Below are 144,179 nucleotides of genomic sequence, written 5' to 3'. Positions count from 1 at the left end.
AAAGAATATGGCATGTCGGATGGCATCATACGAACCAGGAGGCCTAAACATTGGTAGGAAACTCACAGAAATTAGTTTTTCACATATCCTATTTAGGATGTTACAGTGACCCATACAAAGTTTATGCCATTATGATTTGACCCTTCCTTGTCGCAGCAAAATATTTTTCACCATTAACCAATGTCTTAATTAACGTATTAGTGACTTGGTACTGTTAACCATAATTTTTTACAAGAAGTTAAAGCTGACATGCTTCAATCAAGAATTCAAAGCCTAAATCATGGATAAAGGATAAGGAATGAATTGTCTAGATTACCTGATATTCAGATGGTAGTCACAAATGTATTATCTCATTGACTTGAGGCTTACGAATGGATGTAAATTCTGCATTATTTGAACTCTAACATTGCACATGTTATATACCGATCCATTGGCATTAGGTTAAGAGACATTTTCTGGTGTTAAATGGTTGCAGGAAAAGCTTGATAAATGAACTCAAAAAAACAGGAAATGATTTGATAAGGCCATTTTACTTGTTGATACTGAAGTCAAATCAACAATTCAAATATGTCTGCACAAAATATAAAAAACAATGGAGTGCAATAACATGCCTTTATCTATACAACTAATATATCAATATTGGTAGCACAGCATGGAATTCCTCAGATCATAAACAATCTTTTTTTTCTTTCCTTTCGAGTAAAAGCTCATAAACACCTCTAATGCAAGATGTTTGGCATGAAGGAATTAACAGCAACATGATATAGCATCGCCTAAAAAGCTGTAATAGCTCTTTTTTGGAATTTAATAAGTGCGCCATGCGCCACTTATATATATATATATAAAACAAAAAAAAAATACTATATATCTCACTAAACACACGCACTACCACTTTTGAACTTCTATAAGATTATATTTGTTATTCTAGAGAAATAGAAGCATGGAATAACTAGTGACATGTTTTCAATTATTAAACCCACAACCCGTTTTTGAATGGTTTAACAAACCAGACAAGCTAAACTCTCATGTGAGAAGACTTCACAATTAAAAAATGACCTTCTCTAATCTCCACGCTTCTTTCTTGACTTCAAAGCACAAGTGTCCCAGACGAAACAGCTACGACTGGAACCCAAGCAGGCATTCCCTCTTTTTGGCATGTTATATGTTATGTCAAACGCTAGTTAGCATCCATTGAGCAGACTAATCAAAGGCTGTCTTGATCCAGAGCTTCCAAAGCCTTTGTTCGATCCAAGTCTTCTTTCAACCTCCCCATTCCGGAAATGCCCCTCCATTTATGTTCCTTGCTGACCTTCCGTTCCAACTTGCTCGTCAGGGGCGCCCATTGCACGTGGGCCGAAGCCTCGGTTTCCCTTGCAAGGATTTCAAAAAAGTAAAGCCATCCACATGAGCTGAAAGCCTCCCCATACCATAAACTAATGCTTCACGACACCAGATGCACCAAACCCAAGCAAATGAGAATTACAGGCCTATATTTTATACTTGAATGAGTCCGTCCTTACTTAAGAATCACCTAAACTGTCATAAGAGTAGTAAATAACTCAGTCTAGTTGTTAGCACATCATGGATTTCCACAATCCAAGTTGTAAAACCTGTATTAAGAACCTTCTAAGTTCCCAGAGAGAGAGAGAGAGAGAGAGAGAGAGAGAGAGAGAGAGGGGGGGGGGGGGGGGGGGGGGGGGGAGAGGGAGGGAGGGAGGAAGGGAGGGGGCTCCACCCCTCTGTCCGCTGAAAGCTGACACTGTATGGAAGCATATATTTCCGGTCCCGAGCTGATCTCTTTGTTAATTTGGTAAAAGGTGGAGGACAATGGCAGTAGTACTGGGTATTGACTTTGTTGCTCTTTTAGGTGGGGGAGACCATGTGAAGGAAAGAGAAGGAAGAAAAATGCACTTAACTAGGGAACTCCTTAAAAATTTCATAGCCTCTAATGAAATTCAAGTCCAAATCAATACATCGTTTTTTTGGTTGCAAACTTCAAGTCCTGATTTTTAATATAAAACTTTGTAAGTCTCCTTCCTTACTGAAACGAAGTAATAACAAAGTTAAGCATTAACTAGCAATAAAAAGGAAGGTGCATCAAAAAGGTACTCAAACACAAAAGAAAGGAAAAAAAAATGATGGAAGCTTTGCTTTGAAGACCCAAAGAGAGATCAAAAGGCATTCATTACACCTAAACTTTCTCTATACGCAAGTCTATTTCCGCAGGCAGGCTGTGACCGGCCACAGCACAGAATCAAAACCCACAAGAAAGCAACATGAAATAAAAATTAAATGTTAACCAATAAGAAAGGAAGAAAAGGATGATCTCCGAGGAGGCATTACACTATGAAATCCCTAAAGGATAGGTAATGTACCCAGATAAGGATAAGGACCGAATGAATACCAAAAACATCAGCCCAGAAGCAAAAACTATTCTTAAACAGGTGCTAATAAGGGGAATGAGATCTTTTTTTTGCGATCGTATAAGAACAAGGAGTACTAGCGAGAGACTTTTCTTCTGATTTATTTCTCTGTGCTTTGGCTGCTACCCGTGACGCCACTGTTGCACCATTCCTTTTCTGTTTTTTGGTAAGCAATGCTGCCCCATTCTTCGCCATCTGCTGCTGCTGCTTTACAGCGTCATCTTTTCCTTTTTCCCTCTATCTCTCTGTTTATCAACTTTTCCAGCCAAGTGTATCTCTCTTTGCTTGCAGAAAGGCCCTGCCACCAGGTCCAGCCGTATAAAAATTTCAATCGTCAGCTTACGAACTCAACACTGCTACACCTAATAAAGCCAAGACTCATGTACTACAAGAATTGAATGGTTTATATGAGAAAGGGAGTGAGGGAATGACGGTCTTTCCGCACCATAGCAGTCTTTGCATGCATAAATAGGAAGCATTCATGTACTTCCCTACTTCAACTCACCACTCGACTGCATCAAATATCGCCTACTCGTGCTTTGCCCAAAATAGAATTTAGCCCTTTATACTACCATAGAATTTTGTCCCGTTAATGGATATTAGAGAGAGTGATATAGTGCTTATACCTTTGAGGAAGGAGAATACTCCGCGCCAGGAGTCGCCGGGGGGAGGGGGGTGGGGGGGGAGACGAGAAGAACTGCCTACAAATTGAAGAACAATAACCTTCTTGCTAAATTAGCTGAGATTTGAACTCTTTCTTCAAGAAGATGGACCAATGCCCCCCCTCCCCTCATGATCACTCCCAGCTCGTCGGTGATGCGGTTGCGGCTGTTGCAGCTGCTGTGGCTGCTCGGCATACTGCTGCTGCTGCTGCTGCTGCTGGGGGAATAGAAATGGAGTCTCAATTGGTTGTGGCGAAAACAGCGCCAGCACTGATGGCTGCCCGGCAGCCACTGCTGCTGTTGCGCTGCCGCCCACCATCTGATTAAAACCTCGCCCATCAGTGTACCCAGTACCAAATCTTGCGAGCTCTTGCTGCTGCTGCTCGTAGCTTCTCAGCATCTCTTGCTCTCGAGCGGCAGCAGCCGCCACCTCCGCCAGCTGCTGCTGCTGCTGCTGCTGCTCTCTCATCAGCATCTGCGCATGGTGCGGCGATGCAGAGGTACCTTCCCCGGCCGCCAAAGCCAGCCCCATTCCCATCCCCATCCCCATTCCCGGAACCCCGAAGGGTGGCGCCGATGATGATGAAGCCCCTTGGAAGTGGTGATACTGGGGATGGTGGTGGATACCGCCGACAGGAGCGGCCTGGTGGTGGTGATCGGGGCCAGCGTAGGGAAGGAATGGGCCTAGGGCGGCGGGGCCAATGTAGGCCGAGAGCTCCTTTTTAGCATTGAAGAGGTCGTTCTGGACCTGCCTGAGCTTGTGCTGGAGGATGGAGATGTAGCCAACGCAGCCATAAACTGGGTCGCGCAACCGCGCCTCGGCCTCGTAGGCGAGCGAATTGACAGCATCTTCTCTTTGAACCGGCGGGAGCTCGTTCAAGAGCTTGGCGACGTTGCTCGCTCCGAAGACCCGGTGCACGTTGGCGAACTTCTGCGGCTGGTCCGGTGGGAAGTAGGGTGCAAAGACGCACCCCGGCGTGCACTTGCGCCGCAGGAACTTGCACGCCGCGCACGGCGAGTTCGATGACGACATCGCTTCTCCTCCTCTACCTCCAATTTTTTTCCTAAATAGGAAAAAAAGCACCAAATCTCAATCGTATTAGCATCTCCAAATCCGTAAATAACATCAGACTAGGGTTTTAGGCCTGTACAGTTTCTTGAAGAAAAGAAAAGGAGAACAAGAACAAGAACAAGAATTGCACGAAAAAGATATATGGAAGTCGGCAGGCAGTCAAGCTAGAGAGATGGATAGGGCTAGGGCTAGGATTAGGTTTAGGGTTTCCTTTTGTCATGCCCAGCGCCCGCTTTGCCTATCCGTACCAGGATCTATACCTAATTTGAGAAGGCCGGGGGATCTAATTACTTACTTGTAAGAAAGCCGCGCGGTCTTCCTTCAACTCCAAGAAACCTCTCTCTGTTCTCCTCGTTGCCACGTCCTTCTCGTCTCCGGCCGGAAGACAAATGGGAACTTAGAATCTACGATCAAACAATAGAGGATTAGATCCAAACCCTATCTCCTCGCCCTTCCATTCTACCAGTCTGAAAGCTTCAAAGAGAGAGAGAGAGAGAGAGAGAGAGAGAGAGAGAGAGAGAGAGAGAGAGAGAGCACAAATCGTTCTAAAGACCTCGCCGGAGGAGATCTCTCGAACGATTTCGCCCGGCGCCGTCTTCAAAGAAGACGGCGACGAGTGAAAGACAGAAAGAGAGAGAGAGAGAGAAAAAAAAAAAAGAAAGAAAGAAAGACCGAGTGAGCGATCTGTTATTGGTTTTGATACACCGAGATTTTTCTAACTAAAAATATTTGTTTCCAATTTTCTCCTTCGGATTATAAATAAGAAGCAGCAGAACCAAGAAGGAAAGAAGAGAGAAGAAAGAAAAAGAATAAGAAACTAGCAAAAAAGAAAAATAAAGAAGGTAGAGGGAGTAGAGGTTAGACGTGGGCCGCTCTGAGATCGAAACCGCTTTGAGCGGATGGATTTCCGCCTGTTTGCAAGGAGAGGGGGTTTCAGATCCCAACAGCAGTGGAGAGAAGAAGATGGGCAACAAAAAACATAATAAATGCAACAAAAGTTTTTTAAACAAAACCGAGAACGCGAGGAGAGAAGAAGAAGAGAGATGGAATGAGGAGAGAAGGGTGGGAGGGGTTTTATTTACTTCTTTGTTCTCCATGGCGTCGACGTCATCTAATTATATATACTCGGTATTTGGTAAAAAAACAATGAAGGAGATTATGTATAATAATGACGATTATAATTTAAATAAGGAACGAGGGAGAGAGAGATGGTGTTCATGATCCGATGTGCCCCCGGGCCGTCCAGATGGGGCCTCGGGTTGCTGGTTGTCCCATCGGGGCCCGCTTGACGCGTGGGCTTGTGATTCGTTCAGGTTGTGTGAGCTCTCTGGCAGCTTGTGTGGTCCTTCCTTGGGGACCATCAAGTTGAATGAACGCCTAGCCAGGACGTTCTAGAGAAGGCGGCTCATCTGGAGTTGGTTTAATTCCTGGTGCAATTTTATTTATATATATATATATATTTTTTTTGCGTGGAGTAATTTCTACATCTACTAAGATTAAAGCAAGTTTCATCAATTGGTCCCTAGCTTCATAACAAGTTCTGTAACTATTGGGATGGAATCGATATGATCGAGACACTGCGCGGGCCGAGTCACTGGAGGAGGCGATAGTCAACTGTTCATACTATAGAGGTCGGCAGAAGGTTGCAATCTACTTTCCAGGTGGTGATCGATGTGCTCCGATGGCGATGGCTTCAATGTTGGTTGTTCTCGAGATGGTGCTGGAAAGAGGAGACCATGCTCCAACTTTCGCTCCGACGGCGGATTCCACCTAAAATAGTGAAGACGAAGAAGACCTTTTACTGGTGAATGTCGGCAAGGAAACCGTCCAATGCTTAAGTCAGACTTAGATAGTCTTCGGACTAACGACATACTATGTCGACTAGTTCGACCTGGCAAGATCATGCATACAATATGAATTAGAGCAGAAAGAAGGATGAGAAGAAGGCCGAACTTCATTTTGGAACAAAGGCTCAAGAAGAACCTACCGAAGATCAACTACAATGGAAGAACTTCGGTGAATCGATGAGACTCCGACAAAAGCAAGAGAAAACGGTTGGAGGCATGATCCTGGTCAGTCTGTCCCTAAGTTCCAGAACACAAGAGATGGAAGTGGAGAAGATGCAGCAGGCTCATGCCTTATATAAAGCCTCACGTGACCTGAATCAATATAGTGGTTCACCTACCCTAGCCGATCCTCGCCACATATTGCTTGAAACTTTGCTATCTGACGGTCACTCGGATTACAATCAACCCCTAAGTATCTAATCATGATGCCGATATGCCCTCCACAAATAATAACGCTTCGGAAAGAATAGAAGTCGAAACATCCTTTATGAATGCAGTATTCGAAAGATCTCTATTACAAAATCAAAGGGACAGCTACAACAGCACGATTCCATAGCTTGGTATGGTTTCACCGATCACCTCGACTGGTCGGCCCACATAAAAATCTTCTTCCATTGTCCGAGCTAAAGAGTTAGTTGGACTTTCGAAGTAGGGGGCAAATGATACGCCTAGGAATCGACCACAGCCGACATGGCAAATTGACCAATCAGAGCTTGCCATTAAGCTCCCAATCAACCAGTCAAAACTCATCACATGGAGAGTCTTTCAAGTTCCAAAATCTCTCTCTAGTTGGCAACATCTCGGCCAAGATCGCGAATGAATTTCGTAACCGTGCAAGCGAGATGCGCGGAGCATGATACATGAGCAAAACACCCATGCATGACATTCGGGGTATGCAATGTGTTACCAAAAACGACCAATCCATATATCCATATCATTCGGTGACGGACACCGATCCTCACCTATACAAACTAATTTTGAGATACCCTCCATGTAAGTACTCTCGAGCCCCATACACTTTTGTGCTATCACTCTGCCGTTCTCACAACACCTATACTGTTTTTTGAGAGTCTACCTGACTTAGACATCGGAGAATCCTCCATCGGACACTTTTTGGTAAGAAGGTTTTTCTTCTTTATTGTTTCCAATCGGATCCAGCATCGTAGCGAAGGTCCGAACACGATTTTTTTGTTCCAGCACCATCTTGGGAATGACCAACATTAGACTCATCACCATCCGAGTACATCGACTACCATCTAGCTATCTTGAAGGCACATTGTGATTTTCTGCTGACTTCTATAGTCTGAACAGTCGATGGCCGAGCCCTCCAATGACTCAACCAGCTCGACGTCTTGATCAAATCGATTTCCAGCAACAACAAGTCCTTTTCTGCGTGAAGAGGAGTGTTAGACCTTTCGGTGGATGTAAAAGAGTCTACTATCTAGGGTGTAATTTTGCATGAAGGGGATCAATAAATGAGATACACATTTGAGGTTTAATTTCTGTGACGTATGCTGTAACTCTACATGAAGAGGAACCGTAAGTCTATGGACATGTGAGTTTCTATTATGAATGTGGTTATTCTGCATGAAGAGTGCTAAACATATCTACACGTGTAAATGTCGAGCAATTGTTCTGTAGTTTTGCATAAAGAGGGATAATCAACCTATAGACATGTAAGTTATTGTTAATGTTGTTATTGTGCATAAAGAGGAGTGCTTGACCTATCTGCACATGTAAGTTTCAATCAATCATTATGTAATTCTACATGAACATGAATAATAAACCTAGAGAAACATGTAATTAAGTTTCTATTGTCAATACTGTTATTCTACATAAAGAGGAATGCTAGACCTACCTACATTTTCAAATATCTATGGATTATTCTATAGTTCTGCATGAAAGGAATAATTGACCTAAAAACATGTGTAGGTTTCTATGGTCAATGGTGTTATCATCAAGGAGTTGGAAAACCTCTAGGCGTGTGCAAGTCATAGTTGCTTGTAGATGGCATGAGTACTCACAAACTACGTTCACAAGCTCAAACTCTATCTGGGCTTTATGTGCAGCTCATATAGTGGTGCTGAAATCTATCAGAGGAGCTTGCAGCTCTTCGTCCATGCACATTGATGGCACAAACCTAGATGTAAGAGAAGATATTGATTATGGACATTTCAGGGTAAAACCTCCAGCATCATTAAGGCAAGCTCTTCGTATGTGAGAGTGGCACTCATCTCATAACACGTGCGAGCGTTAAAAAGCTAAATTTTTGTTAAGATCATTTAGGGCTCTAGAATTTTTACATAAGCTTTGGTATTTTTTGGGTTTTACCAATATCAGAGAGTTCTACCGATTTGTTCCTTTGCATCATCATTTTATTCTTCATGATGTGAAATGATAAGCCTACTCATATGCTTCGGTTTCTACTACATGCACTGTGCATATAGATGAGTCATAAACCTAAACATATGTATAAGTAAGTTGCAGCATAGGGCTCTCATCCTGAATGAGAAGAATAGATAAACCTATTGGCACGTGTTTAGGTTTGTTCCTTTGCATCATCTTTTCGTCACCTACAAATGATACGTGCCACACCCAATCCTAATTAAGGGCATCCTTCAAGGCCCACATCTGTGTCTGAAGTATACGATGGATGGTGTATAAGCATACGAGCATGTGTGTCAAGAGTGCCCCTTTCAATGTCCTATTGGTAACATGGAATGGAACGCACCACGACAATTAGTTTACATATGCTTTATACATGCACACGCACACATTTTTCCTTTTTGTTCACACAAATCGTTATTCAAGTGAAGCTTAATGCAGATGATAATGTTTAAAAGAATTGACTCTAATGGAACTAGTCAAGATTTTGGTGTATTTTTGTTATTGCATGTTTGTCCACGTTGGAGGAGCTAGCAAGAATATTGGTCGAGCTTTGAAGTATATGTGTTATTGTGATTTTGGATTTTCCAAGAGTGTTCCCTAATTGTTTGCTTGACATCAACATGTCATCATACGTGAAAAAGATTGGTGAGGACTTGCGTATGCGAGTAGATTTCTCTTTCATACGCCATTATTCTGCATGAAGAGCGGTTAATCTCTTGCTACCTGTCAAGTTTTCCATTGCCTATACGGGCCATGAGTGTACCCTACTGTCATAATGCACGCTCCTCTTTTTTTGTACTGGGCCTGCATCTGGGAATGGAGCTTGTGGCTCATGGCATGTAAGTGATACGAACATAGACATCAGAGAGGACATTGATAAGGACAAATTTTGAGTTCTTGGTTCCACATAATTCTCGATAATGTTTGGTCTTTGTCTTTGTGTAGTTTTACCAATTGATCCCTGAACATTAGCATATTATCTTGTATAATGAGGAGATCATTTCAAAGGCTTGACATTAAGACACTGCAAAAATGAAAAAAGAACTAGGATTCAGATATCTTGAATCCACAAGGGAAAAGCATGGATTATATATTCAAAACAAGTAGAGTATAATTAATACAATAACATTAGCTTGCACCTTTTTCTGATTTAGTGGCTCCATTAGTATGGCCCAAGTTCCTAATTTTCTTTGTTTCATAACTCAAATCTTATCTTGCTAATTTAGTTAATTTACCATAACATGTGAATCTAGTAGCTGGTAGATGACCTCTAGAGGACTATGTTCGTGAGTAAGAATCTTAGACTCTTCACCTTCAAAAATAACTCTAAAGGAACTCTAATTTTTTTTATAAAAAAAAATCAGTTAAATAAATATGTTTCCATTATTGGATGATCTGAGAGAATAAATTAATACCACGGCCCCCCAATATTATTTTAATGATGTGTCCGTGTTTGATTCGGATTTCAAATTGTTGATAAAGGATTATACTGACTATTTTTTTCCATAACATCGAACCTTCATGATCTTAATGGTCTAATATCAGAAATTTGAGACATTCCATTTATGCTTCACTAAATAAATTTTAACCAAATATATGGTAATAAAAAGGAATTGAGAGCAATATGGGAATAGTCATTTGTATGGGGAGATTACAGAATATTTTCTGAAAACAATTTTAGAAATATGTTTGGTAGCTAAAAAGTTAATTTAGGTTTGCAATGATTGGTGAGAATAAAATGTCATCTTCAGTCGTTTTTTTTTTCAAGGACAAAAGACTCATTCAACTAATCTCAAAAATGGGTCGCAAATATATTACATGGGATAAGAAAGAAAGAGTAACTCTTTAGCTATTAATAGAGTCAATCACCTCAAAAGATAAAGAATTATTTCGTAGATATTGCACAAGATCGGCCTGACTTTGGTTGTTTTGATTTTTCCTAATTTACATGCAATGAGACCTTTTCTTTTGCTTAGTAAGTTTTCGAGGTAGATACGACATTATTGTTATGTTCTCCGACTGTAAAAGCTGTACATTGAACTCAATCTCATTCATTGAGATCTTTCGGGTTTTGGTAGCTTCGGAAAGTTTTGTCCAGACCCATAGCTTCTAGCAAGTATTGATTATTGAGATGAGTTGCCGATGATGAAGTGCATCAAGAGTTAAAATATTTTTGAACACTATAATTACTTTGGTTCAGATAGGAGAGCATATTTTAAATATATTGTAACCGGTGTGATCACTGAGGCAAGTTCCAAGAAGATCTTCAATCTCCATTCATGACTCCTTCCAGACAAAATTAAAGAATTTATGACTCCTTATGATTTGAGTTTCAAAACAAGTTAACGATTGCAGGATGTGGAAAAAAGAAACTGGGTGCATATTTGAGCTTCTCATTTTGCCTTATAGCTCTTCATTTAGCACAAGGTTGATGTAGGCCGAGCAGCAAAGATATCTCCCCTATTTTTAATGAGAAAGTTGCCTCCTTAATTATTATACTAATCTGATAGCCTTTTAGTGACCATATATGGGAACAACATGAAGAATTAAACACCTGATTTGACATATGATTTTTTTCTAATATCTTTAGAACCATATCACAGTTTTCATTAGTAAGAATTTTTTTCCCCCATGCTCATAATCACACACACACACACACACAGATATATATATATATATATATATATATAGACACACACACATATGTAGAAGTTAAACTTCAATCATATATATATATATATATATATATATATATATATATATATATTCCATGACCATATATGGAATATCCACTATAGAAAAAGCTAGATTTTCCGACGCTTTTTTTTTCAACGCTAGGAGGAACCGTCGGGAAATCTTTGTTCGGCGCCAAACTTTGCCGACATTTCTAAAAAGCGTCGGTAAAACTGGACCTAAGACGACGTTTGAAAGCGTCTTCTAAAAAGCGTCGGTAAAACTGGACCTAAGACAACGTTTGAAAGCGTCGCCGAAGGTCTGGACCTAAGATGACGCTTATAAGCGTCGTCGGAGGTCAAATCCCTTCACAATCTCAATTGATGCCCTAGCTACACCTGTGCCAACCCAATCCCTTAAAATCTTTCCTCTCTTCTCCTCCTCTCATACCCCTGCGCCGACCTCAATCCCTTAAAATCTCTCCTCTCCTCTCCTCCTCTCATCGTTAGATCTCTTCCCTCTCAGTCCCAGCCGCCATGCTCGACTCCTCCCTCCTCAAGCTCTCCCTCTTCGTCGCTGGCGACCCCGCCGACCCTCCGGCCGCCTGCTCCCCCCGAAGCTTCGCCGACGGCGCCGTCGGCCTTGGCAACTCCATCAGGAAGAGGGCGTACTTCGGCGACGGCTCCGAGGTCGTCACTGGGGCCGTCCACAGGGTTTGTGTGGTGCTCTTCGAGATGCCACTGTCACTGGGGCCTTCCTCCTTTTGGGTGAGCAATCTGTTCTTGTTCTTCGTTTTAGATTTTTTATGATAGTGTTTGGAAAGAAGATTCATCTTTCCCATTAACTGGCCTCTTTCCCTTCCCAGCCTTCTTTGAGCAGAGAAACACCTTCGGTTGCTTCAGAAATGCTTTCTCGGTTTGCTCGGCTATGATTGAATCAGGTGGAGGAGGGCCTTCGAGTGCGAGAAGGAGACGCGAGCAGCGGCGGTGGTTGTAGCGGGAGGGATCGAGCTCCGGCAGCGGTGGTGGCTGTAGTGGTGGTGGCCTCCTGAGTAACCCACTTTCTTGGCTTCGACGCCGAGGTTAGGGCAGCCGTTGAGGGATCGAGCTGCGGCTCGTCTTCGTCCTCGCCGGTGGCTCATCTTCGTCCTCGCCGGCGGCTCGTTTTCTGAAGAAAATTATTTTTTTAAAAAAATTTTGAGGCTTTCAGCGACGCTTAAAGCGTCGCTAGAAACCGATCTTTTACAATGCTTTTCGAAAGCATTGGAAAAAACTTTTCCCACTTAGGTATCGCCGATGCTTCGGCGACGCTTTTGGTAGCGTCGGACGGACCTTTACCGACACTTATAAGCGTCTGAAAAGACCTTAAAAAGCATCGCTAATTCTTCTTTTTCTTGTAGTGATCTAATAATAAATTGATTTCAACTCGTATTAATTAAAACATTGTGACAGTCCTCTTTGACCAATATTCTCCCCTATATTTCCATCTTATAGCCTTGCAAAATATATATAATATTCAATCCGTCAGAAGATCAACCAAGCCAATTCTAAGAGAAGATTTCGGCTGCAAACCATTCTTCCATGATGTGCAAGGAACATGATGATCTATGACATTTTGGTCCATTTGTGTTGGAGACTTGTATATTTATTTATTATAATACTAAGTTTCCGTATGATGCACTGTTGACCTAAGAATATGTTGAACAATTGAAGTTGAAGCATGAGGTCTATTAAATGGAAACTTGAGGTCACTATATAGCTTGTAAGATTGAAAGGCCTTTGATGTTAGCTCTTGCAAGCAAGCAATATTCATGGATAAAAGTCAACGAAGGGGAGTCATAACGGGTATGATTAATAGCTCTAATTACTTAGTTTTCGGTTCACAACGGAACAGATGGTTTTTATAGAATAGTAATTATTTTTAAAAATAGAAAAAGGAAAAAAAAGGGAAAAAAAAATACATGATGGTGTTGTATATCTGGTGTAAATTTGGTATGTTTAGGATGCACCCAGCCATGAAAGAAAAGGAACAAAATGCATATATATTTAAGAATTATAAGGCCTGAAATGCATGGAAGGAAAAAAAGAGTAAGACAATACCCATGTAAATAAGGTTCTAATTAAAGAATATGACTATAAGAGACCTTACATCGCCATTTGAAGTTAGAGCTTATCAAGTTTGCAGGAAAGTTAGGAAATTAAAGAATATGACTTCCATGGCTTCATTCCTTTAATTCTATTCTCTAGCCAATATTGTCATCACAACAAGCTTTAGCGAACCATCTTAGCAAAACTTGGAATACTTGAAATATAGTTAGGATGAGAGGAACACGTTGATTAAGTTCCAATGCTGTTTCTTGAATCTACTACTGGAAGTTTAGCAACAAGGTTGACGGGTTTTTATTCGTCTCTACATGGATTGGATATAAAGTCGACAAAGCACGTCTATTCTTTGCTTTATTCATATGGAATCCTATGTGAACTATTCTATGCCATATGCGTCCAACAAAATACATGAACAAAGATGGTTGTCGAAGTGTAAGAGTGACATGTCGGCATGAAGAAACAAAATTATTCATTAGATCTTCAGGACCCACCTATATTTGATGCAACCTTGTGTCTAAATGTCGGAAAATCTATCACTTTTGGCCTCAAAAGAATCTGTACTGTCAGTTTACATTGAAAGAGCTTAATAATGCCGAACTAATGCTACATTAAATTTAATATTGTCTCTAGATCTGCTGTCCTCAATCTGCATCTTAGGACTGACTCCTGTCGTTTTTTTTGAGTACGTACTGATTTTTGTCTTTGATAATATAGTTTGCTTAATTTGGCCATCACTCCAAGGAAAAGCAACAAGGGCATTGGATCATCCAAAAATTAAAGTATTTATTGAGTTACACAAAAAAAAAAATGTCAATGAGATGGAAAGATGAACAGGCATCAATATTTTCTATCACATGCATTTAATATTCCCAACATCAATCAGAACAATTACTATTTAGACTATTTTATTTTTTGAGTATTTTTTCATGAATACCCTTCTAAAAATTCAAATTTGCGTGGATACCCTCTTAAAATTTATATTTATTTTTATACCCTCATAAAATACTATTTTTGCACAAATGCTCCTAACATAACAGTTTTTCTAACACCGTTAATAAAAACCATATTTATTTTAATTAAAAATAGAATAAAATTTTGAAATTATTTTTTTGTTCTCCATCATGATCGCCTTATAAATGTTTCTTTTTGCATATTTATCCATTAAGAGTATTTTAGTCATTTTAATTTGAAACCGTTAATTTTTTAGCCCGTTAGGTGGCGTGGGTACATATACAAAAATAAGGATAAAAAAGAGCAAAATAACAAAATAAGTATTATACAAGGGTATACATGCAAATATCACTTTTGGAAGGGTATTCACGCAAAATTCGATATTTCAGGGGATATTCATGCAAAAAAACCATTTTTTTTTTACAGTAGCTCGTGATTTGCTTTAATTTTTCTCTTTTTTTTTATATGACAAATAAGTTTTAGATGGTTATGATGTTTTCAAATTTCATAGACAATATTTTTGCTAGGCCAGGACCAGTAGTGATCATTAGAGCAAATTGCTTTAGTCACAATCAAGGGCCTATATGGCTGGTTCCAAAAATAAAACAAAAAAAAGCTATAATGACTTATCTCTCAATTTGCAAGAAATAGTGCTGCACTGCACTTATGTGTTAAAATTTCTAGACAATCTTGAACAACCACAACTAAAAACCAAAAGCTTTTATCCCTTTGTGCCTTTTTTTTTTTTTTGTTTCATGTCATATTTGTATTCTTGTTGTCTCCTGCCCGAAAGGGGGAGGAGAAAAAGGAGGATCATATAGCAAAATATTGCTGATCATTTTTTTAAAAGAATTCTAACGTGAACTCATCAACATCTCCTCCATTCTTTGCAAGTCCTAACCTATTAAATATCAAGAATTTACTTTACTCTCAAAAAATAAAAAAAATCAAAAATTAAATTAATTTCCACTCCATTTCCTCCATCCCATGTGGAATTTGCTGGTGTAATACATTAGGAGTTGCTTCACAGAATTTAATTAAATATTTTTTTTCAGTAGAACTGATGAATTAATTATTTAAAACGAGTGTCAATACATCTAAAAGAATTAAAAAAATAAAATATTTAAAAAAATATAAAAGACGTGCAGAAAAATACTATAATGTAAATTTAGTATTGTTAGCTACATAGTTCACCATCCAATTCAGTGCACTATTAGTTTCTCTACAAACATGAAAAATCTTAATGGACGGCAAAGCACACACCATCTGCTAGAAACCATGTAAAAGTGGGTGAAAACTCGAGAAAATGCGAGAAGCATTCCATCTCTATGCAGCATAAATCAATCTTTTCCCTGCACCTCTGCTCAGAAAATCCTTTCCATTCATTTGCACACAACCTCAAGATAAATAATAAAAAAAAGAGCTTCGAGACATTCAGAATTCAGCAACTCCTGGATGCACCAGAATGCATCGTCTCGACCACAGGCGGCAGAGATCTAGCGCAGTTCATAGTATATATTACTCCAAGAATGAAATGCATGCGTCAGTCCAATCCATTATTTTCCTTCGACAAGGAGACATAGCAGCGCCGTCATTTGTGTCATCTAGCAGGAAGGTTGGCGGTGGGCCCAAGGTCTCGCATGGGGTACAGCGCAAGAGACGGAACGCTGGTCGAGTCGCCGTGGCCGGGGCCCGAGCCGGTCGGGCCCCTGCAACTGGCGCTAAACTCAGCGGCAGCGGCCGCGGCAGTGCACGTAACAAAGGGATGCACGTGAGTGATGGCCTCCACGACTCTCACGGTATATGCACGTTTCGAATCAAAAGTTGATGGGAATATGTTGCTGTTTAGCCTTTTCTTGAACCTATCCTTGTATGTGAAACAAAGATTTTAGCTGAGGTTATCATCCTATTGTAATGGATGATGGATCTCAACAAAACCAACAGTAACCATTATAGTATTTATTGTGGTTCAAATCTGACCCGAGGGTGACCACGCCGGTAGAGCTGGAAGAGCCGCCGGTGCTGGGAAGGGGAAGACGGGAGCCACCTCCTGCGCGACGGCCGTGGACCTGCACAAAGCCTCACCGATGTTTCCGGTGAGGGCCCTCCGACGATCAAGTTAGAGTGGGTAAATTTGGTCCAGCCAAAGGTCTCTTTGAAATTACCTGACCGAGCTATTTATAGCCTCGGTGGAGTGGCCCAGATGACGGAAGTACTGTCAGTCCTCATCATAAGAAGGCATGGCTTTGAACCGGATGGCGCGTAGCTCAGGTTGGTTGGTGACGTGCGGTACAGCCCATTCTTAAGAACGGTAGGGTGTTGACAGTCACAGCAGGGTATGGCCGGAGTAGTCAAGATGTCGTCAGACTGCTGTTGGCCGGTTATGGAGACATGACACGGCAGTGTAGTAGAGTACAACCACGTAGGTGGGCGTAGGCCCGCACATGGGTGTGGTCGTTGACGAGGCCGAACTCGTTAAGTAGTTGTGTCATGCGTTTGACGAGGTTGGCTTGGCGGATACTGGGAGTAGCTCGGTTTTCCGGGTTCCGAGATATACTCAAGGGAGTACTCCGAGCTCGAGGTTCGGAGCGTATGCTGCGTATCGCTGGGATTGGTGCCCCGAGTTTAGCCGGGGCGGGTCAGCAATTGTCTAGAGGTTCCTCGAACTTGGTCGGAGGAGTCGGCGAATATCTGGAGTCGGTAGAGCTTTCGGCGGAATTCCGAGGACGTGCTGGCCCTGGCCGGAGTGAAGATTCAGTCATCCATCGTTGGTGTTTACTAGGCCGAAATTTGATGGTCTTTTAGTTGTGGGCTAGACGGTCCATTTTTTCCTCTATCAGTAGTCATATTGGTCATTATTTATATAAAAATATAATCTTTAGATAGTGGATGATAGCAGAAAAAAAATAGTGGTGCTATCTCACTTTGCTTTTTTTTTATTAGATAAAGTATTTTTTTTTTTTGACTGTACAATAATCATGGAATTTTGAGATAAAAATTTAAATTTTGAAAATATTGTTTTATTTAGGAGAAAATACACATAAAAATAATGAATATTATTTATGTTATAACAATCAGTTATGATGGTAAATAACAAAAAAATAATAATGGCTGTTATATTTTACCATGTTATTTACCTCAGTATTGTAACAAGGTGCGACAGAAATTATTGTAATGGCCATTATAATGATTATAAAACTAATATTTAAAAATATAGTTTAAAATAATAGTTGTATTCTCCCTCAAAAAAATAACAGTTATATTATTAAAATATTATAGCAACCATTAGTTGGATATAGATACACATAATTTTTCTAGATTTGGATCTGAATCTGGATATCCATATAACAAGAGTAAATGAAAAAAAAAAGTTAAGTTAAATCAGAAAACCAATTAAGTGATTAACCAAATCTAAAATAAAAAAATATATATATCGGATGATCGTCACTTAAGATAATAACTCAAATATGGAATACCCGATTTAAATAAAATCATTCAAATCACCCCGTATGATTAAAAGGCTTAAACCTCTTGTTTGTCCGCTTCATCTCTCTTTTTTTCTTCATCATCTTCAAGCAGCTTGGGTTTCGAAGGTTCCACCTATTTTACAGTTTTCACCTAGCAATTGCAACCGTCTACGACCATAAGATGCCTTGGAAGTGCCATAGATCCCATCTACTTGGTGACAAGCAACCTTGAGCGGTATATCCTTTATAAAATTATTAATTTTTATTATTGATAAATACTTGTTAAAATTATATTTTTTTATTAATTTTTTCTTTATGATCATATCTTTATTGCTGGTTTTCATTATTGAATTTTGTTCAAATTTGATTAATATTAAAAAAAAAGTATCCGATTTATATCCGTATTTGGATAAGAAAACATAGATATGTTTAATATCTGATTTGTATCCGTATCCGTTCATAACAAATATGGAAATGCTCAATATCCGATTCGTATCCGTATTTATTTAGAACAAATATGGATGTCAATTTTGATATCTATTTAATATCCATATCTGTATCTATATTTATTGAAAAAAATGGATACAAATATGAAAATATCAATATTCTATGCAGTTTATTTTCAGCCCTATGATACCTGCATTGTTTCGGAAATTTTGTAGAAGCTTTTATGTCAATAATAATATTTCCAATTCATTTTTTTATTATTTTCTCTTTTGGTTTGTGTGTTTGCATGTATGCATCAACGAAGAAAGTATGTTTTATGTGCATTAATGCAAAGAACAACACTACAAGTCTACAACAGACATTTGTGCAAGTCCCACCACCTAAACCAGCATGTGAGTCATTCACGAATCCAGGGCTATGCCGTACATGAACATGGAAGAGGTGTGCAGACATGGTACAGTTGGATTTGCAGAGAAGCTTATGATAATTTTGCATGATTAATTGACTAATCTCTACATAATTTTATGGGCCCCAAAACTCACATATCGCCACCTTTATTGCTTATTGGGAAGGAAAAGAAGCAAATAAAACAATTTGCAATTTTGCATGCAGCATACACATAAGTTTTGAAGTCAGCAAAGCGACTTTTAATCAGATAATATTAAGTAAATTCCTGATAAGCCAAGTTGCTTAATTCCATCGTTTGAACTTTAGAGCTATGAAGCAAGCACGTCATAAAAATGGTGTGACCACATGGGAAATTAAGCCGATGTTTCTGCTGTGTCTGGACAAAGTCTCTTTAAGTCCTAGCGACAACCTTCTTCAAAGGGGGACCATGTGGACCAATTTGTCCGGCCTTACACGTACTCATGGTGATGAACCTTGTTTGGAGTGAAGCATATGGGAACTCAAACTTCACTCGATCAAGAGCAGTAACAGTTAGGTTCAATAATTCAAGATGGTCCCTAGCTCTTTCATTGATGGACGATGGGTACTGTTGTGATGTAATCTTTGCTGAATTATGGAACCGTATTGTTTCTATATACTTACAGGGAATGAGTACGTGCATGGAGGTTTCTCTTCTGCCAGCTGCTGACATGAATGCATGGGCCTCCTGTGGACCAGGAAATTGTCATAAAAATTAGCTATAATTCATCGCAGCCTAGTAGTCCATGATGGTGTTCTATATTTAGCTGCATTCCTTATAGAATGTAGCACCATTCGCTCAGTATTGCTGCCTTCGAGGCATATACATGATTTTGTCTTCCTTCTCTTTGGTTGTTTCAACATAAATATCAATAGTATCGGTTGCTGCTTAAATCTAGCCCGATTTAGTCTTCATTGGTCAGCTTGTCACATTGGCTGTGGTTGGTTATAAGGTATCCTAGAGTGTCTTTAGTGTTTCTAAGTGATACCATGTAGAGTTCCATCTAAATATTTAATAGTTATGTTTTTTTTCGACATGTAGTATTATATTTATTTAATAGTGTTACACCTCTATCTGAAAGGTAACACATGGGAAGTTTGATGGTCATTAGAGAAGTCGAATATGGAAGTAGAGTTTTTAAGAGGAAGGGAAAAAAGAATCCAAAATGAAACTTATTATCTCTCCCCACAATCCCTTTCTTTCCACATGAACATGATAAACAGAGTAAAATAAACCAAAAAAAAAAAAAAAAAATCTAGACTCTGGAAGAAGAGCTCTCTTGTTGCTGTACAGTTAAAAGGAACAATGCTGAGAAAAGAGGAAAAATAAAAAAGCAAAAACTACCTCTCTCTCTCTCTCTCTCCCCCCCCCCCCCCCCCCCCCCCCCCCAATTCCCTTTAATAGGCTTGTTACATAAAGGTACACAGAAGAGCTACGAGTTATTGCATTGCCAACCAAAGGAAGAGAAAAAGAAGACAATTTACTCTTAGATTTTGTGCAAGAGCATTAGATCTTCTAATTATTCAACTCAATGCCACAACCTAAGCAGCATCACCACTCTCATGATGCATGCATAAGTTGCATAGCAGGCAAGCTACTGAGACAGTACTGTTTTTGTAGAGAAGAAGCATTATCTTTGAATATCAAATGGTTCAGCTAGCATTGGACACTGCTCCCCCAAACTATATACACATAAAGCAAACTTATTAGCCTCCAATAAGAAGTAGATAGGTTTCGTATGGAGGGGGTCATTGGATGCACTTAGTGGCGTGGGAGAATATTTGCCTACCATTGAGTGAAGACGGCCTTGGTGTGTTGTCTCTTCATGAGAGACGCGAGGCGCTGATTGTCTGACATGCTGTTCGATTCATGCTGGAGCCGCAGGAGTACTGGAGTTAGACCATGACTGCTAAATACGACCGGACAGACATGGAAGGAGTGATCCGGAATGGGCGCAGATGCTCATTCATATGGTGAGTGATCGCGAGGTATCTGCCAACAGTTGTGGAGAATACTAGATAGTTTATAGGTGATGAGTGGAGTATTGATGTGGTTGGTGACTTGTGGGTGGGTGCCCTTCCTTTGAGACTCTGGCCGACTATGGTTGACATCAAAGCAGTGGAGGGACTGCGGGTCTGCGACCTCCTCGACCCTGGTAGGGCAGCTTGGGATGAGGCTAGGTTGGGTCATCTGTTTGTGAAACATCTTGCTAAGAGGGTCTGGTCTCTTCCGATATTGGAATGTGCGGGTCCTGATACTCGAATGTGGAGCACCTTGAGTAGGACCGGTGTTAGGGTGGGAGAGCTTTCTTGTGTCTTTGGAGGGAGCATGAGTTGGGTCCGGAGCATACTTGGATCTGGCGCATGGGCCTCCACCCGAGGATCGCACTGTTCTTATGGAAGGTGGTCTGGGATCAGCTTCCGACGAGAGCAGTACTTAGCGGATGAGGATTGAGGATTTTCTCAGAGTGTGAAGTTTGCGGGGCGATGAGACGATGGACCATACATTGTTTCAGTGCACATGGGCGAGGGTGACCTGGCGTGCTACAGGGTTGCTATGGGAGGGTTAGTCCCAGGGGGACCAGTTCTTACGGACCATCTGTCGATGGTCGAGCAACCCACTGACACGCCAGAAGGCGGTTAGAGCGACTTGCACAGCATACCAGATCTGGCTGGTAAGAAATGCTTGAACTTTTAGTTAGTATCGTTTGTTGCCAAAGTACGTGGCAGAGACCGCCTGGGCGCTAGCGGCAGAGATTAGTTATGCTTCCTTCTTAGAAGGGTCTTTGACAGCTCAGGATATCTGGAGTTTTCATTCTGCCTCGGTAGCTCTCCGTACGGTGTTCTTCACCTGAGAGCCCCCATCCCTTAGCTTCCTCAAGGTCAATTTCGATGGGTCGATGCTGGATGGAGGCACAAAAGGTGGAGCGGATTTCATTATTAGGGATCCGAACTCCAGGGTTGTAGTAGCGGAAGGCTGCCAGTTATTTGACTGCACGGTCTTCGGTGCAAAGTTGAGGGCTACCTAGGCGGGTCTCCGACATGCTCAGCGTGTTCTATCAACTAGTTCGATCATCTTGGAGGGTGACTCGGCTATAGTCATCGGCTAGATCCAGCGTGTCCGAGGGTCGTTGCTGGTGACCATCCACTGCTTTGTCACATCTGTATGATGATAAGGGATGGAATAATTGTCCAGGTTAAACATGTGTTTAGAGAAGCTAGTGGGGCTGTGGACTGAGTGGCTATCTACGTGGCCAACCACGTCGACAGCATCATGTGGGCAGGGGATGAGGAGCTACCTCGGGAGCTCCTTGATATTTTGTTTTTCAACTTTATTGAGTGTATCCATATATGTATTGTACAGATGAATCACCTGTTGTAGCAAAAAAAAAAAAAAAAAAAATCATTTGTTTCGACATGTATCCTCCATCCAAAAGGAAGTTGCCGAGCGGCTCTCATGAAATATCTTCAGGTAGTTGCCTTATGGTTGCACGGAAATAAATGACCAGGCCGAATGGTACATCTTGATTCGTTGGATTGCCCTGTCCCTCTGTTCGGCCCCCCATCCATGTGGGTGGAGGGGGCAAAAATTCCAGGGCTTTAAATGGCCTTGGACTGGACAAATAGTGTCAGAGTCCGGGCCCGCTCGTGGGGGCGCCTTCGCCCGCTGCATCCGTGCCACATGGTGGGGGCGTGCCAAAGCCACGTTTTGGCCCGGCCGCCGGGCCTCCCCTCTCGCCCCGCCAAGGAGACACAAATGTGACCCACCCATGACATGATGCCATGCCCCCCGCTTGTCATGGTTGCATGGAGTGCTTGGCCTCTTGCTCTTTTACCTCTTCTTTGTTTTCTTTTTTTTTTTTTTTGTAATTTTCTAGGGGAAGTGTACAAGCTAGGAGCTGATGTAGATCCCCACCATCTTTGATTAACCTTGCATCTTTCTTATGCGCCGCATTGTTGGGATGCTAAATTATGGGCGCTCGCCATCTGCTTTTATTGGAAATCCTGTTCATATATAACTAGAAAGATAGTTGCATCGGAGTAGCTAACAACTATCCATGCGCTCGGGGCATGCATCTTATAATTGCATCATGGTGCATTAAGGATATGAGATTTATGGTAAATAGGTTTTTCCACGTTTCTATTAGAACTCATGTTCAGTTATAAATAGAGTGATAGTTATATCTGAGCAGTTAACAACTATCGGTGCGCAGTTGCATCATAGTGTAATGAAATATGAGACGCATTAGAGAGAGAGAGAGAGAGAGACTAGGGTGAAGTATTTTTAATTTCGATATTGCAAGGAGATAAATTTTCGGTACTTTACTCCCAAAGAAATGGTTTGACTGATAAATTTTAGTAAAGTAGATTCTCAAAATAATAATAATAATAATAATAAAATAACTTGCAAAAGTAGTTTGTTATTTTATGAAACTTATTTTGCCAAAAATGACAAGACAGGAAACATGATAAATAATTTTTTATGAAAAATAATTTTAATTTTTTTGAAAAAACTTATTTTTATAAAATTATATTTTATGATAACTTCTTTTAATAAAAATCAAGGTAACTAAAAATCTCTTAACCTATATAATATAACAGGAAACCAATCTAACTAACCTTCATATATGGTAAATAAAGTCCCAAATACAAAGGATCTAAGAAGATGTTGTCACATATAGCCTGCAAATAAGTTAATCGAGTAATTAATTTTTCCACAAATATGCAAAAGTGAAAGCTCTATAAACCTTTGCGCCATATCTGGAGGATGGAGAAAACAGTTTCATGTTGTAGGATTACATCCATGGAGCCATTTGATAATTGTGGCCGAGATTTAAGTTAATTATATTTTCTCTATAGTACGTTGTCATTGTCCAAGACAATGCCTATGCGAAAAATCTTCTAAAGTATTCGTATCCATCTTTTTTTATTCTTTGGAATTTTGGTATCACCGATTTAGGAGGAGACCATCAATCACAATCGTCGATTTGATATGACGTGAACATGATACAACCTTGTCTCGCCAGCTCTTATTCAAATGTTTGCGAGTGTTACATGAACGCGGCTTGTGCTGGTCTCCATCATGTCCGCCTGACGTGACACAAGAATCTTAACACGTAGAAGTGGGAGGTTTGGACTAAGATAAAAATGATACATTAGCATGACACACCTGGATTAATTGGGAGAAAGGGAGAGGGAGAGAGGGAGAGAGCTGTCATATATGGACAGCTATACCAGCCAGTTCAATCCCTGATTCAAATTATTATACATTGGTTTAGATTATTTATTTAACGGAATAATCAGATTCGAATCTAAAACTTTTATTTGTTTAATAAATAGATCGGATTGAAATTAACAAATTTTTTATCAATTTTATATCTAATCCGATCCAATCTAATTGCTATCTCTAGTATTGTACGTCGTTGCAATGCACTCTAGTGTCTCTGTGCGTGCATGTGTTTTTCTATAACTTCATAATATGGATATATTATTTAGGCTAATGACACGAGTTTATCAACAGCTATGAGACATCAGTCTACAAATTTTTTTCTATAGATGTATAATTGATAATTGAGAAAATGAACTAAAGGGTTTACTGCATCCTATCATTTTAGATTATGTTTTATACAACACGAAAACAAAGAGGGAGAGGATACAGGAGATTCTTGGAAATTAAATTGATTTTAGTTTTGGGAAACATCTTGGATGCACGATTGCGAACAGATGATATGGCGATTGGCCATGCGCTATCGACCTGTGGACATAAATCAATCTTAAAGCTGCAATATCTCATTATTGCAAGATCTGTTCGATAAAATAAACAATATTAAATAGAATTTCAAGTTTTATAAGCTATCTTGAAAGAGTGCAAAAGTGAAACTCCAAAGATTTGAGGGGTTGAACCACGTACTTATCCACTCCTGGAACACGCTTAAGGTCGAGTGTTCAAACACAATAGAAGGAACACAAAAATTACTGTTTAAGTGCTAATGGTGTATGAAAAGGATGAAAGAGAATTCTTCCTTCATGTTTCTCTCTTTATAACACTTATTTTCTGTATAGGAGATTCTGGGCGTGAATAGTGTTAAAAATTATAGATAAGAGAGGAAGAGGGAGAAATTATCTGGTGGTTTCTTTTTCCTACCAACTTTTTTTTCTCTCATTTGAATATTAATTGTTCTTGGTTGGGCTAGCCCATTATAGGTGGCCCAACCAGGCTGAAAAACCCATACACAAAAAAATTAATCTTTTTCGATACTTTTTAGAGCCAATACCGACACTTATAAGTATCGGTAATTTTGGTGCCGACGCTTTTGAAAGCGTTGCAAAAGTGTCGGTAGGAGGGGAGTGGAAATTTTTTTTGCCTACGCTTTTTCAAAGCGTTGGCAAAAACGGAAGGCTTTGCCGATGCTTATAAGCGCCGGGCTATTTTGGCTTCCGCCGACGCTTATAAGCGTCGGCCATTGCCGACCAACCTCATCTCTAATATTCTTTCAAAAATTGGGAGGTCTATTGTCGATGAAGCAACATGATCATGCTCAGAAAATTTTAGCCCGGAAACATGTTTCTTTTACAAACTCCATCAATAAGATGCTGCAACAAAAGAACATATAATCTCATCTAGGTGGTAATGATATTTTTTTTACAAATTATAATAAATTACATATAATCTTGTCAATGGTGTTTCTTTTATAAATTACAATGAACTGCAAAAGATCCCCTAACCCTATCTGGGGTTTCATTTACAAATTACAAATTACAACACCTAACCCCATTTCAGGAAGCTCTGGTTGCCGAAGGAAGAAGGCCTGGTATCAACAATAGAACAATTGATTTTCTGGTTTTGTAACATCCTTACATTATAAGAAGAAATACTATATTGCCCACTGAAGCGAAAACTAGAAGCGAAAATCCCAACCCACAGTTGAGAATCTCCCTTGTACCTCACGATGGAGTCGATCCGCTGAAGCTTGAGCTGCTGCCAAAACAGATTGATGAAGTCGTCGGTGCAGGCGTCCATCTCCCCTCCTGTGTCGTCCTCCTCCTCCACCTTTGCCTCTCGCCTCTCGGTTCTCCACCTTCGCCTCTTGCCGCTTGCGTCGTCGCGGCTAGCTTCACCGGCGCCTCCCCCACCGTCAGGCATGTGTCCGACTGGATCTCCTCGCTAGCAGGATTGGCCTTTGGGGCTTGCATCGCCTCAACAGCCTTGGAGACGGCGGAATCTAGGGCTAGGATTTCCATCTCCTCCTCCTCCTCCTCCTCCTCCTCCCTCTCTCTCTCTCTCTCTCTCTCTGGGTGGCTAGTTGGGATTGGGTTTTCTATAAGGATTGGCAGTGAAGTGTCGTGGGGAATCCGATGGTGCTTTTTAGCATCGTCTCTCCACTATCACTCCTGCCTCCGACGACTCTTTTAAAAGCATCATCCACGGATTCTCGTTTTTTGGCATCCGATTATGCTTTTAAGCATCGTCAGACAGCTTGCTTTCGACACTCTCCTAATTTAGCATCTTTTTCTGCCGACACAACTTAGAAGCATCGGCAAATTTTGGTGCTGGAGCCAAAATTACCAATGCTTCTATCTAGCATCGGCATCTATACCTCGGCATTATTCTTTTTTTTGTAGTGTCAACATCTCTCACTCACACATGATGGGCTTGACAAGACCTCAAAATATTTGTATAAGAATAACTCTCAACTTCCATCCAAATTCAATGTACATTCATACACAACAAATGAACCATGCGTCCCACGAGCACACCTGCACTTACGAGCTCAATGCTATATACCTATTAGAAAAAAAATATAGCAGCTACTACCCAAAAGAAAAATATAACAATTAATATAAATATGTGTCACTGTGCTTGAGGCACATTTTGTTTCATTCATTAAAGCACACTTAATCCCTCAAAGACTATGCTTAACTTTCTTTTTCTCATCATGTATCCACAATTATGTTCAAGCCATATCAAGGCAACGTAATTGGTCGATCAGTGAATACACATGGTAGATGTAATCAATAATTATCTTTCTTTCGCACTTATGCATCTTAGTTTTAGACTGACCACTTTTGTAGATATGTCCCATAAGGCTAAATTATTTTATCAATATTAGAAACATGCTGAGTAGCGGACATTGGTTTGTTACTTTGAAAACATTGTTGAAATTCAAATAGGGCATTGATTGAGGCTAATTCTGAACATCATGCCTTAAAAAAAACTCACAGAGTGAGGATGTGGGGATTACTATATTTAATCACTCACTTCTCTTATGGGTCGTACCAAGCATATGTAGTACGAATTACATACTATGGTAGTTTCTTTGAAGGAGCATATATCTATTTACTAATAACTACCACCATACAGATCTTGACCCAGTTGCAACTTTATATTACACATTAACATGCAAGTGGTCCAAGTTCTCAATTGGCTCACTATCAATAGCGCCTAATTAAGTACTCACATCCGACTTTTTAACCAGACTAACATGATCATAAGACTATCATGTTTGGTCCAAAATTGCATATACATATGTTAGATGTGGACCTCGTCTTCACTCAAGGCAAGGCTACACTTATGATCCAAAAAGTAAATTTGTATATTTTAGCTTACTCTCTCAATGTCAAACAAGTATATTTGTAACATCGTATACACCACATCCAACATCATAGTATCTCATCTTAGCTCACTCTCTTAGCGCCTGAGGTGGTCGCTTATGTGAGCAAGTCGACCTATCCCTGGTAACATACTTTTAATATGTGTGTGTCTGTGCTAGTTTTATAAGAACCATTCAACCAGAAAAATTATAAACTAATATGGTACAAAAGTCAATTTATTAATGATAGAATATTATACATCAAAGTTACAATGATCCTTAATAAGACAATTTCCCACTAAACTCTATGCAATCCCAAAGCTTCAACATAAGATAATATACACCTCTGGGAATAGGTTAAGTAAAAGGGTCTGCAATCATTAAATGTATAAAAACATATATTAGGATCACTTCCTTCTGTGCTACTATATCTCTAACAAAATTATTTTTAGTATCAATATGTTTCATCCTCCCATAATACTTCAAATCTTTCACATATGCAATGGCAGCTTGGCTATGATAATTAACTGTCACAGATCCTCTAGCACTAGCTATTACACCAAAGCTTTATAAAAATCTCCTAAGACAAATTGCCTTGTGCACTGTGGCTGAGCAAACAATAAACTCAACCTCCATCATAGATAAGGTTGTACATATTTATTTCTTGCTACTCCAAGAGATGGCACCATTATTAAGCGAGAACACATATTCTGAAGTCAATTTGCACTCATCCAAAACTCCAGCCCAATCAGCATCTTAATAACCACTCAAGTACGTGCAAATCATTTTCCTGATGGCATAGAGAATAATCTACAGTGTCTTTAAGATATCTTAGGATCTTCTTGACCACTTTCCAATGCAACTTTTCACGATTAGCTTGATAGCGGCTCACCAATCCGATGACATAGGGCCTGTTTGGCAGAGCTTTTGATGGGCCAAAAAATATTGTCTGACTATTCAAAAATACTTTTGGATGGAATAGAGGTATTTGGTAAAAAAATCGAGAAGCTATTTTAGCTTTGTCAGAAAGCTAAAACAACTTTTTGAAAGAAGCTCCAAAATGAAGCTTTTTCGAAAAAGTACTTTTAGCAGGCGTCAGAAAGCTGTTTTGATTCATACAATTTTTTCTTTTTGGATTAAAATATCCATAATAAAATATTATAATTATAAAAAATAATAATCTTAATATATAATGATAATAATTATAATATTTTATAACTTTATTATTGTATTATACTATAAATATAATATTATATTACATTATATCATAATACATTGATATGTTATGTTATATAATATCAAATTAGATTATATCATTATGCTATAGTATACAATATTATATTACTATATTATAATAATATTATATTATATTACAGTAATATTATACTATATTATATATTTATGTATTAATGTATATTATATTTTATTATGCTCTGTTGCATAATACTATGCAATATTTTGTATGGTCATTTTGTCATTCCAAAAGTATTTTCTCAGTTTGTGTACCAAATACATATTAAAGTTCCACAACACTTTAGAAATATAGTTACCAAATAACAAATAGCTTTTTATAAAAGTTCTACTTCAAAAAGCTCTACTTCCAACAGCTCTACTGCCAACAACTCTGCCAAATGGGGCCATAGTATATATCGGGCCATGTTACACATCATGCCATACATCAAATGTCCAATAGCACTAAAGTTGGAAACATTAATCATTTCTTTCTTCTCATCAGGAGTTTTAGGACACATTTTAAGATTTAGGCTTTCGCCTCTTTCTATAGGAGTATCTATGGGGTTGCAGTCTTGCATGTTAAATCATTTCAAAATCTTTTTAATATAAGTTCGTACATCAATGCAAGAAGCATTTTTGAATGGCCCCTATAAATTTTAACACCAAGCACATAAGCTGCTTCTCCCGTATCCTTTATTTCAAAATTTGATGACAACCATTCTTTTATGGTGATAACAAACTCCTTATCATTTCTAGCAAACAAAATATCATCTACACACAATGATAAAATTATAAATTTATCTTCAAAGCATTTGACATATACACAATGGTCTTTATCGATCATCGTAAATTCATAAGAAATTATAGCTCAATAAAACATTAGATACCATTGTTTGGACAATTGTTTTAGGCTATAAATAGATCGTTGAAGCTTGCAAACTTTACGCTCCTTGTTCTATATAGATTTTCTCATCCAGTTCTCCATTGAGAAATGTTCTAATAATATGCATCTAATTTAATTCCAAATCTAGATGTGCAATGATGGCTACGATAAGGCAAATGGAGGCAAACGTAACTACTGAAGAGAAGGTTTTCTCGTATTCTATACCCACATGTTGGGTATAATATTTCGCCACTAGGCAAGCATGATATCGTTTAATAGATTCATCTACCTTTTGCTTTATCGTGAGAACCTATTTGTTTATTACCTTACGGTTTGGTGGAAGATCAACTACGTCCCAGATATGGTTGCATTTATAGACTCCATTTCTTCCTCCATCGTCTTCTTCCACTCTTCCTTTGCAGGGCATGAGAGAGCCTGTTTAATTATTTTTAGCTCAGCATCATCATGCAAAGCCATCATGAAAGCTTCCCCTTCAATATCAAAATGACGATGAGGAAACTTTTATGAGTGCTTTTACGCAATTGTAATTCTTGTGGAATTAATCTACTAGACAATGTGTTGCTCCCACTAGATCTAGGAGGTCGAGATAATTTGTCATTCACCTCTACTTGTTGTATAGGTGTGCTACAAATATCATGATCTTCCATCTCAAAAAATTGGAAATCCTTTATTATGTCACCCTTGCTAAGAAAATCATTCTCTAGGAATGCGACATCTCATAATTCAATTTCAATCCAATTTCTATCTGCCTGCTCACTAATGAACACATCCTTTAGAGTGTTCCGAGTATCTTATAAATATATACTTCTTTCCTTTTGGACATAATTTTCCGTATTTGTGAGAGGAATCATGATCATAAGAAGTAGACCTCCAGGGTTGTAAATTACTCAAGTTAGATTTTCTACCTGTCCATAGTTCATGAAGTATAGAAGGGATAGATTTGGAGGGTTCACGGTTAAATATATAGGCAGCAGTTAAATATACATCTTCCTAATATAAAATAGGAAGGTTCGCTTGCACCATTATTGACCTAACCATCTCTAAAAGTGTTCTATTCCTTCTCTCTACAATACCATTTTGTTGTAGAGTTCTAAGAATAGTCTATTGTCGATTTATTCTTTTCTCATCACAAAACCTTCTAAACTGCTCAAATAGATATTCACACTCATGGTTAGTTCTCAAAACTTTAATTATTTTATCTAACTGATTTTCAACCAAACTTAAATGTCATTTAGAACAATCTAATGCTTCCGACTTATGAAAGTCAAGTAAATATGACCAAAATACATAAGGTCATCTATAAATATGATGACATATGGGGCCCTATGCCTTGCTCTCACATTCATTGATTAATTGCAATAGAGCTTCCACTCTAGTTCCTTTACTAAATGGTTTTCTAGTTGTTTTTCTTACTAGGCAATGCTCGCAGGTGGGCGATTCTATTTTAGCCAGTGAGCCCAAAAGGTCTTCTCTAGCTAATCTCTTCATTCTCTTTTGCCTGATATACCCCAATCTAGCATGCCATACATTCACATCATTACTCACATTGCTTGAAGAAGTACTTAATAAAAAAATAACAATCATCATGATTAACATATGTACTATAATCTGCATTCAATACCATAACTAGAGCCATAATAAGTTGGCCCAAAATACACATCAACATAAGTACCACGGAAGTTCAAACTATATCCTAAACTAAGAAGGATAATTACAGAAACCAAGTTCCGTCGAAAGTCCGATGCATAGAGGACATCATATAGGAGCAAGGTACAACCATTGTGTAGCACCAACTTACAGGGGGCTATATCTTTTACTCCAACTCTCCAATTATCTCCAACATATATTAACCTAGTGATGCGGTACTCCACAAAAGCTTTTCTCTCTCTGGCTACATGGGCTGTGGCTCTTGAGTCTACAGTCCATATAAGACATGATTCAGTAAGCAAATAATAGCATGAAATGTAAATATAATTTAATATAATGGAGCTAGGGTATAATTTCTCTAGCTTGGTGCATTCAAGAGCCAAGAGACATGGCTTGCCACAATTGTAGCAGCACATCTTGATCTTGCCCTTCTTTTTACCACCATATTTGCCACTCTTGCGCCGGTTAACCTTGCCAAATTTAGATGTTTTTCCTTTCTCCTGAACCATTTTGAAGGATTTCCAACCTCTCTTGTTCTTGAAGCCGCAAGCCTTGCGTGAGCTAGATTCCGCTACATAAGCTAGCCTGGAAGATTTAACTGTCTCGAGGCGCTCATCTTCCAATTCCAAAAGACGCACAATATCATCAAAAAAATTTACATTGTCATTGTGCATCATAGTAATTATCATATGCTCTCAGCTCTTGGGTAGGGATTTAATCACAGTCGAAACCTATTATTCATCAGTGAGGGTATGGCCAACAACCTTCAACTCCTTTATCATGTTTGACATCTCCCTCAAATGTTGCCTCATAGTATTATTTGGGTGCTTCTTACAGAAGTTAAACTTGATAGTAAACCTCCTCAGCTTAGTAGCTAAAGTACCTCCAAACTTCTCTTTTAGGGCAAGTTACATTTCTTGAGCTATGTCATACTTCTTAAACTCACGCATGAGATCATCCTACATAATGCTCGCAACGTGATGCGAGCAATGATGTTCTTCCTTTTCCAATTCAAATAAGCCTCATGATCTGTTTTATGTTGAGAAGAAGTACCCTGCTCCTACTCAACCATGGCATGGTTGAGTATCTCTAGAACTTCTTGTTCCTCAAGGATGCATTGAACTTTTCAGTGCCAAATATCATAATTATCATCATTCGGCTTATCACCCTTATTCAACTCAGCCACGATATTCTTGGATGTAGATGTCATATTACTACATACAAACATAGTACACACAATAAAAACTAGCACAAAATAAATTACATGGTACACATATCTATATATTTTTAGCAAAACATGAACTAAACTGATGATAACCTAACATAAGACACAAAATCAAAAGTTTACTATGCTCCCAATCATCTTCCAAGTTCAAACATCAAATCATCATTAATTTAGAACTATTTGCATAAAAAAAGAAAAGTTCTAGGTGAGAACTTTCTTTAAATTCTACCAACCTTAGAACTCCTACTTAATCATACAGTTAAGCATGTTATTACAACAATCAACAAACAAATGTAAACTAAAAGATATAGAGCATGCCATCAATAAATTACAAATTAAATTCATACATAGTCATATACACGAGACTATTTACAAGAGTAGAAAGATTAGTAAACAAATTTTAAGGCATATGCTCTACAATTAGACGAAGCATTACATCAAAGCATAGTTCCTACTAAATCTTCAATGCTCTTGATATGACAATCTATTCTCTATGTCGAAAAGAAACCGCTCTAGAATGATCTTATATACCTCTCTGCCTAGCTATGGATCTCTAGGATCTTTATTGCGTTCGTCGTAGCCCAAGTATCTTGCACTACGAAGATTTTGTGGTTCGCCTAATCCTAAATAATATACAACGCTCCTCAGCCAGCTCAAGCTCATAGGTCATTTTGTAGAAAGCTTTTACTTCTCCCTTCCTATATTTTCCCATGGAGCGAGTGCTACAGTTTGCCATTCTGATGGCAGAGAATTGAGCAAAGTAATAATTTATTTCCAAATAGGACATCGAAGCCATGACCTCTAAAAGATGTTATTAAATTATCCAATCATCCAATGTGCATTTGCATGGTGTATTTAGGGTTTATCTTATAATTTCTATTTTTTAAAAAAATAATGTGCATTTCTTCGTTCATTTTTCACTACTTGCACATAAGAAATAGTATTATAAATAAGCATGTCGTATGTTGTATTAATATTATAACATTTAATAATGAAACTCATGCACACAAAAAAATTCTCCTTTAAATAATTCCTTTTCATTTTTATTATATATTTTGTATTTTGTATTTTCTTTTTAAAAAAAATTATTCAAAAACAAATAGGTGTTTGTGCAAATAGGTGTCGTATCTTGAGTTTGAGGGGGATATTAACATAATTTTAGGGATCACGTAACAACCTGCATTATTCATAATATTTTTTTTTATTACCATGATTCTGTATCAATATATATTATTTTTTTTTGTTATCATGATCATATTAGAGTGATTTTAGGGGTCAAATAGGCAATATTTTCTATTGTTAGTATGATCCTATATCGGCCTATATTATTGTCTGGTATGGAGTCTATACATGAGTATGTATAACCTCTGAGATATACCAAATATGATGAAACAGAGAAATAAAATTACTTTTCTCTCTCTTTTTCTCTTGTTTTCCTCTTCTTATATAAATATTTTAACAAATTTCAAGTTTTATGAGTAACCTTGAATGAGTGCAAAAGTGAAACTCCAAAGATTTGAGGGGTTGAACAAAGTATTTATCCACTCCTGGAATGCGCTCAAGGTCGAACCTTCAATCATAACGGAAAAAATACAAAAATCACCATTTAAGTGATTATGGTGCAAGAAAAGGATAAAAGAAAGTTATTTCTTCACATTTCTCCCTTTTCCATTTCAATATGATCATCAAAATAAACATTAGCACTTCTTGTACAATTAGGATTCTAAAGTGCTGAGCATAAGATCAACCATCTTTACTTTCTGTCACTATAATCATCTTTAGCGTAAGCCAACAACCTCTCAGCCTTTTTTTTTGTCAATTAAGCATAAACATGACTGCAATAAATAGGTTCAGGGGGGTTCAAAAGAGGGAAAATATGAAGTTGTTCATTCTCTTTTTTTTTGTAAAATTAGATTTATTAAATCAATCTAATAAAAATACATCCTTATGAATCAAAAAATAAATTATGCAAACAAATTTGAAAAAAAAAATCAATGTAACAATCTAGAAAATTATTCCTGCATGATTAGCCATATACGTCGCCATCCAATTAGCTGCATTGTTTGTCTCTGTGTAGATATACGTTAACTTATAAAACAGTAGAGAAGCATCCATTCTCCAACAATCATGTTATACTGGATGGGAACTAGTGTTAGATACCAATGGTTTAGAAAGTCATTGAACCATAGTTATTGAGTCTCCTTCAAGTATAATGTAGGTCATCTTCAAATGCAACACCACACTTCAATCCTTTACAAGGAGCACGTAACTCAGCCATTGGTACTGTCTCTTATTCATCTTTATTTGTTCTTGTTATTGTTGTTTTTTTTTTCTGGAAAAAAGAAATGCAAAGGGATCAGTTCCTTCGTGCGTAATTTACACCACAGGAAACAAAGAACAATATTTTTAAGTAATCATTAGGGAACTCCAATTCTCACACAATATTATTTCCGGTAGAAATCGCACCACTCTCGCATCGGCCTCCCTGCCATCGGCCATTAGATGGGCTTAATTGGGCCTCGTTTTGGCCTATTCAGTATAGCAGACCACAAAACCTATTTCTGCATAGACCCTGCATCGGTTCGGCCCAGAGCTCATAAACCCCAGGAAGAACAAACAAAGCAAGAGCAATGGCGAGGTGGTGGGGCTGCGGCGGCGGCGATCTCATTCGGAAGACGGCCGCAGCGCCGCCGTGGAGACGGACGCCCTCCGCCGCGTACCACCGCACCACCAGGAGGTGCCGAGAGAGCAAACCGGCTGCCGCATGGCGGCCAAGCTGCGGGCCGCCGGCCGGATCCCGTCGGTGGTGCTGAGTCCAGGTGAGGGCGGCGGCCCCGCCACTCAGAAGCAGCTCCTCACCACCGATGCGAAGCAGATCCGGGAGCTCCTCGAGCAGTCGCCCTTCTTCTGCTTCGGCCCTATCCGCCTACAGGTCCGCGCCGGCCCCGGTTCCGCCGTCGTCCTCGACTCTGGCACCGTCCTCCCCCTCAGGGCACGGAGAAAAGACGCCACTTTTATTTGAGTTCTTCCTGATCTTTATCTTTCTTAGGCTACAATACCATGACAAAAATCATCTTTCTTAGGCTACACTGGCCTGGGCCTAAAACTCTTAGCTGGGCCTACTGTCAATGGGGGGGCCCAGATTCACTATATTATATTGGTCTACTCGGGCTGGTCTGACCCACCATCAACCCTAGTCTGACCTAGCTCAGCAGGGGATGGGATTTGCCGAGACGAAAGAGAGAGGGGCAGGTGGGAGAGGTGGGCACATGAAATTACGATTGTAATTGTGGTGGTGAGACTATAACTGGGTTGTGAGATATGGCTTTCAGTTTTTGTGAGGGCCGTGTGGGCGTGTGTTTAGTTCTATATCAGTTATTCGCCGAAAAGATCTTGAGTACTTATATATAACTAAAAAAATCTAAAAAATATCTTTCGGCTAGTCTTTTTGGGTGAGGTTATGAGTTGTTATAGTTCTATCATTCATAGCCATGCATGCATTGTTGTCTAGACTCTAGTGGTTGAATTATGTTCTTTGACTGCTTAGTATATGAATGTCATAAAAAGAGCCAAGTCATGGCCACCTCTGGCTATTATGACTTCTTCCTTGATCATGACCATGATGATAGTTGCCATATAGTACAAAAGAGGTTAGGGCATGCTAAATGAGGATAGATTATACGCGGTGAGGATGATGATGTTTGATACGTGAGAAACATGATCTCAAGAAATAATTAAAACTTCAATATAGTTTGGGCCCGATATTGGTTCATGTAGTGAAAATATAGAAACCATGTAAATCCATCAGAAAATCAAAAATACGCATGTCCGATGAATTGGTTGTTGCTATCTACTTCAATAACGAATCATTGGTTTAACTGAATAACTAAAGAAAATAGATAGACCTTTCTCTTCATCTCAAGTCGATGGAAGTTTCAGTCTAGAGACCGAAGTAGATACATAGCAATTGTTTGAATTGTCAGCTAGATCATCGATCGAGGCATATGAGATAAGTACTTGCGGATTTGCTGCCTATATTTTGGTCAGTTAATTCTTAATTCAAAAACTAAAAACATGCAATTCCGTCGAGAGGAATGCTTCTGCATAGACTCTGGAGTATAAAGACACGGATGGATTAACTTGAGATTTATTGCACAAAACTGCAGAAGAAATGCTCTAAATTTCTCCAAGGCAACAAACAATTTCGTTCTTGGACTTTTAAAAGGTGAATAGGTCCTTAAAACAGTTAAGAGATTTGAAGAAGAGCTCGGGATGGATGAAACAATGAACTCTAAAGGAAACAAGGATTGGGGCAATCAATACTAAACCTTGATAGAATGGGTAATTAATATGAATGATAAAAGGAAAAAAGTTTCAGAGACGAAAATTAGACTAAAACAGTGCAAGAAAGTATGTAATTTTCTCACGTATATCCATGCACGTGCACACACAGCATTTGATAAGAGCCCCTATCAACACCATTTCATTATGCTTATTCTGCATTAGCTAAAAGTATGCTCCTAAAAGGACTTTGATAAAAGAGAATAATGTAACCAATACGATCTCTATAATCCTTTTTTTCTTCTCTCTCCCTTTAACTTCGGTGATTGGGAAATTTGGGATCCAAGTATCTGATACAACCACCAAGTAACCTTACCACCAATTCTGCCATTCAGTTGCAAGGATTTGTGAAGTTGCGAGATAGGCTAGAATGACCATTGGCTGAATCCAATTTGTGCGTGATTATTTTAGTATAATCTGTGGCCTCATGCTTGTGTTCTTATGGTTAGTATTTATACTCATGAGAATTGCTCTTCTTTTGAGCTTTATTTCACATGTTCTCTCTGAAGCATAACTTGTTTTTGTCATCAGTATAACCCATATGATGTGATTTACTTTGCACAAACAGGGGGTTATCTGCACAAGATTAGGACCAGCCTGAAATACCTCTGCCCAACAGAAACATTCCTCAAAAAATTGAGGTGGATCTGACGAATCTGGATATCGGAGATAGGGTTTTCATGCACGATATCGAATTCCACCCATCATTGAAGCTTTTGAGCAACAATGACAGCATGTCCATTTGTAAGATCCTAGCAACGCAACCTGTTGAACCAGAACCTGAGCCAGCATCAGAAGCCACAGAAACACACAAGGCTGCAGGCTTGTAGTTTAAACAAATACCACCCATATAGAGTCTTACCACATGGTATATGCTTGAAGAGCCTGTATGTTTGTGTTTTGATGGTGTTTTCACAGTAATAATATATGCATAATAGATGAGACCATTATGTTTTCACTCCATTAATTATGAAATCTGTTATGAATCCTTGTGGGTCATTATAAGTGATTCATAACTGGCATCATTTTTCCTTCCATACCACTTCTAATATAAATCTTCTCTCCTGAATCTCTGATTGCACTTTTAATTTCTTGGATGCCTGAAAGGAAAACTTTCGGTTGGTTATTAAGAAAAGTTCCATCGTTCCAAATGCTTCCAAAAATCTAGGCAGAGAATTATAATTATTTTCCCACTCAAGGGACATGCTGCATGCAAGCTAATCAAGTTCTCAATTTAAAGAAGTCATTAATTAGTGCAACGTTTGATTTAGTCAGATGGACTCGCAAAGTTTTAGTATTGTGCCTTCTCTTCCAAGGTTACTTGGATCACTATTTCAATACCAGGTCTGCTTCATCCAAATTAATGAAACTTTGAGGTAACACGATTTTTTATAATTAAATGTCATCCTAGAAGAGATTGCAAACGCGTTTGTGACGTGATTCCCTTAAGCATCTAAATTTTAGGGGTTGCTTTTCCTTTTTTTAAGCCCCCTAATTTTTTTAAGGTAGTCTCCTTCGTGCACAAGGCTGCCTAACGTTACATTGCCTGAATTACTAACCTTAAAATATGATAAAACGTATTTAAATAATTCCTGGATCCCCTTCTATGTTCTTAAAATATTATTTTGTTGGCCCTGTCGTGATGATGGGAAAGTTTTGGCACTGCAGTTGTTTCATATCCTTTTGTTTCACACGTCTTGGAATTTGTCAGTTCCGAGTAATGATTTTTTTTTTTTAATTCTGAAATTTCTATGATGTTCTTTTTGTAGCAACATTTTCTATTATGTTAGGAAGAAGTCAAAGTCGCCCTAACTTTCCCATATTTAATTAGTCTCTATGAGAAAACGTTTGGCACATCTATTGTGAGATTTGCTTATCTCTTGAAAACAACGAGGTTTTTTGTTTATTGAGTGTTGTTTTTTTGTTAATTAGCTACATGATTGCCGCCAAGACCTCGCAGGTTATAGATAGTTTGCATAATCTAAAGTGTTACATCCCAAGCAATTCGTCTTAAAAACCAGCTTATACTGTGTTGCTGCATCAATCTAAGGCTAAGGGTGGTTGTATTGGGAAGCAAATAGGTCGCCTTTTTGGCTGATCACCACTCGAGAAAGGTCCTTTGGATATGTTTTGTAGCCACTGCTCTACCCTTTTGTCATCTCTTTTTCTTTGATTTTGTGGGTTGCACTCACATTAGAGCAGTGTAAGCAACCATTATACCAAAAAAAAAAAAAAAAAAAAAAGAGGCTACGGGTAGTTTGAGTCCATGTCAAACTAAACTTAAATGCAACTGAATTGGCATTAGGTCTTGGATGTGGACACAACCAACCAACCAACCACCTGGTAGGTCTAGATCAAGTTGGGTCTCCGGTCTTGTTGGAGCTAAATTTTGAAGTGAGACATTGACTAACTTCTGTCAGGTTGAATGGGATCCATGTCGATTGGATCAAATCATGCCAATTCCATGAAATCCATGCATCATCCATTTGCAATTCAAGATTTTACGAGTCTAATATTTGGTTCTAAAATTAGTCATGATTTGTGTGAGGTCTCGTATGGATATATAATTAATTCTACATCAGCTATATATTGGATAAATCTTGAATACTTATATAAGGCTAAGGAACTCAAATAATACCTTCCGGTTAGTCTTTTGAGATGAAGTTCTCGGTTGTGATGAATGATATCATAGTAGAGCTGGCACATGATCTATGTAGACTAGAGGACACTGCGGTATGGGTCTATTAGGGCTGACCACAGGCCGATCGTGGTGGTTGTGGTTATATTTGAACGGATTTGGACCTTTAGACTGGCGAGGATGCTAGAACTTAAACGAAAGGAGTATGTGAGGATACGCGTGGCTGAGTATTTAGTTCCACATCGATTATGCACTGAGTAGATTTTGGATATTTATATAGAACAAAAAAACCTAAATAATACCTTCTAGCTAGTCTTTTTGATAAAGTTCTAGTATGTGATTATTTGAATCAAGTATGCATCTGATCCAAGTCTTTCAAACCTACATGTGTGAAAACCTAGCATGAGTGTATATCCATCAACAATACATTTCTCCAAATGGAGAAGTATGATAACTAGTGCTAGGATAAACATTTGTTGGTAATAAAATTTTTTTTTTTGAAGTCCTAAGATCTAGAACTTGCAGGAGGACCAGATTCATCATCTTTCAAATGTGCTAAAAAACCAACAAGAGACTAGAAGATGTTACTCCTATTCAGAAAAGACAGTCTAGTCGGTACCCCAAATCTTGGTGACCCAGGCATGGTATTCTTCTCTCTAGTCCCTGGTATTCTCTTTCATGCAACCAGGGTCGCAGAGGCTGCATTTGGTCGCATAATAATTTAGAAAGGAATAAGAATAGTCATTCAAGTATCATAGAAGGGATGGGGTTTATTCCCTCCTTGTCAGGGAATGAGTGACTTTTGGAGTTTGATTAAAGGAATAAATGAGAGAGTATGAGGAAAGAAAATAGAGTGCATTTAATAGTGTTGCGGGCCTTCCGGCCCGACAACAGCACAGTTCCAACCAACTAACGTCAGAGAACGACCCGCATCCCCCATGAGGTATTGTCCGCTCTGGGAATCCGGCCCGCGCGTCCAGCGCTACGGAGAGAATTTTTTCCAGCCTGCGCATCCAGCGCTGACGGGGGAATACCCGCATGGTTTTGCCCCACAAAAGGCGCCTCGTGAGGAAAGAGATTTCCCTTCCTTATAAGGCACAGACCTTTCTGCTGCCTAGTCGGTATGGGACTAAATTCGGCACCACACCCACAACATAGCTCCCCCAGCGGGAAGGTCCTGGGCCGGCCTGAGCCGCCGCAGCCCCCCAGGCCCAGGGAGAGTTTCTATGTGCGGGCGGGCCCCTACCTGGCGCGCCATCTGTTGCGGGTCTTCCGACCCGACAACAACACAGTTCTAACCAACTGACGACAGAGAACGGCTCTTCCACGAGGTATTGTCCGCTCTGGGACTCCGGCCCGCGCGTCCAGCGCTACGGAGAGAATTTTTTCCGGCCCGCACGTCCAGCGCTGACGGGGGGATACCCGCATGGTTTTGCCCCACAAAAGGCGCTTCGTGAGGAAAGAGGTTTCCCCTCCTTATAAGGCACAGACATTTCCGCTGCCTAGTTGGTACGGGACTAAATTCGGCACCACACCCATAACATAGCCTCCCCAGCGGGAAGGTCCTAGACCGGCTTAAGCCGACACAGCCCCCCAGGCCCTAGGGAGAGTTTCTATGTGCGGGCGGGCCCCTACCTGGCGCGTTATCTGTTGCGGGCCTTCCGACCCGACAACAGCACAGTCCCAACCAACTGACGACAGAGAATGACCCGCGTCCCCCACGAGGTCTTATCCGCTCTGGGACTCCGGCCCCTGCGTCTAGCGCTACGGAGGAAATTTTTTTCCGGCCCGTGCGTCCAGCGCTGACGGGGGGATATCCGTACGATTTTGCCTCACAAAAGGCGCCTCGAGAGGAAAGAGATTTTTCTTCCTTATAATGCATAGACATTTCCGCTGCCTACTCGGTATGGGACTAAATTCGGCACCACACCCACAACAAATAGGTTTCTGATTTGGCAATGCTTTAGATTTTTCTCACAAAAATAAAATTATCCTTCCACTTCTCTGTGTCTTTAATAGTGGATGGATAAAGTAAAAAAAAAAAGTAAACTGGCTTACAATGTATGAGAGAATAAACCTATACCACCTCTTCCTCACAGACTTCCCTCCTAAGGTGGCGTTTGGTGATCGAAATAAGATCACCGAGATGATCTTAGATCACCAATATGATCTTAGATCACCGATGATCTTTATCCTGTCTGTTACTATAGCAAAGGTATAGATTATCCCGCCAGACAAAAAAGACTGTAGGTGTGGGAACAGGGGGTTAACCCTCCATTTAATTTTTCATCCAATGGGCAACCAGTTCGACCCCAAAAGGAGTTTTATAGAGTTTTTGACCCAGCCCAGGCCCTAATAGTACGGTCCTGACTGAATTATAACAAGTGAAGCTGTTGACATTTTGTAAATCTTCCCTACCCAAGTCCTCATGCTATCATATTGGCTATTCTTCGCGATCACAAATATTGTATGTCTTGTGACATCAGAAGTAGGAAGGAGATGAAATATTCTATATTATCTTAAACATTGGGTATGGCCGTGAGCTGTGAAGGTTTTCTTTATTCCTATGCCCATCCACTTCATAGAAAGTCTAGAAGAAATGTATCATTTATGATGGGCTTCTTCCTGACGCCAGTTGTATATTCTTGTTCAAATATCTTTCTTGAAATGTCACATTAACCATAAAAATAATGGTAGAAACCTCATGGAAAAATCATAAGACCTAGTAGAGATGAGCAGTTGTAAGTTTGTTAGATATAGATCAACTAGTTAGATTCTCTCTCTCTCTCTCTCTCTCTCTCTCTCTCTCTCTCTTTAACTATTAAATCATTGTAAATACACAGATAATGCCAAAATTTGGTAATTGTGGACCAGTTGCCAAGATGAATCATAAAACCAATTAGAGGTGAGCAGTTGTCCGTTCGTCATGTAATCATTTGGTATGGGGTGATTATCCCAAGATCAGAGGTGATGAAAACAGTGTGTTTATTATAGTGATCCTACGTGGCAGTGACCTAATCCCTCAAATCACCGCCCAACCTAGTAATAGAATACCCATCCTTAAGATCAGGAATCTAAAATCACCTTAGGAAAGTGATATTGGGCTAAAAGTTGAGGATAAAAATGCCTCTCAGTCTAGCAAAAAAATAGTCTATCAATATACGTTAAAATATTATATCAATATTATATATACATGATATGATATTGCATTATATCGATGTTATATATATATTAAATTTATGATATATTATATTATAATATATTATTAATCATATTATTATTCTATGATAATTTTAAATTATAATAGAAATATTATTGTATTACATATTTATATAATAAAATTATTTAATATCTTACTTCTATTTACCTTTTTTTCTAATCAAAATAATTATTAGTATTAAAAATATATTATAACTATAAATAAAAATATTAATTCTACGATAATAATTAATCCTATCTTCTAGGATTAATAATTTATGGGGCTAATAAATTTTTTTATAGAATATCTTAATTAATTAGTATATAAATAAAAAATCAATATTTTAGTATAATATATTTTTTATGATTAATAAAAATATTTTTATGGAATATATCAGTGATAATCTTGGTATTATATGGTGAGTGATCTTGGATTTCTATGGAATACCAAACATGTTATTCATAAATACTTAGAAACTTTAATCACTAAAATATAGCATACCAAATGCGGTAATCTTAAATTATCGAGGATCGGATTATCCCAGAATAAAAATTACCGGCAATTCTAATTGGGTCGCCAAACACTACCTAAATGCTTTCAAATGAACTGGTTAGATTCTAAATGGAGCTCCTTTTTCTCGCACTAGTTAACTATTAAATCATTGTAAATCGCTCATGGTTAATGTCACACTCGGTGACTGTGGACTAGTTGCCTAGATGAATCACAAAACTCATGAGGGATAGGTAGTTAGAAATGTGTGGTATATCTATTATAAGATCATTTAGATGCCTGAATTAGATTCTAAAAATGTTTCTCTCTCTCTCTCTCTCTCTCTCTCACAAATTAACTATAAATATTATCATAAATACCTCATAAAATCAGGCAACTAAAGCATTGTCTCAAAACTAATAGAAAATTTTCTCAGCACAAAAGCCGTTGTCAACACTCCTTTGGCAACAAGCGGACATTCATCAAGAAATGACCTCTTCTAGATAGAAATGGTGCGGAAAATCAAACTAAACCTTAATTAGTATATAACTAGATTCAGTTTTGAATTACATAGTCAAGAATTTCAGTAAAGTCTTATGCATCTTTCTGACACGCCAAACCAACATCTTAACAAAAGAAGACTTTATATGCCCATAAGTTTCCATCAAAACAACTTATTTAAACCATCATGGAGCCTTGGACTTGGTATTATATTGCCACGTCTCCTGACACTCTTCTTTCATCCACTAGTGACGCTGAAATCTCCAAGGGCGACCGGTTCAATTCCCAGGGCTCTGACCCAGTTCCCAGGCTTGATGATAAGTGTTTTTGACTTAATTGTGGCGAAGTCCACGGCAACTTGCTTGGCATCTTGACATGGTTGGTGGGATCTGCCGTAAGGCTCTAAATTAGCGACCTCGCCGCGAGTCGTTTTGGTGGGTCCCGCGGTATAAATGGTCGAAACTCGTCAATACCGAGTTACCAACCACGCTTAAACCACCTTTAAAAAAACTATTTTTATAATAGTCTCGAAGAGAGCTTGCTTTATATTAGTAATAAAAATGTAAAATATTCGCCGACTCTGCTATGATGATCGAGAAGATCCAAAGCTCTGAAAGTGCTCTTAAGAAGATGCGGCTGCTCTATGACATTCACTGACTCTTAAACGAATGCGGCGCTGCTCGAACTACTCATGTTCTCAGAGAGGCCAACAGTGCTGTAGGCTAGATGGCGTCCTATGCGACTCATCACTCCAGCGAGTTTATCTGAGAGATCCACGCTTCTGTTTTATCTCTTCTACATTTTCCTCTATTGTCTTATATTTTGAGTTGTATTCACATTCATTGTGTGAAAACTACTGATGTACCAAAAAAATAAAAATATAAGATATTATTATCTAGGTATTATTATAATAATTAGATCTTAATATAGGCGATGCAATGTATGCCAACTTCTCCGATTAAAGATATGTCTTTTTAAATATATAATTTTTAGATGTTGACACGAGAGAAACTTCACAAATTATTAACTTCCTTATAAGAACTCCGAGTTCAAGAAATTACGCACCAATTGGAATCTAAATAAAAGTTGTCTTTTCATACATAATTATGACACCAAGAATATATATAGAAATTACTACCGTATTAAGAATGGTTACTTTAATTTAGCATTTTTGCTGTTTAGCTAAATAACATTTGTATTTCAAACTGAAATTTTACTATCAAAGTAAATATATAATGCCACTGGGCTTTTTTTTACTAGTCATTCGCGTTCCAATGATAAACATATTTTAATAATTATTTCCATTCTTATATAAGCGATCTGGACCAAAGTTCGTCGTATCAGTATCGAACTCCATATCGGTGCCACACTAGATCAAATTAGTATAGTACGATATATTCAGTATGGTTTGATATGGTAGGGTGTATTTTGATTTGGACAAATATAGTTGTTAGTTTCATTAATTGGTAAGAGATTTATTTCTGTACGGATATTTGTGAATGTTTCCACGTAGGAGTAGGACCGTTTAAAAGGACTCCAAGTGGAACCCATACCTGGCGTCACTTGTGACCTGTTCAAACACATCGAAACTGCCTTGATGACTTGGAGATATTTAAAAAGTGAGCAGAACTACGCGGTCGCTTGACCTTTGAACAGGCAAGTTCCAAAGAGGTATGGAGAAGTAGCTGGACCCTGCAATAGACTCTTGCAGTATAAAATATTAAAATTATTATTAATCACCATATAATTATCATTTGGGACCCACAAAAATTATGGTACGTCAGGCTGGAGAGAGCGAGACACACGCACCACGTAGGCTGGTCTCATGTTGGGGCCCAGATAGCAGCTCTTTATCCAATTGGCTGGGAAAGAGAGCTGGCCTTTCGACACAGGACAGGGTTGTAACTTCCGTGCGAAACATGAATGGATTCACCTTGAGTTGGTCTCGGTTCTCCTGCTCATCTTTTTTGATACAGTTAGCTGTGCTCACACCCATCGTGTGTAAGCTGCTATTATTAAAAAAAAATCACCACTTTTTGCGCAAAGCTACAGTTGGATCATTGCTATAAAATCTGTTAAAAGAAGATCGATCGTTCTTTCATGCAAAAGTTCCAATCCGAACTCCTGAAAGACAAAACGAATAAACCTCTATAAATAAAATAATTTTAAAAAAATTCTAAAATGATAATATGCAAATAAATCCAATCAACATAAAATAAATCTAACTAAAATAAATCAATCCAAAATAAAATTAGGATGGCTATATCGGCTGAGACCCGCTATGCTGGCTGGATGCTGTGGAGATCGGCTGACTTGGCACTGGTGTGCGCACCAACTAGCTAATTTTAGCAATTGAAAGGACGTATGGATGGTCCAGATCATCACTGCGACGAGCGCCTTTCTGCTGTGTTGCGTCTGGCCTATCTAACCGACGGCCACTATTTTTGGTAACCAGTTGACGACTGTGGCGTGCCAGGGATGATGCACACAGAATTTCTGTCAGTGGGATGGTTTCCTTGTGTCGCATGGAATAAAGAATGTTGGGAAAAGATGGGTGCAAGATTGCAATTTGATTTGAACCTTGGAAGTATGAGATCCATTTTTAACAGAGAAGTGCTAAGCTAACATCTAGACTAATAATAAAAAAAGTCCAAAAAAATCAGCGTTAGCATCTTGAGGATAACTTCTGTTGATTTTTTTTTTTTCATTAGAGTATTTTTTTTTCTAAAAAACTGATGTTTGAATATATAATGTCTGAAAAAATAGTTTGCATATTTAGTTGATTATAAAAAAATGATACATTTCAGAGTGAGTTATATTTGGCTGAGTATTTACTTTTTTAGAAAATTATGTAAAATACCTATTATATCCTTAATAAAGAAAAATATCTTACCCCATTCAATCTAAAAACTTAAAGGACATTTTTGAAAAAAAAATTATTCAAATTCCCAACCTGTGAGGAATGGACTTTTTCATAATATGAATTTTTCTTTCCCATAAAATATAGAAATCTTATTCATAAGGAAATATTTTTTTTTTTTTTAAAACTCCAACCAAATCTAAGGTATTTCTTTATTTTCTGGTTGAACCTATTTAGCCCCCTTCTTTCCTCATGAACCAAACAAGTCCTACATCAAAAGTACCTCATCACAACTTTTATAACTTCTAATATTTCTAGGATGGAGATTGGGTAAGTATTGTAAATATAGAAACCTGAATATTTTCTGAACAAGTCCATTGGTGGAGGTTCCGAGATATGTTTGAAGTTCTTAATGTGCTTGGGATAGATTTAACAAGTTCATTCCATGCAAGATCTGTTCATATTACTGCTCTAGAGATAGGTAAAAAATCTTAGATTGCATCCAACCGACACCACCCTATTGGTATCTTTGACTATGGATAGATAGAGATGTTACAATTATATGCTTGCTGAGGGATGTTTAACTAGGGATAATATGGCAAGTCGGTAGGCTTATGTGATTGTGCTGTAATCATGTCTTTCATTGGATAATAGAATTTATTCCTTTTCTTAAGGTAACAATAAAACTCATTCTTAATTTCATAGCTATCAAGATCATGTAGTAAGATACTAGGAAAGTTTCATATGAGAAACATACATGCTCCAAACAAAAGAAACAAAATAATAATAACTTCGTATAGACTAGTCTGATTGCCCACATCTAGTGCTTTTTTTTTTTTTACTAAAGCGGATGATTCATATAGTTCGAGTACAGATATATCTAATAAGGTTAGAAAACAATAAGTCTCGGAGTGCTCTAAGCAACTCTCCCTTTCCAACCCATAGGGTGCCTCTGGAGTGACTGGTCACATACAAAACCACCCAGCTCGCGGCCCTGTTTGCCTATCTAAGTATATGCTTAGCCTAAAAGACCACACCAACACTTATCATAGCCCAAAAATTCCGAAGTAAGGGGTGCCCCCCTCCACTGCCACTAGAGCCACCCTGGATCCAGCCAATCACAGTGCCTGAGTTACCCTCCAATATGACTGTGCTGGCCTACAGTACACGCCGAGTGTGAGGACCCGTGCGGGCATGTGTTTAGTCCCACATCGGTTATTCGCTGGGTAGATCTTGGGTACTTATACATAATTAAGGAATCCAAATAATACCTTCCGGCTAGCCATTTTGGATGAGCTCCTGGGTTGTTACACCGAGCATGGTTCAGGTCGGCTCATGCCACCCTCAGCTCTGCTCTACAAACTGATATGTCGAAGATCTTGCATCTACCAGTTACCACTATTCTGGAGTCCGGGTCTCTGATGACATAGCCAGCACCTTTCCTCTTGCCACCGTCAAGCACACATCCATCGAATGATTTTGCATGCGCCATTAGCTCTCTATATGTATAGCGAAAAGGATGTTTGACACTATTGATCCCTAATCATACAATTCATCCAATGAAATATTTTGCAAGGTGTTCTCGTTAAATGCTGCATTGTTGCACGATGAACTTATTCTTTCTCTTGCATGATGATTGCAAGCTTGTTTGGTTGCTGCATTTAAATGATTGCAGCACAAAACCAAATAAGCTAGGCAAGAATATTCTCTACATTGTGTTAATGAAATCTTTAACAAAATAACCTATCAATCATCCAGCCACAGAAAATGAGTTAGTTATAGCAAAAACTTTTATCTTTTAAAAAATATTGAGAATCAATTTTGATCAATTTTGATACGGCTCGAATTTTCCATCTCCAAAATCTCCCTTGATAGCTCAGCCTATCAATCAAATGATGATATGTGTCCAACAAAAACAATAGCCAATTAAATTTCCAAACAATAACGTAATCGATTACAACTTGGCGTGATCTCAATATGCTCGAAGAAGAATATTGTAACCCATCATATCAATAAATAAAGAAAGCGCTCGATCACAGTATATTTGAAAATAAACATCTTAATTGCCCCGATCAGCGGATAAGAAAAGAGCTTAACTGCTCATCTATGAATTGCGCGATCCTAACCATGTAGATTCACACCACCTCCTCTATAGATACTAGGTATGAGGATCCCTCAGGTATAATGAGAAATATGAATATTATACCCTCATATTTCAATCTCTTTTTCATCTCAAGCATTGGAGATCTCCGATCAGACACATTTTGATGACCTTATGATTGTTTAATGTGATCACAGATCAGCTCCACCATAATACGACACTGAGCAGAGCAGCCTTGCTCATCAGCTTGTCCACCTATCTAGCTAGATTTTGAGCGGCAACAAATTTTGTTCGCAATTTGTATTTCATGAAGTCTCAGAGATAACATAGAAGTCCCTTCCATGGCAGGCTTCAACGACTATTCTGATTGAAGCCTTGGATGACCACATTCTCGGGACTTTTTATATTGCCTTGCCTTACTAGCAAATGTGTAGATCTAGTAGGTACATAAACAAAGAACGAAAGAAGGAAAGCACTTTTAGATCGGTCGTGAACCAGAAAGAATGAGCCGCATTAAAAAAGAAGCAATTGCTTCTTAATCGTAAAATACTTGCGCAAATATCTTTTTTAATTTTAATATTTTTTATTGTTTAATATATGTACATATATATGTACATAATATATATATATATATATGTTTTTTTTTTATTCCAGTTTCTTTTTCCAGTAAGTAATAAATTGAAACCTTTGACTCATTCAGTCAATCCCTTCTTTCTCTGGCTGAATTGCCCCCTAATAATCAGCCAAAATAATTATGTCTGGATCATCAGGTTATGACTTACACAAAACTTGGCATCACTTACTTATAAATTTATTTTTATTTCATTATGCTGCATCTGTTTTGTTATAACAAAGGATAGCAACACAGCATAGAATTTCAACGGGGACCGTGCGCGCGTGCACGGCTTGGTCCGGCTCACCCGTTCCTGGACCGACGCGGTAACGAAGAACAAGAAACCAAGAAGCAGAAACTATTCATTCCTGGGGGCGGTCTGGCGTTGAAAACCCAGGCGGGCGAGACGAGAGAAGGGAACTGAAATGGGAGGCATCGGTTGACCAAAACAAAAATAAAAGCTGACTCACCCCCCCGTACGTCTTAATCCGCGTGGCCAAAGGAAACGAAAAAAAATAAAAGCCAAGGAGCGAGAGGATGGTCGTGTCGTTCGTCCACCCATGAAGCCCGATCCGGGGCTTCTTCCTCTTTGTCTTCTCCCCCAATTCCCCTCCTCTCCTCTTCTTAATCCCATGGGTGGACGTCCCATTCCCCGCCGAGGGTTGGAGTTCCGGTCCCCTTCTTGATGCGTTAGCCGTGGTCCTACCATGGTCCTCCGCCGCGATGCCTTGTTGGAAGCGCATTACGAATTCGCCCTCCACCTCTCCCCCCCGAAAAAGCTCCTCTTCCTCCTCCGCCTCCCTGGCATCCCCCCGCCGTGACCTGGACTCACCCGCCAGCCGCCGCAGCACCAGCAACCCCGCCTCACCCGCCAGCCGCCGCAGCACCCGCCGTGACCCGGCCTCACCCGCCAGCCGCCGCGATCCCCAGCACCAGCAACCCCGCCTCACCCGCCAGCGCAAGCTTCGCCACCTCAGCAACGTCGAAATCGGCGGCCTCGGCGCCGCCGCCGCCGCCGCCGCCTCCCGCGGCTCTGCCAACTCGACCCCGGTATCCCGTTCCCTGAGCAACATCAACTGCGTGCTTCACGTGCGGTCGACCTCGTCACCCGTGCTGCCCCGTCCGCTCCCCCTGCCGGAATCCGGGCAGCTGGGGTTTGAGTTCTCGTCCCCGAGCAGTTGCCCCCTGCCTTCGCCCGGAGGGGCTTCGTGCGGACCGGAAGAGGAGGAAGCGAATGGCGCTGTAGTTGGGAGGTAATTGACGATATTATCTCTGTTTCCTGACTGCTTTTCCTTTGTCACCAGAAAGTGCAAATTTGGAAAGATTCCGTGTTTGTCTTGCGCTCTATTCAAATATCTCTCTTGCTTCGGTAATCCGGGGGAAAAGATTGAAATTCGAAGTTTTAATGGAAACTTGAGGCTCGATAGGATTGACAAAGAGAGATACCGAACTATACTTCATATTAGTTCTCTAATTTATTGCTACTTCCACCTTGGATGTGAGAGTATTTTTAGCTTACTAATTTTTATCCTTGCTGTTTCCATGACTCGTGGAAAATGAGTTTTTTTGATCGTTTCGTGCTTTTCTCTTGTCCCAATAACTTGTTATTTTTAATACCATAAACTTTTGTGTTGTACTATGCTTTTCTGTTTTTCTGTTTTTCTTATCTGCAGCCATTTTCTGCTTCATTTGATTTTTGTAGAGGATTTTTTTTACAGCTTAAACCTGATAGTATTTGCCTAAATTCTGTCTTTTCCTTTTAATTTTAACTTAGGACCTGCTTGGCAGCATTTCTTTTTTTTTTGTTGTTGTTTCTTAACAAGTCAGTGGAATCCCATGTCGAGATTGATGCAGAAACAGCGTTTTGCACCAAATTTCTGCCATTCTTGCTTCCATTACGCTGGTTTCCAAAAGCAATACATCCTTGCTTCCAATGCCTCTGCAAGATTTCAAAGAGCAATTTGAAAAACTGAGATGGTTTCGTCATACGTATAGTCCTTACATTTTTCTTCTTGGGTTTTTGACAACAAAAACAGAAAATGAAAGCAGCACCAAATGGCTCCTTAATAACCCAATCTATCTATCATTCTAGAGATCTCTTAAAGTTTGTCAAATAAACTAAAAAGTGTATATAAGCAGACTTTAGAGGCTGTTTCAACAAAAGAAAAGGAAAGAAAGGAAAAACACAAAGTTATCGATAAGAAAATATAAATAGAACATGGTCCGTCAACAAACCAATAGTTCCTATAATTATCACAAATTCATGGAACAATATAAGAAATGTAAGCAAGAGCAAGATTCTTTTTCGACGATTAATTCTTTTGGGAATAAAAACTGAATGAGTGGAAGGAGATTATTTCCATCAGTTGTTTGCAAAATGGTTTTTGAGACTATATGGTCTCTTGGCCTCAAAGCCCAACCTCAAACAGCTGGGAACCTAGTTCAGATTTTACAAGTTGCAACTCCTTGATGGATAACATAGACTTCAATGGGGTCAAGGATCGTAGTAAACATTCTTTCCCAACCTTGCTCTCATCAACAAAATCTTTTCTATTCCATTTAGACCATATGGGCCAAAAAATTTAATATGATTTAATACCACATTCTCATGCACTAGTTCTTTTTCTTCTTACTTCTTGTTGGATTCACGCATTATAGTTTGAGAACTTTAATGGATAGCACATGACATCACGTGATGTTGAGTGGTCTCAAGCTCTTAACAATAGAGGTGTAAAATAAAACCTTGATGAGTAGTTGACAGGACAGGAAGGGGCATAGCGTAGGTTATTGTTTAAACATATAATTTAATTTTTTTTTGGCAACCGAGGGGAATTCTTTCTTGCTACATACTTAGGAAGTTGGATAAAGCTTCCTTGATGCTACACAAGTTCTCTGGATAACCTGCAAAGTATCTGGGTTTGCTTGAAGTAGATACTAAGTTGATCCTTCATTCTTCTTATATAACCTACATGTACTATTTGGCTATCAAGGGTTCAAGATCATGCATTGAATCAAACAAGTTAACCCTATCTCGTGCAACCGTCTAGTTAAAAAACTGAACTCCTAATATCATCCATCTATTGTGGATGAACTTCTATATTTTACCCATTATCCAAAAGAATGGTAAAATATACTGGCATATAAATGAACATTTGGAAATCCGCCTCCAAAACATTCAGTTCAGTATATGTTTTTAGACTAAATTTTGCTTGATTGTACGAAGATTGGATTTGCTGAATAGAAAGAGGCGGAGATTTGCAATAGAATAGCCTTTTTAAAGAATATTCTCATTCCTTATGTTACTGTGGATTCACAATTCACAATGTATATGCTGCATTTTAGATCCCTTGCATGATGTACTTGGAATTTTGATGCTGCAGGTGGAAATTTTTCCCTATAGTCCATAGAAAACGTTGCAACTTGCAAGTGAATTGTTCAATGCTTTTTGGCACTAAACTTGATATTCAATTGAGCCCAGTATGTACTCAATTGCTTTTTTTTGGGTGATTACGTAATACATCAGGCATTACTGTGCTCCTAAGAGCAGTGTTACTCTTATTTACATGCTTACTTGTCAGTTTGAATTTTGTTTTCCTAATAATGTTCCATTATCTGTGCTTTTCATTTGGTGTTTTCATGTGTGTACATGTGATTGTACAATTTTGCAAGAAGTTCTCAGAGCTGAGTTATTTTGATCCCGGAAAATTTTTCTGCAATTTTTTGTTCTTGCAGTGTCTGTTTATGCTGTTAATGATACTTTTGCTGTTCAACAATTAGTTTGTAATTTGAATTTGATAAATGTAGATATCTGGATTGCATATATTTTTTCTATATGCAATTGTCACAGGTTAACCACATCTTCTTCAATGATTTTCAGACAATATTGAAGAAGATTATTGTTGGTTATACATAACATATATGATAACAGAAAATTGACTTGGTGTGTCCTTATTTCAGTAGGTTGGCCAACCATATCGGTCGCGTAAATCCGGAGCACAATGATATACAATTGAATGGATCTGCTTTTAGCCATCATAGGAAGGTGTTCCAAGATCCAAATTCTTTTGATACTGGGAACTTCATCTTAAATATACCTGCTAAAAGTGCTCCAACTAGTGGTTTTTCAAGTCCTGTACGTAGTCCTCGAAGATTGAGTAATGTGGACATTTCTGCTTCTGGCATTGTCCCTCCAGGTTTTCAACATTGGTCATCTCTAGAGATCCCTTCAATAGATATGATGACAAACTTTTCTCCCCGAGCTTCACCCGAGAAAATTCCCAGAAGTCCTGATTGCTCACCGCTTCATAGTCCAGCAAGGAAATGTCCTGTTTTAAGACCAAGAAATCCTAGTGCACCTCCATCACCATTGCATTCAAAGATGTTCCCAGACAATCCTGTCACATGGCATGAAAGTAATAACAATGTCAGCGTCCATCCTCTGCCCCTCCCTCCAGGAGCTCCAGCTCCTTCACTGATGACAGGTCAATGGCAGAAGGGAAAACTTATTGGAAGTGGTACATTTGGGAATGTTTATGAAGCCACCAATAGGTATGCGATACCATGTTTGATCAACTGTGGGCTCTGTTTCTGCTTCTTTTAACACAGCCAACATGATCTTCTTGAACAGAAAGACTGGAGCTTTATGTGCGATGAAGGAAGTCAATATAATTCCTGATGACTCCAAGTCTGCTGAATGTTTAAAACAGTTGGAGCAGGTTTGGTCTTTCTATCATGCTATTTATACTCTGAAATGAATGCATTTGTTTTCTTGTGTGGGGTAAAGAGCATTCTGTTGTCAAATATTTGGGGGCCTTGTATATAAGATCATAATTTTTCAGTATCTTTGAGAAGAATAGCATCAAATTCGAAGAGTAAAAACAAAAGAAAAAAAAATCAACAGATTGAAAGTGTAAATAATAGAGATCTTTTTATTCTCTATTTTTCACTTGCTTGTCTTTTTTGACTTTCCCTTTTTGCACCGATCTGCATGAACTATGTCATCTGAGTAAAAAAAAACGTATCCAATCATACTTGCATGCATGTGGTCATTCTAGCACAATTCATAAACTTATGCTATCTCAGGGTCATGTGCTTGGTTGTGCATGGATGTATCTTTCTCTTCAACATGCTTATCGTGTAGCCATGCTGATTTTCTTTTAGGTTGTTGTCTCACCCATGTGACTTCTTTATTAGCATGCTGTATATGGAGCTGTTATCTTTCTCTTATATTATTTTGACTTTTGAGGATATAAATTTATAAATCATGTCCAGCATTTTTTAGTGATTTTGCTGGTCTGGTGTTGGTCTTCAATCTATTGATTGGTATCTATCCTTTGTTATGCAGGAAATAAAATTTCTTAGTCAATTTAAGCACCCAAATATCGTGCAGTACTATGGGAGTGAAACCGTAAGATTTTTTTTTGGGCTGCATGCGAAGCTCTGTTGATAATTATTAAATGCAAATTAATAGATGCACTTTTGTATATATGCAGATTGAGGATCGTTTTTACATATACTTAGAGTATGTTCATCCTGGTTCCATCAATAAGTATGTTCATCAGCATTGTGGAGCAATGACAGAATCGGTGGTTCGCAATTTCACTCGTCATATTCTTAATGGGCTGGCATACTTGCACAGCAAAAAGACAATGCATAGGTTCTTATCTCCATTACAAATTTAATTTATGCTTTTATCGGTTTGCATCATTAAATTATCCTTCTATTCACATTAGGTAACTTAAGCAATTACATGAGATGTAATGTTCGCCATGGATATATGGGGTTCTCTTTCTCTACAGTGTGCTTTCCATTTTATGAGTTTCTGCATAACTTCATAGTAATTATTATAGGTGATTGCTAGACTTTCTAGAGTACTCTTGTATTGCTTGCTTTAATGAATCATTACATGTGGAAGCTAATAAATTGTATGCCCTCTTGGCATTTATCTGTAGTGAAAGATAGTTTACATTTTAGGTAAGTTGTATTGTATTAAATTTGATCAATAGACCAAATCAGGAAGTACAGAACTATTTGTATGATAGTTTGGACTTGGAAGAATTTAAAAGGAATCATGAGATATATTCTTTCTCATGTTTGTGACAGGTTTTGATGGAAAAATGAGCACACAAATATTGACGAAGAAAACAGTGAAATTCCTTACAATGTTTCTTTTGGGGCACAGTATTTGGAGTTACATAGCTGAGGTCTATGTAAATTGCCAGTTGACCTTGTTGCTTGTAAATTAAGAACTAATGACATCTGGTACTCATCTTTGTTCTGTGAATGCTAAATTCATAACTATTTCGACAGGATTTGTTCATGCAACTAATCCACTTTATTGCTCTCTCATGGACCTTTTTGGCTTGAAGTTTCTATTTGTCAACACAAGTAAAAAGAAATAGGCACAAAATTTCTTATTTTCTTGTTTTGTTTCTTCCTAATTTCTCTAGAACATGGTTTGAGGTTCCACTTAAAACTTCAAAGCCAAAACATTTCGATCTCACCTAGAGCCAATCTAAAAGGGTCGGATTTTGATGGCTGAAACTGACTAGGGTCAACTTCATTGTGAGTCATTTATGCCATCTTTTTTGTAATTTCTTTTTTTTTTCTTGACACTTTTCTATAAAATTCACTTAGGTTTTGCCAGTTTAAGAAGATTTAGAAGTATTCCAGCACTATATTCTAAAGAGATTTAGAGGAACATAAAGTTAGTTTTGACTACTTTTTTTTCCCTGAACCGCAAATGAAGTAATAAATGACATATTACAACATTTTATATTTAAAAACGTTTCTTTTTTTAACCATCTTAGTGTGAAATTAACAAACAATATATCCAGCAGTTTGAAATAAGTGTACTCTAAGATGATGCCTAATGTATTTACTTGTCTTAGTTGGCTTTCTTTGTTTTCTAATTTATTTCATAATTCTAGCTGATATTTGTTTTATATATATATTTTTCAGTAAATGGAAAGTGACAGAGTTTTTTCAGTATTGCTGAAAGCCAAAACTGAGATTGATTTTTGAAACTTTTTCCTGATTTTTATTTTTGGAAAAATCTGTGTCGGATTCTAACTTGAGTGGAAATAGTGTTCACATGTCCTAATTTAGGCATAATGGGATTTGATATTTTTTTGGAAGCCACTACAATTATGTTTCAAAGTTGATTGAAATGGTATGGGCATGTATAATGAAGATCTGGGGGCTCCAATAAAGAGAGTCACTTTAATTTGTGTTGGAGGATGCAAAGAAAGAAGTGGAAGATCTAAGGTAACATGGATAAGATTGTGATTTGTGAGAAAATATAAGGGAAAGCTTGAAATAAAATTTGAAATGGCCCTAGAAAGGAATGCTTGGTGAATAAGTATCCAAAAAGACAAACCCAAATAGTTGGGATAAGGTTGGATGCTTGTGGTTATGATCATAGTGTTTTGTTTGGAAATAGCTGTGCATTAATTATAACAAGGTTTGACAAGTATTAGAGGTTTGTGATTTTGAGAATGGGAAGCCTGTGATTGTCTTTGGTTCAAGAAGATTGAAATTGCCTTATTTTAAAAATAGATTAAGTCTAGGAGTAGGTTTGGAGTACAATTTATGATAGAGTACACCGCTGTTTGACATGAAGTTGATATCTGGAAATTAAATATGGAAATTTGGGCTTTTCATCTTCTTCATCAAATAATGCTGTTAATGAGATACTAATACTCCCTCTAGTGGAGCAAATCCATCATAGCATTACCTCAGAAAATTGGTGTGAAGCAGAATTTGAAAAGTGGACGAGGCAGAATACTCTAGATTGTGATCTTATTCTTCCTAGCTTATCATATTACCACTATTTATGTGCTGATATTTGAGTACAGAGAGCAGCTTCAATGAAGAGATATAAGTCTTGTTTTTGCAATAACAATAGTCATCAGAAGTGAGGATTTTCTTGAAATAACTGTGGATGCATAAAGTTTATATGTTTTAAATGGTTTATAGTTGCTGGAATTATTGATCAGCATGCTAAAATCTTCAGTGTAGAAGAACAAGTGAAATAGATTTCCATATCTGATCTCCTCTTCTGAGTTAGTGAATCAAATTGAAGATCATCCTTAGATTGTATCAATCTTGCTAATCTTTGTCATAACAAACTAGCTTGGATCAAGTTATTTTTCGGCTTAGGCTTGAAGCTGGCTCAAATTAGGCCGAAGTATATAATGTGATCCCTGGCCGATGCTGTAAAGAGAGGGAAAGGAATGGCAGGGGAGTAGGAGTGGCAAAATCTCATCGTACTGACCTTGTTTGACCTTTTAAAAGAATGACTCCTGACAATGTAGAAGTTGTGTCCAAAACTATTCTGGAAGAAAAATATTGTTTTAATCTAAAACCAGATTACTTCCAGTTATGCAAATTCAAATGTTCCAGGTCTTCACTGTAGGGCTTTAAAACTGGGTTAACACTAGGCATTGTGTGGTTCTATAAATTTAGACAAGACAGTTCTTACCTTAGGGCTTCAGATTCAAGTTAAAGCCTGGTCAGTTCTTGGTTGACTAAATTGAAAACATATGTAGTTATATCTTTTTAGTACATATTTTTTGCTAAGCATAGTGTTTTGGCTAAAATTCAGCTAAACTGAGTCATGTCTGTGCTGACTAAATTAAAACTGGATTCGATTTCAATGTAAAATGTTGTCTGAAATTTGGGTCTTGATCAGGGTCAGATCAAGCAGAAACCTGTAATTCTAAGCTCTAGTTCAATCCAAACAAGGATGTTTGCTATTCCTGCAGGAGAGAGCATCTATAATGAGTGGTTATGGGTGGGTGGCTGGTCAAAGCTTGTCAGAGAGGAGTTATAAGCTGGGTTGCCTGAGGTGTTTGCCATTAGGTTCAGGCTGTGGTGGCTTGAGGGATTATGTTAGGAGCGCTAGCAGGTCGGCGCACCCTTAGAGCGGGCGGGCACGTTCAGCCCCTTGACAAAATTATGAACCCCCACTGGAGCATGGACAGTGAGTTTATTCCTTGCAACTTCTAAAACCTCATATTGGACTTGAAGATCAAGCTAAAACTTTGGCTTGTTCCATGTGTTTTCATGAGAGTGATTGTGCGCTGGAATTTGTCAGATGTAATATGAAAAATTGTATATATTGATAAGGGAACTATCAATAATAGATCCATGGCCTCTACGACACTCCATTTCTGGTAACTCAATCAGTGACCTTGCACTGATTGTTGGATATGCGCATCTTACAATACAAACTTGTCTTTCTGTGATTATCTTGTCATATTGAAAATATAGCCCTGGTGAATATGGATATTTATAACTCATTTTGATTTATTCCATGTTGACATGCAAAAAAAAGTCTTAAATATATTTGGTGCTTTGTTCCTATTTGTTCTTTCTGAATTACAAGTACTCTTCATCTACATTGTTTTGTTAATCCCCTTCTTTTGCTTGCTTGATATGATAATGCTAAGTCATTGAAATCACAAATTTTCGTTTTTACAATTATGCTTGCATTGTAAAATTGAAGTTTTTATTCAAATAATTGAATTTAGAGGTAAACTTTGGTATCATAAATTAGTGCGACTCTTGCAGGGACATTAAAGGTGCAAATTTGCTTGTAGATGTGAATGGTGTTGTTAAGCTTGCTGATTTTGGGATGGCAAAACATGTGAGTGTGACTATTGGATTTTAAAAGGGCACAATTATACTTGTATATCATGATCCCTCTCTCTCTTGCTATTGGTATTGCTATTTCTCTATTTTCTAATGTATGTTTCTTGGGCATACATCTTGTTGCATTTTCATTGAATTACCTTATAGACAATAATGTGTTGATCACCATTCATAATCATGTCAGAAGGAAAACATAGTGGCAATTTTTTGTGTATGCATTTTTTATTTAGCTACCCATGCATATGAACATACATACAATTGCTTTCTTTGAAATAAAGTTTGGTTCTCAAAACTATTGTCATGAATATCTCATACTTAATTCTGAAATTTTTCCCTCTACTTTTTTCCTGAGTAACTTAACCTCTACTTTTAGTTGTGGTGCAAAGGGGTATGACCACTGGGACAAGTCCCAGTTCATTCGAGAGTTTACTATCATTTAAACATAAAAGAAAAAGATTGTGGTGATTGTTATTTGGTTATGCTTGTTTAATTCATTGACTCATGCATGTGCATATAGATACTTTTGTACAGGACCACATTGTTTTCAGGGAATGTGGGCAGGTAGTCGAGGGCTGTTCAGTGTGTAGTCACTGATTGGGGTCAAGGCCCAGATAAGGTAGCTGTCTCCAGAGCTTAAGGCAGGCAGCTAGACGTCCCTACCTGTGGCAGCCAAGGTGGCCATATGGGCTGTTTTTTTGAAACACTGCTGGCTCTCATTCTTAGGGTCATTGATTCGTTGGCATTTAGATTTTTTAATATTTGTTGAAATTTTTATTCTGAAGACAGGTGAAATGAATTTGTTGATAAAGTGAGAAAAATGTAAACTAGTATTCTTGTGTCTCTCATTATCCTAAAAATTATTGGTTGCAGGATAATGAATTTCTGGGCAGTTATCAATTTATTTAATCCTTTGATAGTTGGAACATAATTAATTAACAGCATTGGAATTTATGCATTTGGTTTCATTTCTTGATTATGTCTATAAATATGCGAAGGTTTATTTACTGATTTACAGTTCCTTAAATGCTCTTGTGAAAATGCTTTTCTATTAATTAGAATTTTTTTCCGGATTGGTAAGAAAATTATCCATCAGTCAAAATTCATTTGGGTGCTACCTTTTCTTTTATTGGTCAAAAAAACTTGGGGCTGATAATTCAAGGCCAATTTAAAGGGCATTCACTTGTCTCCTGGACAAAAGTTATTTGGCAAAGTTGGATTTATAGTTATCTGCATGCCCCAGATTTAATTCTGAAATTGTATCACTGACCTTTTCTCTAGATAGCTTAACCTTAAACCTTAACATGAGAAGCCTTATGTCACTCCATTTTAGTTTTTTTTTTTACTTTCTAGTTCAAAATATGATTCATTTTTGTTTGAGGACCTTTTGATTAGCTCTCTACCTGGTATCAATGCTCTTTTTTCTTGGGGGCTTAGCCTTAAACCTTAACATGAGAAGCCTTATCTCACTCTACTTTGGATTTTTCACTTTGTAGATCAACTTATGATCCATATTTGTTTGAGAACCTTTTGACCAGCTCTCTGCCTGGTATTGACCTTTGTGAAAAGGTCCCAAATTCTTCATTACTGCAGCTTTAGGAAAGAGAAGGGCCTCGAGTGATGTTTTGAAGGTTGCTTGGTGGATAGGAAACCCCAAACATTTTGGAACCATGTTTAGAAACCTAGTTCAAACATTAACGCCTTCTGGTGTCTTGGCTTCTGGCCAGCGGTTCAATAGCAGGTCAACTGTGGGTTGATCCATTGACCTGTGACATCATAAATGAATAAAATAAATAAAAATTTATTTTTTTAACAATTAAATATGAGAATAAACATGGATTAAAAGTCATAATAACAATTTTATTACATAACTTTTGTTCTATAAGAACAATAGAATCTCACAACTTGTTTTTGTAAAAAAATAAAATAAAATAAAAAATGATATGCATTGATATCTCTTACCTAACATACCCTTTAAGTAACTTGGGATGGCAAGTTTTTTGTTAGGGATGGGACCAACCTCATCTTGAAGAGTAAAGTGGTAAACTAATTTTTCATCTTTTTATGTTTTTATCAACACCTATATAATAGTTGGTCTGGAAGGGTTGAAACTGCGTTGACTTTTGTGGGTTGTTTGGTTGGACTGCCTAGGTCAATGGGTTGCACGTGGTTTGGGGATTTGTGGGTTGGGATGGACCAACCCCTATAGACTTCCATTTCGATAGTTCAAACAGGTTTGCTCGTCGAGTTTAAATATATGTATGTAACCCGATAGGAACCTTCTACAATATTTCTAGGCACCAGAAGAAAATAAACTGAGAAGAAATTGAAATGCATATGATGTCCAAATCAAAATGAGAACAAAATGAGAACAATTCTTTTCTATGTCAACTTTAGAATGGAGAAAGATGTTAGAAATGAAATTTTAATCTTGATATGGTGGAAAAATGCATTTTAATGCATACCGCGTGCCATACTTGCTATACCTGAATTGTATGATTTTCCATCATTATGTAGGACTCACGACACATTTTCTGATAACTATGCAGTCCACTATATTTTACTGCTGCTAAGAGAGGCAAGGTTGGTTGTACAGTCCTAACTTTACTAAAAAAATTCAAAAAAGATATATAAAAGGAGTAGAAGCCTCTATTCTGGCAGCGCGGAGGAGAGATCGAAGCCCTCTCTCCTCCCTCCCTCCGCCTTTCTTGCGCTCTGCTAGCATCTCCCTCCCTTCTTCTCCCTCTCCCTTCCTCCCTCCGCCACTCTCCCTTTTCGTTTCTTTCCTTCTCCCTCTCCCCTCCCTCTGCCTTTCTCCCTCCTCCGCACTCTCCCTCCCTTACTCCCTCTCCCTCCTTCCCTCTCTCTCTTCCTCACTCCTCCCTCTCCCCCTCCCTTGCCGGTTTCCGTATTGATTCACGCCAAAATGGCACGGCATGGGGGTGTGGTGTACCGTACCACCGGCCTACAGGCACGGGTGTCGGTTCTAGTACTGTGGACCTTGAAGGGAAGTTCATGTATCTAAATTGGAAGGATCTGTTCTTTAATAAGAATGGCCTGGATCAGTTGATTGATGTGAAATTCAGTCTACATGTCTATGAAGAAGTTTGCCTCACTGATTCAGTTTGGCTTGAGTTATATTGACGCGTATTGAACCAAAATTTCAATGGTTGCCAACCCTCTTTGGTTAAACATGTTAACATCCCTATGCAATCACGGGCTAGGGTTGGTAAAGATTACAAATGCACTGTACCAAAAAAAAAGATTACAAATGCACATGGGCACTCCGACTTTTCATTCCATATGACAGGACATCTGTTAGGAGCTGAATAAATTGATCTGCAAGATTTTTGTTTGTTTACGTCGATTGCACATCATAGTATGAAGCTGCTTTTGTTTTTTCTGTGCTATGCTGGTGTTACCACCGTAGTCTGTGGAGTGCCTATTTGCTCCTTCCTTATTCTTTATCTTAATTTTTTATAATTACACTTATCCCAATTGAAGAAACATATGTTCCCACTTTGATCATGCATTTAATTTTCTGCATTTTTCGCTAAAAAGTTTGTTTACGTATACTATTATGACCGGCACTTTGTTAATTCACTTTTATTATGGAACAGTTGAGTGGAGCGGCAGCGGTACTTTCACTTAAGGGGACACCACACTGGATGGCTCCAGAGGTGCTTCTTAATCATGCCTAGTATATTATCATCTTTTATTGCTAGTGATTGACTTGACAGGAATAGCATCAGGTTTCTGTTTCTGAAGAACCTTATCCATACAAATAACCATCTATCTTTTTCCCAACTATTTAGGGAAGGCTTTACAGGTCCAAATTGGGTCCTTTTCATCCTTCTTGATATTTGACTAGCTGGGAACTTGACATCAACCCTCCACCTTTCTCATTCAAGCTTGGGACCGGCCATGACAGTGTTATTTTTTGAAGATCTTTAACTGATTTAGTTTATTGTCAATTGTAATGCATTTTGTTGATGCTAACGCATGCTTTCTTTTTTTATTATTTACAAAAGCTATTTGGCATGAAGGATTGTACTCCAAATTTTTATGACTAATTAAGCTTCCCTATCATATTAGGCATATCCTACGCTAGAACATATAACAAGATATAATCTGAAAAATATTTTCATGGAAAGGGCCTTTGCACCCATACCTAGTTTGGAGTAATTTGTTAGTTCAGATATACTCAAGACGAGGCAGTGAAAGAACTGTATTGGTTACAGGCATGTGTAAATTAGAAGAGAGGCTTGGGTTTTTGCATAGTGGTTGAGAAAGAGGAGGGAAAATCTTAATTACCATGGATGAAGGTTGCATGGAAGGTTTTTTTGCATAAGCCAATAGTGACATCCACTTAACCTCTTGTAGAGTTTGGATTCAGAATTCAATAAATCAAAGCCCAAAATAGTTTTTTGGGTAATTTGTATATTCTGCAATTTTCTTTCTTTTTTTTGCTTGTTTCTTTATTGCTTTCTCTTGTCTAGACTCTGGTGTTCTGTGCTTAAAGCCTTGTACTCATCTTTTTTTTTCCTCTTCAACATATCAAGTTTAAGGTGCTGGCCCCTCCCTTTGTTAAAACATTGCCTTTATCTTTCTAGAATACTCACTTGCCCTTTCTTCTTTTGCAGGTGTTGCAGGCTACAATGAACAAAGATATTGGTTATGATCTTGCTGTTGACATATGGAGTTTGGGTTGCACAGTTATTGAGATGTATACAGGGAAACATCCTTGGAATGGTCTTGAAGGGGTAAGTACATTGGTGGTGTTAGCTGCTTGTTATATGTCAAATATTATTCAGATCGTCCACTTAGATATGCATGCACAACTGTATATAATATACTCCTATGTATGTGCATGCAGAAACACACACAGACAGACATACAGAAAGGTATTTTAAATTGCTTGACTGCAGCAAATGCTCAGTACTGGATATGAGCCTCCTGTAATATTACAATGCAACAATCCTTAGTTGAATGAGTTTGAGTGCATGATCATCTCTATATTAATTAAGTGTAAATACATGATGAAAGTTCTACCTTCTTATCTAGCATGACTTTAGTGTCTTATCACTGATCATCATGGAATTGTTTGTAGTTCGTACAATGTTTCGAAACCTATCTCATTGATTGAACTGGGAAAAGCACAAGGTTATGGCCTTATGGGTCACGGAGTTCAACCATTGGTCCAATCCAAAACAACTGCATTGTCAGCATCATATAATAAATGTATTAATTATTATTAATCATAAAAACAAATAAATTAAATTTATAAGTGTATAGAAAAAATATCTAAACTTTTATTTTATAGGTACAAATAAACATATGCATATTATGACCACTAGTTAAATAATTAGAAATATAAATGATGCACAAGAGTGAAATAAGAATATTGTAAAATATTCCTACAAATCCAAAAGAGAGCAATGTACAAACTATAGAGTATTGATCATGATTCCTGAAACAAGAAAATAAAATGAATTAATTTAAGAACTCATCCATGCTGTTTCAAACAAAATCTGATGACAAATTGATGAAGCAACTACCTCAAAAAAAAAGAAGATTTACATAACTAAAATTGTGAGTGAGAAGGAGCTGCCAAGCAAGAGAATCTAGAACCCAGAGTAGTTAACCGTGGAAGAAGCGATGAGGGTTGGGGGGGCAAGGGGGCACTTGTATTGGACCGCTATTAACCACTATTGCTGGGGATTGAGACAAAGGTCTTGAGGATTGATTCTAGAGCGAGAATGGCCAAGGTGGATTGAGCGGCATGCATCCTCGGAGCACAAGGTCAAGGGTCTGGGCATTCAGTTTTGAAGCAGCTTTTGTTGGGGGGGGGGGGGGGGGGGGGGGTTCGATGGAACCTATAATGGACACAAATGAATCTTAGAGGAAGAAGAATGGCTCAATTATTTTTAAAACAATGGCTTGATCTCACTTCACCATTTTGACTTTATGCAGAAAATGGTGATGCGTGTGTGATTCCTTAATTAAAAAGACTTTTTGAATGGTTATGATTTTGACTTTTTCTGAAAGAAAAGATATACTACATAGATGTTGTCAGTAGATGGTATATTTCTATTAAATGAAACAAGGATGTCATGGGATGAACGATTTTTGCCTTTTTTAATGTTTCGAGATGTCAATTCCAAATATCATTATTAATACTAGATGAAATGTTGGTGATGAATAATCTCTGAAGTAATAATATTCATGGTTCCAATTTTTCTATGCTAAAATTGTCCAATTATTATCATTTTTTTTTTGGAAAGCTATTTTCTGATTATTTTCACTGAAAACATGATTTATGGATTTGGTGGTTTTTATGAGACATCCACATAATTATTTCTCAAATTCTTCTTTTTGTCTATTTTCTTGAATTTTTAAATATTAAGATAGTTCAAGCATTCTTTGCACTACAATCTTTTTTCCATTTTTTTGATAAATCTTTTTTTCCTAAGTCTTTGTCAAATTAGAAATTGATGTTTTCTTTTATTAAAAATCCATATTTTCTTACTATGATTACCTGCAGTTCTTTGTTGACAGGTTTTGTTGAGGGCTTTGTCTGTATGTTTCCTGCAACTTCCTGCACTTAGTAACTTTCTTGTCTTAGATGCATGAAGTCATGCTGATGAAGTGGTCAAAGCTTTTTAAAACAACAAATTAAATAGGGAATTGTGTTATCCAAGTTCTTACATTCATTTTTTTTGAGCCTGACTTACACCTGCAAAGCATCCTCTTCTGCACAAGACATCCTTGCCGAATACTTTTCGTAGGTCTACAGTGCACCTGAACTAGGTATACTCTTTCTTAGTTTTCCAATATTAACTACTCAAATTCCCACCAGTACAACAGCACTCAACAGGCTGAATGCCGTGCTCTCAAGTACTCTAAAAAGATCTATGGCTTGCTTTTTTCTACGGGGCCATTTTGGGTGACTAGGACAGCCAACTGGTCAACACATTATGTGGTCAAAATTGAAGATCAAGTGATCATGGAAATGCAGAGGAGACTTGTGCACAAGAAAGTCTCAAACTGGGACTTTCTTTTTTTCCTCATTTTCAGTTAGTAAGGCTCTTTTGATTAAATCCTTTGTGGAATGGTAAGATATTTTCTACATTCTAGGAATTTCATGTTTATTCTGGGGCCTCTTCCAATATTCAGCTTAGACTTATTAGAGTTGGTTCTTCTAGTGTTACAAATTTTACTATTTTGGGAAAGTCTTCTTGGCTCTCCTTGTATCTAGGAAAGTGTAGAGAAGAGCCATTTTTCTTCAAGAAGTTTATATTCTGGAATGCAATCTACAATTATAATAGAGGGGAGTTTGCAGTAATTAAGTTCAGTTTCTCTGAAGTTAATAAAATTTTCTAGTTCTTCTTCCACAAACTATCTTTTTCTGGTTGATCTTTGTTTACCCAGGGCCAATCTATAGCCTTCTAGGCCATGGTTGTGCATTAAACAAACTGTCTAGAAAATCATGTCTGAATTTATTTTGATATCTCACCAACACTAAACGACAAAGAGCCTGAAATAGTTTGTAACACTTAATGGAATAAAAAACAATTGGAATGGGACTGTACTGTCTTTATGTACTTTTCCATTGCAAAAGCAGCACCATTACAGGTGCTAGGACGTTGAAATCATTTGTACCGGTATGTACCTGTGCATATTGACAATACCATGCTGATTCTACCAGTCATACTGATAATTTTTCATTTTTTTTTGATGTTTTTAGATTCGGTATGTACCGTCTATACTGGTACTGTACTGAGACCGTGCTGAGAAAACTGATACAAGTTTTGGTTACAATATTTAAAAGCTTATAACTACCTCTATAACAAATGGAATCTCCTGCTTGAAGTTCAGCTCCCACTTTAATCTTGCTCATGCAAGCGCTGGCTTGCTTGTGCTTCCAGTAGAATATTTTGTCAATCTTTTTCTTCTTGCATTCCTATACAGTGGATGACAATAATAAAGCTTCTATTCTCACTCTATGCATTTTATGTATCATGTGTTTTACTATAGTAGGATCCCTAAGTAAATGAATGTTTTATGATTTGTTATACCCAATGTTACTTTTTAACCAAAGAGTTCAACCTCCTCAAATTTCTGAGAGTTCCAATTACTCTCTGAGATGCTCACACCCACTTCAATTTGCTTCTTTTTGGCTGCTGTACATACTTATCATGTAAAGCATATGGCAGCATAAGCCAAAATACATCTATTAATGATATTGTCGCCCTATCCATGAATTACATCTTGTGGAGTTGGTATTTGCAGAGTAGAGACCCCGCGCAGGGGGGGGGGGGGGGGGGGGTGTGGGGGGAGTGTTGTGTGTTCTTGTCACCACAAGACCCCGCATCATCCTCCTCGCCCTTGTCCTTGCTTGAGTGGAGAATAAAGAATAGAGGTAGCCAACAATTTATGAATGATCTCCTACCATTGATGGCCATGACAGCATGGTGAAGCCAAAGGTATTTGGATCTGGGGGACTGGATGGTGGAGTTGATGGCTGATAGAGTGAGAGCAAGGTGAGCTTGAGAGGGAGAAGAGAGTAGGGAGGGAGACGAAGGAGATGGAGAGAAAGAGAAGATGTTGGGGGTGCAAGGACATAGCCTAGCACTAGGAGGAAATGGAGTAGGAGAATGGAGAGGAGAGAAGAACAGAGCATCCTATTTAGGGCTTCCGTCTAATAAGATAATGTGACCTGCGACCCATTGAACCAGAATTGTTCAAATGGGTTGAACAGTTGAACTATGCAGTTCAATGGTTTGGAGTGAGTTTTCATAAAATCCCAGTTGACCTGGCCTGTATTTACCTGCAGGTGGCAGGTCGGACATCTTTTTGAACATTGGTCCAAACAGACCCTTATAATACTTAGGTACTTAAAATATCTCTAGCAAGCTCAATAAATTTTGAACTTCCATATGCCTTCATGGCAATTCTTTGATTTCATGCCTTGGAGAAAATACTGTATTGTGCCGATGCGTTCATGAATAATGCCCTACCTTGTGCCATGTACAGTCCTATGAGCTAATGGAAGGGAACCCAAGACACCATGATTTTATGACTCTTAACTCGCATGCATGTCAAAATATTCATAGCATATTATGTATACTTGTATTATACAGATATAGGCAGCATCTTTGACACCCATTGAATAATTGCTTCTTATTCATTCTAATATATTCAAAAAATTCCTTTTTCGTTCTGTCAATCCTACTCGCCAAATATTAGATCAAAATTGGATCCGATGATGAATGCCTATGTTGTAAAAATATGGGAGCACTTATCAGTTATCTGTGCACTTTTGTTTTAGATGCACCTTATTCTTCCTTCTGAAAATGAATTCTTTATTCTATTTATAATGACCACAGCCAGCAGCTATGTTCAAGGTCTTACATAAAGACCCGCCTATTCCTGAAACATTATCCTCTGAGGGTAAGGACTTTCTTCGGCGTTGCTTTCGTAGGAATCCAGCAGAAAGGCCAACAGCAAACATGTTGCTTGAACATCCTTTTATACGAAACTCCCACCATTACAACCTTCATGGTTCCATAGAGGCATTTGCAGGAATTAAAATAGTAAGTCTCAATATGTACCATTTGTTCTACAATTACTCATCCTTGTCAGTTCTGGATATGTTAAAATGCATCTATCCAACTTTTGCAGGATACAACTTACAGTTCAAGAGACAGAACCACATCGAAAAGTGACACATGCATGAATGCAAATCGGTCATCAAATGGGTAAGCTGGTAGCAGTGATGTTACATTGTGAGATTCACCTTTTTAGGACATCCATATGCAAACTTATCTATGTGCGATTTTCTTGCAAACAGCGAAGCCAGCCATTCTTGTCCTGAAACTTCTGAATCAGCAGCCTCCCGTCCCTCACCTTACTCAAACTCTGAGATTGCACCATGTTTCTCCGCTCATCCAAATTACATTGGGCCAAGTCTGCCTGGCTCTACGACAAAGATTTTGAATGGTATACAATTGGCTGCTGGCAACTTTCAGCTATATACATTACCCAAGCCTCATGGAAAGGAAGTTTTGAAACTCCTCTGATTTTGGCTGGTTGTTTTCCCCTCGGGATCAAATGAAGGTGCTTTCAGCCATTCAATTCTTTTAGGAGCTGAGTTGTACAGTTGGGATGAATACCACGAGGCCCTCTGATTTTTCTCGCGTTGCCTTTTTTGACTTTTGCAACACTGCTTGAAGACTATTAATTCACATAACTATGAGGGTATAGGAGGTTATGTATCCCCCAAATCAGCCTCGCTTGATCTGGTTACTCTTTATATAATGTTGGACAGGGGAAATAGGAAGCCATATGTTGTACACTACTGTTGCATTGAAGAACTTCATCAAAGGGTTGAAGTTCTGTCCAGGGACTCGTTGATGACATTAATGTGTATGTAGTTTTCCGAATCAAACTTCAGTTGTAGATAATCTTAGTCCTCTAATTGTATGTTCTTGGTGAACTACTTTTTCACTAATTAATGCCAGTAAATTGAGGTGTTACAGTCACCAATACAAGTTCCTTAACAAATTTAATTATGGGTTTACAAAAAGCCTGTCATCATTTTTGCTTCACTAGGGGATATGCTTTCCATGCACCATAAATTGCTTCTTTCCAGGAAGCTACAAAGGTGATTTCAATGTTGCATTTAACCTAGCATAAACAGAATTGCTTCAGCATATAATTTTGAACGAGTTGCTGGAGAATGAAACTGGATGCTATGAGATAGCATTTCACACATGACAAATCAGATGATCAGCATGTAAATCTGAGAGCCTGTATATGTTGCATCAATTTTTACACCCACAGCATCAGCAGGCAGGATTATTCTTTTCGACTGAACCAAACATTATTTCAGATTTAGCTCCATCATGCAGATTACAGAATCTCTCTGCTGAAGTTGATACAAGAAATTACATTAGGATGGTAGGACTGATATCTTTAGTTTCTGCAATCCATTGGTATATTTTCATCAAAACATAATTTCCCCTAAGGATATGTGTCTAAGAGATGGCCTTACATTCAAGTAAGGCAAAACTTTGTCTATCTGATGCAGGCAATAAGAACCATCCGCTGAAGCCCAGCCCGAGGAAAGCTCGGAAGGCTACAACACTGTCCAAATAAAAAGGTACACAGAAAGTTTGTCAGAGTCTTGCTAGCGTCAAGTCTAATCTTATCATTCTTAGGGTCATCTAGCCTTATTCAGCATTACTCAAGTCAGACAACCATTTGAATCAGAGTTAAAAAATATGTTTGGCTTATGGTACGCTATACCGGTCCGAACCGGATGGTACAGGATATACCGTATCATACCGATTCAGTACTGATACCCAGTACGGATAGCGTACCGAAGGTACACAAAAAAACTCTGTACCATACCGTACCGGTACTGTACTAGTGTGACACCGATACGAAGTTCGATACTAAGATAGCAAACCTTGGTTTGGCTTAACCTTTTTCTTTCTTGCTCAGTAATTTGCCTAGATTTGCGTCCTAATCAAGTCCTGCAGGTATAGATGGACGTCGATCCACTGTGAAAATCTTTCAGCCCACGGAATACCATACCAAACTGGACAAAATCTATTCTAATGGGCGGCACGGGCTGTGCTTGGCATGTGCTACGGGCTAGAGAAGTCATGCTTAAGGGTGATTTGGCTACGGTGATTGGCTGGATCTAGGAGGGTACCTGCGGTGTGGATGGGTACCACTTCTTGCTTTTAAAATATTCGGGCTATGGTTAGGGGTGGCGTGGCGTTTTAAGCCAAGCATATTTATAGAGAGGCTAACGAGGCTATGGATTGGATATCCTCGTATATGGCCAATCACTCTGAAGGAGTCCTATAGGTAGGAGAGAGGGAGCTGCGTAAAGCGCTCCGCTCCTTAACTTTATGAATTATCCGTTTAGCAAAAAAAAAAAAAATCTATTCTAATATATCATATCAAATCCGCCAATGTGCTTGTGCATGAGGTGTGTCACGATGTCTGTGCTGCTCCCACATCGCATGTTTCCCTATTCCAGATCCAGTCTCCGCACCTCACATTTTCCCACTCCACATCTTAGTTAGTTGAAGCTTGTGGCTGTTAACCTAAGGTCAAAGATTCAAACCCCATAGAGAATAATATATAATCATAACCCCATAGAGAATACATCACACATATTGACTCACATTTAAAAAGCTAGGAGGAAAAAATGAATTTATTCAAGACACACTTCTCATAAATAATGACTTAGAGCAGTCAAGAAAATATAAGAATAGGAATAATATTGTAATAGCCAGACTAACAACCAGAGGCATTCATCTCAAGATAGAAAAAAGGATTCCGGCCAGGTATAACAGTTGCATCTTTTGCTGCAATCTCGTTTTACATGATTTGCAGCAATAAAGGTCTGCAAAAGAATCGTAAGTCTGTTGGCATTCCGTCTATCTGAGACCTCGGTATTGAAGGTGTGCATTAGAATGCTTTCTCTCAGGTTGGTGATGGCTGGTTATGGCATGCGTGACTTCGATAACTATATGAAGGAGTAGGATGGTTGAACTCACACGAAAAGTCAAGAAAGGAACTCTGTTCTCCAAATGGTTTAAAGTCCATGAAATTGAATGTATAGAGTCTATAGACTACCATGGAGGAAGAATTCAAACTGACCATACAACTCGAGTTCATTGTGGCATGAGTTAGTCATCTCATTAACATCTCATAGAATGATGCAGCAGAAAAACATGACTACAAATCAAATTAATAGCTATCATAACACTTTACTTCCTAGAATACTCTCAAAACCTTCATTGTGTTTCATGTTTACATTTCCAAGGCTAGTCATCTTTCCAGTGCTGCAGTGGTCCTCCAACCACCAAAAGTATTACAGGATATAGAATCCAAAGACATAAAGGGGTTAACTGCAAGAAGGAGATCAAGAAAATGACTGCAGACATGATAAAAATGTCCAGAAAATCCAAGGACTATATAGACCACTGGAGGTCATTTTAGTCCGGGTCATATGATCCAGAATTTGGATCATAATTAAGATCCTGTTTACAATGTTGGCAGGAAGAAGAACATATGGATCATTTACTTCTTTTAAGGCGTTTACATAAAATGGAGGGTGGAGGTTGAATTGGTACTAGACTAGGCCATATGGTATATATAAAGACTTGGAGTCTAAGCTGTCACCCTAGCTTCGTTTTTTATAAAAGCCATGCACGGCGAAGATTCCTCCGGTTATGTGGAGAATAAGAAAGAGAGGATGAAGAATGTGTTAAAGAGTTGAATGTAAGTAGCTGTATGCTGACCTCTTTGCTGTTTAAGTTCTCACAAGACTAATTTAGTAATAATTATTAAATTAGTTCATTGTTTCATTTTTCACCATTGCAAAGAACTTATTATAAAATTTGATTGACTTGGATGCTCTCATACTTACAATTCAAGCTTGAGAAAGTCACAGAATAAAGAACAATGAACATTACAAAATAACTGAACTTAGGAGACAAACATATGTTGTACGTAAAAACTAACATCTACCATAGCCTTTGCAGTTGAATGGCTTTTGCTGCCAATGAACTAATTGCTTACCTCTAGATCTCTAACTACTTGCTTTTTGTTATTTCCTTCTCCTGGCGTGCACGCTTCAAGAAACCAATGCATCAAAACACCCAGAATAGCTGTAGCCATAAATAGCTATACACAATACTAGAACATAATCAATATATACACACACATACATACATACACATGCATACATACACACACACACACACACATAAAAGTTACTTTTTGAATTAGACGATGAGGGTCCCATATTGATGATCCAAGCCATTGGATGTTATCTACTATCACTAAATTACTTACGCACCAAAAATCATATGGTTTGATGCTCTTTAACTTATGTATAAAGTAAAATTGAATAATTTCAATAACATGAAACTTTTTGACTGCTATATGCAGGGGCTAGGGAACTCCAAATCACATGATTTTTTTGGATATAAGTAGTTTAAAGGTAATAGTAGATCACATCTAATAGCTTGGATTATCAATATTGGATCTACATCATCCAATTCAGAATAAAACATGCAACTTTAACTTGACCTATATATATGTGATATGTTTGTGTGCATTGTATTTTGGGTTGGCTCCATTTTTTTTTTTTTTTGGTTTGGTGGGGGGCACACCTTGGCATGATCAAAGGAGCAAAGTTAAAAGCATCATCTCTTGCCTCAAGTTGCCAATTACCTAGTCCAACCTTGAAAAGTTACTCCATATATATTTAATTTTGATGATATTTGAAACCAAAGAACTAAAATTACATGATTGTGAATTTAGATTCCAAGGTTCACCATGCTAAACACCACTCATCCAGGCATAGAATTGGCACATGAGGCCTTATCTTTTGTTCTTTAGTGTGAAAAATGAGCAATCAAACCATTTTTAAAGTCCCATAGTTTTTGAGATCACGTACGTCAAACCACATGCCATAAGAAGGTAACTTGCAACCCCCTTAAACAAAATCAAATTCTTTCTGCTGCCCACTCTTTATCAGACATTTCACAAAACTGTTGTCATCACAGCAACACTGTTTTTCAAGAAATCAACAATTTATACTTCAGATAGCTCTCTCTTCCCTATCACAAATTAGTCGAAAAAAGACATTTCTCCTAAAGGGTATAAATGACAGAAATTTAAAGAATAGTGGGAAAATACTTACAAGATATGTAGCATGCCCCTTCCAGCTTATCACTCCAATATCGTTATTATTAAGGAAAAATAGACATTAATTAGTAATCAAACAAAAAATAAATTAAAATTAAAGTTATATCAAATTTAAAATAGCTAAAGAAAAAAAAATGAAAGAACAAAACTGACCTACCAAAATTTTATCATAAAACTCCATTCCATCTCGGCAACGGCTACGAAGAGGGCGATTGCGACCGCGCAGCACCGGAATATCCCACCAAAAATCTACCAAAAGAAAAGGAGGAAAGAGAACTAGTGGGATAAGAAGAAGAATAAGAGGAAAGTGAAGAAGACGACAGGTTATATTGGATTCATTCATAAAGGATGTTGACGAAGATGCAGAGGACAGTGATGAGAATGGTGAGGAAGCTTAGCAGTGGTAGATGATGAGCAAAGCGTGCAGTATAACATGGATAAAAGAGAGGAGGAATCAATGGTTCTTGAAGCAAAAAAGAGAGGAGGAGAAGAAGAGCTTCTGGTAGTTGCGGGTAACATGGATAAAAGAGAAGAGGAATCAATGCTTCTTGAAGCCACAAAGGGACAGTAGGAAAGTGGTTAGAATCTGTCCATAGCTCCGACCGCCACTCTCACATGTTATCGGCTAATTTCTAAGAGATTGAATGCTTTTTATGATCTTTATTCTATAGAGATCTAATAAGAAATTAATGACAATTTTGCTAGAAAAGTTATTAATGATGTCAACTAATTGACTTGCCCTATGGATTGTATGTCAGATGATTTGGGGTGGTCAATGTATATCCAAATTCATCGTGATCCTTCATGGCCTTATGTGCTAATGTCCAAGAATTGCTGACATTTGAGAGAGCAACGGCTGACTTTAGTGTGTAGTATAACCAATAGGATGCGGATTAGGGGAAGCGATGGAACGACGTACGCTACCTTGACATTCAATGATTCAACAAGGTTTATTGATTACAACGTTTATAATCTCGGTATTAGATACCATGTTGATATGTTACCAATTTGGAATTGGTACGATGCGCTACGCATCCCATATCGAAACTGAAAGATCCCACATCGGCTAGACTCGTTTCAGAGCCTGGGCATATGAGGCGGATGTCTCCAAATCCTGCAGACACGTTTTGGATGGAAAACAAAACTGTGGAGGGGTCTGAGTGGCGCACGCGTGCGGACCCCGGAACCGAACAATATCTGGCAAGGGAGCCTCGTGTTCCTCCTTCTATGGCCTCCACATGGGCACACTGGGTGCCTCACGTGCCTCGCACAAGCGGGGGCACGACATTTGGTATTAGAGTCGAGGATGACTCTAGTCCGAGGGTGGGTGAATGAAAGATCTCACATCCGCTAAACTCGTTTCAGAGCCTAGGCATATGATGCGGGTGTCTCCAAATCCTACATACACATTTTGGGTGGAAAACAAAACCGGAAAGGGGTCTGAGCGGCGCGCGTGCATACGAGCCCTGGAACTAGACAATATCTGGCAGGAGAACTCCGTGTTCCTCCTCCTGTGGCCTCCACATGAGTACTGGGTCCCTCAGATGCCCCGCGCAGGCGGGGGCGTGACATTTGGTATCAAAGCCGAGAGCGGCTCTAGTCCGAGGGTGGGTGAATGAAATATCCCACATCGGCTAGACTCGTTTCAGAAAGTGGGCATATGAGACGCATGTCTCCAAATCCTACATATATGTTTTGGATGGAAAACAAAATCGGAGAGGGTCTTAGCGGCGCGCGCGTGCGGGCAGGCCTCGGAACCGGACAATATCTGATAGGAAAGCCTCATGTTCCCCCCTCCTGTAGCCTCCACTTGGCATTGGATGCCTCACGTGCCCCACGCAGGCGGGGGTATGTCAGAAACATCATTAGAGTCGTTTTTCTTACTTTTTATATCGATGCTATCAACCTCGGTAGGGATTGTTATGTCCCTCAGTGTGGATCAGTATGGTTGGTATCGGATCTGTACCGATCTAAATTAATTTTTTGTACCAGTTCCGACTCAGAACGGTGCAGCACGCCTATACTGGATGGTATGATAGTCTATGGTTGATTATGTATTAACCAAACTGCACCAAATCTATCAATAGCTAGAAGTTTGTCTCAAATCGGTAAGCTATACGTGCGAGAAGAGTTCTTCATTTCCAAATTAACTTGGTAGCATCTGCTTCAGTGAGTTTCATGCATGCTATGAATGCATGAATGTCTCAAACGTTGGTTTCATGGGACTTATATATAATAACCATCCTCCAATAATTTTAAGTTTGATATCAGACTGTCATATCCATTGAAGGGAAATTATCGTTCTAGTTAATGGTCACCCCTATTGCCCTATTGCATGCTATTGTTTGTTTCATATACACATGGAAGCTTGGGCTAGCCGCGGGCACCCTCGTCTTGGAAATGTGTAACCATGCAGTAACTTTAAGAATAAAATTTAAGGGTGCAAATCATGGACAACGATAAGTATAAAATTTAAGTCTCCCTTCTCGAGGGGGACTCGACCACGGTGGTTGGGTGGATCCGGGAAGGAGGGTGCTCAGTCGAGGACCGGCCGCTGCTTCACGATATCCGTAGAGCTTTGGGGGAGACTGTCTCCTACCAAGCCTCGCACGTATATCGGGAGGCAAACGGTGCGGCTGACTAGGTTGCTTCTTTCGCGGCCCATCATTCGGGAGGTTTTTTTTGGATAGGCCACGAGGCTGTGCCTTCGTCCTTGCGTAGCATTTTGTTTTCTGATTTTGTGGGCCAGCTTCACGCTCGTCATGTGTGAGCTGCCGATTTACCAAAAAAAAAAAAAATAAGTATAAATGCACCACATTAATAACATGATAGCATGACACAATCAAGGGGCAAGTATGAAAAACAAACTATATCAGTGAGATTGTGGTGCATAAGACCATGAGAGGCGCATAGTTATAGGGGGTTGGTTTCTACACTATTAGGGAATCGCCCAGTGGCGAGGTGGCCATTATACCATCATCTCCCGTCTCTCTAAAAGAAACCTTCGGCTTCAAGCTTCCATTTGGGAAGGGACTCATGATCCTGAAATGGTACGTGCCTTTTGCTACTTGTACCAATTGATTTGTTATAATCCGTTGATTGAATGGTTATGCCAAACTTAGTCGGCTTTATCAAATTTACCATCGATTGTGCCAAATATAGTCATCCTCCATAAAAGCTGATTGTGCCAAACTTAGTTGGCCTTACCAAACTTCACCTTAATTGATTTGTGATTGATTGTGCCAAACTTAGTCGGCCTTACCAAAATTCGTCAGCCTCCTAGTCTATATAAAAGCTGCTCCTGTATATTGTAACAAACGGATATAAATACAATTATTTTCTCTCATTCTTCTGTTTCAACATGGTATCAAAGCTACCGATCACGTAACCTACTGTCGTCCTCTCTTTCTCTTTTCTGTGGTCGTCGTCGTCGCTCGCAGATCCTCTATATCTCCTACCTCGTTTGGGGGCTTCGGCCTCAGCAATTTCCAAAGTCCTCTTCTTTTTATTGGGATCCTAATAAAGTTATAGCCTTCTTTTTTTTCTTATTTTTTTCTTTAATTTTTTTGTTATTTTTCATTATTCTTCGTTTGACTTTCAATTTAAAATATATATATATATATATTTGTTGGGCTGCTGTGGGTGCTTTCTTCACGTGAAGGGGGGGATTTTTTTCGGGTGTCCTTCTTCCCAAGTGCTTCATGTGAGGGGCTCAGCGGATTTGGGTGTTCACTCTTCCAAGCCGAAAACAAAATTGTTTTTCTCGTTGTTTTATTTTCTTTTTTGTTTCTCCTTGGAGGTGGCGACGATGCACGTCAAACTATACCATCAGAAATATAGCAAAGGTAAACTTGGCAGCCGTGGTTTCGCTCCAAATCCCAGTAGCAGTGCGTCAAACCATGCCGTCAGAAGCTTGACAGATAAACTTGGTAGAAGCTTGACAGATAAACTTGGTAGGCACGATTTCGCTCTAAACCCCAATAGTAGCATGTTAAACTGTACTGTTAGAAGCTTGACGGATAAACTTAGCAGGCACGATCTTGCTCCAAATTCCAACAACAGCGTATCAAACCGTACTGTCAGAAACTTGGCAGGTTAACTTGACAGGCGCAGTCTCACTCCAAACTCTAGCAGCAACACATCAAACCATATCGTCAGAAGCTTGGTGGGTAAACTTGGCAAGCGCGGACTTGCTCTAAACCCTAGCAATAGTGTGTCAAACCGTACCATCAAAAGCTTGGTAGGTAAACTTGGTAGGCGCAGTATCGCTCCAAACACCAGCAGCAGCGCGTCACACTGTACCATCAGAAGCTTGGTGAATGTAAACTTGGTAGGCACGCTCTCACTTCAAACTCTAGTAGCTCCTACTCCTACTCATGATCTAGTACGTCAGTTTTTCGGTACATTCGTGATCCAGTTTTCACGGCTAATCAACTTGCGGACGTCTTTACCAAAGCTCATTCTTCTAGCATCTTTTGATCTCTTGTTTCCAAGCTCAAGTTGGTGTCTACTTTACCACCTTAAGTTTGAGGGAGAATGTTAGCATCCATTGATTGATTGATTATGCCAAACTTAGTTGGCCTTACCAAACTTCACCATTGCTTGTGCCAAATATAGTCGGCCTCCATAAAGGCTGATTGTGCCAAATTTAGTCGGCTTTACCAAATTTCGTCAACTTCCTAGTCTATATAAAGGCTACTCCTGTATATTATAACAAACGGGCAAAAATACAATTCTCTTTTTTAATTCTTCTATTTCAATATAGTTAACATGGAAACTTAGGAGTTTGTATTATTCTATGACTAAGGGGATGGAAAGGTTAATGGCTCAGAAAACTTGGAATGTCTCTGCAACATATTACCAAGTCCATAATTGATGCATTATCTCCTCTAAGAAACCCCAGGGGATTCATCAAGAACATCCTCCTCCACCATCTTGGTTGAAGATCAATAGGATAATTATGTAGTTCCAATAGAACCATCAACAAAGTTTTTGAAATCTTTCCAAGAGTGATTATTTGAGGAATCTCATAACATGCAGATATATATGGGGAATGTTTTTCTTTGTTTTCTTTTTTTTTTCCAAGAAGTTTTCTCTGTGATTTAGAAAACCAGAAGTATGTGAATTGCTGTTGATGGGGGGTAAAATGGATGGTCCTGATTAGGGCAAGGGATCGTCCCTTCTCGGCCGGGCAAGACTACAACCCTGCTCAAAGCCGGCCCAATCTCAGACTTCGCCGAAGATTTAGTTGACCTCGGCCAGATCTCTCCGCTACTACGACCTGCCGAAACCTCTTCTAACACCTGTAGTAACGTCCCGAGCTCGAGCTTGGGACATCCTGCTGAGTCAGTTACGAGCCAAAGAGCTCCTTCGACTACAGGACTATTCGCCGATGCATCCCGACCCGAGCTCGAGTGCCCTTATATTCGTCGACGCGCCCGACCGAGCTCGGGGTGCCTTTTATATTTGCCGACACGCCCCGACCCGAGCTCGAGGTGCCCTTAATATTCGACGATACGCCCCGGCCAAGTTCGGGGTGCCCTATCTAACAACGCGCCCCGACCCTTGAGCTTGGGGTGCCCTACCGAGCAAACCTCAGAATTAAGGAAGCAATGCCGACCTCAACACTCGCCAAGCCGACCTCGCCGAATACATGACGCGACCCCTCATCGAGCTCGGTCACGCCCATGCCCACCTACGTGGTCGTATATTATGACGTCACCGCACCATGCTTCGCTTGCTGGCCAACGACAGACAAGGACATCGCCATGCTACTTCAACCATATCTTGCTACAACTGTTAACGCCTACTGTTCACATGAACGGACCGCACCATGTGCCTCAAGCAAACTCTAGCTATGCGCCATCTGGCTTGAAGCCATCTCCTCCCATGATGAGGACGGGCTATACCTCTACAATCTAGGCACTTTTACGGAGACTATAAATAGCCGCAACAGGTAACGTCGCAGGAATTTTTGGACCAATAAAGATCCACCCTACTTGATCATCGGAGGGCCCTCACTGGAATCACCGGTAAAGTTTTGTGCAGGTACACCGTCGCGAAGGAGGCGGCTCACCTTCTTCCTCAACATTCCGGCAGCTCCCTCGGCTCCTCCGGCGTGGTCACCTTCAGGCCAAATTTGAACCGCAAACAACTGTAACAAACAAGAGATGAGTGAGTTGGAATGAAACAATCTTCTTACTAATAGGTTAAGTATATTAAGGAAGATAATCTAAGGTATGTGCATGCTGTGGAATTGATGAAATTGAATGGATTTTTTCTAGACAGACTGAAAACCTCCTCCTAAATTTCAGGCACTTATATGGACATTGTAAGCATAGCCTCATGGAATAGAAGTTCCTGCCAACTTGTTTTTTTTTTTAATTTTTTAAACAGAAATTTTATACATCATGGGTACGGATACACCCAATGAAAAAAAAAAAAGGCCTGTTGGTTCTTCAATTTGAGGTAACATGAATCTCAGAACGAGTTTGCTAGATTTTTAAATGTCCAGTTTTTCTTGTGAGTGTTTTGGCATGCTTGGACAAAATGATCAAGTCGTAAGGTTATAACAGCCATAACAAGAAGCTCCTAAGCTCCCATTGTTTGGTAAGGTACTGAAAGAGAATGCTGCTGCAAGAGTTGAATTGGGTTACACTCATCGTAGGCTTGTGAAAAGAAAAAAATGATCATGATTAATTTTATCTTAATTTCCTAGAAAACGAAGTCATGTGCTTCAAACGTTTATTGCCTATACTTTTAGTATTAATTCAATTGGATAAAATGAAAAACTTTGATGTGATTTATAATTTAGAATAATCAAATCCGCTAACTAGTCAAACAAAAAAGTAATTTTGCTTTTATTATCCATTATCAACAAATTATTTATTATAAATTGTGAAGAGGTTGACAAAGCAAAATTTTTTTTATCATTACGGTCACTAATGGCAACCTTTAGGCGCGTATAAACGGTGTAATGCCGGTCTTTGGATTCTTGGTTTCAATGATCGATCTTATCGGACGGATGTGGGCAACGCGCTCTGAAGCCCCCAGAAAACTATACCACGGGGCGTATGGTGTAAATAAGTTGGGTTCTGATGGTGTAAATAAGTTGGGTTCTGTCGAGCCAAATCCATCATTACAATTTTTGATCCAATAAATTATTCGGATCAAATTGGGTTCATTTATAATCCAAATTTTATTAAAAAAAATTTGGGTTTGATTCCGACCAATCTATTTATGACTTTAGAACTTATTTACACCAATAATTCTATAGATTCGAATCGGAACGAATCTGGGCGGATTAAAGAATTAAAAATTTAAAAATATCTAAATTTTAAATTTAAAGAATTTCAAATCCACATTTGACCTAAAATATAAAAAAAATTTATTTTAAAATCCAATCCAGCCTTACAGTCCCCCAAAATAAATTGAATTAGGCCTAAGCAAGCCAGGTCGGATTGGATGACGGTCAACCCCGAGTGACGGATTCAAATCGCGACCCACACGGCGACTATAAATATCGAGGACGAGCGTTTTGTACGTTTCGGCGGTCGTTTATTTTTTCTGTTTTTCCGCACTCTCCTGGTTCTTGCCTTCTTGGAGAAGATGGGGACGACCTCCGATGGAGATCGGCCGTGGCAGTCCTATCACACGGCCTACACCAACGCCAAAGCAGGTAGTTTGATCCTCCCAAGAGATTTATCTAGGAGTAGATCCACTCCGTCTCCTCTTTTTTCTATTATTTTTCACCCAATTTTTTTAGGTTTGTAGCTTTTGGTCGTAGAGTTCTTGATTCTTTCCCTCTTCCTCTCTTTGATTTCTTGTTTTAGTAGTTCTTTTTTCTTGCTTTAACCCTTGTATGAGCTGTTCTCAAGATAGCAAGATTAGAGTTGCCTGTTTCTGCTCCGTTACCTTTTCTTCAGTTTGGGTTATTTACTTGGTGGGCGTTCTGGCTGGATGCAACAACGAGTCTGCTTATTTGCAAATGAGTTGAGCGCAGTTGGTGTATTGGGAATCGTACTTTCTTTCAGCTGGGCCTGATTTTTCTTGGAATTTCGTGTGTTTTTGGTTGGTTCTAACCCTAAAGTAGTGGATTTTTTAGTAAGGAATTTAAGAATGCATGAGTGTGTGTATGTAAAGGGGCATTTGTATTGGATATTTCCTGGGATGCAACAAAAATTTGTGGGGTTGGAAATTGGATGAGCATGTCAAGGTTGAATATTGATGCCTTTTTTTTCATTATTACTGAAATTAGGGAATGGTGTAAATGGTAGGATGAATGAAGTGAGTTAGGGGTGGTGTAAAAGGAAGGCTGAGTAAAGACAGTTAGGGATTAGGAATCATGCCGGTCTACAACTTAGGTAGAGACATGCTCGCATAAAACTAAAAATGGTGTTATAATATTGTAGTTGCTGATCATTGCCCTATACACGGGATGGTGCGGGTTCAAGATGTTAAGCTTTACATATTCCTTTCTTCACATCTCAAAAAAGAAAGATCCTTATATAACTTCTTATGCAACCATATTCTTTAATCAATCTTGTGCTATGTTGATCTTCATGAAAAAGAAAGAATTCTCTTTTGATGATCTAGACTTGTGGAAGAATTCTCTTTTGATGATCTACACTTGTGGTCTTCTTCTTACAGTTTTAATGTTATCCTATCAAGAAGAATGCAAGAATCTGTCTTTTTCAGAGATCAGATTTGGGACTGAGGTAATTGGTGGAATTTTACTGTGAGGGGTTTTGGGTGTGTCTCCACTCTGTTGTCTTTCCTGGTCCTTCTTGCACCTTCCTTCCCTGGGTTTATTCCCAGTCTGTTTCCTCAAAATGGAAAAGCATTTTCTGCTCCTCCTTTTTCTGTAGTTTTTTCACATTGTTTTTATTTATTTAGAAAAGATCAATATGTGGATGAAATGGCAGCATCGATTTCTGTTACATGTTTTTGATACATAAAGAAATGAAGCTTGTCTATGTGTATGTTAATTTTTAACTTCATTTTGTTATGGTGCAAGGCTGGTCAAGGGTAATTTAAATAGCTCTTCATTTACATATATTTGTCTGTAGTATAATTGTTTCTATTTTCTAAAGTACAACATTTCATGATTGTTAGGAATGGAGGGAGTTGACAAAGAGAAAGTGCAGAGGATCATATATGAGATGAGTAAAGGATCAAAATATTTCGAGAATGAGAAACGTAAGGAGGCATATATTAGACAAAAAGTAGAGAATTTGCATACTCTGTGTGCAAAACTGACAGATAAGGACATGCCCCATTTTCAGGAGGTAGGCATATATAACTTTTGTAGAGTAACCAGATTTTTTTTGATACAAGAACCCTTATATTTGTATCAAACTGAAATATTTGTTCTGCCTACCTTCAAAATATGGTTGTTTTGTTTTAACAATGACTGCATGAAGAAAACAAATTGCAATAGTGAACTTCATTTTAAAGCTTTGGGATATTACAAAGTTTTTTTCTGATTCTTTTCTATTTTAAAGCACTGTCCAGCATTTTGTTTCGATTTAAAAACCCTTACATTTGTATCAAATTGAAATATCTGTTATAACCTTTAAATTATGTTTGTTTTGATTTAATAATTACTGCACAAAGAAAACAACTTGCAACAGCGAACAACATTTTGAAGCTTTGGGATGTTACAACTTCTGAATATTTTCTATTTTAAAGCATCTCCCTTGTATTCGTGAAATCCATAGTTCTTGCTTATTGTTCTTGACTAAGAATATGGTGGGGCAGCTACAGATTGCCTATATGCATATTAATGTGTATTTGCATTTGTGTATTCGCATTTTAATGTAACATGTGAAAGATGTGAATATATTCCATATATTGAGTTCATATCCATATGTAATGATGTTCCATTGTAAGATCTAGAGAAAGAACAAATGGACATAATTTGCATTGGTGGAATTAGAAACATATGTGATGTATGTTGTGGCTCAAGACAATGATCTTAGGTTTACTATTATTAATGAACTACAATAAAGCAATAATGGAGGATGAAAGTTCACTGTATACTCTCACACTGGACTACATGTATCATTTTCATAAAAATGCGTAAGAATGCAGTCTATGCACACAAAAAATAGTTTCTTTATGCAACTAATATCTGTAACAACTATTACTGTTATTTTTAAGCTGCTAATACTGTTAAAATTCTGGCCTTTGCTTTAGCATAATTATCGTTATTGAGGACTTGAGATCTTGTTAATATTTCATGGTTCAAGACGTAAAAGCATTTCCTTAAGCATTTGATTCTCTTTAATCTTTTTATTTTGCTAAAATATATATTAACTTTTGGCAGGCATGGATGATGTAAGATTGTAATTCCAAAGCAAAATATATGGGGTGTGGCTTGTTTTTTGCTATAGTTATTCTAGATATTTTGTGAGGTTCTGTGGAAACTTGATCATGATTCATTTCTATCATGCTGCCTTCCAGGTGGCTAATAAAAAAATTTTGGAGCTGGAAGCTTCACGTGACCTTTCAAAGATATGGCTGCACATTGACATGGATGCTTTCTATGCTGCTGTTGAGACATTAGAGAATCCATCTTTGAAGGGAAAACCTATGGCAGTAGGTAGCATGTCTATGATATGCACTGCAAATTATGAGGTGTGGTATTTGTATACATTTCTCATTGCAACATTATCTTCTATGTTGAAGAATAACATTCTAGGACTTGCCATATCATATGAAATTTCAAGTGTTTTTGTTGATTCTGGATTTATTACTTATTCTGATCTAGGCACGGAAATTTGGGGTTCGTGCTGCGATGCCTGGTTTCATTGCACATAAATTATGTCCAGACTTGGTTTTTGTTCCTACCAATTTCGAGAAATATACTTATTACAGTGAACTAACAAGAAAAGGTTCGCTCTATTACTTTTAAATAATTCCTGTTAGCTCAATTGCCAGGCTAACATGTTAATCAGTTTTCATTTTATTTGTTCAGTTTTCAGAAGATATGACCCTGACTTCATCGCAGCTAGTTTGGATGAAGCATACCTAAATATAACTGAATCCTGCAATGAAAGAGGTCTTAGCAGTGAAGAAGTAAGTTCAGCACGATCAGCTAATAGCCTAACCTCCTAACCTGTGAATTTAAGACTAGTGGTTCTTTAATGTCAGTTTTTTCATAAATCATCGTGCTGGGCGTGACAGTCTCCTGACATTGTGCTTGCTTCTTTTTTCGAAGGTTGCTGCTGAACTCAGGAATAATATTTATGAGGAGACTGGTCTCACATGTAGTGTTGGAGTGGCGCCTAACCGCTTGCTTGCCAAGGTTTGTTAATGTATCTTATTCATACTTTATTATCTTGCTAACAGTATGTAAAAAATTAGGTGCTGATTGTGATATATCTTTAGAGTTAACATATGGCTATTTGTTTCTTCCTGTACTGCATGTGCCTTAATTCATTATGTCGTTCGTAAGCCAGTCCTGTGGTCATTAGCATTCCATATTTATCCCGTAAATTTTGGCCCTACTCATTTAAAATTCTGTTCATGTGAAAATAGGCTACCCTATTAAGTGAAAACATTTCTAGCTATTTATGTTGATATGCTGATAGACAGTGATTGGGACCAAATTAGCTTTAAACCATCAGATAGATACAATGATACTGGTTAACTTAAATTAGCTTCAAGCAAACATATTGATACAATGATAATGGTTAACTGCATATCCAATTTCACCACGTGGTCTTTGTGTTTAGTCTGCTAGCCTACCAGCTTGTATTTCTGTAAGAATTGGACTGATGCTTTGAGTTGCTACAGTAACGATTATTTATGTTTTTTTAATTTATGTGTTCATAAACTGAGAATTGTCTTCTCCTTGTAATGACATGCATCAAACTTAAACAAGGTAAAAGGCCAATGAGTGTTGCTTCTATAGTTTTTTTTTTCTTTTTTTTCTAATTGTTGGTAGGATGATTGTGTTGTCTTGAACTGTCATGTTTAACAGACATAACCTATCTCAATAGTCTTAAATTTGTCTTTCTGTGCATAACTTATCTCAATAGTGTTAAATTTATCTTTCCGTGTCTTTTGCTAGGTTTGTTCAGATATTAACAAACCTAATGGGCAATACATCTTACCAAATGACCGGAAGGCTGTGACGACCTTTATATCTTCACTACCTATAAGAAAGGTATTTCAGCCTTCTTTATTGAACTGCACGGATTTGACATTGGAAAATGTGTGTTTTCCCTGCAGGTTTTCACAATACAGACACATGGTTTCCTTTGTATATATATGTATTTTTGGTCTCTGAGGCCAGTTGAAGTAGTTTATCTGATGGAGGAGATAATATTGGATAGGAAGAAATATAACCGAACAAATAGCTCAACAAGATTCACTATGGTGGAATTGATCTGATGGGTTAGGCTAGTAAGCTAAGATCTATTGATGTCATCAAAAAATCAGAAAAGTCCAAAAGATACTCTAAAATATGTGCTTATCTCTTTAATTTCTGGACTCCTTTGCAACTCTGATCTTTTTAGCATACAAAATGATCCTTAAGGAAAATGCAGGCATTAAAGACATGAAACCTTGACTAGACACCAAATCATTGTTTTAGAAGCATGCTGCAGTATGTGGGCGGTCAAGGAACCACATAATGACTCGTCAATAATGACCGCTGAGCTTAGAGCGGTCTGGAAGGGTGTCTCCTATGCAAGGCAGATACTGGGCACGGGTCGCTTCTTCCTCGAGGGGGATTCGACCACGGTGATTGAGTGGATCCGGAAACGGGGGTGTTCAGTCGAGGATTGGCTGTTGCTCCACGATATTTGCAGGGCACTAGGGGAGGCTGACTCTTACTAGGCCATGCACGTATATCGGAAGATGAACAGTACTGCAGACTGGGCTGCTTCGTTCGCGGCTCATCACTCTGGAGGTTTCTTCTGAATAGACCACGAGGTTGTGCCTATACCTTTGTGTAGTATTTTGTTTTCTGATTTTGTTAGTTGTATCAATACTCGTCTGGTGTGGGCCGCCGATGTATCAAAAAAAAAGAACCACATAATGCATATACAATATGTGGGCTGCATTTGCGAGTGCATAATGTAGTTTCTATTAGTTAAATATTTAGAAATAAATGTAATACATTAAATACAATAATAAGATAACGATAAAAATATTTTGGATGCATAATAGCAATATAAAAAAAATAACAATTGACAATTAGTGCTTATTATTTAGTACCTAATACCTAATAGCAATAACTATAACATTATATATTTAACATTATTATTACCCATATTGGGCCCACCTAAAATCACATTTGAACCACCTTAGTTGCAGGGGCTCGCATAAGAGTGTGCTGCATATGTAGCTCCAGAATGTTAAAAGGGCTACCAGATGGAGCTGCATAATGCTATTTTCGGTCCATAAATGGTATGATCACCCAAAATTACTGCAAATAGGCAATGTGGTGCGGTCAAGGAATTGCATGTGCATGCTGGCGCAAATGTGGCTCCATTCACTGCATTTTAAAACACATACTGAATCAATTCTTATTATAAAGTATTCTCTGTTGCTTTGATACACTATCATACTGTTGATAACGACAAATGCAAACGGGCAAATGAATTTACTTTTTTTTTATCTGGATTATTTTTTGACATAACGCAGAAGTGGTGATAGTTTTCATGCTTTGTACTGGTTACATAACAAAATTATTGAAATTGTTGATCTCATGGTTCAGTAAGTTACATAAAGAAAATTGTCATCACTATCAACCTTGTGGCGTAAATTGGTTCTCTTCAGTTTTTACTGTGTTACTTGACCTTTGTTTTTCAACACCTTTCCTGTAATTTTGAGTGTGGCTCGGCTTATTGTCATGATAGTGAAATTCTTTTGCACTGCCTCTATTCTTCAAATGAGTACACTTCTCTAATCATCTGTTTTCTTATTTGCAAAATCTATTGAATTAGTCCATAGAGTTACTTTAGTTTCACTTAAATTTCCATATACTTTTTGGTAATATTATCTAGCAATAAAACTTATCTTTTTCTGCCCCTTTTTAAAAAAAGGTGGCTTGGTGCATGAGGCTCCCAACATTGCAGGATCTATAAGGGGTTAGATGCACGTAACCTTACCCCCACCCGCAGAGAGGTCATTTTGAACATGTGACTTCCAGGTCATAATGGAGCAACCTTACTATTGCGCCAAGGCTCACCCTCTTTTCTCTATCTCTTCTAAATCTATCTTAGTTTGTTTATCACAAGAGATCTAGTTATAGCCTGTTAAGCATTTTGAGGCCCATAAGTATAAGAGTGAAGACTGCCTGACTATATCATCGTTTTCATTCAACCCTTTTTTGGGGTGGGGGTGTGGTGGGGTGGCTTTTCTTTTATTTTCTTTTCTTTTGGCCATTTTAGCTGTTGGTTGGTCTTTCTAACTATGAGATGGGATAGCAAAAGAAATAAACTTTGAAGGTAATAAAAATTATTCTCAATGTAGAATTAGTAAACTTGATACCGTATTGTCTTTCCCAGAAATTGTTGATTGGTCAAATCTGAAGGGTTCCGTGCACACTGGTAATGACATTATTCAAGGAGAAGCATAGTGTTCAATTCATGGTCTTTTCATGACCAGTTTGCTTCTGTTGCTAAGAAAATTTTACTACATTCTTTGCAACATATCTAGCGTATGTTAAAAAACTATATTGCCTAGTCAATGATTCTTTGGCTGTTCTGCACATGGTGCATTTGTGATAGATGGGCTATTTTCTCTTCTCTCACTTTAAATTAAGATATTACTGTATGTTATCTTTGTTGCTTTAAACATCATTTGTTTTTGTCATTATGTCTTTGATTGACTGATTGATATTTGGAAGATTTAATACTCAATCAAATAGTCTTATTTATCATTTCTATTTTTATAGAAGATCTAGGAGACATGATTTTACTAAATATAGGGTATTTTCATTTTCTTTTAGCTGTATCTCTAATGCGTAATTTTTTGGCTTGCCCCATTTATCATCTGGCAGTGGATTAATGAGGCCATAACCATTAAGTAGATTTTTCCAAAATTTAGTATACTGCATTGGTCACCTTTCATCTTTATATGCATTGTTTCTTTGAGTGTTGGTTGTTAGTCTTTTGTCCAATCTAGTAAAGATCCTTTGATTTTGGCAGAATTTTGGCTATTTTTTCAAATATCATTAATTCTGTGATCTTGTGTATTTATGGAAAGTTTAAGGTTACCTTTACACTGCAGAATTGTCTTTTGGTTGTTTAATTTTTACATCTACTTATATTCAAAAGGTCTTATGTGTCATTAGATCTGATATGTTGCTTAAAGATCTCTGCATACAGATAGGGGGAATTGGTAAGGTGACTGAAACCATTTTAAAGGATGTACTTGGAATCAACACTTGTGAGGAGTTGCTGCAAAAGGGTGCATTCCTGTGTGCGCTGTTTTCTCATTGTTCAACTGGTCAGTATACTAGGTACCATTAATTTATTATTTTATCTTTTTGTAGATATTGAGTATTTATTTCTCAAAAAAATCAAGAATAGGAAATAAGTCTGGAAAAATTAGTACAATAGAAGATGAAATAATTATTAAAAACTTTATCTTACTTATGTACAAAGGACTACTATCATGATAATTTTAACTCTTTAAAGGAATATGAGAGTATTACATCATCTATGAAAATATTTAGATACATGGTGCAAGTATGGAACTCTTCTAAGTTTTACTGAACCTTAGCAAAAATTCAGAATAAGTGGCAGGGAGAGGAAACATCTCTGTCTATATATAATGAGATATAAAAGAGTGAGTTTGAACATGTGGTTCTATCTTGGAAACTTATTAGCCAGTTGGTTATGCTATTTAGTAATACTGGAAACTAAGTTGCAGAGTTGTAGTTGTATGTGGTTGTAAGTCAGTGGAACCAACAACTTCTGAACAAGTATGTAAGCCCCATCAAACATAACATGGGATGTAAAACGATTTATATTGCAGGAGCTTTCCAAGAATTTGCAGCTTTTCCTTTCTGATTATTTTGATTCTCTATAAGATATCTTACACCTCTTGGAAGATTTTCTATATGATTATTTATGGCAAAAGAGAAATTGTTTGCCCCTCTTTCTGAATCTTATTGATGTTACATAAATATCTTATGCACCTCTTGTATACTGATGGTGGCTAAATGTAGTCTAATTGTACTCTTCTGCTGTAGACTTTTTTCTTTCAGTTGGACTTGGCTTAGGAAGAACAGATACTCCTGAACAAAAGTTGCGTAAGAGTATTAGCAGTGAGAGAACATTTTCTGCCACTGGAGATGAACCAATGCTTTTACAGAAATTGGGTAAAGATGTCCAACTTTATTTTCTTCTTTCTAAATAATTATTCTGTTGCTTATTGATTGGTTGTTATGTATTATGTGGTATGATTGGATGTAAAGATTCAGACCACTATTTCTAATATAAATAGTTTGTCAAAAACTATTACTATATTGACATTTGGAAGAAAGAAAAAGAAAAAGGTAGAAATAAGAAAAGAAACAAAGGAGAAACGGAATTTCAAACGACGGGGAAAAAATATGATGAGAGAAAAATGTTGCATTGGGTGTCTGCTTGGCAGGAGAGGGGGAGGGAAATAAGCTAAGATGACAAGGCATAAAAGTATTTTGACTTTGGTGTTTGGTCATCGCCCTAAAGATAACACCTCAATATAAAGAAGTTAATTGGAGCCCTAAAATATCCTACAAGGTGGACTCCATCTAATCTTGTATATGTACATACCTCCATACTCCTATTATATGTAAATGTGGAACTATTAGATGCCAACCATTTATTAAAGATAGCATCTAGAAGTTATCATTTGTAACAATAATGATCCTCATAGTATTGTATGTTTAGCGAAATAGGACTATTACCTTAGCTTATTTATGTATTTCTGTGTTGCCTTTTGTTCCAGACATGGTTATATTAGGGACATTGATGGTGCCTGATATTGAAAACAATAATTGTCAAATGACACGATTCAAGGTGTGACATAAGCTCTTTTGGCAGTAGGCCTTTAAATTTAACCTTTTCCCCAAAAGTTTTGGACCATTCCACATGTTCTTTCTTTTGGGCTATTAACATTCTCCCCGCATCAACCGTCAACGACATTGCTTGAAATGTCTTCACATTTCATACTGTGCGGTTATTTTGGCATCATCCCAGGACTACCGAACTATGACAGATTTACCCCTTTTTCCACAAAATATTTTCTGCCCCTCTGACATGCTAGTAAACACTTTATTCCTTATATTTTGTGATTTGTCTTCTAAGAAAACTTATTTGAATTTTTGAGTTCACAGTGCAGTGCAAAATTTAGAAGTATTCCATTGTATTTATTTATTCTATGAAGTGATTGTCAATAAATGGTAGATAGGTGCTATTTTTTTTTTACTTTCTTTGTTGCAGCGGATATTGCAGAAACATTATCAAATGACATGCAGAAGGAATGTCTTTGGGGACGAACTTTGACACTAAAATTGAAGACAGCATCTTTTGAGGTTTCTTTTATTTTTTATTTTATTCCCAGCTGATATCTTTCTGTGTAACTATTTATTACTGAACACCTGCAAAACTTTGAAGTTTCCTACCAAAAAAAAAAAAAAACATTTTAGGACTGAACAGCAAAAGTGACTGTGGCATCTTTTCCAGATTCCTGCATAGAATTTGTGCTTGTTGAACCTGCATATTTTGTGAAGAATTCTTTTCTACTGTAATTGTGTCTTATCCTCTACCTATCATTTCCATATGTACTGACAGTAACAAACTGCAGGTTAGAACTAGAGCAGTATCACTGCAGAAATTTATTCAATCAAAGGAGGAAATCCAAACTTATGCTTCCAAGGTGTTAAAGGCAGAACTTCCTCTTTCTTTGAGGTTGATGGGTATGTAGAATGCTTGTAAATTTCCTTTAATGATCTTCAGTGCATGTTTGTTACTTCCAATTAAGACATATATTATTTTGATGTTTGTTATGGTTCAATGTTCTAACTTGTGAATTGGCAAGTTGAGACTCCTTTTCACAAGGTGAGAAGAAATGCATCGATAAAATTTGGAAATAGGACATGGAATTCCTAGAATTGCAATGGATGATTTAAATTCAAGTATTTCATGAGTTTTAACTTGAACTTTTGGGTGGCTAAATTGTTATAAATTAGTGTGCCATATTAGCCCGTCTATAAATTTGAAATTAGAGCAAGAAAATTAAACTAGCTAGTACTTATCTTGTTTATACATAAAAAGATTATTTTGACAATAATGATGTTGGTATTTAAATACTATTATTATTGGGTCAGGGCACTGTTGAAGATTTATGGGAAAAGCCAAGGATATGTGTACATTCTGATGTTCAAGCAGTCTATCTATATCCGTGCATTCATGTTCTATCTTCCAAGCTTATGGCTAATCCTTTAACTTTTATGAATGTAACATTGCCAAAAAATGGCATTTTGTGGACTCAAGTTCCAGCTCCATTGTTAACTTCCAGCTCATACCACTTGTGGATCCTCCATGGCTGCCTGCACAAATATTTCTCGAGTAAATTTGGACCTCAGTTCAAGAACATAATCTATTGCTTAGTATAAAGAATTATGCCTCATCTGATAAGCTAGGCAAGAAGAATACATCTGTATATGTTGATGTTTGAAGTTCACCTGATCTTCTATTATGGTTTCTCACTCGTCTTTAAGCTCAAGCATCTCAATGTCAGTTGTCCGTTGTATCTATATTTATGCAATGCTAGTCTAAAGGAGCATATATTGAAAGGCAGTGCAGCCAATCCAAATATTGTTTGGGGGAACTGTGCTTCGATCCAAATAATATTGGACCTAGGATTTGTCAGTCCATTATCACCTTCAAAAGAACTCCCGGACATCAAGAAGATAGCGAAGATCAATTCATTCCAGAATAACCAAATCATTATAGGTTTATTGTCATATGCTTTCAAAATTGACATTCACATTATTTCAAATATATCTCAACTGTTTAACTTGTATCACATCACCCTGCTTCTGTTTATAAGAGAGGAGTGTGATGCATTAGCAGTAGTGATTGATTCAAAATAATGGAAATGCTGGACTGGAAAGATATGATAGCAAGAGATCTACAGAGCAGGCAGCTTTCTTGTGAGTGTTTGCTTAAGTCAGCAAAAAATGTGATCCCATAATCCAGTTTGCTTAATAAAAGTGAGGTAAATACAAATGGATGGTTGAGATTATATGGGATCTTTTGTCTTCTGACTCTCATTGATGTATTTATCCGAGGACTGTATAATATATCCATTCCACCAAGAAAAACCCAGTAAGCTGATTTTGGAATTTGCACATGGCTTCTTGCATTCATCTGTTATTTTGGTAAATTCTAAGTTGAAGTGTTTTCTGTATTCCCTGGCATCAGATTTAACTAAAAATGATTAATTGGTTTCTAAGGCTTCTTTTAGGTGGTCTATCTATTTATCCTTGACTGATATTGAAACTTAACTTTACAGGCCTGCGCATGTCACAGTTTCGTGATGACAAATGCAGTCCTCGTGATCCCATGCAGAAGACCCTTGCAAGTTTTGTCATCTCAGGAAATGTTACAGCAAGTGCTACATGTGTCAACAAATCAAGTATTTCTGAGTTCAGTGATGAGCATCAAATATGTGATGCACAAACTGATCTTTCAGTTCATCGTGAGAGCTCTGCCTCAAATGATAATAAAATCTCTCTTTCATATGAAACAAATGATGTACTTGCATCCAACCAGCTGTCTTGTGGACTCAAGTTTGCCTCCACCAGTAATGCAGATGGAATAGAAAATATGGGTAATGGGTGCTCAGAGAAGGTTTGTATCTGATTCTGAACTTTGTTTTTGTTCTTGTGTTCCTTTTTGAAACTTGTGTTTTTAATAATGTCTTATTGATGATGACCAAGTAATTAAGATTGATACTCTGAAGGATTATTGAACCATATGCCAACATATTGATATATTAGTACTCTGGAGACCATTGAACCAAATAAAATAAAGCAAAACGAACAAGAGAATTAGCCATTTTGTGCCTATATTGATGCTGACTGTTTGGTATTAATTAGATAGTTATCACCTGATAAACCTGAGTTATTGATTCACATCAATCCCCAGAAACTTGTTCTTTGGTTTTTAGGATTGGACAGAAACTCTCGTAAAAGGTGATTCGCTGATATCATATTAGCGAGGTCTCACTGTCAGCCATCAGCTATCAGTGACGCGTTTCCTAGTTCTTCATCTGATATTGAGGCCTGATCTATGAACACTATTCAAAGAAAATAGGGGACATAAGGGTTCTTATGCAGTTGTTCGAAAGGCTTAATTTTGATTGAGATCTTCACTTACTAAATTGCCTCGCTTTTATAAACAGATTTCAATACTGTTAACCACATAAATTTATTGCTAAGAAATAAAATGAAATCTTTTCCTCTTTCAATGCGGATTTGATCCTTTTAGTTTTATCTTTGAAGGGAATGTTTTTCCTTAGTGCTCTTTTACTTGAATTGTTTACAATACATGGATGTAAATCAGGATATGCTTGAACCTAATTTACTCTGAAATCCCCTGGCTGTCATTATGTGACCGTTCATGATGGATCTTTTGTACATTGTGAAAGCAGGGTTTCATCATTGCTTCGTTATATCAACTCTATTCTACCATAAAAGCTTGTAGTGCATTGTTGAAAGTTGGAATTACACCTGTTCATCACTTATTCCATCAGAATGAACGTTTTTTCTTCTTTTTTTTTTCACCAACCATCACTCCTAAATATTATTCTTCAATTTTTGACCTTTGTCTATGATCAATCAACATGATAGTTCTTGATGGTGATTAGGGTCAGAAGTCCTTTAATCTTGCCCAGGATAAAGAGTAGAAATGAAGTGCACAAAATTCTATACAAAAATTTATATGAACATGTAAACAGACCTAATATTTATTTCAACTCCTGATTTAGAGCCAGTTTATGCCACTGAATTTGACTTAAACATTGTGATTTGTGAGATCTATGATTGCTCAAAGTGGCATGCCTTGCTTTTTTTTGGGGGAAAAAAGTCTTTAAACTAAGTGTCTTGTTGCTACCTAATTCTTTAGAACCGGAGACAGAGTAGTAGATGTGCATATGTTCATCAAAGTATCAAGTTTTCGTTCCTCACTTATGTTTAGTTTTTATTTGTAGAATAGCTGACTTGTGAACGTGTTACCAGTCAGGCAGTCAGTGTACCTGCTCATTCATGAGCTTGTTAATTATTGCATATCATGAGTGCCAGTCTTTCAATCCTTTGTCTTGGCAAGTTATAATCCGTGTCTTACATTGTAATGTTATTTGTGGGTTTCGAATTGTCTGAAATTTTCTTCCTCTGCAGTGTGATAGTGTAGAGACAAAAAATGAGATGATTAGCAACTTCTCTGGCCATAAAACAGTAGCTGCATCCAGTCAAAAGGTAGAACTTTCATGGGTAGATGGCTATATTTGCTCTGTTTGTGGGATTGAAATGCCTCCAAGTTTCATCGAGGAGAGGCAAGAACATTCAGATTATCATCTAGCTGAGATGCTTCAGGAGGAGGAATCTGTGTATGGCACAGGACACCTTACACAGGAGAGGTACCATGAACTAGCCTTGTGTTTTAACTAGCTCCTCAAAATTCAGGAGAAATGTAACTTCTGTAGTTTATGATTGATTATTTTGCATGCCTGCTTATTTAAAATTTTTATTGTTTTAGCCACCATTCTCCTGTTTAGATTATTATTTGTTGCATTGCTTAATGTCTTAGCTTTTAGGTTGCTATAATTTCCCCCTATTTTAGATTTTCTTAGAGCTAAGTGTTTGGCATTACTTGTTAGAAATTCATATAGTTAAGGTATTATTCATTACAGAACAAGTAGCAGGTTCAAGGTTATAGGAAATGAAAATGTTGATCTCATTACAGTTTATCGAACTTTCTGTCTGAGAATTTAGGCATGTTATGGCATGAGTTCACAGTATCTTCCTAACTCAGTATGAGATTAGGCTTATTCTGATTATTGTGTTGTCCTTCATCAGGTCAGTGCGAAAGGCACTGCAAGCTAAAGAAAATGCTCGGAAGAAGCTGAAGTCTTCCCCAAACAAGGGAAGGCATATCCCCATTGATGCCTTCTTTATCAAGGGCAAGAAAAATTTGTAGCATTAGCATTCGTTTAGAGATGTGAATAGGTATTGCTCCTTTTTATGCCCCATTTAATAAAATTTTTATGTAGATACTGGCTCCTAAAATTTCTGTAACAAACATTTCTGATTCATGGTAGGGAAATATGTGCGCATATCAGGAAGTCAATCTAAGATATATGTATGGCGATAGCCCTGGTATTTCCAAATTGAAAATTCTGTTAAAAGTAGTTTTGTGGTCTTCCTCTTCCACTATACTCACTTGGTATTATGTTATCAATATTGACAGAATTATTTCAGGTTTTCCTCTTGCACCTTAATCACTGGTATTGACTGTATTATGTTGGGTTCTGTTTATTATGTCAGGTCATATGACGGTACTAGATATAACGAGGATTTAAAGATTTTGTTCTTTTGTTTTTATACTGAAATTTTGGAATAAAAATTATAGTATACCTGTTGTGGTTGCATATAGTTTAACTTATTATGCATTTATATTTTCATCGTAGTATCATGGTAGAACGTTGAAATTATTAGAGCATCTTGATTCTGTCATAATCCTGTGATTATGAAAAAATTATTTGCTAAATATTATAAAATTTAAGACACAGATACTGTTATGGAACATGTGGAGTTGTGATGAAGCCAAATCCAAAATATAATTCACAAGGCCTAAACCCATTTCTTATGTCAAGCATGGATCAATTTAACTAACGCTCGACAGTTGATATTGTGTTTCTAAAATTATAGCCTAGTTGAGCTTTGTTCACGGCGATGACAAATTATTATCTACGTCTGGCTATGCTAATTTGAGAAACTGGTGAATCTAAACTCCAACCTCTAGCTGAGCTCCCATTTGGTTTCAGTCGGTTCCAAATGCCGCTTACTACATTCTTATGGATGCTCACATTAAAAACGCAAGTAGGATGGCAGCAATGTCATCGGCCGGGTACTTTGAGATCGCTGGAGAGGTAAATTATTGTCCAGATATCATGAGGTTGGATTTACTAGGAATAAGGTAGTAGCTGTTTTAACAGTCATTATTGGCTGTAAGATGGGATTATGTTGGCTTATGAGCAAAACTGGGATGCCTTTGTGAGATAAAGCCAACTAATGTTATACTGGACATGAAACCTCTGTTAATTGCATTGCCAAAACCTGTTAGACTTGTATTTGGGACATGAAGGAAGATTCCAAGAGAGTAAAAACTCAGGGCCAGATACCAACAATGATAAATTCCAACGAGTGGTTCAATGAATCATTTCAAGTGTATATATGCTCCCAATTCAGGCACGTCATCCTCTTTTTTAACATTTCATTAGTTCGGCTGCTACGAGTTAGAAGAAGGTGCTTGAATTAAAGAGTGTTATCGTGGATATTTTCACTATAGAAAAAGTCGGCCATATTTTTCATTTTATTTGAGCTATTAAGAAAGCCTCGATATGGCCCTTCCAGACCCCACAAACTTGCAGAGATTTTCTTGGGTGCTGCGAGAGCGTAAAAGTTCCATTTAAAGCCCTCTAGAAACAGTGCACCCCAAATAAAAATAAAAAAAATACGAAGAAAAACGAAATTCTTCCAGGGGTTCTGTGAGGAGAGATGAAAGTTCATTTTCTTAGCTCTACCATGTGAATTATCTCGTGATTCAATCATGAACTGTAGTCAGCAGTTTGCTGAACTTATATTTTAACAAACAAACATGTGGGAATTTAATTCTGATATAATAACACAGAATGCTCTGTCAAGACTTACTGCAGTGACTAAAATAAATCTTTCCAGATGGATAACAGAAGATACAATCCAGCACACCTCTTTTTACCAGCCGGCTAAATCAGCTTATCTACAAATGACCAACATCAGAAGTAATGTAAAATCTGAAAAATTTGAATGTTGATTCAGAATTCTAAACCCCACACCAAAAGAGAGAAAATATTGATTTAGATTAAAGCTACGGAGCTGCAGTCAGAGGTAAGCCATGCAAAAATGTACTGCAGAAAAGCACTTTCAAGACTTATTGCGGTGACTAAAATAAATCTATCCACATTGACAATAGAAGATATAGTCAAACGACTTGCCCCTGCTAAATCATCTTATCTACAAATAACCAACACAGGGAGAGGTTGCTAAAACATGCATATGTGAATGTTGATTTACATTCGTACCAAAAAAACAGTTGATTTAGATTAAAGCTGCAGAGCTGCAATCAGACACTAGCCACACAAGAAAATAACGAGTTCTCCCTTTTAAGCATCCTAATGTGAAAGCTGCAGATAGTATGGAATGAACCTGTATGGTTTTGGAATCAGAAACTGCCATTCCTGATATATCATGTGTAACATATGACAGTCAACTTGATTAAAGTATATATGGATCAGCTGTACAACTACTAAAGTGCTTCATTACCTTTGCAAATGTTGTTACTCTCACAAGACCTCAAGTTTTGCTCTTTCCCTCTACTCTTGAGGCAGGACCACTAAGTTTTCAGCCCAAAGCTTGATATTTGACACTTCTACTCCAGTAGTTTTATGTTGTCATCATGATGGCAGCAGCTCTTCATCTAGAATGAGTCAAAACAGATCTGATTAGGGTTCTGGCACTTTCTAACTGGTGCCTTCCATCATCAATGCTGTGATGGCCCTGAAGGTCTCTCTCTATCTTTAGATAGATCTCTTGTAAAGAGCTGGACATAAGTTTAAGTTCTTCCAAGCAAGCATTTTCTTTATCCAACAACTTCACACATGTAAAATGGAGCAGGCCTAAGACCAAGTCAAAGTCTGCCTTTTCCAGCCCAACCTCCAGACCTGCCAAGAAGACACAGCCTACAGCATCCAATATTTCTGGGCTTCCCTTCTTTAGCAGGATCACCAACCTCTCTATAAGCTTTCTAAATACTGAAGCCTCCAATGTAGGAAGATGATTGCCCTCCACATCTTGTCCAGTTTCGTTAACTGCATATAACTCAGTCTTTCCCAGAACAGAAAGCCATACTGGAAAATTAAGCCCAATAATATCACCTAAGTTTGAAGCGCCACCTTTCTCTGTTACCTTAATCAGTTTGTTGCAGCCTAAACCTAGTATAAGAACAGGCAGCCATGGCTTGGCAACAGAAGCAATATGGATTGCATAACTTAAGCCTGGATATGATTCGATGGATGTGACAAGGTCAAGAAGATCATTGGCAAGGTAGAATGCTTCCGGTGGTGGTGCTGAAGTTTCGCTAGAGTCTCTGAGCACCAAATGGAGTAACTTGGCTGCATAAGTGAAGGAGCTTTTTAGATATGTAAGTATCTCTTTTAGATCATCATCCTTTAATGGTGCCTTTTGCTGTCGATGCCTTCCAATGGCTGAGACAACATGTCTAGCATAAGATGATGCAAACATTAAACACCTTCCTTGGTTTTGGTTAACAAGGCTCATGGTTGCAGCATCAACAATAAACTGAAGAATTGATGTGACCAATTTCATCATATTTTGTAGCCTTCTAGCTTTGGGAATATCAGTTTTGAGTTCAGCACCTACAGGAAGGTACAAGGGGAAAAAAAGAGATTACAGAACCTGCAACAGTGAAAATGGAAAAACTGGTGGAAAAAGATGTCAAATCAGTTCAATAGTTCTCCGTTGATTGTTAGGTGGGTTTTTCCTGCTTGTTCATCAATTTTTTTAAAAAAAACAATTAATTAACTCTGAAAATGGTATAACTGGAACTTTCGGACAATTTATCATTAAGAAAAATGGCTTTCTCATGTCAGACTTGGTGATAACTCTCTCTCTTATTCACTTGGAAAAATGCGGATTATCATTCATTTATTTGTTAAATAGTCATATATTCTCTTCTTTTGAGTTTCAACTGAATGAATATATTATGTCTCTAGCTACCTTTGGTTGGGATTGATGTGCCATCTAGAGCTGCTTTCCGCTTGGATTTGCGGCGCACTGCAACTTTCTCTTTATGATTGGACTTGGAGGGCTGATCACTATAATTTTCATTAACAGATTCACAAAAGAGTTTATCAGCACAGTTGAGTAGGTGCTTCAATGAATTGTCAAATAATACCTGCTGAGAGGAAAACATTAATCAAAAGAAGTACCAACTGTGGGATGACCATCATATTCTGTTATTCAGAGCCATAGCATTCCAAATCCGAGTTTTTAAGACATTCAAACTAAAATCAATCACTCGATCTGACTTATAACTTAAAAGATATGAACTTTCAGAAATATAATGGGACCATTGATGTTAAATTAACTAAACATTGTAGATTTCAAGAAAACAATCATAATAGTCAATTTTTCGTGAAAGAAGTTCCCTATTTACACAGATCTTAGAAATCAACATGAGCACCATAATAATTCCTCTATACAAATGTTGGAATTATTGGGAAAGCGGAATGCATGTGGATTCAGGATGATTTACCCATGCAAGAGCTAAAGCAGCCTTCTGTCCATGGTTTTGTGTTCCAGCTAAAACCAAATTGAGATCTATCCAATGTCGATCTGTTGATCGGCCTCGGTTATTCAGCTAAAACCAACTAATTTCATCCAACTCTGAAGTAACCAATTGAAATCAATCATTACAAAGAATTAGATGTACATGTGGCTTATCTAGATTACTTTTGGTTTATTTCTTCATTGTTATTGCATCAAGAGAGGAGAGGATTGCACATTGGTGTCCATTGCATTGAATACATTTTCTCAAGATTAAAACTCAAATTTGGGTGGCAAGATGTCATAGCATTTGGGAATTAGGTTCCTAAAATACTGGATAAAAATAAACTTCATTCAGTCATTTTCTATACTATACTGTACATGCACCAGAATCATGTGGATCCAGAACTAGATTCAGCCTGTAAATATGGGGTCTGAATCTAAGTTTGAGTTGGACCTGTTGAATTCAAGTTTAATTTCATCCCCTTTCATTTTTAAACTCTAGCAGAACATTAACAAACCCATAACCCAAATCTAAACCATTCAACTATTTCGACAGCCCTTTTCAATATGCCAAAGAAAGTTTTGATATATACCATATTATCTAGCATAACATTGTGGAACAAATAAGTGGAGAACTAAAGAATGTAATGATGAATGCATGAACTTTTTAAATTGTAAAAAATGAAGCCCATAGGCTCAAATAAATATTTACAAAAACAGAAAGCAATTTTTCACCTCAACAGAATCCCCCAATCTACAAATGCCAAACAAGTCATGCAATCATCAACCATTTGTTGTCTCCATTTTCTAATAGGCTTAAGCATATTAACTAGAAGTTTGAAACCACAGTCATAATTAATCATCTTTTTGTTTGGTATGAACTTAATTATCATTTAGCACCATCATAGCTAGTTTCCTCAAACCCCTTCTTTTCACTACCATCTATGTCTTGTGTATTTCTCCATCATTTGGTCAAACAATATAATGACAATTTCAGTGCCCCTCCTGTGGATGCTATTCGTGCTCGTGCTATTCACTAATCCAGCATTTATGCTAAAAGAGTTCAATTAAAACAGAGGTGTGCATCAGATAGATGCTCAACTATCTGAAATAGGCCGCTTGAAGGAAATTATCTTTCCCACCACATTTAAACTTCACCTTGTATAACCAAACAGCCAATGACCGTCGGCTAATTATAAAAATCAACCTCCATCATGTTAGTGACAACAATACTAACCTGGAGCTTGTATTTGTCATTGTTTTTAACTATATTCACATATACACGTATAATTTGTTTTCTTCTGCTGGTTTCATCCTGATTGAACGCAGCTATTTTAATGTGCATAAAGGAAGATGGAGTAGTCAAAGACAAAAATGCCTTCTTAACTGCTGAGCAAAAGTGTCTGTAGGACAGCTAAACAAGGTTGAGTGTCACAAACGTGTGTCCAACATTAATGAAACAAACAGAAACAACTTGCAGTTTAGCTAAGTCTACAGCTCCAATAAATTCAAAGCAGAATAATGGAACCACTGATCATCCTGAACATAGTATTGGTGAGATTTAGAGCCCAAAATTCCCTATAATAGACCAAAATCAATAACAGAAAATTCAAAGAAAGTGTGATACAATAGACATCATCACATAGATGTAACTACATAAGAAATTCTAAATTATCATAAGGAAAACAGGAAAAGAGCTTACTTCTGGAGATGAGCTTGTTTCTTATAGGCTGTCTTTAATAAAATAAACATCCTCATGTAAATACAACTAAGATAGGAAATTCTGCATTGTTGTAAGGAAAACAGGAACAAGAGCTTACTTCTGGAGATGAGCTTGTTTGGCGTAAGCTACTTTCATGACTAAGATTGTTGGCAACAGTGGAGTCGACGTTTTGAAGTGACATGTATATTGCAAAAGCTGTATAGGCAAAGACAGGTGCTATGTCGAAGAGCTCACGGTACACACATTGTTCAATACATACCTGAGAAATGATTCTCAGAGCAGAAAATGCTATTTCTAGATTTGGAGATTTTAGCACATTATTTCGAGTATCGTCACTGGTAAGCAGTTTTTTCACTTGCCATGCTGCTGCAGCAGCAACAGAAAATTCTTCCTCAAAATTTGACATGACAGAATTTGATGATCTTTTTTCATTTGCACAACTTGTTCCCTTTGAAGTTTTCAGGGATATGTTTGCTTTCTTCTTCTTCATAGATGACACAGCTTCCAATCCAAATTTGTTAAGAAACTTCGAAGCAATTTCTTGCAATTTATTTGTCAACACTTCAAACAATTCATCAAACCGACCACAAGAAAACATCAACTTGTGAGCTGCCTGTACTACTTCTTGCTTCTGTAGATTCTCAGATAGCCCAACTGAGTTCACTATAATAGTCATACAATGATCATGTAGTCCCACCAAATTATCTAGAGAAACAACAGAAGCGATGCTTAAGAGAGCAGCCTGGGCTTGCTCAGAAAATGCTGCAGCAAACAAACCCTTCAACTTCTCAGCTGACAACAACTGATTGAGAGTTGCTTTAGTAGACAACTCACTTGACAAACTCTTGCATATATTGGCTGAAGCAATCAGTAAGCCATCAATCTGATCTAGATCAAGACCCTTAGGCGAAAGAGCTAGACTGGTAAAGATTCTGAGAAGTTCCATGAGAGACCTTGAGGATGATCCCTCTGACAAAGCAAATTCACAGAACCTTGCCCCAGCAGTTGGAGACCTTTTTATGAGCGAAATGCAGCGACTACATGCCTCCTTCAAATTCAACTTTGAAGGAAAGTAAGATGGAATTAGAAGCCTTGTGATTTTTTGAGCAACACGTGAGTGATCGTTTGCGAGTGAAGATAATAAAGCATCTAAACTCACTACCTGGAAAAAAACAACTGAATTTATATATAGCACTTATCAGAATAAATTATCCCACTTAAGAATGCAGTGATGATGAAGAATTGATCTGAACTCCATCAAAGTCAAAAAAGATAAGATCAAAATAAAATAATGAAAAAATTGCAGAAACAGATTATGTGTATTTACCTTATTGAATTGGAAAGTACGGATATCTCGAATGGCTAAAAGGAGATCAACAACAGCCACTCGAACAGAGATTACGGGATCCGAAAGCATGCAACCCAATCTTGGGAGGAGAATTTTCATTATTTCATGGCTTTGTGGATTGTCAAGCAAATATATGATACCATTCACTGTTGACAACCTTATCTCATTGCACATATCATGTGACATATTATCAATAATGTTGGCCAAAAACTTGGTTATCATTGATGAAGGAATAACTTCCCAAAATAGATTAAGAATGCGACAAGAACCCTCAACTGCAACTGTCCTCACTTCGGGACAGTCATCTAGAAGCAATTTATCTAATAAAAAGAATTGTTTATCAAGCAAGGCATCTTTAACCTCTTTTGTGACATCTGGATCTTCAAGTGGGAACATATCTAAGAGCAGATGCAATGCATTTTGACGAACATTGGAGTTGGCAACCTGGCAATTTGCATGGGTGAATGGTTATACAGCATAAAGGAGGTTCATAATCAAGAAATTTATCCAATCTTAAATGTAAATTCCCTTCCAAGTTCACCAGTAAAATTAAAGTAACAGGAACAAACAAGAGAACAAGTTATGTGTTATATACCATTTGTGAGCATTTGATCTACAAGGAACAAAAAATTAAAATCCTTTGACTGATGGAAAACAAATCAAAGAGCACTTTCTTCAACAAATAAAAGCACAGCAATTGATTTTTTAGGCACCATGTATGTTGTGCATCTAATGGAAAATTCGGTACAACAACTAGAAAGCATCAAAATTCAGACAAACTATAACAAATTTGAAAATGATCCAATGTAAAAGTCCACCTTTTGATGCAACAGTTATCATCCTCTCTGTTAAATGATCAAAAACCATATTTCCATAATTCTCACAAGAAAAAGAGAGCAGTCCACATCCCACCTGATATTTCCTTAATTTTGACAAGTTTACCATGTTTGTTCTGCATCCCCTTTTAGGCTGTTACATAAGGTAATTGAAGAACAAGAAGAAGAAGACAAGAATTTCTCGTCAGGAAAATCGTAGTCCTAATTCAAACTTCTATACATAACAGGATATCCTGCAGGACCTATAAATAATAGAGATCCATCTTTAAAAACCTTTTGGTTACAATTTTGAACCAAACCTGATCAAAATTGGGAGTTGGTTTTGGATTTGGTTCCAGAACTAATCAACAAGGCCAAACTTTATATACGGGTTGGTATTCTGAGAATTTGGATCGTTTCGTCATTTCTTTACTTGTTAGAAAGCATTTCTTCTGCATTAAACTCAAATTTTGTAAGTTTGAAGGACATCTGGAATCAGTATGATGTTAGATTCCATAGATCAGAGGCAAAAAAACAATTACATAGGTTTGGCCATCTAAGAGTTCAATTACATAAAATTACTACTGCTGCTACAAGCTTAATTCCAATAATATAGTAAACCCTGAATTGAGCTGATAACATTTTACATAGAACATGATCTTTTGATTATTTCAAAACAAAGATACCAAATATATATACGCCCACCATATTATCTTTAATTGGTTTTATTTTTTCACTGTTTTCCTTTATTTTAATTAATAACATATAATTTCTACGTAATTATAACCAAGACTGGAAAAATTAGAGCAAAACCATTAAAACAACCGCCAAAACTGGTGAAAGTGAAATTCATCTGATCCGGTTGAAACAGAAATAGAATTTTCAAACTATGGGAACCATCAAGCCATGTCTCGACTACAAATATTCTCAACAAAATTCATATTTTTGGATGTGACACGAAGGACAAAAAGAGAGGTGAAATTTGCTGCCCAGATTTGATTATAAAAGAAAGATATAGACAAAGGGTTTTGCATCTCCATGTGAATTACTTAAAAGAAAAAAGTTATGAAGAAACAGAAATCCAAAGAAAATACCTGCAGTGATCGAAACAGCAAAGGCTCTACAAGACGGAAGAGGAGCTTCTCAACACCAGCAGTCGCTCTCTGCTCAATAAAACCACCCAAAACCCTCCGGATAGAGGCTGCAAGCGATTTGGAACTTGCATGAATAGCTCCTTCAACCAGTCCCTGCAGGAAACCATCCTCAATTTCCTCCCTCAACGAAACCTCCGAGCCCTTCCACGCCCTGAAAAGGATATCAGCATAAGCTTCCAGCACCGACTTCTTCCCGAAAGGAATCTGAGACCTCATCAAGGCAAGAGCGTCCTTCGTGAGCTGCCCATTCAACCCCAGAATGAAAGCGACAAACCGCCGTCCCTCCTCCGTCTTCAAATACACCGGCGTGATGACGCAGCGGATGAGGAGAAGCCTCAAGTCCTCAATGCTCTCATCCACATAATCGAACAGCAAGAAGGCATCCCGGAGAGCGCAAACCCTTCGAACATCAGCCTTCTTGCCCTGCGTCAGCGACCTCGAGAGCAAGAAAGGGAGAGACTGAGGGATCAAATTCTCCCTCCCGGGGAGCTTTTCCTTCCACCACTCCTCGCAGAGGGTGGCAACCTGGGAGAGGAGGGCGGGGTCCATCTCGTAGAGGACGAGACCATCGTGGAGGGACTGGGCGGCCGGGAGGAGATCGGCAGGCGAAAAGAGTTTCTTTGGATGGGAGATGCAGAGGTGGGCGATGTAGGCGTAGGCGCGGAGGTTCTTGAGGTGGTCCAAGGTTTCAGAGGATGAGCCGGCAGGGCCGGCGGCAGGAGATCGGCGGTGGCGGGAGGAGCGGCGGGAGCGCTTGGAGGGGGGTGAGAGGGAGGGGCGGGCGGCGGCGGAGGGGGAGGAGGAGTGGAGGGAGGACTTGAAGGCGGCGAGAGAGCGGGAGACGGAGAGAAGGAGGGAGGGGGGGAGGGAGGAGGAGAGGGGGGAGGATGGGAAGATGGAGAAGATTAGGGATTTGAGGGCGGATTTGGGAAGGGAGGGGGCGGAGGAGAGGAGGTCCTCGGCAGAGGAGGAGGAGGAGGAGGAGGAGGAGGAGGAGGAACGGAGACGCTTCCCCATTGGCATTGGAGTGGGGAGGAGATCTTAATTTCTTCGTTTCGGGCGTTCGATTCTGAGGGGAAGAGAGGAACGGAGTGAGGAGATGAGTCGAACAGGGGGGTTTGAATCGGGGAATCCACTTTCGAATGGAAGGGGCTTTTGGCGCTCGATGGGTAATTGGCTTCTGAATTGACGAAAATAACCTTGTACATTATGTCCTATTGTATTGCAAATATGTATCCTCGCCTGAAACAGTGAAACAACATGTTATTTTATTTTAATTATAAATAAAATTTGTATAAATAAATAATAAATTGTAAATAGATGTTAAAAGAACGAGCCAATTTTTTTGATATTTTATTTTATTTTTAAAATAAGATAAATAATAAATAAGAGCTAGAAGAAGGAGTTGAATTTTTGATTCATAGTTGGATCGTAGAAACTAGAAAGGGATAGAGAAGGTAATGAAGAGCATGATGGGAGAAACGCATCCTAGCGAGATATGCCTCTCCAAATTGAATAGATATAGCAATATAGATGTACTTTAAGCTGATTTCATGACATCTCGGAACATATAGATAACTGTGCCACAAATCATGTCATTAAAGGATATGCTTTTGTAGTCCATAAAAAAAAAAAAAAATTGGAACAACGGCGACTCATACTACACATGCATAAGTAAACCTAGAGATCAGAAAGAAGATAACAAAGGAGAAAAGAAACGGACTCAATATTCTTCCAGAGAAAAGTATCTGAATAGTGCGCAACATAGGAGGCTACTCAGTCAGCGGTATTGTTCGCCTCTCGAAAGACGTGAGTAGCCTGAAAGGAAGCCAACTCTCCTGCGAGTCTGCAAATATCCTGAAGCAACATATGCCAGTTGACCTAGCTGGGCTCGCTCTAATTTCAGTCAATCCCCGTGACCGAAACACTCTCAAAATGAACACAAATTCTGCACTCAGATGCAGCCTAACATGGGTGATGTCCTCTCATGCAGCTTGCAGCTCTGCAGCAATGACATACTCGTTGAAGATGTACCGACCTTCGGCGGTAACAAATCTGGAGTTCTGATCTCTAATTACGAAGCCCACTCCTCCTCTGATCTCTAATACTTTAGAGAGAGGTGGAGAGAAATGGGCATGCCGTGGGGGAGGGGGGTGGGCTGGAGGAGAAGGAAAGGGTGGGCTACAGAGGGATAGAAAGCAAGATAGGGTTGTGAGGATGGGGATATACCAGAGGAGGAGAGGACAAGAGGTGGGCCAAACACATGGTGGCTGAGAGAGAGAGTGGGATCGGGCAACAGTTGGGTTTTGAGGTGTTCAAGTGGCCCGGGCTAGCTTCGACTTTGAGTTGGGCTTCCAGCCAGGCCTGATATGTTTGCGCTCCAAAAGCAACGTTTGAGCCTGGGCCCCGACTATCGGGCCAAGCCGGAAGCCCAACCAAACAGGCCTCGAACAGGCCCCCAATTCCAACCCTATCTAAAGCAATCCTTGTGAATGCACTCCATACTATTGCTACTTAAATGGTGACATTATTGATGTTAAGAAGCAATATCTTTGTCAAACAATTATGTTTGCTCATATTCTGAGATCAAACACTCAAAACCATGACTCTAGCATTGCACACGTAAATTTCTCTACGTTCATTAAAAAAAATATTTTTATAGATTCATAATTAAATTGAACTTAAGTAATTGCCTACATAAGATACTAGTGCTTGGCGACAAGAACAACTTGCATTGAATGCTTGGGGAACAATTACCAGTTAAAGCACCCAACTAAAGGTAGATGCACATTTATTATGCCAGGGTACTCTTTTACCTGCTGCCTTATCTTTTTCTTAGAAGGGGTGAGAGATTATAGTTGAGTGACTGAAGCTAGAGAAATCCCTTCCCAGGAGAAAGAGAAATAACTTCTTGCTAGGAGACTTGAAGGAACCGCAAGCAAGCCGAAATATTTGGGATGAGTCACTCTCTGAAGAAGGCAAAAATAAGGAGATATCCGCTGGATTTGTAAAGTTTCATTTACAAATATATGGTGTTGGTTCTCAGCATCCCAGAATCAGCATTCCTGAAGAGGTTTTAGGAGTTCCATGGGTGCGATTTGTTGGAATGTTGAGATTCACTTTGGTTAGGCAAGAAGATTTGTTGTGTTTGTAAAGAGATGATCTCCAGTATACCTTGGAAAAGGTTATGACCCGACAAATTATATTGTTTTAATTTTTGAATCCTCAGCTTGGTTAGAGAGCAAATCGTGGCTCTCAACAGGGAAGTTGCTGGGAGCTCCCACCCCTGGTTTTCTCAAGATAAACTTTGACAACAGTATTACAGAGGGTGGTAGTAGATGTGGTGTAGGTTTCGTGATTAAAGACCAGAAGCTTAGGTTAATTGCAGTAGGGTGACGACGCATTTTCGATGAGTCCATCCTGATGGCAAAGCTGCGCGCGGCGTGGGAGGATCTCGTATATACTAGTGTACACTTGGGGGCCCAGTGGATATTATTGGAGGGTGATTCTACCACAGTGATTGAATTTGAATGGATCAGGTGCGGACATGCCAGGCCAGACCTACACCCACTAGTCAGGGATGGCTGCCATCTTTTAGACAATCTTAATTTTTTTTTGAGTCGCACATATTTTTCGAAAGGCGAACAGTGCGGCGGATTGGGTCGCCTCCTCTGCAGCTCATCGCTCTGGGGCCTTTATATGGGATGGCATCGGCCCCATCCCACAGAGCCTCAATCGTGTTTTGTTTTTTGATTCCTACTCACATCTATGTGTAAGTGAGACGCCGGTTCATCAAAAAAAAAAAAAACAGTAAAGTTGCTCCATTGCAATCTAGATATCATGAGTTCAAAATATAAAAATAACTTTTCAGTACGTGAGGAGAAGGCTAGGAGCAACCTGATCAATTCATCAACAAAGTAAAATCTACAGGAAAGAAAAAAGATGGAATCTTTTTTTTCTTATCCTTGGCTTAGCTAAGAGAAATTTTTTTTATAATCTCGGTTTGGAGAGACAGTGGATGGTTAATGTGAATTCGGTCCTATGTTTTTTTTATTTTTAAATCCTGTTATATATATATGGTTTTTCAGGCATAAGTCTTGATCTCTTATTCCTTAATGCTTTTTTTTTGCTGCTGTTTGTATTTTATTTTGCATTCCTACCATTCCCATGTAAAAGAAAAGGAGGGAAATCTCTCACCTTCAATGATACCTTCTTCTACGTACATTGAGTTCTTATTATATGTATGCTGTTATATATTGACCTGAAAATAGAGCTGTCTCCCAACCAGGTGTCCTCCATTCATCTTCTATTTCTCTGCATACGAACCCTCATGCATGATTTCCCGTTTTAAAGAAGGCGTCGGACTTCATGTCAGCCTCTCCAATATCCAACGCATAAAGCAAACGGGAATCAAGTGATGCTTCACACGAGCACCCTGCTGCTGGTCCTCATCGCCATCATCATCTTCTTTCTTCCAGCTTCTTTTGTGATAAAAGATGCCTGAGGACTGAGATGGGGGCATGCAAGACCAAACCAATAATTACTGAAACACGACGGGCCAAAGAGTTGGGCAACAGCGTAGGCCGGGCCAATAATAAGACCCTAACCCGTCCAAATATTTCATTCTTGGGCATAATTATCAAACCCAATCACTCCATTTTTGACTGATTTTAGTTTTGATTCATGGACCATCGACAAGGTGGGACATTGGCACTCTACTGACAAGAGAGAGAAATATCAGAAATCGGGATTAAGAGAGAATTTCAAACAAGATTCGCCGTCTCGATACCGGACCCCGTACTGGTACTATACTAGCACAACGTCGAAACGGATTGGTATAAAAATGCGCTAGATAATTAAGCAATATGATGACTAATCTTCAATTATCTAACAAGTGATATTAGAATTAGAATTTAGCTATAAAGTTTTCAGTTGTCTCATTATCTATTTTCAAATGTGATGGAAATAAGAAGCGTATAAAGTTCGGCTGCCGTAATGACGTCCATGAGGTGCTGGCGATGTTAGAATTTGGATAACTCAGGAAATGTTTGGGACCCATGGTCTAGGAGCAAGAATGAATTCCTCGAGTACATCTATGGTACAGCTTGATAAAAAAGTTGTTGAATAATTTGTCCCAACATGGTAAGGTACTAAGGTGCGGTCTGAATCGTCTGATAGCCGAGCAACAAAATACACTGCAGTTACAAATATGTTAGGACTCGAGTGGTTCGTGAGGAAAGGTGGGAGGACGATGGGGCCAACAGAAATATGAAGAGATGCTTCAAAAAGTAGCTTACACTTGGAAAAAAAAATCTATATGAAATATAAAAAAATCTAGTTTTTATCGGCTGAAAATTAGGATAATTTTTTTGAAAAAAATATTCTTAAGCTTTTAGGTAAAATGAGATAAAATTTTTTTTTTTTATAAAGAGAATAACAAATATTTTACATAACTTTTACAGAAAAGTAGGTGCTCAACTAAACATAAGCTACTACGTAATGCATCACTTTTTTATGGTCAATTAAACATACAAAAATTACTTTTTCGACGGATCTTTGACACCTTTATTATTGATGCGGAGCTGCTGGCAACATAGGGAGGACTTTCCTTCACGAGGCACGCTCTGAGTGCGGAGTACATCCACCTGGAGGGCGATTCGGCCTCGATGATCGAGGGGATATGCAGGCGACTCTCCGAGTCGGATAGGCAGTCCTTTCTCATTGACATACGACTAATGGCAGGGGACTAGAGCTCCTTCAGGGTCGCATATATGTACCGGAAGATCAACTCAGCTGCAGATTGTGTGGCCTCCTACGCATCACATCACTTGGAGGACTTCTTTTGGGCGAACCAGGCGGATGTTTCTTTCTCGCTTAGCCAGCTTGTTTTTTCTAATTTTCTTGATTGTACTCATATACGCGCGTGGTGTGAGGAGCCGGTGTACCAAAAAAATATATATATATTTTTTAGTACTTTTTTTTTTTACGAGCCAAACAAGTTATAGTATGCAATAGAAATACCAGTATGGAATCAAACAGTTCTCTCAGCGGTTAATTTATCTGTCTCCAACGTTCATGAACTAGAAAGAGACAGACCATCATGGCCCAAAGCTTTTGTCAAAAAAATGTTTGTTGACCTGGTCATACTGATCTCTTACCCTCTTTCCTCGAGCTTGATAGAACCAAAGCCTTTATCCACTGTTATATTGGAGAGAGATCCTTAGAGCCTGCAAAGGTGGGGAGGCCACCAATTGAAGCAACCCTTTGTTTAAAAAACTTGGGATCTCTTGAATAAACCCCTATTGCCACCCTTTGCCTTCTTTTTTCTAATCCTTGAAGTCTTGGAGCCTTGCAAGAGCCAACCATCCAGCCAGAGAGGCACCACTCATTTCTAGGCGGCACTCCTTTGAACCTGCAAATTTACCGAACTTTGTCCGCAAGCCTGTTTTTGACCGCATTGGTGAGAGCGGAGATGAATCCATCTCAACGCGCGGCAGGTGTGGTTCATCAAGTCACAGAGTCACAGCCGTGCGGTGACCGGTGAGAGAGGAAGGGGTGGTGATGAGAGGTCATAGGATTCCACTCCATCTATCCTTGGGCTTCTGAGAGGTTTACTTCGGTCCTTTCATTGAAGTCAGTAAAAAATGGCAGAGCCCACATGCTCCACAGGGCAGCACTTCTCATGAGGAAAAGAGAGGTGCAGGAGCCGTGAAAGTCCTTGGTCATTTCTTCGACAGTGCCTGTAAAATCTTCTGTAGCCTGAGGTTGGTGGATGAGCTGTGATAGTCCTCAGGCATTTCTTTACCAGGGGCCTATTAGGGCTTTTAAGTGATCTTAGACTGTGAAATCTGAGATGGGTGGGCGATCAAGCCCAGAGACCATCTGTAGTGAAAAAGCTAAGCTAGTTGGCATCACTTCTTTTTTTTTTTTTTTAACAAAAAGAAGTATAAGGATTTTCCTGGAATGCCACCATCCTTAATACAAAGGAGAGGGGGTAAAGGCCGGGGCATGCTTAATTGCAGAGTTTTCATGAGTTCCGATGCTCTTGAACAGGTATATACATATCCAAAATTACGCTCTTTAAGATATACTATAACAACCCAAGACCTCACCCAAAATAGCTAGCTGGAAGATATTATTTGGTTTTTTTATCTTATATAAGTACCTAAGATTTATCCAGCGAATAATTGATATAGAACTAAATACACGTCCGTACAGATTTTCACATACTCCTCTTATTTGGGCCCTAACATCCACGCCAAAAAAAAGGTTCAAATTCATGTAATTCTAATTACAAGCACTACGATTGGATTGTGGTCAATCTCAATAAGCCCGTGCTGCAATGTCCCCTAGTCCACATGGGCTATGGACCGGATCCGCTCTAATACCATTTGTAATAACTCAGGAGCTCACCCAAAATGGCTAGCTAGATGGTATTACTTGGTTTTCTTGTTTCTAAATAAGTATCCAAGATATTGGACTAAATATACGTCCGCACAGATCCTCATATATGTTTGAGATGGAGCTCCACATAAAATCACTAGCTTAATAACACAATTCACTAGATCAGTTCTAATGTATATGCTTTGAAGCAGGACTGGATTGTCCAATTTTAAGCTTAATATTCACCTAGCTGGATTGTTGGTTTATTTTGAAGTCATTGAAATGGTTATATGTGTCTCTCTCTTTTTTAAGGGAAATTAATGAGCCCCATTAGTCACCAAAATTTATTCAGAAAAATGGCGGAGTTACAACGTTGTGGGTTATTTGTTTCTCAATTGCAAACAAGAGTTTCCAAGTTCAACACTTCTGCTAAGATATCACCCACACTGCTAAGGACAGTGCTCATCATACACGAACAACTCATCTGATTCAAGCAGCAATGCTTGGTTTTGGTTTGATGACACAAAATGGAGCATATACAAATCCAATCCCATCTCATTCCAAGAATCAAACAATTCCAATAGCAGGCAATCACCTTTACACACACTCACTTGGCAGCTTGAAGACAAATGCACTACATTGCAACACAACTCTCATTTCTTTACAGTCTTTTCAAGGATTCATCAGACAAGCACCTGCATCAAAAAGGAGTGCCAATCAAACTATAAATCCTACCTTGAAGACTAATTTCACTGGTTCATCCATTGGAGGGGGGGGGGGGGGGGGGCAACTAATACAAGACCAAATACGAAGGGATGGATATGGGGAAAGTAATCATGGTTCATGGATGAATGCCAAGGGTCATGAATGGAAAGTAGTGATGGATGAATGACAAGGGAACCAATTAGGCCAGCTGCCATACTATTCACAAACAGTCTTTTAACTGTTTCCCGGGCTCACCTTCTAGCTTTTACATACCATTCAGCTTGTTTACTCTGGGCTGAAGTTTCACCCTTCTTTCCTCTCCCTTCCCCCAATTTTTTTTTTTCACACTGAACACAAGAACTGAATCCAAAAATTTCTCAAGCCAAGTTCAACAATCAACTACAAACCCCATCTGCTAAGCACACTAACAGATAAGAATCCAACCAACAACTTCATTTTTGTTATAAAAAAAAATCAAGCCATGCCCCATGCGATAAAACAGTGCTGGGGTAATATCTACTGGATATTTGGCAACTGTAACCTCCTTCTCTTCTCTCTTGAACCAGTGAAAGAGGCACTATCAGCAAGATCAATGGCATCGCCAATGCTCGAATGATTTGCTGATAAATCTGAAGAAGCTCCTCTCTTTGTTCTTTTCGGCTTCTTGGGTGACTCCACTGTCATCATGCTGTAGCAGGCATATACATGCTCCTGAAGAGCATTAATGGTAAATAATTATTAAATTCTCTATTCAATCTTTCCATCAACAGGGACATTAAACTTGAAGTTATAAAAAAATTTCAATATATCGACTTACCTTCTCCAAAGATCCACAAAGGGAGATAGAACTTATCTTAGACTCCAACAACTCTTTTGTGTATCTTTCGCTCGATGCAGCTAACAAGGCAGCTGCAGCTATAGTTGAGGGACGACAATCAACTACATTAATCACTGCATCCACAAGAAAACAAGAAAAACAAAATGAAAATTATCGGGGAACAACTAAAATAAATATAAGAAAGAAGCATACAAAACCATTGCATGCTAATAACAAACCTTCAGTGATCGCAAATATGTATCTGACCGCATTAGGTATTAAATCTTTTGTTCCATGCTCATATTGAAACTTGTATGTAAAATAACTTAGATAATCAAATGGAGTCACTGAACTCATACGCCATTCCAAAGTAGTCAAAACTAGGAGCTCCATCCTCTGGATTGCCTTGTTATTGAATGCATACCCATCTATTTGATAATCTGACAATGCTGGCACACTGTGTTCCTCCATCTTTGCTGCCAGTGATAGACAAGCTACTGACAACAATCTGATCGCCCATAACTTCTCCTTCTGTTCAATATGAAACGTATTAATATACTGTAAAAGTTGGAAATAAAAATGAAATCATAACTCAAACAACTTCATCTTATGTACATCACTGATTTGCCGCCGCACGAAGAAGCGATCGAAGTAGGCCACTGCTAGATACGCAGTTTTGGAGTTGAAGCAAAAGCAGTCCCTCATCTGATAAAAAAATCCAAGCCGATGAAAAGCAAAAAAAGAGATGAGAAAACAGTGGATTGTCGGTATTGAATAGAATGAATCAAACCATAGGATAAGAGAAGCTCACCTGGAGAATCCATTGCACTGAAGTCAAGCGAGCACACTCGAACCAATCTTCTGCTACCACAGAGGAATAGGAATCAGAACAAGATAAAAGGTCATGGCCTCGACTCTCGAAGCTGCTCTCTCTAAATATCAACTTCTCCATGTACTCTTCGGTTTCGGAAAGATCAACATCTTTGAGTAGAATAATCATTTCATGGCGTTCCTCTTCACCATCATCTGCATCCAAATCAATTCCATTCTCTTGGCAGATGAGGTTGGCAATGGAAACAGAGTAATCCACATCTTCCATCAATCTCTAATATATGGATGGGATTCCTATCGTTGTTCTGTTTTTTTGTTAGATAGAAAGAACAAGGGAGTGCTCTGTTTATACTTCTTTGAGTCTATGGGGAAAACCCATATCCGGATCGAGGAGAAGTCTATGAGTGTATCGGAGGCTATGGGCGCGGCTCAGCTGCCGCCCACGAAAGGACCGCAAGGGATGGCGATAGGGGGGAGAGTTTTCTTCTGGCGGAGTGGCCTCGGCCGTCACCAGTGGACGGCCAGAGACAAAAGGCTCCTCTTAAGCAGAAAAAATAGTGCCAATTTTTATTGTTTCTTTTTTCTGAATGTTTTGTTCTCATGTTGAAGGTTTGAAAAACAGCCAGCTGGAGTCTTGTATTTTAATGCTGATTTGGGATGAGAGATCCAGCCATGTCTCGGTTTTAGGTTTAGTCTACATGCCAACTAGAGATTGGACTGATGTTTGGGTTTGAAGTGAAATTTTTGGGTCACCTCCTTTGATGCACGGAACTAGCAGAGAAGTTTTTACCAATGTGGGTGGAACTAGTACCGAACACTATGACGATATAGTAAAAGAGACGGAGGAGAAGGTGGCCCTTTCTCTTCCTTTTTCTTCTTCTTCTCCTCCTTGCTTCCGGTGTTTCGGTTTCACTACCGGAACCGTCTCAATCCGCCATCGGTATGGCCTGGGACGCCCCGAACCGAGCAGCTCGGGACGGTTCCACAGACCTTAGTTATTATTATTTTATATATAAAAATATTTTTTTATTATCAACACAGTTAATAGGATTATGTAGCAGGCTTAAGATAGCTAAAAATTAATTACACACCAAAAAAATAAAGATTTATTAACAATAAATATTTTACTTACAGATAAAAGAATATTGTTAACATTACCCTAAGAGAAATAAGAACTAAAAGAATATTTGATTGATTAAAGCATAAAATTGAGTGCATACGATTTTGTCTGCAGACTTTTAAGATATTACATTAGTATAAATTTACTAGTTCTTACATATTAGGTAAACTTAAAAGAAACAAATTCACAAAACTAAACCAAGTAGTTTTTTTATGGCTGATTCAAATTTTAGCTTTTTAATAAAAAAAATGCTTGATTAAATTAGGTAGATATGTAAAGTGCTGGATTTCTTGTCAAATTAGAGATTCGTCAACTTAGATACAACTTATATTGTTAATAATAGTTGATGTTGGCTTAACAAAATAATTTGAAGATCTTGTAACAAACAGTATGCCCATTAAAAATTTTTAAACTTATATTTTTAATTTTTTCCATATCTTAGCATTACATCCTCAAAATCTGCTTCACAACGCCCTCAAAATCATTGCCATTGGACAAATGCTACTCTTTTCACTAGCTCCCTATTATGTAGCCAGCTGGTTGCCTTGGTGCCCGAAATTATTAAAGAAGCTTACACCCTTCGTATGGCACGTTGGCATCCAAAACTATCGAATCTCCCCCACTCAACCTATCATATATCAATTTAAAATTTAGGTAATATTTGTTTTCCAGTTTATACTATGTTGTTAAAATATTTCAAAATTCCAAATATGCCCTGTCTTTTGTCTTTTGTTTAGTCCCACATTGGAAAGAGATAAAACTCAAAGGTGTTTATATAGTCTTCAACTTTTTAATTTGGTGTGCACGAGCCCAATGGAGGTCCAAGGCAAAATTGGCGTTTTCAATTTCTGATTCAGAAATAGGTTAACCGTTTGCTTCCCCCCAATAACCGTTAAACCTTTTAGAGAGGCGCGATCTATTCTTAAGGACAGTGAAATTACGTCAAGTTCTTCTTCTTTCACCTGTTCTTTTCCTAACAACACTATGCTAAATTGTCTAAATAAAATACTCTTTCACTATGCTAAATTGTCTAAATAAAACACTCTTTTAGGAGTCTTGATCAAAGGTTAGTTGACTCTTTCACTATGCTAAATTGTCTAAATAAAACACTCTTTTAGGAGTCTTGATCAAAGGTTAGTTGGGGTGCTTATGAGATCATTTGCCTCCAAATACTTCATCGCCAAAATAAGGCAACTCAAATTTTAATCCGTAATATGAGCTCATGTTTGCATGATTCTGGACATGTTTTTAATCTCTAACTATATGACTCCTTAAGCCTCCAAATTACTTGACCAAATGCAATAAAACAACGCCACCCCTTCTAGAGGAATAAGTTTCCAACAAGCAAAATTTGGTCCTAAGTGTCGCCTAACCAATGAATGATGGGCGAGGAGGGACTCTTTCCATATCGAGGCGGAGACACATGGTCATATTTGTTTCTTTTTCTAATCTTTTTTAATCTTTCATGTAACCTATAACCATATTTTTGTAGGAAAAAAAAACACAAGCATAATTAGTTTGTTGTAAACCTCATAATCCATGATTTCATACTAATTGTCTAAAATGCTAGTGGCCATTGGCCTTCACTCGATAATTATCTTTTACCAAATTGATCTCTTCAAAAACGATCAAGATTTATCATTAGCACTATGTGAAAAGGATTTGGTAAAATAAATCAAGGACTGTCATATTGTACATTTGTCACTGCATTTAAATTTTATCTCGATCAATTGGCAAATGAATTATGATTTAGCTTGATTCTTTGATTTGCCTTGTTAACCAAAAACTTCCTAATTATGGGGATATCGATATTAATAAAATGCCAAACTACAATAATATAATCTAAAGAAAACTGGATTGTTAGCAACAAAATAAATAAGTTAAATTAAGCTGCAACAAGCTAAACTAAATAATTAGTAACAAGTTAATCTAATCTGTCAGCAATAGCTTGAAGAGAATAGATGTAACTTGAAGATAACTATAAAGAAAAGATGAAAGATAAGAGGGCCAAATGATGTAAATAAATTCTCTAAAGAGTTACATTTTGATGAATGTCGAAGGAAGATGTGTAAAGATAGTTCACTCTTTATGGAAAGAGAGAAACTTTCTAGTAACTAATCTTCTATGTCACCACTTGGCCAACTATAACTCCTCATCTATTTGCACCATGCGTCCTATGCATCCACCGAAACCATTGGGCTGCCAAATTTTAATCCCATTCATACCCCAACTTCCTATGTTAATGTTAGAAAAATACATTGTAAAAACATAAAAATACATAGAAAATATGGTCTAAATAATTGCATAATATTTAATTATTAACAATTATAAAGGAACATGCTTAGGCATATAAAATGTATAAAGGCATATTTTTTACTTAAAGAAAGTGATCACCATAAAACAATGTTTTAAACAATTTTGATATCCTTAACTAACATACGTAGACTAGAATTGAGATTGCCAAAATGGCCTAATCCACCTGCCTAGCAACAAGAGATTCCAGGTATAATTGTTATAACCTTATCCGAGTTTTTGTCTCAGAGGAGAAAAAGAAAGCTTGGACTAAAATTATAATATATTAATCATTAATATGATAATCAAAATAACTATTTTTCATTGAGTAAAAAAAACAAAATTTGGGAATTATTTATTAAATAAACAAAAATATATAATACAAAAGGTATTCTATCACCATACAATATTTGTTAGGATTTTTTGCGTACATATCCTCTTAAATATTGAAATTTACATGAACACCCTCCTAAAATTGATATTTTCATGTTTACCCTTATAAAATACTTATTTTGCGTATAAACCCTTCATTTTTTTTCTCTTGCATATGTGCCCACACCATTTAACACCGTCAAAAAATTAGTGGTTTGAAATTAAAAATAACCGAAATATCCTTAGTGGGTAGACATGCAAATAGAAACATTTTTAAATGTATATATGCAAGTAATACTTTGCGAAAGTATTTATGCAATTTCATATATTTAGGAGAGTTTGCATAAAAAAAATTTATTTTTATTTTTTTTCAATTTCAACCTATTTTAATATTCGGATTTTTCTAATGTCTGCTCTTCATTTTTCATAAAAATATTACTCAAGAAAAACATTGATTTGATAATTAGATAACAAAAAGAGTTATAAAATTTTTTGCACTAATCATGAGATTATTCTACTTTATTTTTTTTTATTTATAACAACCACTATATCTTATTTTATCAAAATATAGTTCGTAATATTTATTGTTATAGATGCATATATGAAGGCATGTATTAGAATATAGAAAAATATTAGAAGGGTATTTATGCAAAAATCTAAGAATTTTTTTGCGTGTCTACCCTTCTAAATATATAAAATTACATAAATATCTTTCAAAATTGCTCTTTGCATGTATATCCGTATAAACGTTTTTTTTATATGCATCCGTTAATGGCATGGATAGACATTAAAAAAAAAGGAAAAAAAGTATATATACAAAATAAGTATTTGATAAGAATATATATATATATATATATATATATATATATATATTACTTTTAGAAAGATATTTATATAAAAATTTTAATATTTAAGAAGGTATGCATGGGAAAAAAAAAAACTCTATTTATTATGATCAATAGCAAACTGAATGGAAGTCTTAAGTTGTTATGTTGGAACCAGGGATTGCAAAATCGTTATAACAGCTGTACAGCATTATAACGGCAATTATTTTAAACTTTGGAATTGATTTTATTGTCAGTGACATGATAGCGAGCACTACAATTGAATCAACTTTAGAATCAGCCACCAAAAGAAGAAAGGAGGGGAATCAGGCGAGGGGGAGGGACCCAACCGTGCGCAAGTTTCCGACTTTTCCTACCTTGGAGCTCCGTAAGGCGGACTTGCCAAGAAATAAAGGCCATGTCCCTTGCCAAACCTTGGGGAAAATGTCAGACAAGATCCCACACTCCATTTTCCTCCTCTTTTTTTTCTTTATTTGTCTGCCTCAAGCAATAAAAAAGATCCGATGATTTTAACCTGCTGGGTCCCCTGGGAAATTAGAGGGCAAAGGATGGTCATGTCGATGGCCCCATGGCTCTCCTTGAAGCAGAGTGGAGGCTTGTCACCTGAAGACAAAAGCTAGACGGTACCATTCCCAAAATTTAGCTTATTTTTTCTTTTTCAGAAAAGAACATGGTAAAGAAAGGTGTTGCCACTAGTCCTCTTTGCTCCGTTTGATAGAATATTTAGGCCCTGTTTGGGGGAGCTGTTGGCAGTAGAGCTATTGGAAATAGAGCTGTTGGAAGTAGAGCTGTCTGAAGTAGAGCTGTTATAAAAAGCTGTTTGCTGTTTGGTAACTACATTTCTAAAGTGCTGTGGCGCTTTAACATGTGTTTGGTAAACAAACTGAAAAAGTACTTTTGTGTGACAAAATGACCATAAAGGACATTACTAGTATTATAAAACAGAGCATAATAAAATATAATATGTATTAATACATAAAAATATGATATAGTATAATATTAATATAATATAATATAATATTATTATAATATAGTACTATAATACTGTGTACTATAGAATAATAATTTAATATAATATTAATTTATTTAATATGACATATCAATATATTATGGTATAATGTAATATAATATTATATTTATAGTATAATCAATAATAAATATATAAAATATTATAATTATTAGTGTAAATTCATTTTTCATCCTTCTGATGACCATTTGCAGTTAACCAGCGGCAATCTCGACGGAAGGGAGCAAAGGCGGACGCACGTTGCCGTGGGCGGACGCCGCCGCCCAAAAGGGCATCCCACGATTTCCAATATCATCAAAAATATGAGCATAACTTAATTTTCCATAATATAATATAATATTAAATTATTTAACATAATATATTAACATATTATGATATAATGTAATATAATATTATATTTATAGTATAATACATAATAAAGGTATAAAATATTATAATTATTAGCATAAATTAATTCTCATAATATAATATAATATTAAATTATCTAACATAACATATTAATGTATTATGATACAATATTATATTATATTTATAGTATAATACAATAATAAAAATATACAAAAATTTAATTATTAGCGTAAATTAATTTTTACTCTTCTGATGACCATTTATCTCCCTAACAAATTTTCTTGCTAGATGATAAAATTGGTTAAACAATTACTAATATTTTTATTTATTTATTTATTTATTTATTTTATTTTATTTTCTCTATTTTTTCATTTCCTTTTCTTCTTTTTTTTTCTTTTCTTTTATTTTTCTTTTCTTCTTTTTCTTTTCTTTTCTTTTCCTTCTCTTCTTTCTTTTTCCTCCTTCCCGAAGCTTCTCCCCTCCCTTCTTCCTCCCTTGCCTCACTTCTCCCGCATGGTCATGGAAGGGGCGATCAAGCTCCCGGCGGCGCGACGACGGGAGGATGGGCGACGAAGCCGAAGAGAGAAGCTTTGAGGAAGAGGGAGAGCGGTGAGGGAGAGGTGGTTGGGCGAGGGAGAAGAGGCGAAGGGAGTCAGGGGGGGCGACGGGGGAGAGGGAGCAGCAGAGGAGGATGGAGAAGAGGAAGACGATGTCGGAGGCGGCGGCGGGGGAGAGACAGCGGCAGAGGAGGAGGGCGTTGGCGACAGCAGTAGGGGAGAGGGAACGACAGAGGAGGAGGGAGAAAAGGTGGAGGGCATCGAGGGCGGCGGCGAGGGAGAGGGGGCGGCGGCGAGGGAGACGGAACGGCGGCGGAGGAGGGAGAAGAGGGGGAGGGCGTCATGGGCGGCGGCGGGGGAGATGGAGAGGAGGGGGATGGGCGGAAGAGGAAGAGGAAGAGGAGGGTGATGGGCCACTTTGGGAAGAAAAAAGGATTTTTAAATGGGGGTACTTTTGGTAAAATAACATCTTTCCGACAAAGCTGAAAACAGCTTTTGGGAGGAAGCTACAAATTAGAGCTTCCCCCCAAAAGCTGTTTTCAGCTTCCCGCAAAAGCTGAAACAGCTTTTCCGAAATTTTACCAAACATCTTTTTTTGTTTAAAAGTACTTTTGGAGGGCCAGAAAGTGCTTTTTGGCCCTCCAAAAGCTTTCCCAAACAGGGCCTTAGTAGGCCAGAAAGTATTTTCTGTGAAAGCTTTACTACTAACAGTTATGCTAAACAAAGTCTTAGTCTAATTTGTGGTGCTTGGCGTACTAGCTAGTGTTTCAATTCCATCATTATCTAATTAAAATTGATTGCATGATTGCTATTATTGGGTTTATTAGATCATCGACCATATTTACTTGTTAATGTGGGTTAACTTAATCAATGAGACTTCCATCCATTGGGACCTCTCACCTAAGAGTATGTTGCTGGGAGATGTTCTGATTCAGAATTGAAGATGACATTCTTGTATCTCTTTTGCGTGTTGTATATGAATTTCTTCATTGGAGGTGCAGGTGCATGACACATGCTTAGCTGTTTTTGAATGCAAGTTAATGAGATAAAATTGGAGTTGATGGACCTAACCTCCAACTAGATTATGCATCCAACTTGAACATCAAAAGTAAAGAAGCAAACTTAAGTTGGACATAGACTGGGTCTCAACCAACTAGTGAAAATGGTCGTCTTCTTCTTTTTTTTTTCGATACATCGGCAGCTCACACACAACGGATATCAATATCTGGTCTTTCAATCATAGAAAGATACCAATATCTGTTACGTGCCTTTGCTAACTCTTCAGAAAGTTCCGTAGTCCATTTGTTAAGGTTCCATTTGATTGTCGAGTAAGTTCGATCAAGATTAATTTACTTCCAACCACTTTACTTCAGCATGAACTACTACATTTCATAGTTGCAATCATTTACTCCGCAATAGTGAAAAATAATTTTAGCAATTTCTAAAATATTCGCTCTGTTTTCAGAACAAATAAGCTATTTGTTTGATCTTTGGTGGATTAAAGTGGAATAGATAAGTTTAAAGAATTTAATTTGTAAGTGATTCCCCAACAATTTACAATCTGCAAGAACAAGTTGCAGTCATCTCTCTCCATTAACATAAGTTCCAAGTATGATTTGATGCTTCCATATTTCACTCACCTTGTCGCTATATATTCTAACGACGGCATGCAATCTGGTCATGAAATCTCAAGCCTCTTAAACCAACAAGCCAAGCCCTTTTATTATGAATAATCCTCCTCGGATTCCTTTTCCTTTCATGAAACTCGAAGTTCTCGTGCCAAGGCCTGGTTCACCATATCGTGTATTCTATATTGTAAGGGAAGGGGATATGAAAAGGCCATCCACGGATGTAGTTGTGTGAGGCCGAGAAGCTAAGCTAAGCTAACGTAGGCGTCGATATTTTTTTCTCACGCAGAGCTATCAGAAGGCTTGGTCCGGTCCTTGTGGTGAGGCCGAGAAAAAGAGTGGTCCTACGGACGGGTGGGTTCCCAATGTTTGACCCACTCGATCCCCACGGGCATAGAGGGAGTGTGCACATGGGGATCTCCTGGATTGCAAGCAAGCCACCTTGTAGTTTCCGATGCCGGAAAACAAATCTTGTGTACAGCGTAGGGCTTTCTGCCTTGGTTATTCCTTTCCCGGCTTGACCAAGTTGGGCGATTGTTTGGACCACCTGCAAGACTCATCATAGCTGGTGGGAGATCGATCTTTGACACTTTAATTTTAGGAGCGGAGTTGAGAGCTATCTGGATCTGCTTCAGTTGCGCTTGGCGCACTTTGAGAACCGGCGCTATTTTGGTTGAGGATGACTATGCTACGTTGATTGGCTGGATGTGGCGATTGGCTGGAAATGTGTATACACACCTCCTACTTCAGGACATGAAGTTTGGCGAGAGAATACATCTTATTTAGGATGAGATGTATCTACCGAGAGGTAAACAGGACAGCAGATTGAATAGTCATCTTTGTGGTTGACTACTTCGGTGGGATGCTTTGGACCAATGTGATGCTTACATTAGAGTTCACTTGAAAAAGAAAAAGAAAAAAAGAAAAGAAAGAGGAGTTGCACCTCAAGCCTGTGGAACAATCCTTGGTTTGTTTTCTTTCGTTTCGCCTTTGTGAGGTATCTCAGGTGACCAAACTTTCTTTCAAATAAGGCTAGCCAAGGTTGTACATTTTCACCTTAACGAAAAAAATCTTATTAATTCTCTGAACTAGTCATATAAGCAAGTGAAATGAGTCCATGTATGATCATAAAGCATGGGTCTAGAAAAATTTGTGTAAATTTCCTAAATATTTACATGGCAGCTGTTTTTCAGAACTCGGCCGGTACTATTGTTATCTTATTTTAGAAGCTTAAGCCGATAAGAAATAGATCAACATGTATGCCAGGCGTTACAACAACAGCCACTATGCCGTGAGATAAATAGTTGTGATTTGATCTAGCTATAATTCTCTTTGATAAAAAATAATATTATATCTTTTTCTTAAAAAATCTTATTCTGTTGACAACAAAACTATTTTGACAAATGACAACGGCATGATCTGATAAAGCTGTTGTGTTGCTACTAGTATATGTTCTTTCTCATATAAAAATCGCTAATCGTAGTTATTTATGTCGCAATATTAATTAAGGAATTGTATGGAGTTACAAGATTCCTGTCACAAATACCCTAGCTTGGGCCAAGGATTCTCCCCAAAGAAAATGCCGGCGTAATCCTGCTGTTAGATTGGGCATCTAGATTATCCAGGGTCCGATAACCTCACAGGTTGGGCCAAGTTATCATTGGGCTGTCTGAAATTTTTGCCAACAATTAGATATGCCTTAAAACCAAGCTCGAATCTGCCACATACACCAGAAGCCATCATGGCATCCGCAGAAACCTTTTTTATGCAACAACAAAGAAAATGGTAAGTTTTTTAATGTGTATAATAACAACTATGGGATCTTGTAAAACACAAAGAATGATAAACTCATTCTTCTGGTTAAGATTAACTTGAAAAAAAAAAAACAAATCGTTCTAACAATCGGAGGAGATGAACTGTTTGGGCTGTCTCTAGGCAGAAACTGAGCGCTGCTTAGCTTAGCTTGAGCGCAAGGTGAGTTAATAGGCCTATATATAGCATATTTAGGTGGCTTGGCTGATCATGTTGGGCTGGACTAGGATTAGACCTGAGTGGCTTGAGCCTGGTCGGAGTGGGACTGCTATATTATGCACCGGGTTGGTGGAAAGGAATTCGAGGGATTGGGTTGTATCTTTCATGCAAAAGAAAGATTTGTCTTTCTTTGCGCAAATCTACCATTGGATCACCTACCACACAGCTCTCAAAGCACTCCGAACTCCATTATTCATCGGTCTGCATAGACCTCGAAGCGACCAGTGGATGATACAATGGGGGGTTTGTGCAGGTGAATCCTTCATGCAGAAGATACAACCCTGACCCAAATTCAAGACTCCTCGCCAAAATGTAAAAAAACTGCTATTCATGTCCTATGCTCGGTTCAAGTTCTCTGTAACTATCCTAATTGTTTCCTACATGCATCGATCGATTGGTTTGATCACCGCAACCCAATCACCGCAACCCAATCACCGCAACCCAATCACCCTCCTCCCTTCATTTTATTGATGAAATTTGGGATGGTGTTTTGCTACAATTCTGCTTAGGACAAAAGAATATCGGTAATAAATATTAGTCAAATAAGATGTTTACTTCTACCATTGTTGTTCAACTAGCTGCTAACAGTGGAGGAATCTTCTTCTATCCATGTAGAGTATCTACATACATGCAAATGATCCACCATAGCTCTAGGCTTTCTCTTTGATAACATGGTAGGGGCGACTAAAAGGAACAGATAGGATAATTGTGTGGAATAATTACTGGTCCGGTACCTCTAACATTCATGGCTTCTCTTGTAAGGCCAACCGGAAGACACTTCGTTTCCAAAAGGAAGAAAGAGGGCTAGGAATCAAGAGCATTCAACAGTTTGACAATGCACTTTTGGCGAAATAGGGTTGGAGGTTTATTGTGAAAGACTTGGATATTTACAGAAAGCAAATTGAATTTGCATATGATAGGAAAGTGAAACTACCAATGTGTTAGAAATCGCTAAAGAGATGCTTTAACTTTTGAAAAGATGTCACTAAGGCTCTCTCGGAATCAAATTCACTTCAGCATTGGTGATGGCCAAAACACCCCTTTTTGGAAAGTTAGCTGGCTTTGTGATGCACCATGCAAATTGATCTTCTCTGGCCTCCATGCACGTAGCACAAAAAATATGGCACTATATTTGATTTTTTCAATTGCAGAACTATGTTGTGGAAATTTAGACCATCGACCAATCAATCAGCGAAGAACTTCCAACAACAAAATCCATTGCTCTCTTTGCTCGCCTTGGTAACATTGAATAGAGATGAGGATAAGATTGTTTGCAAACCGAACAGTAAAAGAACATTCACCTCTACAGTTAATTAATTCTAGAGCGAAGTATAACTTTGCCCCCTCACTTTGAAGCCTTTCTGTGCCACTTGAAATAAAATGCTTCTTATGGCTTTGTTAGAAAAAAATGGCGCAATATAAAGTTAGAATTGGAAGGAAGCTTGGAAAGAATATTGGAGGATGTGTATTGTGTTGCCACTATGTTGAATTTGTAGACCATTTGTTCTTGGAGTGCAGTTTTTTTACTACCATTTAGAAAATGTTGTCATTTGGCTGGTTTGCTGCAATCTCGTAGAACTTTTGAAAGACTACATTTGGATTAGAGGAAGAGGATTTTTTTCAAGCAGCGTAGGCAGTGGTTCTAATACTGATTAGTGCCATTTCATGGTCGTGCTGGAAAAAAGAAACATCAGAATTTTCACGAACAAGCATTCTTCTATAAACTCAGTTGCTACAGAAAGTTTATAACTATTCTCATTTTCGTCCAACCTCTGCAACCTGAAGTTGCTTAACAAGCATGCAAAAATTTGGCACAAAATAAGGAGATTACCTATCTTGTTAAATGGAGCTTGACTTTGCTAGTACTTGAGCAAATGGATTACTTAATGTGGGACGGCAAGCTGATTCTTTTGTTGAACTGAAGTTGCATCATTTATTTCTTTTGGTTTTCTATGCTATTCTATTTCTTTTTGTTTTTGTCGTATTGCCTCGCTCTAATCTAATTTCTATTAGCTGTTAGCAAGGTGATCTGCAGGACTGTCAGCTTTAGGAATACATAGCCGCCTGTGCTCTAGTTAGCGGAAGGAACAGGGTCCATGAATCATGGAATAATACTAGAAACGAGATGTGGGAACACTTGATCCTTTATATGATTGTTTATTTGCCTTTGTTTTTGCTAAATGAATAATTATGAAGTATGATCTTTAGCAAAATAGAAATTTAGCTATTTTGCAAAATATCTTTCTGCAAAAAATTGTAAAATAGATTTTGTAAAAGAGGAGAGAGATCTGTTGTTCAAAAAAAATCATTTTTCAGGATTTATAACTTATCAGTTTTAACAATATATATATTGTATAAAATATACAAAAAATTACTGTTGCAAAGCTCATTTAATGCTTTTATGAACATGTTCCAGTAAAATTTTGCAAAATCATATTTATTTCTACACACACACACACACACACACACACACACACACACACACACACACACACACATATATATATATATATATTTGTTGGTTTAGGACACCGCCTTGTTTATCAAATAATTTCACAATAAAAATCTAATTTTTTAGCACCAAAGTATCTAAAGGTGGTAATTTACTTTATTCCATCAGATATCTGATCCGACATGACCTGTAGCGGATTCAAAATGGGTATAAGTAATGGTGAAATCTGTTTCAAATTGGTTCCGAATATATACACCTCTTCATAAATCTTGTTTCTAAGATAAAAAAATTGATTTATATATAAATTTTTTATATATTTTTATCCAACTCGATCTATTTAACTTATCCCATTTAACTCTATCCTTTCCGCTCCACCCATTCTTACCCTATATAGCCATATCAGGTAAGTCTCGGATGAGTATGGATGATAGCCAACCTAATTCATATCTGATTTAGTGCTATCCTTAAAAATGGTGGGTAGATTTATTACAAAATCTTATCTAAACCATCAAATAGAAACCTGGTTGAATGATTTTTTGAGTTACAATTTTTAGTTACCAGAATAATTTTCTTAAATAGTTATATAGCCAAAGATACATGGAATGATTGTCAAAATCAAAGCGACCTTATAAAATTTAAGAGAAACTAAAACTAAAACCGCTGTCAAGTGTGTGGGCTCCAGTTTCCTTTATATTTAAGAAATAAAAAGAAAAAGGATTCTTTGCATACATATCCTCTTAAATATTAAAATTTATATAAATATCCTTCCAAAATTGATATTTGTATATATATCTTTATCAAATACTTATTTTGTATGTATACCCTTCTTTTTTATTTTTATTTTTTATTTTTTGCATATGTACCCGTATCATTTAATGCCATTAAGAAGTTAACGGTTTAAAATTGAAATGATGAAAATACCATTAATGGGTAAACATGCAAAAAAAAAAAATATAAAGGTATACGTGCAAATAGTAATTTTGAAGGGTATTCATATAATTTCATATATGTAGGAGGGTATACACGCAAAAAAAAAAATTCTTAGATTTTTTGCATAATATCCTTCTAAATATTAGAATTTGCATGAATACCCTCCAAATTAATATTTACTTGTATGCCCTCATAAAATACTGTTTTTATATGAATACCTTTGATATAGCGATTTAACTAACATGATTAGCCAAAATCATATTTACTTAAATTAAAAATTAATTAAAATTATGAAAGTATCTTTTTATTTCCAAAGTAGGTAACACGTTAACAAATGTCACTAAAAATTAATATTTCTAGCTTCTTTGAGAAATTTTTTGATCTCTCTCAACCCTCTCTTTCACTTTTCTATCTGGAATCAAAACCATTTAATCGACTCCCTTATCGACCATAGACAATCTTTCATTGTATCCTTTTCTACATAAAGATGGTTGGGTCTTGCTTTTAGCTTTATAAATTATTTTTAAAAAAAATATTGTGAGAGATTTGTAATATTTATTTTTTAGTGTATGAGATTTGCAATATTTATCTTTTAGAATTAATTTTTTTTTATATATGTAGGCTGGTGGCTGATTTAAATTACTATGACAAGATGGGCCTCATAACTAGATCTTTTTTTCTTCTAGAAAATTGAAGCTAAAAAAAAAAGTGGCTTAAGGTACACAATGTAAGGAGTAGCCTTCTACCACATGGCCGCAGAGGTTGTTAATAAATCTGAAGGGTTTAAAATTATTCAATAATTTTGCTTGGAGATGATTGATGTTGTTCTTCCATCCATTAGCATAACAGTAGTAAGTAAGCTTGATCATTGCAATCTATCACGTACTTTTAAGAGATTATAATCTATTTCTATATTTTAATACATGTCCTTATATATACATCTATAACAATAAATATTATAAGTTATATTTCGATGAAATAAGATATAGTGGTTGTTGTAAATAAATAAGAATAAAATAGAATAATCTTATGATTAGTGAAAGAACTTCCATAACTCTTTTTGTTATGCAATTATTGAATCAATTTTTTTTAAATAATATTTAATAAAAAATATTGCAGAGCAGGCACTAGATAAATCCGAGTATTAAAACATGTTGAAATAAAAAAATAAAATTAGATTTTTTTGCATTTAAATTCTCCTAAATATGTAAAATTATACGAATACTTTTGCAAAGTAGTATATATATATATACACACCCTTATAAATATTTCTTTTTGCATATTTACCCGCTAAGATTACTTTAGTAATTTTTAATTTAAAATTATTAATTTTTTAACAGCATTAGATGATGTGGATATATATATATATATATATATATGTAAGAAAAATAAAATAAAAAGTATATATGTAAAACAAGTATTTTATAAAGATATATATGTAAATATTATTTTTGGAAGAATATTTATATAAATTTTAATAGGAGATTGATAACCTACTCTCTGTTATGGTAGGTCATCAATCTATCCATTTTTTCTTTAACAAAAAAATATCCTTACTTTTTATAACTCTTAAAGGTATTTTATGTCTTTTTACAATCCCACGTTAGCTCACCTCTCAACCCCCCAGTTAATACTCTCTCTCTCTCCCCTCGGTGTGTGTATATATATATATATATGTTGTGGTTGAAATCTGGCCTAAGGGTGACCACGCCGAGGGAGTTGGAGGAGCCGCCGGCCCGGCTAGATAAGGAACACCACCTCTCGTGCGCCGGCGTACTCGCACAAAGCCTCACTGGTGGATTCTGGTGAGGGTCCTCTGATGCTTAAGTTAGAGTGGATCTTAGTTAGTCCAAAAAAAGGTCCCAGGTATTACCTGATGTGGGCTATTTATAGTTCTCGCAGAGGTGCCCAGGTGGCGAAGGTATGACCCGTCTTCATCATGGGAGGAGATGGCTTTAGCCAGGTGGCGTACAACCAAGGCTTGCTTTAGGCACACAGTGTAGGCCATTCTTATGAACGACATGGCATTGACAGAGGTAGTAGGGTATGGCTCTTGGTCGACATGTTGTGGAGTGGCCAGCAAGTACAGTATGGTGCGGTGAGGTTGTAATGTATGACCACATATGCGGGCGTAGGTGCGCGAGTGGGTGCGCGCATGAATGCGGCCATGGGCGAGGTCGGGCTCGCTTGGAGGCCGTAGCATATTCTTGGCAAAGTCAGCTTGGTGAGCACTGAGGTTAGGCCGATTTTGGGGCCGCAACATATGTTTGGTGAGGTCGGTTCGGCGGACTCTGAGGTCGGCCCAGCCTTCTCAGCTCTTAGTTGACTCTACAGGGCACCCCTACTCAGATGGGGGCGCCATTACCTGCGATCGATGGGGCCGTCGTAGATATTTGGCGCCTCGAGCTCGGGTCAGGGCTCGTCATCGAAGATACTTGGTGCCCTGAGGTTGGGTCGGGGGCGTGTCGTCGAAGATACTTGGTGCTCCGAGCTTGGATCAGGGCGCGTCGTCGAAGATACCTATGAACGGTCGACGGGGCCTCTTGGGCTCTTAGTCGACACTGTAGGGTGCCCTGAGCTTAGGCCTGGGACGTCATTGTGGATACCTACGGCCGACGGGGCCTCTTCGGCTCTTGGTCGGCACTGCAGGGCGCCTCGAGCTTAGGCTCGGAACGTCATTATGTCATTAGAGAAAGTTGCTACAAGTCGCGGCAGCAACTTGATTTGTGAGAAGGGGCCGAGGTTAGCTCGGCCTTTGGCGAGATCCGACATTTGGCATGCTCGGCGCTAAGGTATGCTTGGCCGGAATGGGGTAGTCCCACGCTGGGGTAGGATGATCCATGTTGCCCCCCATCAATATATATATATATACACACACATATATCTATCTATATATATACATATATCTATATATATACATATATGTATATTTGTTTGTTTATATGTATGTGTGTGTAAAAAGACATAAAATATCTTTAAGAGTTATAAAAAGTAAGAATATTTTTTATCCAATGAAAAAATGGTACTATTATGGTAGGTTACCAATCCTTATTTTAATATTTAGATGGATATGTACGAGAAAAACTCAAAAAAACAAAAACAGAGGGGTCTCGCGCACGGGTGGCACCTCTGCTCGGGAAATGTTTAGAAAGGGTAGACTTTTCCCAAATCTTTTTATATCGCGTCATCGTTTAACGGTGTTAGGGTGGCAAATAATTACATGCCCTTTTTTAATCTCACGGCATCCATTGGTTCGATGTATTCTTCCGGCGGCTTCTCAAATGATCATACTTTGGATCCTCAAAACATTCATATGGACGCGGTGTGCTCCATCTCCTCTCCCTCCTTATATTAACCATCCTTGCCCGTCTTTTCTTCATCTTATTCATTGTTTCTTGGCCGAGGGGTTGTCATATCTTCTTGTATCGAAGTAGATCAATTTTCTTCTTCTGAATTATTTTTGTCTTTGGTTTCTGCCCTCAAATCTTCTCTCTTTGGAGACAACCAAAGTACAGGACAAGCATAGAAGCATGGCAGAACGAGAGGGGAACAATGTCAGCAAAAGTTCTCCCCCAAGAGCACCAGCATTTGTGGGATTGGATGCTATCCGTAGCCGTCGAAAGGGAACAGGAGAGAAGAACTGCTGCGCTGCTGTGGGTTCGAGAAGGGATTTCTGGGACCGGCTTTTCACCGAAGGCTACAGAGCTGATGTTCTGGTCCAAACCAATCGCGGCATCATCCCTGCCCATGCTAATGTTCTTGTTAGTATACTTCCATCTTTCCTTTTTTTTTCTAAAGGTTAAGGGAGGCCAAGAGAGCCATCCAAATTTATTAAAAGGTCAGAAGAGGTGGCTTGCATCCTGGGACTGATAGGCAGCAGTCCCTGATCAGTATACAAAGAAACAACAATGAGATGGAGAAGATGTGAGCAAGAGAGTGAGATGTGGATACAGAGAATCAGCAGTATACTTCCATCTTTCTAGCGTTCTCCTTTTGCATTTTTGATTATGATCCAACTCCAAGTAATGTTACTCTTTCTCATGTAATGCACAGGGAATGGCTTCTCCGGTGCTCAAAAGCGTGTTAAATAATTCAAAGGGCCGCAGGAAATCAATCTCTATTCGTGGTGTTCCCCACGATGCGGTCCGGGTGTTCATTCGCTACCTCTACACTTCATGGTAACTACAATGACCCATTCCCCTCCTCTCTAATCTTTGGAATTGTAAAGGTTATCTATATCTATATCTATATCTATATCCATATCTGTATCTATATCTATCTATCTATATGTATTGGTCTTGTATTTGTTTTCTGATGCTTTAGTTACAGGCAGGAAGAGATGGATCAGTTTGTCATTTCTTTGCTGGTGCTGTCGCACTGCTTTTTGATCACCTCACTGAAGCAGGAATGCGTGCAGAAGATGGAGAAGGGATTTCTGACCACGGAGAACGTGATTGATGTATTGCAGCTGGCACGGCTCTGCGATGCTCCCCGTCTTTGCCTTCTTTGCTGCCGCTTCATTGCAAAGAGCATTGACGCCGTGTCTGCATCCGAGGGATGGAAGGTGATGAGGAAGAGCAATCCAGAGTTAGCAAAGGAAACTGTGAAGGCCATCAAACATGATGAATTGGTGAGTTATTCTTCCATTTGAAGATTAGGTGTTCTGAAAGCTTTCTATTTCTTAAGCTATTATTCATCTGCAAATACTTGAGATCGTACGTTTTGTTCTTTTCTGGAGTTTGCTACTTTGATTGTCTGCTGATTCCTTTTCTCTTTTCAGAGAAAGAAGGAAAGGTTGAAGAAATTGGAGGAGAGGAAGATATATATACAGCTGCACAGGGCAATGGAAGCCTTCATTCACATCTGCAGAGATGGGTGTCGAACAATTGGTCCAATTGACAAGGTCCTTAAAGGAAGTGATGCCCCTTGCAATTTCCCTGCTTGCAAGGGGCTTGAGTCCCTTGTTCGCCATTTTGCAGGGTGCAAGAACAGAGTTCTTGGTGGTTGCTCTCATTGTAAGAGAATGTGGCAGCTGCTCGAACTCCATGCGAGCTTGTGTGACCAAACGGACGAGTGCAGGGTTCCCTTGTGCAAGTATTATTCATTCATACATACATACATACATACATACATTCATTCATTCATTCATTCATACATATATACATACATACATACATGCATGCACGCACGCATACATACATACATGCGTGCATGCATGCACGCATACATACATACACTTTTTGTTGATAGCTAAAATGCGGTGACCTTTTTGTAGGCAACTTAAGGAGAAGATGCAGTACCGAAAGAAGAAGGATGACATAATGTGGAATATGTTGGTAAGCAAAGTACTCGAGGCAAGGATCTTTTCTGGTGCACCCTTTCTCTAGTCTGTCCTTGAGAGTTCCCTCCCAGATGTGGAGTCCTCTTCTCAGAAGTTTGTAATTGTATATATTATGTAACAAAGATTTCATCGGTGTGTCAATTTGAAATAGCATCTATTCTGTAATTTTTCACTTGTCGAAGCTAATATTTGAGCATCCAATCTTAAATTCATGAAGCAGCCTGCGATTTCTATAAGTTCTGTTCACCTGACAATTTGAATGATTTGTGAGTCTGCGTGGATTCACGATCTCATAGAAACAGATCAATTATTAAGTTCGAATTTAGTCATTCATTTTACTCAAAAAATTTAGTCATTCATCTGTTAGTATGAACTTGATATGGACTCACTAGTGAGTGAAGCTAAGATCCATGTATCACATTATGTATCACATTTGGCTATGTAGGAACAGCTGTATCTTTGAGGGTGTGCATCAGATTTCCATTGTTACTATTCTCAAAGCCCAGATTTAGGCCTCTGAATTCATCCATGCAAATGCCTATGGAAGATTATGATAGTGAGGGAAATCTGGAGTTCCCATTCAAATAGTCTCTACGCATCTTGAGATGGTCTTCATAACTTAGAAGCCTTCACCTCATAGCTTCCTCAAAATCAACTTCGATGACGGCAGGATTCATCATTCACGACCATAGCTCCTCTTTAGTGGCGGTGAGGGGATGTCGCCGCCTTCATGGCACAACGGTCCCTTAGCTGAGCTGAGAGAGACATGGAAACATCTTGCTTTTGCAATTTTGGTCCTTAAGCCTTCCAATATTGTGCTTGAAGGAGACACTAAGACAGTAGTTAGCTGGCTATCTAAGCCAATCGATATGAATGATACGTCTCACCTTGTTTTGGTAGATAGTAGAGAGATGATATCTACGGTGTCCGATTTCAGTGTCATTAACATCTATAAAGAAGCAAACAGTAGTGTTGTAGACTATAGCTTCACTTGTATCTCATCACACCAATAACATGCTTCGAAGATGTTATGCTCCAGCTTGTTGGAATATTTCAAAATTCCAAGTTTGCCCTTCTTTGTCTTTTGTCTTTTTGTCTAGTGTACTTTCTTTAGTCCCACATTGGAAAGGCATAAAACTCAAAAGATCTTTATATAGTATTCAACCTTTTAACTTGGTGAAGCAAAGAAAGAAAGTAGCCCACGCGCGCATGAGCCCAATGGAGGTCCAAGCCAAAATTGGCGAATCCGATCCGGAAACGTTTAACCGGGCGCGTCGCGCTCGATTATCACGCGCAGGGGGGGACCCCCCCTGTTTTCTGTGTTCCCGAGAGGATACTTCCTCTCTCTGGTTCCCGAAAGCCTCTCTCTCTGTTTTCTGTGTTCCCGAGAAGATACTCTCCTCTGTTTTGTTTTTCTGAGCGCTTCTGGGCTGTTCGACAAGATCACTGCATCTGCGAGTGTGCGCTTGGAGTGATCCAGTTGTTGTATCCTGGAGGATAGGCCGCTATTACCTGCTACACCGAGATTCATTCTCTGAGGGGGCGCGATCTATTCTTTTTTTTTTTTTTTTTTTGCTGAAAACGGATGCTTCATACAGTACGGGTACGAATACACCCAATAAGATCAAAATACAAAATCTCGCGGAGTGCCAATGGCAGCTCTGCCTCCCTCGACCAAAGGGCATACCCCGAGTGGTGGGCCGCATGGGCAGCCACCCAATCAACTGCCCCATTGGCCTCCCTGAATACATGCTTGGCCAGAAAGGCCCCCTCCTCACACATCATCACAATATCGCGAATCAAGGGATGGTCTGTGCCCTCACCCCTCAATCCCCTCTGTATCCACCGGACGACAGTGGCCGAGTCACCCTCCAAAATAATCGAGCTGGCTCGCAATACTACCCGCGCATGTCGAAGGCCTGCCCAGGCTGCACGCAGCTCTGCTCCAGGAACTGATATATCGAACAACTGGCGCGATCTATTCTTAAGGACAGTGAAATCACGCCTCAACTGATAAGTTCTTCCTTCTCTCCATCTATTATTTTACTACACAGCTCTTGTCCAGTTCCGAAATATTTCATACTCTGATGCCAATACTTGTATTTATACCCGGGCTATGTAATCTAGCCTCCCCATCCAATAAAAAAAAACTAACGAGAAGCAATCTGAGAGCATCTTGTATGAACTCAGAAGCCAAACCAGTTGCAAAATACCAAAATCCTACAAGTCTCACCAACTAATGAATGTGCTTTTCCCACTAAAAACAATCTTATGACCTTCCATTATGAACAGTTCAACGTTTATAATGAACTCAGGAAAACTAAGATCCAATGAGTTCGACAGAAATCCCTAGAAGCTTGAGTAGTCTCAGTGCACTCTGAAAAATTCTTTTTGATATAGTACAGTAATTAACAATAATATCTCCTAGTACAAGGGTAGAGAACAAAAACTAGTAAATGAGCTAGGTGTATTTTCTACTTCATGATCATTTATGGTCATCAATTGAATTTGATGACGTTGGTACAACAAAAAACGAGATACTGCTTGCCGTTCCCTGCTTAAGATAAAAGCTCGTGCTCAAGAGACCATTTTGCTGTCTAATAAGTCTGAATAGAGAAAGCATTGTATAATTATCTAGATAAACCCTCGAAAGAAGCATTGTATAATTGTCTTGTCTCAAGTTTTTCTTCCCCCTCCTGAGATACCTAATTGGTCTTGGCAAACTATGTATGACAGTTTGCAGTCACAGTCACCCAACTGTTAAAGGATTCATGATCACAAAAATCAACGAATTATTGAAGAGAGTTTCATTATTTGTGAACAACAAATTGACCAAATTATTCAGCAAAATTATTTCTCAATGATTCGGACACTTTCACGAACTATTTAATCATTCATTAATTTATCAAATTATTCATGCTTGAAATTGAGATATCTATGTATCATTATTGGTGTCATGTAACTGCTGCTGCCTCTGTCTTATTTGTTAATTACTTCAGTTCACCTCTACATAGTCAGGCGCTTGTATCAGCATGATTAGTAGCTCTGAACTTGGGAGGATCAAATTATATCAGACATGTGAACTACCAATAACCTGTTCCCAAAAAACGTTCTTGAACATCATGTTAAGGCCATGTCTCGTATGGATTTGGTTAATCAGGAGCAGCTGGGTTCAAATTCATGTGGAAATAAGGCCATGGTACTTCATAAGAAGAAAACAGGACTCATCTTCAAATTGAGGGAAGTTAGGAGCAAGGGATAGCAGAATTTTCGTGCAAATGCTATCTTCAACATCAATCACCATATGGTATTCTACTGAAAAACACAAAAACCACAATACCAAACAAGCCCCTATGATCTTCTACTTTCGTTTTTCAAAAAAATGTAAATGAAATTCATTAGATTATGTGTTGCATTTCCAGGCAGTGATTTCATTATTATATGATTCTTTTATAACTTTTCCCAAAGAATGATGACAGATTAGTTGTGATCACTAATGTACATAATATCATTGCACCACATGAAAGTTCTTACTTATAGGTTTAGGTCTTCCAATTCATTATAGCTCATTAAAACCTGAATTTAATGATCACTAGAAAAAGTCACTATTAACTGGCATAAACTGAATTTCTTCCTCAAAACTATATATCATTTTGCTTCAAACTAGTTTAAAAAATTGAGCCATCATATAAAATCTAGAGGTTGGTCATGATACCAAACTTGCAGAGGGATCCCAAATCTTAGATCTAGGCAATGTGATGTAAAAGGACTTAAGAAAGGAATAAATGTAAACCAAAACTAACACAAATTCATGAATTGCAGATGCTTCAGAGGGACTGATCGCCCATTCTTTTGTTCTCATTGTCTTGACATCTAGATGTAACCTAACAGACCCCTTGCTTGAGAAAATTCGAAACTAACATAAAGATCAAGTAGGTTGACAACCAACCAGTGCTCTATGTTTTAAACATTATGATTCATAGATGTGTCTGCAGGAAGTGTTGAGAGAGTCAAAATCTTGGGATGCTTTGTAACTATGAACAATCCATGATTCTCATTTTTGCTCCCTTTTCTTGAAATCTCAACAATACCTACTTTTCTTTGTACAACTGACCCCTTGCCTGAAAACACTTAAAATAAAGATGGGATAGGTTCCCAACCTGCCAACACTTTGTCTCGAGAAGTTGGATTTTAGATGTCACAAAGAGAATATAATATAAGCTAATACAGAGATACCGTTATAATTGACTTCTTGATTTCAAGTAACTTGTTTTGGTGCATCTTTTCCAAATTTTTGGTATTGGATCCAAGAAAAATATTGATATATATCATAAAATTACACCATTTTTCGTTCACCTCTTCATTGTTAACTTATTTTTCATTTTTCTATATGTTCTTTTTTGTCTAAATTTTAGTGTCTCTTTCTTAGTCATGTAGTCAAAAATATCATAAACATGCATGTCGATCTTGATCTGTCACTGAACTATGCAAGTAAACATACATTATAATCATCTTCTTTCGTAGCTAATTTTCAAAACTGCCTTGCGCTGTTTACTGTACAGCTATTGGGAAATTATGTGCATGCAACCATAACATTGTGCCATTGGGAAATTATGAGAGCAAGAAAACATCAAATTGCACCAAAAATTGAAGTAACTAACGAGAAATGGTGATTATATTTTTTTATCACAAAAATGGAAAAGAGGTCCTTTTGTCACCCTACGAGCTATCAAAATAAAAAGTAACTTCTCTTGGTCTCCAACGTTTTTGTTCAACATGCTTTCTTGGTGTTCAAAACTTCATCGATTTTCTTGCAAATGTTGAGTGACCATATAAATGAGGTTTTATTGGTACAATTTTTAAATAATGTGAAGTACTTGGCTTCATCTTCTAGAGATGGCACAGTCCACATACATATGGTAAGCAGGAATGTTAACCTATTAACAATATACTAGAATAATGATGCCACCTTCAATATTTCCAGTATATTCATTTATGCTACTGCAACCAAAGATTATGCTTCTCCATGGTATCGTAAGTGCTCATGCAACCGAACATGAAAATAGACTGTTAAATGCACAATATAGTGTCTTGAGGAAGATAGGGAAAATGAGAACTAATATCTGAAGATGTTGACTGATCCTGTTTGTCTTTATTGATATACAAAATCAAGAACAAAAAATCAAGCAAGTATATTGTCCAACTTATTAGTTATTTCACGCGAGCTTCTAATATTTTCATGTTTCATTCTATCAATGTTCCGAAAAGCTATACCTAACTATGCAAATCTAGTGCCTCCAATGTGTGCTCATGCCAAGCATTAGTAGTCATGTTAAGGAAGCCGCATAATTAAGTATAGTGTTCCATAAAGGTCGATAATAGTGCTTCTAAATATAAAGAATAGTGGACAAAGCTAATCTGGTATAAGAAAACAAAGTCGTAGACTTACATAGGCCTGTTAACGAGCCGAGCTGCTCGGGCCCGGCTCGGGCTCGGCCCGGTAAAAGCTCGGCTCGAGCTCGGCTCGTTAGTCAAACGAGCCCGAGCCCGAGCCCAAAATAAAGCCCGTTTAAACTCGAGCTCAAGCCCGAGCCCGAGCCCGAGCAGCTCACGAGCCCAAATGGGCTCGTGACACCACCACCACCACCCCCACCCCCCAACCCAACCCACCCCACCCCACCCACGCTCGTGACTCAAACCATTTTTGACCCTCCCCCCAGATCCCCCCACCCCACCCGGCCACCCCTCTTCTCTGAAAATTGCTCTCAACCCGCCTCCCCCGAGGGTCCCGACGACCTCCTCCACGCCTCCCTCGACGTCGTCGCCGAGGGCTTCCGCACCTCCGAGCTCGGATTTCCCAGGACCCTCTCCGCCGCCCCGCCTCGCTCGGATCGACCTCCTCCACGCCTCCCTCGACGTCGTCGCCGAGGGCTTCCGCGCCCCCAAGCTCAGATCCCCCAGGACCCTCTCCACCGCCCCGCCTCGCCCGGATCGACCTCCTCCACGCCTCCCTCGACGACCTCCTCCAGATCCCCCAGGCCCAGGACCCTCTCCGCCGCCCCGCCTCCGCCCCCTGGACCGACTGCCTCCCTCGCCCGCCTCGACCTCCTCCGTCCTCTAGGCCCACCCCACCGCCGCCGCCTCCCTCGCCCGCCTCTACCTCCTCCACCGAGGGCTTCCGCGCCTCCGAGCTCGCTGCCATCGCCGCTGCCTGCCCCAACCTCTGCCACCTCCTCGCCCCCGGCGTCTTCAACCCCCGTAGCCCCACTACTTCGAGTTCGTCGACGACGCCTCCCTCCTTGCCCTCGCCGCCACTTGCCCCCGTCTCTCCCTCCTCCACCTCGTCCACCCCTCCACCCTCTCTCCCGCTCGCCCAATCCCGATCCCCAGGACCACATCCCCATCCCCGGGCTTGGGCTCGGGCTCGGGCTCGAGCTCGGGCTTGTAATTGAAACGGGCTTTACGAGCTCAAGCCCGAGCCTTTGATGTGCCAAACGAGCCCGAGCCCGAGCCCAATACAGAGCTCGGTACCGAGCCCGAGCCCGAGCCCGAGCCCAAGATTCTGTGAAACGAGCCGAGCCCAAACCTCCCAGGCTCGGGCTCGGCTCGGCTCGTTAACAGGCCTAGACTTACATGATACAGATTTGTACTTGATTAAGATTAGAACCACATACAACCAGAATATAAGGTCAGCATGAACAAATGAAGTAGAAAGAATTAATTAATCTGGTCAAGCAATCAGATAATTAGAATTTAACCTAATATCTGAATTGTATTGAATTAATCTGAAAATATGATGTTCTACGTTGTAGCTTGTTAGACTGCTGCTACTGCTTCTCTGCTTTAACTGTGTAGGTGCGATCTAATGCAGCTTCCACAATGGTATCAAAAAGTAGAGGATCATATGAGGGGAGAGAGAGAGATGAAAGTCAAGAAAGGGAAAAAAAATAGAGATGTTATTTGATAAACTTGATTTTGTTGCGCGTATGAAGACGAGAAGAGAAAACAAAAAGAACACAACAAAACTAGATGAGGTTATTCACCACTCACCTTATTTAGCTCCAGGCATCCATGTAAAGCTATCATTGATCTTAGCCTACATGACTGAACCCTTAACCTTCTAACATAACTTTACCACTTTGCCCCCAAACAATACACCTCTACTATGCCTTAACATTATCTAGACCCTAACCATAGAGGGTTGACCAAAAAGCATGTCATTCAAACTTTCAACAAATGGACCCCCATAATCTATTTGTAATAAAATTTCCCCCAATTTGACTTCATATTTAATACTTGTTTCATTCTCTCCTAAACCCTGAGTTAACCTACCTAAATTCGCAACATTTGTCAACCCTTTGAATGTCAGAATTGGGCCATTTGCCTTAAATTATACTACTTAACCCCAGGTTTTGTGCAGTAGTTTAAGCTAGCCTACATTATAGACCCATCTTCAAAATCTCCAAACTGCAAATTAAAACACCTAAAACTTTCGCTTTCTTTCACACTCCACAGATGAACCACAAAATTTCAATTAGAACTATCCTTCTAACTGCTTTAATCAGAAATCAATTTTAGGCTGGTAACCCCTCGCCCATGAACCCAAACAATTACTGCAGAAAGATGCTTATCCAAGACTCTTATGCTTCAATTTCGATCCATTTGACACACCCTCCCCTACACCTCACACCCTCCCCTACATGATCATTAATAGTCTCTTATCTGCTAATACAATTTCCTGTTCTCCAATTTTTTCCATGCCTCCATCTCCAATGAACTATTAAAAACCATATCGGACGGTTCTATTTTCCTCCAATTTCCTCCATCCTCCACCTTCCCTTTGATGTTACCTCATCTCAAGAATACCTACTTGCACATAAAACTTTACACCACCCATGCACCAAACTATTCATTCCACTCCTTACATGCGATCCAACCCATGACTCTTCTTTTTGGATATACTAGATGGCTAGTGATGATCTCCATATATCCCACCACAAAATGACCATATCACAAAAATATAACCATCAAGACTGGATGCATTAATTAGCTTCTACTAGGTTACAGAAATCATATTAGCTGTAATTTTACTAAACCAGTCTGACATGGCATGGTAAGACATGAAAGTGCAAGAGGATAGAACATGTAGCTTTTCTATGAGAAATTGTATTATCACTAGATACAAAAGATTATGATGAATATTGTTTAGAATAAGGTTGCTTCTTTCATCTTTATTCAAAAGAAAATTAAAAAATGCTCTTCTCTCAATAGCCATAAATGAAAGGAGGTTTCTCCAATTTAGATGAACTAGTGTTATCTTAAAAGATAGGTAGAGCAAGATGCATAGAATGGAGTTGCTTCTTTTATAGCCAAAGCAGTTTGCTGTGGGCAACTTGAAGAGCAAAGATTCATAATCTATCTTAGAAAATAAATTATGGTGCATAATAGAATCTATGTTGATACAACAATTCTACATATTTTAAATGCTCTAATAAAGATGAGAGGAGAATGAGCAACCCTTGGGGTTGAACCTACTGTGTAGGGAAGGAATTAGATAGAGATCAGATACAGTGCTGCCAAAATGATGGCAAGATTGTTGAAAAATGCTGAAAGGTCAAGTGTAAGTGTATGTTATATACATATTAGCTATATATGTATGAAAATTTGCATCTATCGATGTCTATGTATAACAAAAGAGACCAGCATAACTGGATGTGGATGTGGGGACCATGCATCGCACCCCTCTAGTATAAAGATGCATCCGCCTTAATAAATGTTTCCCTTGATGTACATTCACTCGCTAATAAATGAAAGATAAAGAAATGTGAGTACATAGACTAAACTAGTATCTTTATCAGAAATACTACAAATATCATGATTGATGGGATTACAACCATCTATCAAATGCTCCTTCCTCTCAAGTCTTGAATAAACTAGACAAATCAGACCTACCAAGCAGTAATGTGTATAAATATTTGGATGGCTGCATGCATCTATGCATGTAAATACAATGTTTCTTTCATGTGTATATGCATGAAGAGTTTATATAGATAATGGAAAACTCATGCATCCAATAGATAGAAATGTATTAAACCAATTTTTTTCATAATGGGAAACCAAATCTATTTAAAATATATTCAAAAAAAATCAGTACCCAGCATATCAACTGGATAAATCGTGAAAGAATATTGGTGCTTAAGTGTTTTTCTTTATTTTGATGAGGTGATTGAGGGATGGGGCATTTTCCAAAAGAAGTAGATAGGTGTGTAATATAAGTATCAAGTGCAAGCAGTAAAAATGTGCAAATCACTCTCTCATAATAGAATTTATTTGACCATCACAAAGCATAACTAAACCAACAAGCCTCGTCCCTCCTGGAGAAATCACCTTTGCCTTTATAATTTAGAAATGATAAAAGAGAAAAAGGAAATAGATGCCACTTCTACCTCCATCAAGAAAAATGAATTAGGAATACAAACCACTACTGTCACCATGACCATTAGTGAAAGAAGAATCCAGAAGTCTAGAGTATGGCCTTGACATATGTAAGTTCATAAGTTGACAAGCTAAAAAATGAAGCATAATATTAGGAATACAAAGAAAAGAATATAAATGTAAGAAAAGAAAAGGTGTGTTGAGTTAGAGGAGGAGGGAGGCTTAATTTTCCTATTTAGTAGATATCATATAAGGTCTCCAATAGGCTGCAACACTTGCCTTAGTAGAAACAGATTGTTCCAGCTATGAAGAATGCAGTTTTAGATTTTTATTGATTTATTCATGGATGGTTGTAGTGGACATATATATAAGGAACCAAGGAATTAAACTGTGATATTGAACAGGTCAGGAGCATCATCAATGATCAACGAAAACTTTTTAATACTGGCACCATCGAAGAACTCTTTGCGAGCTCTTGCAGAGCCCACATAGAGAACAACTTAAAAGATAACATAAAGAAAAAACAACTTGAAGAATCTCTTGGAGCCACCAACCACTAAGTAATTTAAATTAGAATAGCACTCTTAAGAAAAGCAAAATGTGGCATCTTATTGATACTTTGTAAAGCTCCTACAAATGAAATTTTATTTGGAGGTGTCAAGGATAGCATTGGAGATTCTCTCAAATTATCGTTTGTCACAGAAAAAAAGGGAAATAGATAAACCGAATCTAGAAAAGAGTGAAAGACCAAAACCATTGAGATATGCAAAGAAAAGTAATTCTAGTGAAAGAATGAGTCCAGAAAAAACAACAAGAAATATCGAGACAAAATTTCCAAACTGCTAAAATCTTACATACACTTTGGTCCCGAGATCGTAAACTTTTGCCAAGTAAAATGAGATATTTGAGAATCTGGGCTCCCAAAATCCTAGATGCTTCATCCACATCCATATGCTATAAACTCTTGAGGAACCTCTAGAACAAACCATGATAATAATGAAACATGGTAAACACATTTAGAATACCCAGAAAACAAAATTCTTCAACAAAAGTGAGGAAAGGAAGTAGAGGAAGAGAAGAGGTTCACATTCACAAGTTTGACTGGCACTATGTATCTTTAGAATTAGTTCCCTCTAAACTAAACAAATGGCTGCAAACAGTTGCATATTGAATGTGGATCATCGAAGATTTTCTTTCCATTTAAAATAGTTGTTT

The 144,179-nt window shown here is 38.2% G+C and overlaps 6 protein-coding genes and 1 long non-coding RNA gene across 24 annotated transcripts; 3 read left to right on the top strand and 4 right to left on the bottom strand.

Moving 5' to 3' along the window:
- Window positions 1–1,709: 1,709 nt before the first annotated feature.
- On the bottom strand, window positions 1,710–5,230 carry LOC103709185 (uncharacterized). Its single transcript, XM_088719239.2, has 4 exons — window positions 5,022–5,230; window positions 4,453–4,561; window positions 3,050–4,149; window positions 1,710–2,721 (listed from the first exon to the last, which is right to left on the bottom strand). The coding sequence occupies exon 3, from the start codon at window positions 4,116–4,118 to the stop codon at window positions 3,183–3,185; it is 936 nt and encodes a 311-aa protein (XP_088575365.2). The 5' UTR covers window positions 4,119–4,149; window positions 4,453–4,561; window positions 5,022–5,230; the 3' UTR covers window positions 1,710–2,721; window positions 3,050–3,182.
- Window positions 5,231–49,288: 44,058 nt separating this feature from the next.
- LOC103709183 (mitogen-activated protein kinase kinase kinase 5-like) lies at window positions 49,289–69,002 on the top strand. 4 transcript variants are annotated; one of them, XM_017843337.5, is made up of 11 exons: window positions 49,289–50,056; window positions 52,761–53,351; window positions 53,431–53,518; window positions 54,148–54,210; window positions 54,296–54,459; window positions 58,377–58,452; window positions 62,075–62,134; window positions 63,098–63,217; window positions 67,844–68,050; window positions 68,139–68,215; window positions 68,308–69,002. In XM_017843337.5, exons 1-11 carry the CDS (start codon window positions 49,527–49,529, stop codon window positions 68,534–68,536), a joined length of 2,205 nt encoding a protein of 734 aa, XP_017698826.2. In that variant the 5' UTR covers window positions 49,289–49,526; the 3' UTR covers window positions 68,537–69,002. The 4 variants fall into 4 exon arrangements, with proteins under 4 accessions (XP_017698826.2, XP_088575350.1, XP_088575344.1 ...); XM_008794411.6 differs by having other exon boundaries at window positions 49,331–50,056; window positions 52,764–53,351; XM_088719218.2 differs by lacking the exon at window positions 62,075–62,134 and having other exon boundaries at window positions 49,330–50,056.
- Window positions 54,456–74,305, bottom strand: LOC120104045 (uncharacterized). Of its 2 annotated transcripts, XR_015976829.2 has the most exons (4): window positions 73,351–74,258; window positions 72,060–73,220; window positions 63,507–63,668; window positions 54,456–60,220 (listed from the first exon to the last, which is right to left on the bottom strand). It is a non-coding gene; the product is annotated as an uncharacterized LOC120104045 (long non-coding RNA). The 2 variants fall into 2 exon arrangements; XR_015976828.2 differs by lacking the exons at window positions 54,456–60,220; window positions 63,507–63,668 and having other exon boundaries at window positions 68,602–73,220; window positions 73,351–74,305.
- A 6,415-nt stretch (window positions 74,306–80,720) lies between these two features.
- Window positions 80,721–102,862, top strand: LOC103709141 (DNA/RNA polymerases superfamily protein). Of its 12 annotated transcripts, none has more exons than XM_088719179.1 (15): window positions 80,721–80,871; window positions 82,308–82,480; window positions 83,658–83,831; window positions 83,965–84,088; window positions 84,172–84,272; window positions 84,415–84,501; window positions 85,270–85,365; window positions 88,538–88,658; window positions 89,407–89,535; window positions 90,641–90,732; window positions 91,005–91,116; window positions 92,718–93,055; window positions 94,603–94,841; window positions 95,281–95,430; window positions 101,617–102,862. In XM_088719179.1, exons 1-14 carry the CDS (start codon window positions 80,802–80,804, stop codon window positions 95,399–95,401), a joined length of 1,977 nt encoding a protein of 658 aa, XP_088575305.1. In that variant the 5' UTR covers window positions 80,721–80,801; the 3' UTR covers window positions 95,402–95,430; window positions 101,617–102,862. The 12 variants fall into 12 exon arrangements, with proteins under 12 accessions (XP_088575305.1, XP_038970285.1, XP_038970284.1 ...); XM_039114357.2 differs by having other exon boundaries at window positions 101,609–102,862; XM_039114356.2 differs by lacking the exon at window positions 101,617–102,862 and adding an exon at window positions 95,523–95,681.
- On the bottom strand, window positions 97,514–106,123 carry HEB1 (ARM repeat superfamily protein). 2 transcript variants are annotated; one of them, XM_039114668.2, is made up of 5 exons: window positions 104,791–106,123; window positions 102,861–103,325; window positions 101,631–102,695; window positions 99,259–99,439; window positions 97,514–98,897 (listed from the first exon to the last, which is right to left on the bottom strand). In XM_039114668.2, exons 1-5 carry the CDS (start codon window positions 105,871–105,873, stop codon window positions 97,936–97,938), a joined length of 3,756 nt encoding a protein of 1,251 aa, XP_038970596.2. In that variant the 5' UTR covers window positions 105,874–106,123; the 3' UTR covers window positions 97,514–97,935. The 2 variants fall into 2 exon arrangements, with proteins under 2 accessions (XP_038970596.2, XP_088575282.1); XM_088719156.1 differs by having other exon boundaries at window positions 99,259–99,436.
- A 6,208-nt stretch (window positions 106,124–112,331) lies between these two features.
- LOC103709181 (cyclin-D5-1-like) lies at window positions 112,332–115,200 on the bottom strand. The gene is made up of 5 exons (XM_008794408.6): window positions 114,567–115,200; window positions 114,371–114,460; window positions 113,995–114,286; window positions 113,756–113,889; window positions 112,332–113,649 (listed from the first exon to the last, which is right to left on the bottom strand). The coding sequence occupies exons 1-5, from the start codon at window positions 114,852–114,854 to the stop codon at window positions 113,455–113,457; spliced, it is 999 nt and encodes a 332-aa protein (XP_008792630.2). The 5' UTR covers window positions 114,855–115,200; the 3' UTR covers window positions 112,332–113,454.
- Window positions 115,201–131,410: 16,210 nt separating this feature from the next.
- Window positions 131,411–133,694, top strand: LOC103709180 (BTB/POZ and TAZ domain-containing protein 4-like). 2 transcript variants are annotated; one of them, XM_039114360.2, is made up of 5 exons: window positions 131,411–131,949; window positions 132,242–132,366; window positions 132,518–132,818; window positions 132,969–133,282; window positions 133,464–133,694. In XM_039114360.2, the coding sequence occupies exons 1-5, from the start codon at window positions 131,719–131,721 to the stop codon at window positions 133,573–133,575; spliced, it is 1,083 nt and encodes a 360-aa protein (XP_038970288.1). In that variant the 5' UTR covers window positions 131,411–131,718; the 3' UTR covers window positions 133,576–133,694. The 2 variants fall into 2 exon arrangements, with proteins under 2 accessions (XP_038970288.1, XP_089785888.1); XM_089929762.1 differs by having other exon boundaries at window positions 131,806–132,151.
- Window positions 133,695–144,179: the final 10,485 nt, after the last annotated feature.

This window comes from Phoenix dactylifera, chromosome 1 (genome assembly GCF_051530095.1).
Source record: "Phoenix dactylifera cultivar Ajwa chromosome 1, Ajwa_hap1_PhDact_Kaust_v1.1, whole genome shotgun sequence".
Taxonomy (NCBI): domain Eukaryota; kingdom Viridiplantae; phylum Streptophyta; class Magnoliopsida; order Arecales; family Arecaceae; genus Phoenix; species Phoenix dactylifera.
The sequence above is the reverse complement of the archived record's forward strand: the minus strand, read 5'-3'. Positions and strand labels throughout refer to the sequence as shown.

Excerpts from the sequence above, each read along its gene's own strand:
- LOC103709185 (XM_088719239.2), bottom strand. The coding sequence starts at position 4,118 with ATGTCGTCATCGAACTCGCCGTGCGCGGCGTGCAAGTTCCTGCGGCGC.
- LOC103709183 (XM_017843337.5), top strand. The coding sequence starts at position 49,527 with ATGCCTTGTTGGAAGCGCATTACGAATTCGCCCTCCACCTCTCCCCCC. Across the intron at positions 62,135-63,097 it reads CACACTGGATGGCTCCAGAG|GTGTTGCAGGCTACAATGAA; the intron begins GTGCTTCTTAAT and ends CTTCTTTTGCAG. Across the intron at positions 68,051-68,138 it reads CATTTGCAGGAATTAAAATA|GATACAACTTACAGTTCAAG; the intron begins GTAAGTCTCAAT and ends CAACTTTTGCAG.
- LOC103709141 (XM_088719179.1), top strand. The coding sequence starts at position 80,802 with ATGGGGACGACCTCCGATGGAGATCGGCCGTGGCAGTCCTATCACACG. Across the intron at positions 80,872-82,307 it reads CTACACCAACGCCAAAGCAG|GAATGGAGGGAGTTGACAAA; the intron begins GTAGTTTGATCC and ends CATGATTGTTAG. Across the intron at positions 90,733-91,004 it reads TGAAGACAGCATCTTTTGAG|GTTAGAACTAGAGCAGTATC; the intron begins GTTTCTTTTATT and ends AACAAACTGCAG.
- HEB1 (XM_039114668.2), bottom strand. The coding sequence starts at position 105,873 with ATGCCAATGGGGAAGCGTCTCCGTTCCTCCTCCTCCTCCTCCTCCTCC. Across the intron at positions 103,326-104,790 it reads TGCTGTTTCGATCACTGCAG|GTTGCCAACTCCAATGTTCG; the intron begins GTATTTTCTTTG and ends GCAAATTGCCAG. Across the intron at positions 99,440-101,630 it reads AAACAAGCTCATCTCCAGAA|CAGGTATTATTTGACAATTC; the intron begins GTAAGCTCTTGT and ends TTTTCCTCTCAG.
- LOC103709181 (XM_008794408.6), bottom strand. The coding sequence starts at position 114,854 with ATGGAAGATGTGGATTACTCTGTTTCCATTGCCAACCTCATCTGCCAA. Across the intron at positions 114,287-114,370 it reads TGCGGCGGCAAATCAGTGAT|AAGGAGAAGTTATGGGCGAT; the intron begins GTACATAAGATG and ends CATATTGAACAG. Across the intron at positions 113,890-113,994 it reads CATATTTGCGATCACTGAAG|TGATTAATGTAGTTGATTGT; the intron begins GTTTGTTATTAG and ends TTGTGGATGCAG.
- LOC103709180 (XM_039114360.2), top strand. The coding sequence starts at position 131,719 with ATGGCAGAACGAGAGGGGAACAATGTCAGCAAAAGTTCTCCCCCAAGA. Across the intron at positions 132,367-132,517 it reads CGCTACCTCTACACTTCATG|GCAGGAAGAGATGGATCAGT; the intron begins GTAACTACAATG and ends CTTTAGTTACAG. Across the intron at positions 132,819-132,968 it reads CCATCAAACATGATGAATTG|AGAAAGAAGGAAAGGTTGAA; the intron begins GTGAGTTATTCT and ends TTCTCTTTTCAG.